The sequence below is a fragment of the Heteronotia binoei genome, chromosome 6 (genome assembly GCF_032191835.1).
Source record: "Heteronotia binoei isolate CCM8104 ecotype False Entrance Well chromosome 6, APGP_CSIRO_Hbin_v1, whole genome shotgun sequence".
In the NCBI taxonomy this organism is placed as follows: domain Eukaryota; kingdom Metazoa; phylum Chordata; class Lepidosauria; order Squamata; family Gekkonidae; genus Heteronotia; species Heteronotia binoei.
Window position 1 is genome coordinate 124,267,894 of NC_083228.1, and position 144,179 is coordinate 124,412,072.

The window sequence follows — 144,179 nt, forward strand, 5'->3', positions numbered from 1 at the left end:
TCCTCTTCCTTGAACTACAAAGCTAAGCAAGCCGGTACCTAGAATGTTTCCCCCGCTTTGAGCTATCGATAGTGATGCTTAACAGACTGGACCAACATTAAACATTTAGAACAAGACGATTACATGTTTGGAATAGCAAACAGCAGGTTAGCTGAAGCTGACAAAACTTAGCGGGAAAGCACAATTCTGAACACACCAAGCCTGAATAGCCCAGAGCTCATCAAAGCCCAGAAGCTAAGCAAGGTTAGGCATGGTTAGTATTTGAATGGGAGACCACTATGGAAGACAAGAGTCGCTATGCAATGGCCAGCCATTTCTGTGACCTGGACAACCCATCAGGGGTTGCTGTAAGTTGGTTGCAACTTGTCAGCACGTCAATATTTTAAAATTCACCCAGCATTTAAAACCTGAATACAACCTGCCTCCTCCTAACGCGTTTGGGATCGGAAATGTACTGTGGCTTTCCCTACAACGCAGCGACACGCAAGTCAGAGAGACTCAAGACAAGACGTTAGTGGCACACCCTTACAGGGCAACTTAAATCTCATTTTCAAAACAGATGGCACAAGATTGTGTTAAAGGAGCTCATGGCATCCTGGACCTGTGACAGTTTTTGCTTTTTGCAAGCAAGACGTTCTTCACAGGTTTTCACGAAGCCACTGGATATAGCTGTCCCTGATGCGAATCCCTGCCAAAAAGCGGGTCGGCCAAATGGTGAAGATCATGCAGCCGTGAAAGCAGTCTTCGAAGTGGTCCAGGGTTATCTCTACCCCAGCATCCTCCAGCCGTTTGGCGTACATGATCCCGTCGTCTCTCAGAACGTCAATCTCGCAAGTCAGGATGTAAGTCTTCGGCTGCAGCCGGAGGACCTGTTTTTCGGCTAGCAATGGAGCAGCACTGACATCAAGTAAGGAAGGGATAGCCCGCAAGATTTCCACTTCCCCCACGGTGGGGGTCACAGGTTTGTAGGTCTTTCTGAAACGAGGGGTGATGAGGGTAGTCCAATCCACGCGGTCCCTGAAAGGACCGGCTTGGCTCACATCCTGGGACGTGTGATTGTTGACCACCAGGGACTGGGCAAACTCATAGTTCCCATTGAAATAGTCTACCCAGAACTTCACCATGACAAATCGCGGCAGGACGGGGGCGAACTCGTTCTGCCGATAGGATGGAGTATTAAAATCAAACGCTTGAAGGATGGGGTAGATTAAAGCCTGCAGTTTAAATCTGCCAGTTTCATTCTGATCTTGACTCATCTGTAAAAGAGGAAAATGACAACGTAAGGGTCCCACTGGCTGCTACTGATGCAACAGAGAAGCTTTCCCCTGCATTTCCTCTCCCATTCTATTAGGGTTCCCAGACATAGCCTGGCTACAGCTGGAAGGGTCAAGGGAAGGATCACAGGGAATGGGAACACTGCTCAACGTGGTGACCCAATATCACTTCTGGGTGAAGTGACATTACTGCCTTGGGCAGCACTCTAGGAATTCACTTAATATTTATGGTAAATACCAGAGATTAGGTTAATTCCTAGATCAGAGGTGGCCAGACTGTGGCTCGGGAGCCAGATGTGGATCTTTCACATATATTGTGTGGCTCTTGAAGTCCCCACCACCCCTTTGGCTGGGTTGGAGAACATATTTAAAATTAAAGTTGCTTTCTTTCCACCTCTCCCTCCCCAAATGTTTCCTTCCTTCCATCCATCCATCCATCCATCCATCCATCCATCCATCCATCCATCCATCCATCATCTGACATTTATTCTATATGGCTCTTGTGTTAAGCAAGTTTGGCCATCCCATTCTAGATCATCACCCAACATGGATACATTGCTTAGGAGTGTTCACCTGGTAGTGTGGCTGCATTGAGCAACATTGTCTCCACCCCCAGTTTTGCTTCTGCTGCTGCTCTGGGAAGCAAGAGGGGCTGGGGCCACAGGGAATGGAGGTTGCCCACCATAGAGGGTAACCTGGTTAGCCTGCATGCTATCCAAAATGGAGTTGTGGTGAATTACAATGAATTCCTCTCTGAAGGCCCCAAGTTAAGCCGTGTCGAGGTCAGAATGACAGCACTGTTTGGGAAAGATAGGCATACACACACATTCTGTAAGCAGGAAAAGAGCGGTCACCTCTTGGCACACGGCCGCTGCTAGGTTTCCTCCTGCGCTGTCACCAGAAATTGCAACTCTGCTGGGGTTGACCGAATACTGAGCCAGGACCTCGGGATGCATGAAGTGCCTTGTGGCCCGGAGAACGTCATTGAACTGCACCGGGAAATGGAAATCGGGCACGAGTCGGTACCTGCCAAGAGAAGAGCCGGTTCTATTACGAAGCAACACAGAGGTCTAGATTCCATCTGCAACTCTTGGACTGTAAGTACAACCTGGGAAGTTAGCACTTGTGTTTTCATCATGCCTTCACGCAACAGCTGTGTGGAATTTTGAGGAAAACCTTACTTGAGCTCCTTAGATCAGTCCTTAGTGAACTGCATTCCCCAAAACTCTTGAGTTTCTTTAAAACATGTTGAGGAATTTTCAGTACAATGATTGACACCAGCAACCAAGTGATCCCACCACTAGTATGAGAGTTCCTCTGCCACATGCTGCCCAGCCATAGGAGAGTGCTGGGCCCATTCTAGACTGCATCCTCAATTTGCAAGGAGGCAGCAACTGATGAGAGCATGCATAGACCCATGCTGAAAAAACTGAGCTGAAGCTCTGTGTAATGTCAGGAGAAGGAGGCTGACGAAGTGATCGAAACCGTGAGCAGTCCTTTCATAAGCGGTTCCTTCCTTACTCTCTCCGCATCGTTAGGAGTCAGGCACTGAGGAAAAAAGCATTCACCCACAACTGAGTCTACTTGAAGGAAGCTGATTTACAGGGCTACTGAAAGACTGTGTGGGAAAATTCATATGCTGAAAGCTCAGTGTTCCTTAGTTTTGCACTAAAACGTATTTATACACGTTTCCGTGTAAATTTCATTGCTTCCGGTGGTTTTCCTGTTATTCTCCTGTAGAAAATGGCTGCTTTGGAAGGTGGACTCTTGTCATTATCCCCTGAAAAGATCCCTCCCTTCCCCTTCTCAAACCCCACTCTTTCCAAGCTTCACCTCCCAAAATCTCCAGGTATTTCCCAACCCACTGCTGGCGACCCTAAGGTCTAAAGGTCTGGGACTCTGGGTACATGGACCGTGGCCTGGTTTACAGAAGGCAGTAGAACAGAATGCTCCTCTCAGGAATCCAGAAGAAAAGTTCCAGCTTTGAAAAGTCTTAAAAAAAAAAAAGCAGCTCAGTGCTGACAGAAAACTAGCAGAGCAGGGAAGAAATGAGGGACGGTGGCTCAGCGGTAGAGCATCTGCTTGGTGAGCAGAAGGTCCCAAGTTCAATCCCCAGCATCTCCGACTAAAAAGGGTCCAGGCAAGTAGGTGTGAAAAACTTCAACTTGAGACCCTGGAGTGCCGCTGCCAGTCTGAGTACACAATACTGACTTTGATGGACCAAGGGTCTGATTCAGTATAAGGCAGCTTCATATGTTTATATATATGTACCTCTTTCCTGCTCTGCTAGTTTTGTTTGTGAGGCAGTTTTTAAATGGAAACGAACTTTCCAAAAATGCAAACCTCAATGATCATTCATCTATAGCCGATCTTTTGCGATCTATTCTACCATCCTCAGCTTCCTTCTCAAAAGCGGAACATCTGGAAATTGCTCTAACTTCACAGAGAGATGGACTTCTCAACAATATTTAAGGAAGGGGAGGGAAACATTACTCAGTGTCACCACCTTGTACTGTATAGAGATTTATTTAAGGCATTTTAAAAGCTGCTTTTCTCACAACAGGACTCAAGGGGGAACTCTTGCTGTTAAACTTGTAGAATATCCAGCCCTGTGGATTCCTCTTTGAGGACAGCGAATGTAATCTGGCTTGCTGCTTCCCTGAAGGCTCCTTCTGCCTTTTAGTACCTTTTGTGCTTCTCCCCCTCTTACAAAGTTTTATCAGAAAAGTACAGGAACCTTCAAGTAGGTTCTGGAACAACTAATTGGAACAAGAGGGAAGAAAATTCCACAAAGTTATGCAAAAGTCTGATCTCACAGATCAAACATTCCTGAGTAGAGGACAAGGGTGATAGTGGAAAGGTAAGGAATGTGGGGATTTTCAGTTCAGGAGAGAGAGAAAAAACCCCAAGGCAGGATAAAAAAGAAGTTCATGGAAGTGTGTATGGACTGAAGAAAGTGGATACAATGAACTTTTTCTTCCCCTCTTTGTGATGCTAGAATGTAGGGTCCCCTACAAAATTGGTGGGCTCTAGATTCCCAAACTGACAAAAATGTCTTTACAAAACAGTTTGTCAACTTGTGGAATTCACTGCCACAAGCTGTATCAATGGAATTTACTTCAATGCCTCCAACCTCAGATGATTTGAAAAGGAGATTAGCTTGCTAAAATGGAGGACAGGTTCACCAGTTAGCCAAGATGGCTGAATAGAACTTCCATGTTCGGAGGCAGTTAGTGCCAGTTCCTGAGGGGAGGGAAGGACAAGAACAAAGGGGAAGTCTGGTACACTTTCTAGGGTATTTGGTTGGCCAATGTGTGAAACAGGACATTGACTACATAGACTTTTTGACTGGCCAATACGTGAAACAGGATGTTTTTGACTGATCCAGCTTTTTACAAAAGAGGGGGTCCCCCATATGAAGTCCAAAGAGAAGCAACAGGAAAGTGGAAGAAAGAGATACCAGAAAGCCACCATTGGGAGGGGACAGGAAGAATTAGGCAATTAAACAACCCCTCCCCGCCGTAGTCTCCTCACAGATTAGACATGCTTGGAAAAGAAAGCAACAAGCACAGATGGTCACCTTTGGCACCTATCTTAAAGCCACTTCTGCATATTGTTAATAATCTCCAACCTAAAACCCAAACAAGGACACTTCTGAGTCAACTGACATTCAATAACCCGTAGTGGAACATTTCAGTCCGCCAAGAGGGCTAGCTTTGAAAGGTCTGTCATTCAAACATACAACCACTAGATGGCATCAGTTCCATTTAACCTGATAAAGCTGGAAAGGATCTAGGCTCACAGCCACACTCTCAAGTGAGCTCCTGGAGACGAAAAGATAACCTTGGATTGTTGCTTCCTTAAGAATTTGCTGCGGGTGCCGAAAAGGCTCTCAGAAATGATACTCCTTAAACACCCAACCCGGGTTGCATTCCAACGCATCAGCCAAATAACGTCCATTTCATACATTTGCTGCAGTGACTCACACAAGGACTCATGCAAGCTTATGCTGGAATACATTTTGCTAGTCTTCTATGGTGCCTGCTGCTCTCCTGTTGCATTGGGCTAAGAGCGGATTAACAAGGCTCGGGCTTGTCCATAAAGTGTGTTTTCATAATGTACTCCATTTCCTCTGGAAATGTCCTCATCAATTGCTGCTACCTTCAAAATACAACATTTGCAGAGAAGCATGTCTGGTCTTTCCAACAGCAGTGGTGCCCTGGCTAACATCTTAACCCAGTGGAAGCTATACCATTAGAAAATCTGTGCTTTTTTCCTGCTCTAAATAATGATGATAGTGCCTGTTGTGTACTGGACTCAAGCGAGGACTGAATTAGATGTTCCCTGCCTGGCTCATTAGAGCCATACGAACGGAGCTTGGGGACTTGGGAACAATGGGCAGCAGGATCCAAATCCTTGCTGTCCTGCACCAATCACAGTCCCCCTGCTGGTTTGAAGGATCCAATAATGTGCTTGTGCGGGAACCAAGAGTTGTATATAGTTGGCCCTGCTGGCCCATTTCCTTAGTCTTTGTAGTGCAGCCACCTACCATGCTGTATCTATGTTGTAAGCCACCCTGAGCCACTTGGTGGGAAGGGCGGGATATAAATCATAAAATAAATAAATAAATAAAATAAAGAGCTGTTTATCACTACCACCTCACCTCTTCAGTACATCAAATCCACTATATTATAGTGCCCATAAGAAGTGATTGTTATTACCTGTGGAACTGTTACACCGAATCATGAATTGTATCACTGCATTAATTCCCATACAACATTCAGTTCATTGACGAAGGTGACCGGAACAAGACACAGTACCCAGGAATTCTCGTGTGAATTTGATGAGTTTGAATTCTGAACACTGCTTCTCAGCTATGAATTGGAATTCTGAATATTGCTTCTTGGATATCGATCGAATGTACTTTGATGGATTTGCAATATTGATATTTGTGTATTTTCAGCATTGTGAAGTTGTTTCTATAAATTATATTTTGAAATACTTGGTATCCGTGTCCCATCTAAGCTGAGTTACTGTGAGCTACCTCACAGTTTTTTAACCTCTGGTGCACACATTTTTGTCTTAACTCAGAAAAACTGGCCCCAGAGCAAGTTAATTTGTGCAGTAGCTCACAATTGTAATGCTAGTAGCTCAAAAAGAATAATTTTTGCTCACAAGACTCAATGGCTTAGAGGGAGTATTGCTTGGTATATACAGAATTAGTGACTTTTGCCCAAATTAATTTCCAGCACTATCAGAGGCTGTTCAGACGCACAGTATAATCAGTTGTCGCTGCTGTTTCATACCAGATTAAAAGTGGTTGATCAGACAGCAACATCTGCCTCCCGGTATTAACTCGTAGCAGCCCCACCCCAATCCTTCTTGGAACCAGAGTATTTTGTTACCTGCTCCTTTGCGGTGCTTTTTTAGTTCTCCGGTTTCACCTTGTAGTTTCCCCATCTGGACCAACTTCCGGATGTCTGAAGGCTGTCCTGGAGCAAAAGGAGCCTCAGACATCCAGTTTACGGTCGCCATTTTTTTTTTACTACTTAGTGATATGAGCATAACTGCATAACCACATAATGTTTTAACTTATGTGCATGTGCACATATGCGCATAATGTGGACATGTGGTTGACACGCATAAAAATGGAATAAAAACTGCATGGTGCTGTCGTGTGGACAGCAGAAGACGGTTTCACGGTGGAGTGATTCGAATTGCAGTATGGCAGTCTGATCGATCATATCCAGAACAAAGATATTTGGAACAGAACCAAGTTAGTTTAACACGGACTCAACACGCTGTGTGAACAGGGCCTCTCAGTACTTTTCCAATTTGGATATGTATTCCTATACACCGTAATCCTTTTTATTGTTGCATCAGCAGAGTTGGCAGATGTGTTTGTTCAGACAAGAGGGGAGAAGTGAAAGAACACCTGGAAGTAGGAGCAGCCTCTCATCTGTATGCTTTGTAGTTAGGTTTACTGTAAAAAGGACGGGTTGATGGAAGAGGCAGGAATGTCTTAACTGTTACCCGGGTTAATGCAATCATGCAGGAAGATTTACTGTCATCAGCTTTTCTCCAACCCCCCTCATTTTTCAGTTGTTTCCAGCAGCTCTCTGCAGACAATAACAAAATGCTGAGCTTGGGCAGATAATGACTGAAATAAACGGAGCAGAGCCTCGATGGGACAAAATCTGGCAACTGCTTTCCCTTATGGGGTTTCTGCAAGGAGTGGGTCATGCCTCATTACAGACAGTTGTTTTTGTCAGTGGGTCCCAGTGGGAACACCGGGGAGCTAAAAGGGGAAGGGGAAAGATGCAAGATGAGAAGGCAAATGATCGAATGAGTGGCTGGGGTGTTGTAGAAGAGGCATTTATATGGGATAGCTGGAGGTGGCTTCAGATCCTCTTTTTACTTCCACTCTTTCTGAGAGCCAGTTTGGTGTAGTGGTTAAGTGTGCGGACTCTTATCTGGGAGAACCGGGTTTGATTCCCCACTCCTCCACCTGCACCTGCTGGAATGGCCTTGGGTCAGCCATAGCTTTCACAGGTGTTGTCCTTGAAAGGGCAGCTGCTGTAAAAAGCTCTCTCAGCCTCACCCACCTCACAGGGTGTCTGTTGTGGGGGAAGAAGATAAAGGAGATTGTAAGCCACTCTGAGACTCTGATTCAGAGAGAAGGGTGGGGTATAAATCTATGGTCTTCTTCTTCTTAATTATTTTGCTTCTATAATATTTGCAAGACAATTCCATCTAACTGGTCTCAGCTGGACACACAAAAAGGATGAGTGGTGGGGGAGAAAAGTCCTGGCTCAGGGGTAGAGGTCTGCTTTGCATACAGAAAGACTCTGGTTCCATCCCAAGCATCTTCAGTTGAAAAAATAAATCAGGTTGGAGGTGATGTGAATGACCTCTGCCTGAAACTCAGGACAGCTGTTGTCAGTTAAAGTATAAGAACGTGAGAGAAGCCATGTTGGGTCAGTCCAATGGCCAACACGCTGCGTCACACAGTGGCCATAACCCAGGTGGCATCAGGAGGTCCACCAGCAAAACTCCAGAAGCCTTCCCACAGTTGCCCCCCACCAAGCATCAAGAATACAGAGCATCACTGCCCCAGACAAAATATTCCATCTATACCTGGTGGCTAATAGCCACTGATGGACCTCTGCTCCATATGTTTATCCACTCCCCTCTTGGTTGTTTATACTTATAGCTGCCTCCACTTCCTGGAGCAGTGAATTCCATGTCTGAATTACTCTTTGGGTGAAGAAGTACTTCCTTTTATCTGTTCTATATAATAGAATCTTCAAAATAACATTGTTCAAGCTGTCTTATTAGATTGCTTGTTGTAGATTTTCCGGGCTATGTGGCTGTGGTCTTGGCATTGTGAGACCTGATGTTTTGCCAGCAACTGTGACTGGCATCCTCAGAGGTGTAGCCCAGAAAACTGGAGTTCTCTCTGGGTCAAATTGAGAAGAAGTTGGTAGGCAGGTAATTTATATCTACACAGGTGGGGGGGGGGGGTAGGGCTGAGTCATTATCTTGTGGGAGCTTCCTGGGCTGTGACATGCTAATGGAGGAGCTTACCTAAGGGGTTCTTTTGTATATGGATTGGCTGCTGAAATTCTGATTGTATCTGTATTGCTGTTCTAAGTTGTACGGCATTTTGTGTTTTTCAGGACTGGAAGCCATGCCCTATTCATTTTTAAACCTTCTTCCTTCCTGTTGAAATTGTGTTTATGTTTATGGACTTCAATGGCTTCTCTGTGTAATCTAACATGGTAACTGGATGTGTTGTGCAGCATTACAGTGTCTTGGAATAAGATACTGTGTCCTGTTTTAGTTAGGCTATGTCTTATTAGAAATTTTGAAGTCGTGAAGGTGGAGAGGAACAGAAAATTCGGAAGAAATTTAAGTATGTGCAATACTTACTATGTTATTAAACCTAAATTTGATATACAACTTTAAGAATGTAACAGAACAGGAGAGGCTAATCAATGATAGAGCAGCTGGCCAGTTTGGTGTAGTGGTTAACTGGACGGACTCTCATCTGGGAGAACTGGATTTGATTCCTCACTCCTCCACTTGCAGCTGCTGGAATGGCCTTGGGTTAGCCATAGCTCTCGTAGGAGGTCCTTGAAAGGGCAGCTTCTGGGAGAGCTCTCTCAGCCCCACCCACCTCACTGGGTGTCTGTTGTGGGGGAAGGCGATAAAGGAGATTGTAAACCGCTCTGAGACTCTGATTCAGAGAGAGAGGTGGGGTATAGATCTGCTTTCTTCTTCTTGGCATGCAGAAGGTCCCAGGTTCAATCCCCAGCATCTCCAGCTAAAATAATTACAAAGTAGTTGATGTGCACAAGCCACTGCCAGTCCGAGCAAAGGATACCTGCCTCGATTGAGCAAAGGTCTGTTTCAGTACAGGCAGATTCATGTGCTCATCATGCACAGTTAATAACAGCATATAAAACTGTATTATCTGGCATATTTGCGGGATTTAAAAATATAAGAGCGTTAATTTCCCAACGCTGCAAATATTCTCATTGATCAAAGAGATGGAGCGACGAATGGCAACACCCTCCGCCATGACAGGTTTTTCCCCCATCCAAGAGTGGTCTGTGTGCTCTACTCCTACACTGCTTGGACTGCCATTGCAAGCCCCCCTCCCCTTTTGTTGCATTTACACACAGTATGAGACTCCTGGAAACCTGCAACCCACCCCCCTTAAAAGGTTTCCCCTTTTTCCCATGGCTGGGTACAGGAACTTTCAAAAAGGCCTTTAAAGGGCTGGGGGAAAATGGGGGCAGGAGTGTGGACCTTAGCACAATGTGGAGAGAGCTGACAAAGGGAAATTTTTCTCCTTATCCAATGAACCTAATGCACAGTAAGTTCAGGACAGACGAAGGGAAATATTACTGTACACAGAGAGTGATTAAAATGTGGAATTTGCTGCCAGAGGATGTAGTGATGGCCACAGCTGTAGAAATGCGATTTGATAGATTCATGGAGGGTAAGTCTCTCAACGGCTACCAGCTGAGGCGCCTGTGGGGAACCTGTGGGGAACTAGTTGTCTGAATTCCAAAGCCAGGAAAGCAACACCAGGGGAAGGCCTCAGCCTCTCTGCCCTGTTGTCGGTCCTCCAGGGGAACTGGTTGGCCACAGTGTGAGGCAGGGTGTAGGACTAGATGGACCACTGGTTTGATCCAGGGCTCTTCTGATGTTCTTATGCTTCCCCCACAGCCACCCTGCAGTTTCCTTGTACTTCTGATCTTTTAATTTTCCCCAGAGTTATAAAGAGGAGGAGAAACAAAGCAGGACCCAAAAGAGTTGTGCCCATCTGGAAGTCATGACGCCATCTGGATGTTGCCTTTTACTGCTGAGACTTCCAGGTTTCCTAGCAGGGGAAAAAAATCTCTCTGCAGAAGCAGCCTTATGTATGTATAACCATTTACCAACTTTGCAGTGCGCGCGTGTGCACACACATATATTTAAAAGCACAATTCCCTAGCGTCTGAAACATGCAGCTTCTCATGTCTATTCATCTAAAAGCTAAAACAGATTCTGTGATAGGAAAAAAAATATCTCTGAAAGATGGAGCATTGCTGTAGATCTAGATGCAGCCACAGCCTGGATGGCCCAGCCTATTCCGATCTTGTCAGATCTCAGAAGATGAACAGGGTTGGCCCTGGTTAGTATTAGGATGGGAGATCTCCAAGGAATGTCAGGGTCATGACACGGAGGTAGGCAATGGCAAACCACCTCTGAAAGTCTCTTACCAAGTCAGCTGTGACTTGACAGCACTCTCCACCATCACCGCATCACCAGGGGTGGAATTCTAGCAGGAGCTCCTATGCACGTTAGGCCACACCTCCCTGATTTAGCCAATCCTCCGAGAGCTTAAAAAAAAAAGAGCCTTGTAAGCTCTTGGAGGATTGGTTACATCAGAGGTGTGTGACCTAATATGCAAAGGAGCTCCTGCTAGAATTCCACCCCTGACCATCACTATAGACAGATGCTGTTGTTCTGGTCCTGCACATCACCTCCCAGGCTGACACAGGAAACTGCCTTACATCAATTGGTCCATCTACTTCATTATTCCATTCTAACCGGCAACTACTCCACAGATCTCAGGGAGGGGTTTCTCCTCTAGTGCCTACCACTAGAGACCTGTTAGCTGAACACTGGATCAGGAATCTCATAGACATGCAATGCAGGTACTCATTGATATGATCACTATCTTCAAGTACTTGAAGGGCTGTCATATAGAGGAGCGTGTGGAATTGTTTTCTGTGGTCCCAGAAGGTAGGACCAGAACCAACGGGTTGAAATTAAATCAGAAGAGTTTCCAGCTCAATATTAAGAAAAACTTCCTGATAGTTAGAGTGGTTCCTCAGTGGAACAGGCTTCCTTGGGAGGTGGTGGGCTTTCATTCCTTGGAGTTTTTAAACAAAGGCCAGATGGCCATCTGACAGCAATGCTGATCCTGTGAACTTAGCAGGAGGTATTTGTGAAGTCCCTGTATTATGAGGGGGGTGGGACTAGATGACCCTGGGGGGGTACCTTCCAACTCTATGATTCTATGATTATTGCATATGCACTCCTATACCTAAAAAAGATGAGTCTTGTCATCCACAGTTTTAAAATTGGCAATCTAGAGGTCCTTGTGGTAAAATAGTGTGCATCTTTCGTCAACATTTCAATATTTCTTCCTTTACTTCCTTTGTACCTGTTTCTTCCCAAAGAGGACTCAAGGTGTCTTAACATCATTTTCATCTCCTCCATTTTATCCTCGCAACAACCCTGTGAGGTAGGTTAAGCTGAAAGACTGTGTGACTCGACAAGGTCATGCACTGAGCTTCCATGGCACGAAGCATACTCGAATCTGGGTCTCCAAGATACTAGCCCAATACTCTTCATCACTACATCCCACCGGCCCTCTTCTATGGCTCTCATTTATGGGAATGCTACCGCCATATGGGCAATTCCTCCCTCCCCCTTAAAGACAATGAAAACATGTGTAAATGTTCCACTACTTTAAGTCATTCATATTTAGGAACACTGTTATCGCGTACCTCCTAACCACAAAGCTGTTCAACAATGAAGAAAACAAAACCAAACCGGCACATTGCTTACTTTCGCATTCTTATTGCTCACAATCTACTCACTCAATGGAGACAACCACAGCATCCAGAGATTCAGCCACGATCGAGCAGAGATTGTTATAGAAGCTTCCTCCTGGAATTACAAGACCCAAGCATAAAGAATTATGGTTCACTGCAAGTCTTGCTCGCTGTAAGATGTTGGTTCAGGCTGAGGCCTACAAAATGCTTTCTTACAGAGACTGTTAGAACAAGAGTGTGACCTTCAAGCTAAAAGCTTGCACTTGGCCGGGGGAGGGTACCAGCTTTGACTAGGCCTCTTAATTGGCAAATTCCAATGGTCTGAAGGGATGACCTTGTACTTGGAACAGGACAGCTGATCTGCAGTAAGGCAGTGACATGTCTCAGTGACAAGGAAAAAAGAATACATCACCTTTGGATTTTGATTGGCTCTCGCGGGCCCAAGGCCCATCAGAATCCTTTCTATAAGTTAGTCAGCCTTTTGCCTTGCCTGCTAGCTTGGTGATTACTTGGCAAACATCAAGTCAGTGGTAGCCCAGCTCAGCTCAGCTTGGAAGCCATCTTGATCACTGTTCCTGAAATGGACTGAAGCCCTGACGTGTGTCTGGGAACCAGAGGTTGATGCTGAAACTTTGTGAACTATGCTGTTAACTACTGAATATTGTTTTAGCTACATTAGTTATCCCTAGATTTTTTGCTTTATCCTTCACAAGTCGGGCAATATCTTTGCACTTTAAATAAAACAATTGTATTTTTGACCTGGTATGTGGTTTTCGTCTCCTGTAGCCTCAAAAACTAAATCCAGAATTTTTGCACTTGACTGCCTACTGGCAACATTTTAGTTTGGAGACTCAGACTGCAAGTCCACCTTGCAGGGCTGACCTTTCAGAGGCTTGTCTCCTCACTCTGATGCCGGGGGTGGGGTGGGGTGGGGAATAGTAAAGAAGAGTCTGGTGGCAGATACCACTTTAGGCTGGAGTTACAGCTATTCTCCCTCCAGTAGTTTGATCATTTGTTTTGCCTTGCTCTTTGACCCAAGGTTTCTTCTCATTCCTGGCTTGGGGTGAGGGGAAACCATGACACCAAGTATGGTGAGAAAGAAGTCAGCATGTTTTAAAGATGCATGATGCATACAGTTGGCGGCGGTGGTGGTGGGGAGGTTCAAGCCATAAGAATGCAGGAAGAGCCCTGCTGGATGAGACAAGTGGCCCATCTAGTCCAGCATCTTGTCTCACACACTGGCCAACCAGTTTCTCTGGAGGCCCAATAACAAGGCTTTCTCATGATGTTGCCTCTGACAGACTTATCCTCCATGAATCTGTCCAATCCACTTTTAAAGCTGTCTATGCCTGTGGCCATCACAGCATCCTCTGGCAGTAAATTCCACATTTTAATCACATTTTAATCACTCATTGTTTAAAGAAGCCTCTTCTCTATCCCCGAATTCATGCCACACAGCCCTCACATATTTGAGAATCTAAAACTCAGCAGAGAAGTTCTACGGTACCTCTGCTCAACAGGACCTGTAACCTGCCTAAGTGAACATATGAACAAATGAAGCTGCCTTATACTGAATCAGACCCTCAGTCCATCAAAGTCAGTCTTGTCTACTCAGACTGGCAGCAGCTTTCCAGGGTCTCAAGCTGAGATTTTTCATGCCTACTTGCCTGGACCCTTTTTAGTTGGAGATGCTGGGGATTGAACCTGGGACCTTCTGCTTACCAAGCAGATGCTTTACCACTGAGCCACCGTCCCTTCCCATATGGTACTGTACTCTGCTGAAGTCCCTCTCCTCCCTAAATCTCCAAGGTACTTCTCAACCCAGAGCTGGCAATCCTAGACAAATACCACAAAATACGAGCAAAATAAGGTTTTCAAAAAGAGAACAGCGAACACATACTTGTGCTGGACAAGGCCCAGCCTCCTCCATGGATGTAAACCACACTGCGCCTGAGAGTCTTCTCTGCCTTTCCAAGAGGTTCGTACACCCTGACCTCCACGCCATCGAACTGAGTATCTGTGATCTTCACCCGTTCCGCCTGCTGAGGATTCAGCTTGTCAAATGTACCAATGATGAAGTTCAGAATTCTCAAGTGATGACCCAGTCCCAGGTAATGAGCCAGGTTGCACTAGGAGATAAAAAGATTCAAAAGATGGAAGGGGGAAAGAAATCCCATATAAACATTAGATCTGTTATTAGAATATGCAATGCAGGGTGTTCCTCTAATTGTCAAGAGAAATCACTTGGATAAATTATTGGAGGCTGTGGTCTGTACTACTGTGTACGGTTTGCTATGGGTTGGATCCTATTGTTAATTTTGCATCGTTTAATGTATCATGTTAACACTTATGCTTTGTTTTTGTTTTTTTTTAACTATTGGTTGGTTCTACAACCCAAATCCTATTTCAATGTTTATTAAATGTCATAAGAACTTGAGCCCTACTGGATCAGACCAATGGTCCATCTAGTCCAGTATCCCAACTAGTTCTCTGGAGGACCAACACCATGGCATAGACGTAGAGGTTGAGACCTTCTCCTGATGTGGCCTTCAGGCTCTAGGATTCAGAGGCTGAGTGTTTCTGAATGTGGAGGTTCCCCTCATTCATCTTGGCTAGTAGTCACTTATAGACTCATTCTCCATGAATCTATCTAATCTCCTTTTAATGCTGTGTATTTCTCTGGCAGTGGATTCCACATTTTAATCACTTTCTGTCCCAACACGTTGATTGTATTGACTGACCCTGTGAAATCCACCTGGAACCCCAGTGAGAAGGGCAGACTATAGATAATGTAAATAAATACAGAACCATAGGAGGAAAAAAGTCTACAAGCCAAGCTGAATCTCTTTGCTGTGTATGTTTTATTCCAGGGGTGGCCAACGGTAGCTCTCCAGATGTTTTTTGCCTACAACTCCCATCAGCCCCAGCCAGCATGGCCAATGGCTGGGGCTGATGGGAGTTGTAGGCAAAAAAAACCATCTGGAGAGCTACTGTTGGCCACCCCTGTAATTTATTCAATGCTTCTCTATAATCAGAGCAGATAACAAAGCAATGGTACACAGGTTCAATCCCCTAGGCACGCAGCCCCAATCCAAGTCAGAGCTGTAGACACAAGCAATTTATCTTTTACCGAAAAAGGGAAATCTGTCATCTTAGTTGCATCTATTTTGGTTTCAAGACTCATCACATAAGCTGAAAAGCACTCTAGGGAAACGCATGCAATAACGTAACTGCAACATAATTAACCACCTTTCCAAATATTACTTCTTTACTGATCACTGCAGCAATGGCCCTTCTTTGGAGAGGATCTGTTTGATGCAGGTAGTTTTTTCTGTTATTTCTAGATTTAGGTGGATAGCTGTGTTGGTCTGAAGCAGCAGAACAAAGGTAGCACCTTTAAGACCAACGAACTTTTATTCAAGGTGTGACAGAACAGGCCTACCCAGACCTGCAGGTCCTATTCCACCCTGTCCTCCAAGGTTTTCCCAACACCTGGAGAGACTTTTCTCTCTGTCCAGTAACCTGCCACCACTATCTGACCTTTTGCAGGAATTACAAGATCATACAGTTGGAAGAGACATCCAAGGTCATCGAGTCCAACCCCCTGCACAATGCAGGAAATTCACAAATACACTGCCCCCACATCTCCAGTGAGACCCAGAAGATGGGGAAAAAACCCCCCAACCAAAAACCCCTCCAGGATCCCTGGCCAAACTACCCTGAAGAAAAATTTCAGTAGAAGACAGAAACAGGATACAGGATGACCTTGACAGGCTGTAAAACTGGGCTAAAACAAATAAAATGAATTTTAACAGGGATAAATGTAAAGTTCTGCATTTCAGTAGGAAAAATCCAATGCATGGTATAGGATGGAGGAGACTTGTCTTAGCAGTAGTACATGCGAAAAGGATCTAACGGTCTTAGTGGACTATACGCTGAACATGAGTCAACAGTGTGATGTGGTAGCTAAAAAGGCAAATGCAATTTTGGGCTGTATCAACAGAAGTATAGTGTCCAGATCACGTGAAGTGATGGTATTGCTTTACTCTGCTCTGGTAAGACCTCACCTGGAGTATTATGTTCAGTTTTGGCCACCACATTTTAAGAAGGATATAGACAAGATGAATCAGGTCCAGAGAAGGGTGATGAAGATGGTTAGGGGTCTCGAGACCAAGTCCTATGAAGAAAGGTTGAAGGAGTTGGGTATGTTTAGACTGGAGAGGAGGCGACTGAGAGGTGATATCATCACCATCTTCAAATACTTGAAGGGCTGAAATATAGAGGAGGGTGTAGAATTGTTTTCTGTGGCCCCAGAAGATAAGACCAGAACCAATGGGCTGAAATTAAATCAAAAGAGTTTCCGGCTCAACATTAGGAAGAACTTCCTGAGTTTAGAGCGATTCCTCAGTGGAACAGGCTTCCTCGGGAGGTGGTGGGCTCGCCTTCCTTGGAGGTTTTTAAACAGAGGCTAGATGGCCATCTGACAGCAATGAAGATTCTGTGAATTTGGGGGGAGGTATTTGTGAGTTTCCTGCATTGTGCAGGGGGTTGGACTAGATGACCCTGGAGGTCCCTTCCAACTCTATGATTCTATGCTGCCTGACCCCAAAGTGGTGAACAGCATTTTCCTGGGTGTGTAAGAAGAGGTCGAGAACTAAGCACTGATGCAGCAACCCTTCCTGCCCTCCTCCTCATGATCGGCCTAACTTCACAGAATCAGCATTGCTGTCAGATGGCCCTCTATTCTCTGTTTAATAATCTCCAAGGAAGGAGAGTCCACCACCTCCTGAAGAAGCCTGTTCCACTGAAGCTGAACCACTCTCACTGTCAGAAAGTTCTTCCTAATACACAAGAAAAGAATTCCCATTACCTTGAAGTTTCCTTCAAGTCTTTAGACAAGCACATGGTCAAAATGGCTACCTCCTCCAGAACTCAGCTAAGAGTTCCGTCTGTTCTGATGGATTCAGCACCCAAGAGAAAGAGGGCTTGCTCCTTGCTTCCCTGAGTTTTATCACCTCTTTTCCTCTCCCACTGACCTAGCAGGAAGCTTTTCCTGATGACTCTCTAGCATTTAACAACTCCAACTCTCTGTTCCCTGCCTGAAGTTGGGGGGAATGAATGAGCCCTCCTATTGTCTCTAGCTAGACCTATTAGTGTTTGTATGAAGGTGACCTAAGTTAGCAAAGTAGTTGAACTTACTTCCCCGATACTTCCTGCCTGTTCTCTGCCCCGAGAGAAATTTTTTTTTAAAACTCAGAGTGGAGGCTTGGCTCATTTCACACCTCCAAAGAAAAAAATGCATTTCTTTACACAAGGTATAAGTATCATTTTGTGTGCAAGTGTGCAACTGGATCCAAGAAACAGGAATAAAATACCTCATTGGGACCTCTTTCCGAATGTCTTGTGAAACTTCTACAGCAGCCTGCACAGACATAACAGAGTCTCTTGAGAGATCGGAAGTGGGCACTGGGATGGCGTGCTCCTTCCCCTATCTGGCATGACTTTCCCCCTGCTGACCTCAAGCAACAACACGTGCTATAAACAAGGCTTTCTGCTTAACTAGGGCTCCTCCCTAGCTTGCAGCTCTGCTTAGGTTAGATGCTGAAGAAATAACCTTGGCTGAAGGAGTGGGGGAAGGGAGAGAGAGGTATTTGCTCTTGGGAAGGAGTGCATGATCTTATGACCCACCATTAACTGTGACTGTCTTATGTGGCTCCATTCAGACACGTGGCTAAGCTATATGGGAGGGACGGTGGCTCAATGGTAGAGCATCTGCTTAGTAAGCAGAAGGTCCCAGGTTCAGTCCCTGGCATCTCCACCTAAAAAGGGACCAGGCAAATAGGCATGAAAAACCTCAGTTTGAGACCCTGGAGAGCTGCTGCCAGTCTGAGTAGACAATACTGACTTTGATGGACCGAGTCTGATTCAGTATAAGGCAGCTTCATATGTTCATATGTACAGTGGGCCATTGCGTTGCACAAACACAGCTTGCTTCTAATGCCTTTGTATTCCCCTCTCTTCTTGAATGGAGTTCAACTAAGGATTCCTAGATTGGAGCAAACATCAGTTCCCCAGGCGCTTACATTCATGAGCATCTAACCAGAATGGTGCTGTCAAGTTGCAGCTGACTCATGGCCAGCCCTGTAGCGTTTTCAAGGCAAGATATGAACAGAGATGGTTTTTGCCATTGCCTGCCTCTGTATAGTGACCCTGGACATCCTTGGTGGTCTCCCACCCAAATGCTAGTCAGGGCTGACCTTATTTAGCTTCTGAGAACTGACATGATTGGGCCCGAGACATCCAGATTGGGGCAACTAGAATGGACTAGGGCAAAACCATCTCCTGAAGCATTTTGCTTTCCTTCCTTCCCTCCAGCTTAAAGAAATCTGGAGACCCTGTGTCTTCACACAGGTCATTTGGTTGATCCATGTGAAAGCTGTTACTTGGATTGCTTTCTGTTTTTTCAGATGTCACATTTTCAGCACTGAAGCTCTGTCAATAGCAATCTGCAGGTGATAATGCTGCAAAGCTTTACCGGCCAGTTTCAGATTTGTACCCAGAACCATCTAATCCAATTTTGTCTGTAGCACAGCTGGTCTTCTGTTTTAACCAGACAAACGAAGACTATCATGACTCTGACCAGCTGGTTTTCTCCCCCTCTTCCTTCTTCTCTGCACAGCATGATGAAAAAAGATGAGACACACAAAGGTCCATCATGAAATCCCAGAACAAAAGAGACGGAATACCTTCAAGAACAGCCAAAGTAAAACAGAACAGCGTACGTTGCACACTCTGTCATCCTAATTTTAAAAGGGCATTAGATGGCTTTTGTTTTCAGCTGGACAAAGTGCTGCAACCCTCAGGGCACTTTCCTGGGAGTAAGCCTCATTGAATACAATAGGCCTTACTTAAGATGCATCCCAAGAAGGTTTTTTGGGGGGGCGAGGAATCAAGTTATGGCTGACTTATGGCAACAATACAATATTATAGAGTGACGGTCTACACAATGTCAAAAACAAAACCACCCGACACTAGGCAAAATGTACATTAAATTACACAGAACGCCAGTGATCACTGTTTGGAATTCTAATGCCGCTATAATGTAGGGATTCAGCACTTTAAAATGGTTTTAATAATTTTAATTGTAATATGTTTTTTAAACTGAAAATGTTAAATTATGGTTTTATATATTGTACTGGTTTAATTGTGTAGATACTGTGAGCCGCCCTGAGTCCGCTTGCGGAGAGGGCGGGATATAAATCAAATGTAATAAATAAAGTAATAATAAATAAATAAAATTATGAGTCCTGCACTGTAATGTTTCTAGCCCAAGTAGTCCATAAAAAGACCCCGGGTTTTTATTACAGGCTGACCTTCAATCAAGTGTATTTGGACATCAAAGAAATAACTCCTGTTATGATCCTGAATTTCCTTATTTTTCCTTCTAATAATAAATATTTGGACGCTAATAAATATTATATATCATCACCAAATTTATTTAATTACTACTAAACATTTAATTACTACTAGGGAAAAACCTCAAAATTTACACTCACCCCACGTTATCCAAGCACTAATGTTAAAGAGACAGGACATCTATTTCTCCTGTCAGCAACCTTGCTCAAGACAATTGGTATTTCACTTTGGAATACTACATTAGTGCTTGGGAGATGGTTGGCCCATAAACTTCTAAAGGAAAGAGAAAAAAAATTGATACAGTCATTGAAAAACACCAAAGATAAGGAATGCTATAATAGACATGACATTAAGAATATTATTACAACATCTTATAAAAATCAGTATAAAAGAAAAGACGTTCCAGAACCTCTACAAGAAAAATACCTGAAACAAGATGTGACCCCACTTACTGAAGAACAAAAAAACATTTTAAATGATACTATAACAATATAGGAAATAGGGAGTGCAATAGAGACGCAAAAGAATGGGAAGACGCCAGGCCCAGATGGGATTCCGGTGGAATTTTATAAGAAATTGAGGAAGTATTGCTACTGCCTTATAAGCAACTGTTGGAGTGTATAAGTGAAAGGGGGAAGTGGCAGATACATGGCGAGAGGCAACTATCTCCCTAATTCCTAAAGAAGGAGCGATTTAAGAGAGATGAAAAATTATCAGCCTATTTCTTTGTTGAACGTGGACCACAAACTTTTTGCAACAATTTTAGCCCAACATATGAAAAAAGTCTTACAAGAAGCGATACTTCAAGATCAATCTGGCTTTCTACTGAGAAGGCGGATGAGAAATGTAAGAATAATTTTGAATATTTTGGAATATTACCAAGAACATCCGGATAAACAAAAGTCAATAATTTTTTTTGGATGCGGAGAAGGCTTTTGATAATATGAATTGGGAATTTATGCTACGTCAACTAGGAGTAATAAAGTGTGGGGAAACTTTTATTAGACAATTCGAGCAATATATATGGAACAAAAGGCAAGAGTTATTGTGAATGGCGACTTATCTGATCCCATCAAGACTGAGAAAAGGTACAAGGACAAGGTTGTCCTTTATCTCCTTTACTATTTATTTTAGTATTAGAACTACTAAATATTCAGATCAGAAAAGAGACAACAATCAAAGGATTAGAAATTAGAGGTGAAAGTTATAAACTATTGGCTTTTGCGGATGATTTAGCACTGGTGCTAGAAGACACATTATCTTGTGATAACTGTGGAATAATTTTTTTAAAAAAAGTTTGGAGATGTGGCTAGTTTAAAGATAAACTATCAAAAACTAAAGTTCATAACTATGACAGAAGGGCAGATAAAAGAACTTGAAGAGAAATTAGGATTTAAATGGGAGACAAAAGTAAAATATCTGGGCATTCAAATCTCTGCAAAATGTCAAACGCTAAAGACAGAAAACTATGATAAACTGTTGAAAGAAATAAAAGGTGATTTAGAGAAGTGGAAAGACTTACAAATTTATTTATTAGGAAGAATAGTAACAATCAAAATGAATATTCTACCAAGAATACTTTTTAAAATTTCAAATGATTCTAATTACACTTTCTAAGATCTTCTTTCAAGAGCTGAACAGACTGGTGTCTAAATTTATCTGGCAAAACAAGAAGCCCAGAATAAAATTTAAAGTGCTACAAGATTCCAAAGAAAGGGGAAGTTTGGCCCTCTTGGGACTGGCAAACATATTATAGGGCATCAGCCTTGGTTTGGTTAAAAGACTGGATTTTGTTACGAAATAAAAGATTACTGTTACTAGAAGGTTTAGACTTGAATTTAGGATGGCATGCATTCCTTTGGTATGCTAAACTAGAAAGCTATAAAATTTTAATTATACTCATAATGAATTCATTCACAATAAGTTTGGTGATGATATATAATTATTTATTATTAATTATTATTTTAGAGGGGAATTCAGAATCACAACAGGAATTATTTCCTTGGTGTCCAAATAAACTTGATTGAAAGTCAGCCTGTAAAATATAAAATATAATTAATTATTCTTGCAAGGAATTTATTCATACTATATCAATGAAATTATTTAACATGTAGTATTGTAGTATGTGCTTTGTTATAGCTCACGCCACTGCATAAGATTGAAAAAATTGACACTGAGTAATAAAAACCTGGGGTCTTTGTATGGACTTTGTGGGTTAGAAACACTGCAACATGGGATTCATAATTTAATATACGTATCGCCTAGTGTCGGGTGGTTTTGTTTTTGACATTGACTTTGGCAACCCCATGGAGTTTACCAGGCAAGAGACCTTCAGAGGTGGTTTGCCATTGCCTGGCTCTGCACAACAACCCTGGACTTTCTTGGTGGTCTCCCATCCAATTACTAACCATGGCTGACTCTGCTTAGCTTCTGAGACCTGGTGGGATCAGACTACCTTAGGCCAGCCAGATAAGGGCCAAGAAATTCTAGAGACTTTCAAAGGCCTCACACATTGCTTTTTGATGAATTCGTTCCTGTAATGTTTTGGTTGGTCTTAATCGAAGAGGCACTACACTATGGCGGTTTTAATTTATCCACTTCCATTCAGCTTTGTGTTGTATTTTGTTGTAATTACCATGGTTTATTCCAGGATGAGAGACCTTGAAGAAAATAAAGATGTTGCAGAGAGCATTAACACTCAATTGTAACAAGAGGCTGATAACCCTGAAGGAAATAGGAGGGAATACTCCTGAGGAAGTCTGTTTTTTAATGAAATGAGCCTATATCCGGGTGCTCTTTGAATGGATCTTTCTTGTAATATTGTAATGTACAAAAAGATTATATGATTCTTTTAAGACGTTTTACTAAACATTGTTAGCCAGTGTTTGTTTCTTGTATTACCTGTAATATAAATTGATTCCAGGTTGCTGGTTGATTTATTTTTTCTCTCCTGCCCTGCCACAAACTTCAGTCTTTGCAATCTGTCTGCAAGATCACTGCTACTTCTTGCAACTTTGGCTAGCTTCTGTAGCTGAGGCCAGCGATAAAAGCATTGCTAAAATGTCAATTGAATGGTTGGTACCCTAGTCCCAGGCTTGGCGCTCAGCAGCTAGAATAGGCAGAATGCTTCACAATGGGAAATGAAGTACTTGAATTCAAAACAGTACCTAAGGGCAGGGGGTGGGAAGGAACGCCAAGGGATGGGGTTGGGGAGCAGGGCAGAGGAGAGAACCTTTAGCAGAGATTTTGTAATGGATCACCGCAGGCATGATGATTAAGCAGACACACAAACAAAACTTTTTAAAAGAGCAACCCCTTTAACGGTCATGACAACTTAGTCCTAGTTGCATTAAACCTACAAGCCTGTCTAGAGGTTTTGTTTGATGCAATGCATAATGCATAATCTTGCCGACTCCTCTTCTAGCCTAGGACAATTCACTCAGACGCTGGGAGCCCTTTGAATGTAGCCAGTTTTAGGTCATCTCTCATGGAACTGGGGTTAGATTTGTCGGAATGCTCCAGTTTGACCCCTAACACCAACCTGGCATCACGCCTGGAGTTAACTGCTGATAATACAAGAGAACCCACATAGAAGAGAATGTGGGAAAAAAAGACAGCATGCAATGAAGCAGTACTGCTACAAACAGTGATGTGCAAGCCCCAGTTAGCCTAGTAGGGGCAACTTCTGTGTAAACAAGGCTCATTTCTCCATGGTAGCCAATATATGTTGATGCTCTCAAATAGCACAGGTCCTGTTCAGACACCAAACCAACCACATACAACCCCCTTTCAAGGCCTTAGTCCCTCATATCTATAGGACAGCTCCTTGCCCTGTGCTCTACCATGATAGGGCTTTCTGCAGGTGCCAGCCTGCAAATGGGCAAAATCAATAACTGCCCATACATGTACCTTCTCTGTTGAGAGAGGGGCCATGGCTCAGCTGTAGAACATCTGCTCACCATGCAGAAGGTTCCAGGTTCCATCCCTGGCATCTTCGGTTGAAAGGATCAGGCAGTAGGTGATGTGAAAGACCTTTCTCTGCCTGAGACTCTGGAGAGCTGCTGCCAGTCTGTGTAAACAATACTTTGATGGACCAAGGGTCCGATTCAGTAAAAGGCAGCTTCATGGGTGTTCATTATGGCCCCTGCCGTATGGAAGGACCTGCCTGAGGAAATGAGGAAGGCTCCCACTTCCACAAACTACGCACAACTGAATTATTCAAGAGGGCTTTTCTATGCCAGCAGCAGAACTGCACCGTACTAAATGATTCACAAAGGCACTTGGGTAAATTACTAAGGACTCTGGTCTGTACTGCTGCATATAGCTTGATGCTATAAATGTTCCATGTCATTTAATGTTAATTCCCATGCTTTGCTTCAGTTCTGTTTTAGATTTCTAGTTGGTTCCAGATTTCTTAATCCTATTGCATTGTTTATTGAATGTCCTACTGCATTGTTTGCTGATTGTACTAACTCACTGTGTGTAATTCGCCTTGAGTAATTGTGAGAAAGGCGGACTCTAATAACACAATTTAACAGTCCTATGGCTGTTTTAACAATCTACCAAGTGTTCAGTTCTCTCCAGTGAGATTCACATCGGAATGTAGGCACCTGGACTAACATAGGCGGGACTGAGGCTTAGAATCTTGTGCCAAATCCTCACGTTGACTGCACTGCAACAATAATTTGCAATTGGATTTTGTTGTTTGGATAAACCAATCCAGACTGCTATAGCCAAATATATGCAGTCACAGCTAGAGTGCTAGGAAGGAAACGAATCACAACTAGTCCAGGTCTCTGCCTATGGGTGGCACGGCCAACCAACTCCAGTTAAAGACTTCTGTCTTTAGTTTCCATGTGCACACGTGGGAGGGAGAGACACAAGCAGAGTGATTAATCCAGGTTCATGCCCATCAGAGCCCATGGTGTCTTGTTGAAATACTCAATCTGGTCAGGTGTTACTTACCTGGGAAAATATTTTATTTCCTTTACAAAATACATACCCCAACTTTCTGCCCTGATCAAGGCCACCAAGGCAGCTACAGAAAGGAAATGCACATACTTAAGAAAAACTAAAATGCTTTTGCATATAACTCTTTCAGATAATTCAAAGTTCTTCACATATTGTTGCAATCTTCACAACATCCCTGTAAAGCAGGTCCACTGTTATATCTACAGCTTAAACTGGAGGGGAAGAACAGACATAGAGCTTAGTGCTAATCTCTCAACCAGCTTGTGACTTGCTTACGGCCTTTGTTTATACCAGAGACAGGATTTGAACAAAGGAATCTTTCCAGTTTACAGCTAGCTCAGTTGTTAGCAATTCTGATATACCACCTGAGATTCTTACCAAGCTGAACTCTGCCCTTCCCTGTCACCTTAGGGAGACATGGATATCTGAACTATGCTTTACTGTGGTTTATTTTAACATATCCACCCAATGGCATGGCCAAAACCACATCCTTTGAAAGAATATAAGGCCAGGGAAACACCATGTTCAAATAAATACAGATGCTAATCTCTATAGGGCCAGGCATGTTGAGATTTACAAGTAGCAAGAAATATCTGAGCAGGCCCTGACTGGTAAACAAAAGATTCACTGTAATTTATTCTTTTATTCTGCTTTGTGGTGAGAGTTTTTCCTTTGTAACTCTAAAGGCACAGGTGTTTCATACCTTACTTACCCTAAATGGCAAAGCAAGAGGATTTCCCAGCATGCTCTGCAGTATGAACGGTCTACGCCTCTACGGCATCAGAGTCAACAGATCAAGTCCCTGCAAAGTGCTGGTGGGTAGAAGCGCTAAAACTGGTACTGGATCCAAGCAACCCATGACTGCTTCAGTGCTTCACTCACCTCCACATTGGACCCAGGCTGTTTCAAAGCCCAAAGGAGCAGGCACCTGAACTGGCTGAGCTCAAGTTTTATTCCAATAAGATTTCACCATCTTTCTCCAGTACCTGAATAAAGGCAGGAGCATCTCCAAGAACCACAGATCCATTCATGCCGAAGTTGGGGACTTCAGGCCCCAAGATTTCCCAATACAAACTTCGATCACACTCCCTTTCTTGATTCCAGCATCTACACACAATCACATGGACCATAAAAAGAAGGGAGGAAAAATCTATCACATTTCCAAAAAGCCATAGTGGCCAGCCTAAGTTGCCCCGCAGAGGCAAACAAAACAGGGCATATATGTCAAGGCACTCCCCTGGATTCTGTCTCCTGGCACTGATATTCAGAGGTCTGCTGCCTTTGAATGTGGAAGTTGCCTTCAGCTACCATAGCTAGTAGCCAGTGATAGGCCTACCCTACATGAATCCCCCTTTTAAACCCACCTTTTAAAGCCACCTATGTTCATGGCCATCGCTAGAATCATAGCAGCAAATTCCACGATAAAATTACTCATTGAGTAAGGTAGTATCTCATTTTTTCATCCAGAATATATTGCGCATGAATTTCACTAGCAATCCCCGAGTTTTAAGTATTATGGGAAAGTGAAAACCGATTCCCTCTCTCCACTTCCTCCAACCCATGTATAATTTTATAATCCTCTATTCATATCCCTCCTACTCTTATTTTTTTTTCTAAGCTGAAAAGCCAGAGACTCTTTAGTCTTCTCTCACAGGAAAGATGCTCTAGACATAAGCAGCTTATGACAATGCTTCCCATTTCCTATGTTTCAACACAACAACCCTGTGAGATAGGTTAGGCTGAGAGCGTGCAACTAACCCAAGGTCACCCTGCAAGCTTCCACAGCATGGGGGAATAGAACCAGGGACCCTCAGATCCTAGTCAGACACTCTGACTACTATGTCACTAGCAGAGCATCCTAAGAGCACATTCCTGGGAGTAAGCCCTTCTGAATAGAGACCATAGTAGCATTCAGAGTAGACCTGCACAGGATTTCTCTCTTCATCACCTTGGTGGCCCTTTTCAACTCTGCAAGGATCACAACCATAGAAACCTCTCTCTCCCCCCCTTCAAGAGAGACAGGGTTTGCCGACAGACCAAGATAGGTGGCTGTGTTTGTTATATCGTGGCAAGTTGTGAATTTGGTGATATTCCTTTACCGGACTGTTTAGTTATTTTCACCTGATCCCTTCGGGCTGAAAACCCTGTACTGTAGTTTGGTCTCACTTCCTCTGCTGGTTGTTGGCTGTTAGCTTTTGTTCAGGCAGAGGCCAGGAAAAGCCCAGCTTTTGTTCCAATAAGATTTCCAATCTTTCTGGCATGGTGTGCTTGTAGGATTATTACAGAGTCAGTCTGTTTGCAGCAGCAGAAAAGAGCAAGAATCCAGGAGCACCATAAAATCTATGGCAGGGTTAGGAGCTCTGTAAGTCACTGCTCATTTCTTCAGACACTGGTGAAGAAACACCTTTTGGCAGGTTTCCAAGGCCACCCAAGGTTTTGGATGCCTGTCTTTTGACCTGTAAAGTCTTAATACATAATTGACACAGGTGACAAAAGTTCAACAGAATGCATGTCAAATTTAGAAGGCAGATAAAGGAATCAGACGGGCTTGTTATCCCTCCTGAAAAATGTAACACCCTCAGGGTTTTAACTATACCTACACCTGTTGAGATTAACCATGCTTTTTTCAGACAAGTGCTCGGAAATAAGGAATGCCCCCAGAAGAACAAGATGTTTTTGCAAGATCTTCCGCTTACTAGACACATCATGCAGTTCGCCAGCTAACTGATGAAGCCCACGTTTACTCGCAAAGACATTTTACTATATCATTTGGTGCAATGGGTAAATGCGTGGACTCTAATCAGAGAGGACCGGGTTTGATTTCCCACTTCTTCACATGCACCTGCTGAGTGACCCTGGGTCAGTCACAGTTCTCTCAGAACTCTCTTGGACCCACCTACCTCACAGGGTGTCTGTTTTGGGTAGAGGAAGGGAAAAGAGATTATAAACCACTCTGAGTCTCCCAACTGAAGGGTGGAGTATAAATCTTCGTCCTCTTCTCCTCCTCCTTCTCCGAGAAGCAAAAGATTGACTGGAAGAGCTTCAAGGTCAGCAGGTGTGGAAGTTTCAGGGAGCCTAATCCACTGCCAAGTTGGCCTCCACAAGCCTCCTTGGAACTATCTGGAACCAAGTTCTCACTCACTTCAAATTACCATTTTTTAAAAACCTCTCTTTCCTCTGCAATGGAGACCCAAAGGCTTACAGCATTCTCCCCACCTCCGGGTTTGATTCCCCACTCCTCCATCTGCAGCTGCTGGAATAGCCTTGGATCAGCCATAGCTCTTGCAGAGTTGTCCTTGAAAGGGCAGCTACTGGGAGAGCTCTCTCAGCCCCACCCATCTCACAGGGTGTCTTGGGGAGGAGGAAGGTAAAGTAGATTGTAAGCCACTCTGAGTGAAGAGTGGGGTATAAATCCACTACCACCTTCACCAGAGCCAGTTTGGTGTAGTGGTTAAGTGTGCGGACTCTTATCTGGAAGAACCAGGTTTGATTCCCCACTCCTCCACTTGCAGCAGCTGGAATGGCCTTGGGTCAGCCATAGCTCTCGCAGGAGTTGTCCTTGAAAGGACAGCTGCTGTAAAAGCTCTCTCAGCCCCACCTACCTCACAGGGTGTCTGTTGTGTGTGTGTGTGCGTGGGGGAGGTAAAGGAGATTGTGACCACTCAGACTCTTGAGTTTCAGAGTATAGGGCAGAATATAAATCCAGTATCTTCTTCAATATCTTCTTCTAGTTTATCCTCCCCAACAAAGCTGCAAGGTAGGCTGGGTTGAGAGTACTGGCTCAAAGTCACCCTGTAAGCTTTCATGGCAGACCTGAGTCTTCCAATATTAGTCAGACTCCCTAACCACTCTGCCACACCTCAATAGGCCTTGCACACGCAAGCCTTCGCTGAAACCACAACCGGGACAAACACATGAATGAATTTCCAGTATTTTATAATGGTTAGAGTCCAGGATTAGACCTGGGGAACATTGGGTTCAATTCAAATCCCCACTCAGTTATAAGAACATAAGAAGAGCCCTGCTGGATCAAACCAGTGGTCCACCTAGTTCAGTATCCATTTCTTCTGGAGGGCCACTAAGAAGATATCGAGGCAAGAACCTTCCTTCCCCTGATGTTGACTCCTGGCTCTGGGATCCAGAGGCTTAGGGCCTCTGACATGGGATCCTCCATTAATCTATCTGATCTTTTAAAACTGTCACCATCACTAATTATTAAGTTCAGTGGGTGAACTTGGGCTAGTTACTCCCTCTTCACCTTACGCTTCCTTATGCGGCTGTTAATAGAACAATGTGGGGAGAGAGATAATCATGTACAATGAACAATTGTTACAGGAAAGGTAGAATAAAAATGTGATACATTTCTTTTTGGATTTTTTTTTTTATAAACTAAATAGTATTTATAAAGAAAGTTCAAGTACACAAGAAAACAAGCATTCAGCACACGATACAGAGCTAGGAAAATAGGAGGGAAAATAATAGAGACATTTGCAAGAGCAGGATTTTGTTGGTGGGTAATACTGTACTTCTCTGATGAGAAGGAAGATCCAGCCGCAATGAGGAAGCGTGTGTGTGCAGTGGCCAGCGTTACCCACAATAATGGGCCCAAATTGATCAGGATTGGGGGCGGCTCTTTCAGCAAGATGGGGGTCTGAAAGAGGAACCAAAATGTGATACATTTACAAGTAATTGCGAACATTTAGAATCCACACAATGAAAGGGTTTCCTAGAACATTGCTTTTCTTTGTCCCAACAAACTTACCAATTAATATTTAAAAGATCTGATATGATAGATTTGATACATAAACAGAAAATGTCTTGGTTTGGATTGCATTTGGTGCAATCTTGTAAGGTTAGGCTTTTTCAGGCTGAAAGGTGTGGTTTCCAACTGCAGTTGCTCTAGGGGAGAACAGATTGAGAAAAAAACAGCAGCAAGCTGCAAATACACTAAAAAATAGGTGAAAGTTCAATAGCCTCATTTAAACGGAACATAAAACCAGCTGGTACTGTCCATGGTCAAAAGGGCTGGGAATTCAGCTTCAAAGCAATATCAATTATTAGCAAGATTTGCAACACAGAAAGGGGAACTACTTGGTATAGCAGCTGCCAAATCTCTTATATTAGTATTTTAGACACAAAAGCACAGAACTTTCACCTATGAGACATAGCAGCACCTGTTTCAAAAAGAAGCCAAATGCCCAGAATGTTAAATTGAAAATAAACCACAGGCTGGGATCCAAATCAGTGTTTCCACAGGCTGATTTACTGCACTAGATAAAGGCCAAGGCCTACCTTCCCAAAATAAAATCTTGGCAACTCTACCTGGCTAGGACAAGCTATAATCTATGCAATTGTTTCTCAACAGCAATTTTCTGTACTTGAAAATCTGCGAGCACAAACTAACTCCAGGAAATCCATATGCCAGTATTTGTATTGTTATAGGAAACAGGAGCTAGTTTCTAAACCAGGATTCTTGGCATAAGGAGGAGAGGAAAGGAAGAATAAACAAAGGTCTGCATCTGGCGACACAGTTAAGATTGGGAGTTTTGTTGTGAGATGCACAACAAAGGTGTGCATCTGCGCACAGTTAGCTTGTGGGCTCCCACTAACTTGCTGGATGCAGCAGGGTAGATAACTGCAGTCCCTAGAAGACTTTAGAAAAGACTGCAAGAAGATCTGCTCTAGGTTTTTAAAAACCACATTTTTATTTCATTGGATTTGTCTCCGTGATGCTCAGCTGACAGCTTCACTCCTGGTGCTTTTAGAATCATAGAGTTGGAAGGGACCCCCCCCCAGGGTCATCTAGTCCAACCCCCTGCACAATGCAAGAAATTCACAAATACCTCCCCCTAAATTCACAGGATCCACATTGCTGTCAGATGGCCATCTAGCCTCTGTTTAAAAACCTCAGGGAAGGAGAGTCCACCACCTCCTGAGGAAGCCTGTTCCACTGAGGAACTGCTCTAACGGTCAAGAAGTTCTTCCTAAAGTTGAGCCGGAAACTCTTTTGATGTAATTTCAACCCGTTGGTTCTGATCCTACTTTCTGGGGCCACAGAAAACAATTCTGCACCATCCTCTATATGACAGCCCTTCAAGTACTTGAAGATGGTGATCATATCACCTCTCAGCCGCCTCCTCTTCCCAGTTTCTACGACACAGTGAAACTTGGCAATGTACCAGGGGGACCGGATAGAAGTAGCTGCGGATATTTTTCATTACTCAGCAGTATCGTGCTTTAAAGAAAAGGCTGCTGAATCCTTCCTTAAAGCGTTTGTTCAGTGCAACTAAAGCAAGGAGGAGGAAAACTTCATTTAAAAACTGAAATTAGAGAGCTTTTGTAAAATAACCGAATTCCAAGGCTGCTGTTGTAAACCCTGACTGGATAGCCCAGGCTAGCCTGATGTCACCAAGTCTCAGAAGCCAAGTAGGGTCAGCCCTGGTTAGTGTTTGAATGGGAGATTTCGGGGTTGTTAAGCAAAGACAGCCACCTCTAGATGTCTCTTGCCTTGAAAACCCTACAGGATTGCTTGGACAGCTGCAACCTGACTGCACCTTCCACCACCAGCACCACAATTTACATATTTATAGCTAATACAAATATGAATGTCAAACAACTGAACTACGTTTTGAGTCCAGTGGCACCTTTAAGAGCAACAAATAGGGTTGCCAGGTCTGTGTTGTTGGAAAATACCTGGAGACTTGGGGGGGGGGTGGATCCAGGAGAGGGTGGTTTTTGGGGAGCGGAGGGGCCTCAGCAGGGTATAGTGCTATATAGTCCATCCTTCAAAGCAGCCATTTTCTCCAGGGGACCTCATCTTTGCCAGCTGGAGATCAGATGTAAAAGTGAGAGAACTCCAGACCCCACCTGGAGGCTGGCAACCCTAGCAACAAAGTTTAATTTTAGGCTTTTATGTGCTTGCACACTTCATCAGATACTGGCTACTCACCTGAATCAAACAACTGAACTGTTTGTGGGTTTTATTTTAAACTCAAGGATAAACTACTGTACCTCAAGGATAACTCAAAGATAAACTACCTCAAGGATAAAATATCCAGTCCCGTCTTCCGGTTTTGGCGCCTTGAGCTCAGGGGGCGGGTTCGCGGATCGTCCTCCTGCGGCCCCTCTGAATCAGGCGGTTGAAGGGGTGCCACAGACGCGGCACCCCCATAAAGAGACCCTGGCATGGGACTTTTGCAGGGTGAACGCCCGAATGCTTTCTTTCTTTCCTTTCAATAAGCTTCTAATGTATTGCTTCTCTACCCCAAGCATGGCAATTCTACTTGGCAAGTAAGTGTGCTTTCAGTGCCACTGGCTAATGGGTCGTTTTACATAATTAAAAGTGGGTCAGCTCAAAGAAAGGGAAAGAGGTCGATTACAGCCCTACTTTTCTGGTGAATGAGGCTTCGAAAAGTTAAAGAGCAACTTTAAACATTGGCAACACAATTAGACGGAATACAGATACTCAAATCGATCTGGATTATAATTGGACATGTGTTAAAGAGGCTATGATCTGGCTGCAATATGGTCTGAACAAAAATGAGATATATTCTAGAGAGCTGTCTCTATCGTCTGACTGCAACTGAAATGATAACATTCAAAATCGCAGCTGGAGGAGATTTGGAAGGACGGACTAACTGGGTCTTTGAGCTACTTTTCAACTTGGATTAATAGACTGAGTTTGCTGGCAGAGAAAAATGGCATTGCCAAGCAAAATGTTTTATAAAAAAGACATATTATGTAACATAAGTTCTCTGAAGCAGGATTTTGGTTCATTAACGGAGTTGATTAAAAAACAAATGGGAACTTTGATGCTGAAAGCTAGCAAAATCTCAAATCTACATGAGCAGAGTGTTAAAGAGATCCTGGTGACGTCTGTTGAATTGGAAGGGGAGAGTGATCCTCTGGGAAATGAACAAAAGAAAACCAAAATGGAACCTTATGGCGCAGTTAAAAAGCAAGACCGGAAATCGAGACTGATTGAAGTTCTGTTTGAGAGGAACAAATGGCGTGGAATTCTTCCTACTGTTACTGAGAGGAAGGATTACATTAAGGAGCGAGAAGGTGCGTTTTAGCCAAAGAATCAAGATGTGGAAATTCTTCAGAAAGAAGGATTTTTTAATTCTCTCTCTCTCTATGGATAGTCAGCTATTGAACTCTCAACAAGCACTGACATGCGATTTTAAAACTGACATGTGATTTTAAAAGGCAAAGTGAAATTTTTGGGTTACATTAAGCCGTTTCTTCTAGTGTAATATGGATATAAGAGCGAAAGGAATGAAAAATTTTGAAAAGAATTTTAAGTAAATAAATAGCTAATTTGGATTAAATTTTAAGAAGGCAAACAATATAATAAACTTGTAACTGGGCAGGTCTTGGGGGCAGTCGGATATGGAATTCCCAATAAGAACTGATATATGATTTTAAAAGGCTAAGTGAGATTTTTGGGCTATATTTCTAAGAAGGTAGACAACATAATTATCTTGCAACTACGTAGAGCTGCACTTAATAGATAAAGATGTTTGCCTCTTATGCTTATTTTAATGATGATATTGTTAAATTAATAAGCTAGTTTGCATTTTCAATATGACTGAGTTAAGGAGCAAAATTAAGACGTGAAAATTTTTCAGGAAGAAGGGTCTCTGAATTGTTGTTTCCTCTATGGATAACTAAATATGGAATTTTTTAATAAGAACTGATATGCAATTTTAAAAGCTCAAGTGAGATTCTAAGGATGGAAAAGTTTTGCAAAAAAATGTTAGATAAATAAACAGTTAATTTTGGGTCAATTGTTAAGAGGGCAGACAACACAACTATTTTTTAATCTGGTAGACCTGCTCTTTGTATGTTTGTTTGGAGAAACTGTCAATACTGAGATAGTCAAGCTAGTGTATTTTATTTTCATATGTTTATTTTAACGATGGTATTGTTAAACTAACAAGTGAGTCTGTGCCTTCATGATATTTCATACATTTATTCTAATGATGATATTATGAAACAAACAAGTTAGTCTGTGCTTTGAATATGGTTAAGTGTATCCAGCCAGCTCTGGGTTGACTGCTCTGTTTTTCTCTATCTTTTACATCTATATGTGCTGAAGAATTGTTTGGGCTTGTATTTTAAGTTATAGTTTAGTTAAAAAGCTATAATGAAAGATACAGTTGATAAAATATATGGGGAGAATTTTATACTTGCGGGTAGAAAGCATGGGGTATTTCACTTGGAGGCAGAACTGTAACTGATATACTTGTATTTCTCTTTGTTTCCTTTTTCCCCACTTTGTATCCATCCTTCCCCTCTTTAATTTCTTTTTGCTTGTGCTTCTTTCCTTTGTAGTTAAAATCAATAAAAAATTATAAAACACGGAAAAAAATAAAATATCCAGTCCCTTTAATAGAGGATTAAACCAAGTGATTTTATTTATCCCTAGGCCATGAAAAGCTTCAACTGTCCATTTTCACAAATTAAGTCTCTATTAAAGGGCAGGATATCTACCCCCGGGTCTGTTGGCAACCCTAATCATAGCTAGTGGTTCTGCCACTATGGACATCTGGACTTCTATGTAAGGGTTGAGGGTATGTGAACTCTCTAGCAGTTGTATTCATCTTCTTCCTTTACTGCAGATCAGTGGAAGAAGAGCTGTGTCAAATGTAGCTCCTGTATATAATAAGAAGTAGAGGAAAATGAATGTGGCCAAGCAATGAGAGGTTCATTTTTCATTACCAAGACAGGCACTTAAATGGAATGTTTCAACAGTATCAGCTCAACACTTTGCCCTCCTTAATGTTGCAATGCAAAAAATAATAATAAAGCAATGCAAACGACATGAAAGATCTTGGGAGGAAGCCCTCAAGGCATACTTTCTGTCATGCAATAGGAGTAAAGTTGTTCTCCGTTAACTGAGAGCATAGTTCACCACAGCATAATGACCAAGAAGCGCCATAAATCATTTGGCCATCTAGAGTTGGCCTGTAGACTGCGTGATTTATAGAGCTGAATGACATCCACAAGTCATTTTACACTGATCCACGGTGGACTTGATAAACCTCCTGTGTAATCTCATTGTCCTCCCAGGACTGCAACAACAGGGGTGGAGGATGCGGCAAAATGCAGGCTCAACTTTTTACCTTGGGACATGTGTAGTTTAAACAAGAGGCAAAGCCTCAGCTGGGGTCTGTCTTCTCCAGCATTGTTCCACCTGACCTTAGACAACAAAAATAAGATTCCTTTTACTGCAGTCACTGCCAGGGAGTTAAAGAGATAACACTAGTGTTGATTTCCTGGAATGCAAACCACCTTATTAAAGACATCTTCAAATTAAGAACTCCAGTTTTTCCTGGAGACTTTCAAATTACCCTGGACAAAAGAGGAAGCCACTGGAATTCCACCTAATGTACTCATTCAAACCCAGGCTGGTGTCTCCTTATCTTCTCTTTATTCCTTAGTTTTTGGTAAATGTCTGGACCAAGTTAAGTTTTTTAATGTAGAAGCAGACAGACCTCCAAAAGTTCAAATTCACTTTTCCTGTATAACTATACTGACAGTTAATCGCTAATTGCAAAAAGGGGAAAACAGCGTTGTGCAACAAACTGTCGCAACCACAGAGCAAAGGGAAAAATTAGACCTAAAGACATATTCTCCCTAGGGCTAACATTCACCCCTCAGAACTACTGAACTATGAGTTAGGCAGCATAATTTTACAGTGAATTTCTAAGAATCCTTTCCTGGGAATGCACCCCATAGGATGAACATTAGTAGGATTTGGGGTAAATCTGCTAAGGATTGCTTCTCTGCTCCACAAATCTGTTTCCATCTTTTTGAGCTGGTTCTCTCAGCCTTCTTATGAAACCATTTCACTTCAGTTGTCTCATACCATCACACCTAGAGTTCCCTTAGTTAAGTTATCTCCTTCTTTCAGAGTTACCGCCTACAAGCGCGGTAAGATTGCTTCCTTTCTACTGGTACAAAATTCCTTGTCTGAGGTAATATCTTCAAATGGTAGTGACTCCTTTTAGGAAGAAGAGGCTGGATTTATACCCTGCCCCACTACCTGAAAGAGTCTTAGCACAGTTTACAATCTCTTTCCCTCCCCCTCCCCACAACAGATACCCTGTGAGATAGGTAGGGCTGAGAGAGCTCTGACAGAAACTGTTCAAGAGGAACAGCTCTGTGAGAACTCATGACTGACTCAAGTTTACATCAGCAAGTGCATGTGAACAAGTGGGGAATCAAACCATATTCTTTCAGATAAGAGTCTGCGCACTTAACCACCACACCAAACTGGCTCTTACTGTCTAGCTGACCACTCAGTGTTAGGCAGTGTATTGGCATTCTCTGTCCTCTCCCAGGCAGTCTGAATACTGGCTAGTAAAACCTGATTCCCAACATTTTGATTACTTGGGCAAGCTGTTTCAGGTTTTTCTACACAGATAGCTGCATTGTGAGTTACCTCTTCAGCAGGTTTCCCTCCCCACCCTTTCCCCATCATTTAAAAATCTAAATACACATTTTCTAATGGTCAGTCAAAAACCTTGTTAGGCAGAAGCCCCATTTGGCCCCACCTACTTTCTACAAATACTTGAAGAGGAGATTGGATTAATATCCTGCCCTTCACTCAGAAGTGGCTCATAATCTCCTTTCCCTTCCTCTCTCCACAACAGACACCCTGTGAGTTAGGTGGGGTTGAGAGAGCTCTCTGAGAACTGCTCTTGAGAACTGCTCTGCTGAGCACCACATTAAAAGGTAAAGTTAGTCCCCTTTGCGGCTCAGGGCTTTAATGGACATGCCTGGATTAAACCTAGACCTCCTGCATGCCAAGCAGATACTCTACCACTGAACCACAGCCCCTCTGCATTTCAGGTTCACAAAGGGATGCCTTTTACCATACAAGCCTTGCTTGTGCAATTCCTGGCAGTCTTTGGCTTCAGATAAAATGATGAACCAGACTGACCCTCTGTCTGACCCAATAAGCAGCGCTAAGCACCCCGCCTCCCAGCTCCACTCACTTCCAACTTCCAGTATGCTCTGAACATATTTTTAAAAACCCACACAGTAGAACCGTGACAAAATAACAACTGATCTCACCTCCCCCTCACTAACAGTAACTTGAAAAGTACAGCACTGTGAATATTCAAAGCAGTTTGCAATGTTGTTGTAAAACCATCCTGAGCAGCAGAGCTATACACCTTTGTCAAACATGTGTGGCACAACCACAGCATGAAAGAAAACAAACACCTGGCTAGAATTCATTGTTCCTTGATGTCTTGCAAGTCACAGGTATTTCCAGGCCTGCCATACAGTGCACGCAAACAAATTTTATGGGGAATTGCTTTCATCCATGCTTCCAGACAGAAGCTAGCTTTCATCCTGTATTGGCTATCAGACAGGGTTGATACTGACCCAGAGAAGAATGTTCTGTGCCTTGAACAGGGCTTTTTTGGTAGAATAAGCCCAGCAGGAACTCATTTGCATGTTAGGCCACATCCCCTGATGCCAAGCCAGCTGGAACTGCATTCCTGCTCAAAAAAAAAGCCCTGCTCTTGAACAACAAAGACTTAATGTATAGAAATGGACAAGAAAGGGTTTTTTGGCATGGAGGTAAATCACATCAACTGGCCTATTACACCCATATTGGCCCTGTCAAAGGAACAGGACATCTATTTCTCCTCTCAGCAACCCTGCTCAAGACAACTGCTATTTCACTTTGGAATACTACAGCCTAGAAACAAAAAATTCAACTTCTTCACCAGTTTACAAGGAGGATTAGGCACTATTCTATGACAGCTGCCTGAAGATCAACAATTACACAGGTTTTCTGGGAAAAAAGGAAATAAAAGAAATCTACCTCTTCTTATACACTGAAAAGTGTTATAAAGCTTATACTTTCTGGAGCACTGGCCAAGTCTGGTGAGCCTCACCACCTACCCATTGGAACTGTGATCTCCTAAAACACACCCTTTTCAGCTACCTCTTGGAAGCAGTGCCGAAAGCCACTTTTCAGAAAGCTTGGGTTGGCATGACTCATCTTCACATGAAGGAACCTCAAGGCTTCCTGGAACACTGTTCAAAAGCCACCAAAAAAAAATGTAAATAGAAGGGAATGTATACATTCAGAAAGCAGTTCCAGGTTTCAAGTTGGAACATCACTTTCTCTCATAGGATAACTACCAGCCTGAAAACAAAAAAAAAATGTCCTCTCCCCATAATAAAGGCTTAACTGGATGTCACTTACCACCTGATGCCAAGCTTTAGTCACCCATTTCAACACATTAAGCCTCTATTAAAGGAACAGGGCATTTTTCTTCATCTCCCACCCAATCTCAACATGCAGAATAAGTCTGATGCTCTTTTTTCGTTGCCTGACTTCATTTCAGCCTAGAAACAAAAAGTGATTTTAACAAATGAATTGTCACACAACAGCTGGAGCAAACACTGAAGTCACACCTGCCATATAAAACACTTTGCAGCCCTTCTCCCCCACTACTGATATGCACATGGGAAACAGAAGGGCTCCACCATCAGAAGAAGAAGAGATTGGATTCATAGCCTGTCCTTCATTACCAGAAGTCTCAGAGCGGCTTACAGTTTCCTTTCCCTTCCTCTCCCCACAACAGATGCCCTTAGGCGGTGCTGAGAGAGCTCTGACAAAAACTGCTCTTGAGAGAACAGCTCTTACAGAGTTATGACCCAAGACCATACCAAAGTTGGAGTCCAGCAGCACCTTTAAGACAAACAAAATTTTAGTAAGCATGTCAGCATTTGTGTGCTAAAAGCACACTTCATCAGACAATCGAATGGGACGAAATTAGCAGCCCTACACGTATAGAGAGTGGGCAGTGAATTAATATGCAATATAGTGAAAATGTTTTTAGCATATTAAAAGAATGACAAGTTGGGGGGCTGGTAATTGTCAGTTTGGGTTTTCCAGATAGAAAAAACAGCAAAGACAATAAGCATAAGAACTGGAGACTGACATCAATGTCATTAGGTGTTTTAATCAGCCGAACACCACAGCTGGCCTGGATCTACCAAGGTCATATCAGCAGTTGCATGTGGAGGAGTGGGGAATCACACCCGATTCTCCCAGACATGCACTTAACCACTATACCAAACTAGCTCTCCACAATCTGATGTGGGTGGAAAGGGGCACTTCTGAATCCGGCTGCACCAGACTTCTCAGTTAAGCTTGCTGCCCCCAACGAAGGCTGATTTAACAGGCTGCATCTGAATCTTCCCGCACTTTGCAAGGCACCTGTGAGTTCCGTTTAACCCACGTGACCCGAAATTTTGCTCCAATAAAGGGAAATTTTGATTCAGATCTGCAGTCGCTGGGTGCACAAATCAAAGTTCACCTGCCCCCGATCCTAAAAAACAGATGGACGTCGACGACAACAACATGTGTAGGCTGGAACAAGGCTTGCACAGGGAAGCCTGGCTAATGGGCGGCTCCTTTTCCCAATCCTCCTGTCCTGCAGAAAGATAGGCCAGGGCGGCGGTCCCTGATAAGCCGCGGCGGAGTCAGAAGAGCCGGCGTTATTTGGTGCCGGCGTCAGGCGAGGGAAAGCCCGATTGCCCCAGTATATAAAGGCAGGTCTGCGATTTTCAAGGGCTTATTGGGACCCGCGATTCTTCAGCTAGATCTCAAGGCTTTGAAGCACGAAAACAGCCTCCCGTTTCCAAGGCTGCACGCAACCCGCCGGGGAAAGTGCTAAATCTAACAAAACACGGAGGCGAAGGCGAGGAGGAGCGCAATGCCGGTGCGCGCAAGCGAGGCACAGGAGAGCCCCGCCGATTGCTTGCATGCAAGCAAGGCAAGAAAGAAGCAGAAAAGCCCCGCCGACCGCTTGCATTCCAGCAAGTCCCTTTTGCAAAGACAGTGAGGCATTCCCCGAATCCGAGGCTGCGCCCACACCTCCTTGGCCGCTGCCTTACAGCCAGGGTCGGCCCTAGACTGTCTGCCACCCTAGGCAAGGTTAACTTCTGGTACCCCCCTCTGCACTGATAACATCACTAAATAACAGGGGGAGCCCCGATTCAGCGTCCCCAGAAGGCTGGCGCCCTAGGCAATCGCCTAGTGGCAGGGCCTACAGCGCTCGTTGGTGACTGGATTTCCCCCCTCCCCTGCGCACAACGGGGTCGCCAGCCACTGCTCCAGAGCAACCAGGTGTGGATGCAGCCAAAACGCCTGGACCTTTTCCATTCCCCTCCCGGCTGGAATGATGGAAGGAGGGGAAAAAAGCAGAGCAGCATCCCCAGGGATCCCCTCCCCCCCCCCTTTCCTTACCGTTTGCTGAGCCACCCTGAAAGATGCGTCCAGCAGCATGAGCCGCCAGGGCTCCGATACGGTGCTGGGCAAGGGCAGGTACACATAGTAGGCGGTCAGCGCGCACAGCCCGGCCAGCAGCACCACGGCAGACTTCATGATGCGCAGCCCCGTCGCTCGCCTCGCCGACCTCCGCCTTTTATCCCGCTGCGCCGCTTTTTCAAAAGCAGGACTTTTTGCAGCAAAGGTTGCTCGCAGCGCCCATTCAAGGGTTTCATAACCTTCGCAAGCCAATCAGCGGGGAGAGCGAGGAGGAAGTCCAGGCGCTTCCGTCCCCTTCAGCCTCATTGTGTGTCCTTGCAGTGGGTTTGTGCTTGGTCGCGATTCCGGCAAAGCCCCGCACAGAGACACCTAGCGGACGTGGAGGTGCAAGGCACCTGAACATCTAGAAAACATTTTTTTTTAAACTAAAATCAATCCTGGGATTGGGTTCCCGAATTAACAAATTAACTGGAGTGGCGATCCTGCTCTTAACATTGTCTTATCAATTGCAATCTTGAGTGCTATAATATAGTAGGTTCAACGCAGTGATCGTAGCTCTCTTTATTAGGTTACAGCATGGTAAAGGTAAAGCTAGTCCCCTGTGCAAGCACCAGTCATTTCTAGAGTGACGTTGCTTTCACAACATTTGCACGGCAGACTTTTTACGGGGTGGTTTGCCATTGCTTTCCCCAGTCATCCCAGCAAGCTGGGTTCTCATTATACTGACTTCGGAAGGATGGAAGGCTGAGTCAACCTGGAGCCGGCTACCTGAACTAGCTTCCGCTGGGATCGAACTCAGGTCGTGAGCAGAGGGCTCCGACTGCAGTACTGCAGCTTTACCACTCTGCACCATGGCAGGGTAGTTAGGGGCTAAAGAAGACTGCTAAACAGGGCCAACTATATACAGTTCAAGGTTCCCGCACTAGGATGCCATTGGACCATTCAAACCATTGTTCCTGAATCCCCAGGCTCAGTGCTCAAGACTCCAATGAGCCAGGCAGGAATTTTATTTTATTTATATCCCACCCTCCCCGCCAAAGCAGGCTCAGGGCAGCTCACAACATAAAATCCCACAAACAATTAAATTAATGAGTATTAAAATTACACATTCAATAATAAAATAGATATACAATGATTAAAACAGTTAAAACAGAATATTGAGTTGATGCTATTCTGGTGGCGACGGCCTTTTTCCACTTCTCTTAGATACTGGTGCCGAGTCAATTGAATACCAGCTGAAAGAGGACAGCCTTGCAGAACTGCACAAGGTTCCACAAGGCCCTCATTTCATCTGGCAGTTGGTTCCAAAAGCAGGGGGCTACAATTGAGAAGGCCCTGTCTCTAGTAATACCAAACAGAAGTCCACATACACAACATGTGCCTATATATTGAACTTAATACGGACTGAAGAGTAGCACCTTTGAAGAGTGACAGCATGTATTCCAGCAGCATATGCTTTCCAGCGTATCCCTTCAGTTCTCAACAGAAAGTAAACAGGTTAAACTATGCCAAAGGTTAAATAAACACAAATCTGATCTCAAGAATCACAAAACTGAGAAACCTGTAGGACAACATTTCAACCTTTCAGGACACTCAACGCGGATCTCAATGTAGCTGCTTTATTGCAAAGGGATTTCAGAAACAGACTAGAACAAGAGATTGCTGAACTACAAGTTATCACAACACTCAGAACAATGGAACCCCCAGGGCTTAACAGAGACATCAGGTTCTTATCACTATACATACTAAGTCACCCAATTCTCACCTCTGTTTGTTAACTCTTTTATTACCTGTATGCTGATTTGCTGCTATTCCCAGGTTTTAACAACTGTTTAATTCAATTTTAGCTATACTTATCTCAGTTACTTATACATCTTGACTCTAATTAGCCCTTCCTAGCACCTAACTCTCCCCCACCCTCTCTCAACCTATGGGTAATGGTTGGTGAAGTCTTCTTCAATATATCTGATGAAGTATGCATGCACACGAAAGTTTATACCAAGACATCCCAACAAATTATATGGTGATGAGCTTCTTCCCCTTCTCAAACCCCACCTTCTCCAGGCTGTATTCCCAAATCTCCACAAATTTCCTAACATGCCCAGGAGAGAGGAGAGGTCCCAAGCTCCACCCTCAGCTCTCCAGGTTTTTCTGAAACCAGAGTTTGGCAACTCTGCCTGCTCAATAGCTCTCACACCGTTTTCCTTAACTAGATTTTCTGTTTACCCAAGCTGGCCTGTCTCTCAACAGTTAAGAGTAACTGTCACCCACTCATAATGGATTAATTTCTCTGATTAGTTCTTGCTTCACCCTGGCTTCTCTCTCTAGGTTCTCCACCACCCACCTGTTTTCCCTGTTGCTTGAAGTATAGCTGCTTTAGATGGACATCTATCTGATGAACAGAGATCTTCCCAATGAGATCTCCCAATGGGGAAGATTGGGTAGGAGTCTCTCTCTCTCGGCTTGACTTCGCGAACGAAGATTTAAGAAAGGTGCAGTAGTCCACGTCTGTTGCAGGCTCGCTGGTGGCTGACAAGACCAATGCAGGACAGGCAGGTCCGGCCACAGTGGCTGCAGGGAAAAGTCTGATTTGGGGTTGGTGCTGTGGCAGTGCGATTCTTTGTTATTTTTCGACCGCAAGTAAGGATGCCCGTTGACCGCGGCTAGCCAACTGTGGGGGGGAGGAGATGAGCTTTGTTTAGGCCACCTTTTCTAGGCCCCTCTCCATACGGAGCAAGCAGTGCTGTCCCTAAATAAGGCTGCTTGGTCGTTCAGGGTGCTGCCGAAAAATGCTTTCATCTCCGGGTCAGCATCAGGTGACCAATACCCTGAACCGCCTACATGCAGGATCGGGACTGTGGCTTCCAGTGGCATCTTCCACCTGCCGTTTCGCCCCTTGCCCATCGCTGCAGGACTTGGTATGTTGTGGGTTGTGGATGTGGATACTCTTCAGGCCTGCGCAGAGGAATTTTTAGGTGAAGCGCAGTGTGCGCAGTACTGGCTCCACCCTTTCACCATGGGGTCATCTGCCATGGCCCAGTAAGCCGGGACGCCGGCAGCGAGTCCTCCAGGTGGTAGATGTTACATTAACGAGCTCTGTCTGCCCGGGCTTGATGTTAGAGTTTTCCTTCTCTTGGCTTGTGAGGTTGGTGAGCCCAGCCTGCCCATCCGGTTATACCGCCGGACATTCGGTCGCACCATGACGTGGCAAACTTTTTGAAAACGGGGGGGGGGGACCAACGAGAAGGTGTTGCCACGGATGCAGTAATGTAGGAGAGGCCATTGCAGTGACCATCTGCCAGGCATAGCCAGACAGTGACCACGCAGCGTTCACTACACCGGGAAAGGAGAGGCGATGTACTGCGCATGCACTTTCCCTGGGGGGTCAGGACACCCAGGAGGTAACCCCCCCCCCCGGGCAGGAGTACTGCAGATTCTATAGGCTATAGCTCAGCGCAAGATTGAATAGTTTGAAAGATGGATCTTTGAGATGGATCTACTTTTAATTTTGGAAGACAGGAAAGGCAGGTTGTGATATTTTCACTATGTAAATATTTTGTGCAAGGCTCTTTTTGTAGCAGGAACTCCTTTGCGTATTAGGCCACACACCCCTGATGTAGCCATTCCTCTTGGAGCTTACAGTAGGCCCTGTATGAAGAGCCCTGTAAACTCATGGAGGATTGGCTATATCAGGCTGTGTGGCCTAATATGCAAAGGAGTTCCTGCCACAACAAAAGTCTTGATTTAGTGTGTGTTTTATTTCCATGTTTGAACATGGAGTTTTATACGTATGTTGCTGTGATTTAAAATGCAGGCCTGTAGAGTAAGAAAGAGATGGGCTGGATGGCTGATTGAAGTGTGTTATGTTTGGATGGTAACTGGACCGTGTGGGTCAGATGACTGACAGGATTTGTTTGAGAGACAGTGGAGTGCATGTGTGTCAGGTGGAAGAGAGTTGAGGGAGGTGCTATAGAGTGTGAGAGAAATCTGTGTTCTGTGTGGAAGTTGTGACCCTAACTGGCAAATGAGAAAAACAAGCCTTTTGTGGTTAGGCCTATTGAAGGAACTTTGGAGAAACAAAAACTGTGCTTCTATCTGGAACCATTATACCCATTTACCTAGCTGAAACCATTATGCTGATGACACCATAATACTTAGAATCATAGGCCTGTGCTAAATTTAGGGTAGCCAATTCCAATTGGGCCAGGTTAAAAAGCAATAGCTCCATGTTCAATATGCCTCTGTATGAATAGTTCCTTCACCAGCTTAAATAAAGATTGCTTCATGAGTAAATTTTGTCCAGTCTCTTTACTGAAAGCAAGAAATCATTTTGTCCAGGTTTGCTCTATGCAGGCAATGATAACTTCAACAGCATTTCAAAGCACCAGCACCAGCAACACGCATAACCGGTTTATGTTCCTGTTTTGCATAAGGCGTTATCCCAGCTACAATTTATTACTTATAAAATAATCATATAATAAACATTTTAATATAGAATAGCACTCATACATTTAAAAAGACACACCCCAACCAGTATACCTGCTTACCAACATTTTGCAGCACTCTTCACATTTACTAGCCTTGTTCAACAAGTCTTATCACACTCAATACAAAATTCAATAGTATCCTTCATTACCTTATTTAGGTAAGCATTGATATTCACACTGCAAAGTGTAGCCAATTACAATTTACAGCAACCCATTAAAGGGAATTCTAACCAAAGACTGTCCATCATATTATTACAAGAACATGAAATTCTTACAGGAAACATGAAAGGTCCCAGTCGTTATTTAAACTCAAAGGTTGCAATGTTTTTGAATTAAAAATCTATCTCATTTCCTTCTGCACAAGAAGCTTCTCTGTACCTATTGTGCCACATTCAAATCCTTGTAATTTCTCCAAAACAAAAAATCTCAATGAATCAGGAGCATGCCCAAATCTAGAAAAAATTACCCACAAGAAGAGCTTCCAAGATATTTTGCCTCAATCTCGAGCAATGTTCAAGTACACGTGCCTTCACCATTCGCATTGTGCTCCCAATGTAGACACATGTACACTAACAAATGATAGCATACACGGCCCTGTTCGTTGTGTAGGTAGTGTGTTCAACACCACTCTCTTTCCTGTCTGTGGGTGAACATATTCCGTTATCTGAAGGCAAACCTGGCAAGCCAAACACGCCCTACATTTGAAATTTCCCGGTATGATGTCAATTTCCCTTTCCTTTCTAAGCAGATCTGACCAAATCAAATAATCGTGTAGATTCTTTGTACCTTTAAAACCAATAAGAGGGGTGTTCTGCCCGCATAACTCAGCAGAGAGTTAATTCAGTAAGAAGAAGGAGATGCTATACCTTTAAATGCATAGGGTTATGAGTTTTGTAGTTCTTAGATGCCATAGGTCAGGTGGAATTACATAGTCCCCCTTAATTGGCTAATTGTGGAAGGTTTCAGCCCCCTCTGCGGACCTGGGAAAGTTTATTGTCCTTTTCCTGTCTGTTTTTCAATCCTTTGTTAAGCTATTTGCTCAACATGGAGACCCAGGGGCGGAGGTCTGTCTTTCCACCTCACATTCATCATTTGTAAGAAGCTAACAGCATGCATATCCCCCCTAATGACAGGGCACAGTGAATACTCTGTAAAATGCCTTGGGATTTCAATAAAACTGTAAAAGCTCTACAAGTGTGAGTGTGTGAGTTGGCCACATTTGGAAACAGCTGTTATAGAGAGCCACCCTAACGGCTGAGGCTCTGGAATAAGGAGGTTGTTGGCAACCGGGAATGTCCTCCACCAAATGGCAATGCCTTTTGAGAATTTTACAAATATTATTGGCTAAAGGTGTAAAAGACATAGCATATGTAATCCAAGTAGACTTTTCCCGTTCCCCTTTGTATTGCAATAATGTTTTCCTTTTCATATTCTCTGCTCTGTGCTTTGCGGTAAAAATAATAGCCTGGGATATCCTCTTAGTTGAAATTGCTGACATAGGGTAGTACTCTCTGCCTTGTGATCTTTCTCTAAAGTGGAATTCTGTCTAATCTGGAGGAGCTGACTAAATGGTAAATTTGTTCCTTAAATGAACAGGATGGTGTGTGAAAATTAAGAAAAGTATTCCTGTCCATTGATTTCCTAAAATTTCTTACTGCTAGCCTGTTACTCTCCGTCCTAAACACCTCTGTATTCAGAAATGTGATGGAATTTTTGTCCCACTTATATGAAAATTTAAGGGAGTGATGGATCTGATTCAGCCATTGTATCCACTCTCCTATTGAAGTCTCATCCTCATATATGGCTACCATGTCATCAATAAACGTTTGTAATAGGTTACTTTATCAAAGAAAGGATTTACTGCAGGGTTCACTCCTAGTGCGGCTTGCCTATTCATGGCAGCATTAGAAGAGAAATAAAATTGTAACCCTGCAGTAAATCATTGAGATTTTTTGTTTTGGATAAATTACAAGGATTTGAATGTGGCACAATAGGTACAGAGAAGCTTCTTGTGCAGAAGGAAATGAGATGGATTTTAATTCAAAAACATTACAACCTTTGGGTTTAAATAACGATTGGAACCTTTCATGTTTCCTGTAAGAATTTCATGTTCTTGTTATAATATGATGGACTGTCTTTGGTTAGAATCCCCTTTAATGAGTTGCTGTAAATTGTAATTGGCTACACTTTGCAATGCTTGGTAATGAAAGATATTATTGTATTTTGTATTGAGTGCGATAAGAAGAAGACGAAGAAGAAGAAGATATTGGATTTATCATATCATATCAACATGTTAATATGAAGTTAATATGAAGAGTAATGCAAAATATTGGTAAGCAGGTATACTGGTTGGGGTGTGTTTTTAAAAATGTGTGAGTGTTATTCTATAGTAAAATGTTTATTATATGATTATTTTATAGGCAATAAATTGTAGCTGGGATAACGCCTTATGCAAAACAGGAATATAAACCAGTTATGCCTCTTGCTGGTGCTGGTGCTGTGAAATAATAATAATAATAATAATAATAATAATAATAATAATAATAATAATAATAATAATAATAATAATAATAATCTTTTATTTATATCCCGCCCTCCCCGCCAAGGCAGGCTCAGGGCGGCTAACAAGACATGGTAAAACCATGATACAATAAAACAATATATAATATAATTAATAATTTAAACAGTAAAACCAATAAAACAATATAACATTATAGTATAATCCAATTGTGTATAAGATGGCTCGGTGTTATTGATGTTATCAGGGGTTCCGTCTTAAAAAGCTAGCTGGAAGAGGTCAGTTTTGCAGGCCCTACGGAATTGGTTAAAATCCCGCAGGGCCTGCACCTCTTCTGGCAGTTGATTCCACCGTTGGAATTGGTGGAACTTCAAATGCTGTTGAAGTTATCATTGCCTGCATAGAGCAAACCCAGATGAAATTATTTCTTGCTTTCAGTAAAGAGACTGGACAATATTTATTTGCGAAGCAATCTTTATTTAAGCTGGTGAAGGAACTATTCATACAGAGGCATATTGAACATGGAGCTATTGCTTTTTTCCCTGGTCTCCTATCCATGTGACTTTTTCCTGTTGCACAATCCTCAGTTGGGGGCAGGAGATTCCTGGTTTGGAGGCTATCCCGACTCTTCAGGGTTATCAGAAAGCGGGGTGTGTGGGTGTGTCTCAATGTCTGCTGGTCTCTCAATTATATGCTATGGAGACTGGTTCCCATAGGGTATAATGGAGAATCAATCTGGCGGTATCTGAGGCTCAGTGTTTGTGTGTGTGGGGGGGCTGTTTTCTGAGGTAGAGACACCCAATTTTCAGCATAGCATCTGATGACTTTTCTCAAAGTAGGGTTGCCAGGCGCCTGGTGGGGCCTGGAGATCTCCCACTTCTACCACTAATCTCCAGCTAGCAGAGATCAGCTCCCCTGGAGAAAATAATTACCCCTGGAGAAAATGGCTGCTTTAAAGGGTGGACTCTATGGTACTGTACCATACCGAGGCCCCTCCTCTCCCCAACCCTGCCCTCTCTTGGATCCACCCTGTAATGTACTGAGTTACAAGACTTGTAGAAGGCAACATGCTTTATTAGTGAGTACATCACAAAGCGAAGATGGCGGGACTGGGTCCCCGATTATATACATCTCCTAGAACACCCCTCTTACCTGGCCAGTTAAATTTCCCGCCACAGATCTTCATAGGCAGAGTGTATTTATGTCCTTTCATCCGGTGACCTGTGGTCTCCCACTGGTCACCTCTGCACGCACGCACATGCACTGTGTTGTGAATTCAGGGACCGAATTGCAAGATACAACACACCCCCAAAGTCTTTTCCAACACAGATCTAGCAACCAGTGTTCCCTCTAAGCTGCAGAGTCTTGTGAGTGAAAATTCTACTTTGTAAGCTACTGGCATTAAAGTTGTGAGCTATTGCATAAATTAGTGTGCTCTGGGGTCATCCTTCCTGAGCTGAGACAAAAATGTGTGAGCTGGAGTCTAAAAATATGTGAACTAGCTCACACTAACTCAGCTTAGAGGGAACACTGCTGGCAACCCTATCTCAAAAAAACTTAAAGTTTCAAAAAGATTGGACCAGGGGCTCCAATTCTATGAGCCTCAAAAGAAAGCGCCCCCATCCGTCATCATTTCCAATGAAGGGAAGGCATTTAAAAGGAGCGTGGTCCCTTTAAATGTGATGGCTAGAACTCCCTTTGGAGTTCAATCATATTTGTCGCACCCTTGCTCTTGCCTCCACCCCCAAAGTCCCCAGATATTTTTAGTCGGACCTGGCAACCTTAACTAAAACGGAATCTTTCCAACCACCTTGCCATTCTGCTGGTAGCCTTTGATAAGCCGGTCTATCCGAGCTCCTCCCACAATTGCAACATGGGGGTAAGAATAGCAGCCTAGCACTCAATGACTAAGAACCAGGTCGCATATATGACACATATTGAATTCTGAGAGGATTATATAAATGCTAGCAATACATTCAAGTGCCTTCATTAAAAAGATCATGACTCCACGGCCCTCAAATCTTTCAGAGAACATAGGGTTGCCAGTCCCCAGCATTCTCCCAGAATTACAACTGATTTTTCAGGTTGGCTGCAGAAGTCTGTTGAGTGTCCCTGGAAGAAATGGCAACTTTGTAGGATAGACTATATGGCTTCTTCACATTCCTGATATTTTTCCTTCCTTCCTTCCCCCAACTCTGCCCTCCCCAGACACTGCCCCCATACCTCCAGGAATATCCTAAGCCAGAGCTGGCAATCCTATGGAGGAGGGCTGTGTCTGTCTGGTTATGACCACTGCAGTCAGTAAACATAGGAGGAAAGAGAACTTTTACTTGGGTGGGTGATTCTGCTGCTTTGAAAGAAAGACCTGGAGAAAAATTGAGAACCCCACTGCACGGTGAAAAGTGGAAGTGAAGGCAAGAAAGGAAAGAATGAACAGTCCATGAGCCATATTTCTTTCTTTCTAAGGCCACCTCATATGGGTTGAGGGGGGGGGGCATGAGGAAAGGTATAATAGTAGATAAGATGGATCTACTTGTGCATTCGTAATAGGCCTGTCCTTTTTCTGTTGGTTCATATGCAACGTCATATATTCCTGTATATTTGGGGAGACCCCTTAACCAGTTAATGTCTCTGCAGTGAATACAGTAGGTAGCTTTTGATGAGCCACTCTGCCCCAGCTTTCACCTGTCTGTAACAAGGTTAGAATACTAGCCTAGCATCAAAGGGCTAACAGCCAAGATCATGTGTGTGACATACATTGAATCTTGAGAGGATTATATAAATGTTAGCAAGGGCCTTAATTAAAAAAACCAAGCCTCCGCAGCCCTCAAGTCTTTCAAAGAATTAAACCCAAATTATCAATTGTCACAAACAGGACAGGATGTTTTAATAATTTTGACTGACTTGCCTGTCAAGACATCCATCACCAGGAAGGAAGTGGTTGAGTCTGTGTTGTTTATCAGTTTCATGAGACGACAAAGTTTGGCTCCAAGTTCAACCCATTTGCTTTCTTTTCAGATACCTCTCCTCCGTTTCCTTGTTAAGAGATATTTCTCAAATCCTAGACCTATCTCCCAGGCTTGCCAGCCTCCAGATGGGACCAGAATTACAGCTCATCTCCAGATGACATAGATCAGTTCCTTTGGAGACAACAGATGCGTTGAAGGCCGGACTCTATAATGCTTTACCCCACTGAGCTGCATCTCCAGTCTCCATGAGTTTCCCAACCTAGATCTGGCAACCCTACCCTCCGTCCCCCACTGGTGGTCAGGGGGCAGCTGGCAACCCTACTCCCTCCTCACCTTCAGCCAGTTTAGGGTTTTGCTTCAAGCTTGCAAATCTTTGCAAGCTTGAAGCAAAAATAATATTTTCTTTTGAACTCAAATCTCCGTCCCTACCATTGAAGCCAGAATTTGACCCCCAAATAGTGCTTTCTACAGCTGCTTAAGTATCCATCTGCTGTGACGTGTAGTTCTTTCCTTTATAGTGCTAAGTAGGATTTATTTACTAATCAATTCGGAAAGATTATGGTGAACTAGATAACTGGGAACTGAGGACGAAGGTGGGCTGGGGATTTATGCTGTACATTTATATAAATTAGTCAGTTGAATACGATCACTGGGAGAATAGGTTTGGATGTCCGGCCAGGGGATTCCAGTGCTCCTGGGGAGGGGAAGATATGACGGTGGGAATAGACAGAGATGCGAGGGAAGGAGGCGGAGACAAAACAGTGCTCGGCCCCCTTCCAGTCTACTTCCCATCCCAACGGTGACAAGTAGTGGAACCAAGAGAAATTGCCCGCGTCCGACACTGGTGTTATGCAACGCCAGGTCTATAAACAATAAGACTGAGACCATTAGGGACTACCTGCTTCGGCAGGACGCTGACCTGGCTTGCATGACCGAGACCTGGGTTCAAGAGGGGGAGACGACAGTACTCTCCCAGATGACCCCCCCCAGGCTACTCGGTCTTTTACCAGTCGCGGATTAGCGGGCGGAGGGGCGGTACTCATACGGGAGGCTTACTCCTTCCGGGCTCTCCCGGCCCCAAAAATCGACGGTATTGAGTGCGTTGGCCTTGCGTGGGATGTCGGAGAGAGGTTGGCGATCTGGCTGGTGTACCGTCCGCCTAACACACCGGCCAGCGCCTTACCATCCCTGATGGAGGCGGTGTCCGGCTGGGCGTTGGAGTACCCAGGGCTTTTGGTCCTGGGCGACTTCAATGTCCATGCCGATGACGCGGCCTCCACTCAGGCGATGGACCTAGTGTCTTCCATGGAGACACTGGGACTCTCCCAATTTGTCACGACTCCCACGCACCAGGCTGGACACACATTGGATCTGATCTTTGCGACCGGGATTCAAGTGAACGAAATTGCAACGGAGGCGATACCATGGTCGGATCACTTAGCCCTCAAGGCTCGTATGGAGACGCTACCACAACCCTGTAAGGGCGGAGAGCCTATTTTGGCTCGCCCGCGGAGCCTGATGGACCCGGAACGGTTCCAAACGGCTCTTCGGGATCCTTGGTCCCCTTGCGACTCCCTTGATGCCCTGGTTGATGCCTGGCAAGATCGGCTATCCGGGGCAATCAACGAGATCGCACCCCGACGTCCTCTGCGTCCTCGTTCAAGGCTGGCTCCTTGGTATACCTTGGAGCTACGCCGGCTGAAACGAGAACTCCGACGACTAGAGAGGCAGTGGCGGCGCACTCGTGGTGAAGAGGCGAGAACATCCTACAGAATGTTTATGAGGTCTTATGAGATGGCAGTCAAGGCAGCGAAGAAGAAGTACTTCGCGGCCAAGATTGCGTCTGCAAATTCGCGCCCGGCACAATTGTTTAAAATAATTGGACATTTAACCGTACTGCCTCAGGGCAAACCAAACGTTAGAGAATTGGAAATAGGCTGCGAGGCTTTTGCGAAATTTTTTGCAGACAAAATCACGTCTCTCCGCCAGGACCTGCCCATCACCTTGGATACAGTACATGAGCCCGAGGCCCCGTGCCTGTCTTCTGATTTAACTTTGGATCGCTTCAATCCGCTCAGCCTGGAGGAAGTTGATGGAATCCTCTCCTCTGCGCGCCCTACAACTTGTGATTTGGACCCATGCCCCTCCTGGCTAATTAAACCTTGCCTGAGGGAGCTTGAATGTCCTTTACGGGACATCATAAATAGATCCCTCTCGGAGGGACGCTTTCCACCATCCCTAAAAGAGGCCCTGGTCCGTCCCCTCTTGAAAAAAAAGTACAGCAGACCCGGCCGAATTGGCAAACTACCGACCGGTCTCTAATTTACCGTTTTTAGGTAAAATCATAGAGAGGGCAGTGGCGTCACAGTTGCAGAGCTTTCTGGATGACGCTTCCATCCTAGACCCTTGCCAGTCCGGCTTTCGTCCGGGTTATGGGACGGAGACAGTACTGGTCGCCCTGGTAGATGATCTCCAACGGCACCTGGATCGGGGCGGTGCTGATGTTGTTGGACCTGTCGGCCGCGTTCGACACGGTCGACCATTGGCTTCTGACCCGCCGCCTCGCCGATGTAGGGGTGAGGGGGTCTGCCTTACAATGGCTCTCCTCCTTCCTCGAGGATCGGGGACAAAGGGTGGCAATTGGGGGCGAGCGGTCCCAGAGGCGCACACTGGATTGTGGAGTGCCTCAGGGGGCAGTTCTCTCACCAATTTTATTTAATATCTATATGCGCCCCCTTGCCCAGATTGCCAGGAGACATGGACTTGGGTGCCATCAATATGCAGATGACACCCAACTCTATCTACTAATGGACGGTCGGCCTGACTGCGTCCCAGAGAACTTAGACCGGGCCCTGCAGGATTTGGCAACCTGGTTGAGGAGGAGTGGGCTGAAACTGAATCCAGCGAAGACAGAAGTCCTCTGCCTGGGTCGGGGCGCTCGGGGAGGGGAAATACCTCTCCCGATCTTTGACGGGGCGCCGCTGAAGGCGGCGCACCGGGTTAGGAGCCTGGGAGTTCTACTGGAGCCTGCATTATCAATGGAGGCCCAGATCGCAGCCACTGCCAAGTCAGCCTTTTTCCATCTAAGGCGGGCAAAGCAGTTGGCTCCCTTCCTAGAGTGCCAAGATCTGGCAATGGTGCTTCATGCAACGGTCACCTCGAGACTGGATTACTGTAATGCCCTCTACATGGGGCTGCCTCTGTACCGAACCCGGAAGCTGCAGCTGGTGCAGAACGCAGCAGCTAGACTGTTGTTAGGGCTTCCTAAATGGGAGCACATACAGCCTGGGCTGCGCGAACTGCACTGGCTGCCAGTCATATACCGGGTTCGTTACAAAGTGCTGGTCATTACCTTTAAAGCCCTATATGGTCGAGGACCTGTCTACCTTAGGGACCGTCTCTCCCCACATGAACCCCAGAGAGCACTGAGGTCAGCCGGGAAAAACTTGCTGACTATCCCCGGACCGAGAGAGGTGAAGCTGCAAAGTACCCGTAACCGGGCCTTCTCCTCTATAGCCCCGAGCCTATGGAACCAACTTCCAGAGGAAATGCGGGCCCTGCGGGACCTAGAACAGTTCCGCAGGGCCTGCAAGACCTTCCTCTTTCGACTGGCCTTCGCTGATGAAAACGGAAACTGCTAAGGAAACCGCCATCATAAACAGCAAACATAGCATTAGCACTTATTAATTTTAATTTAATCAACTTTTAAAGCCTATGTAGAATTTTAACTAAAATGTTTACAATGTTTAAATGTATTTTTATCTATTTATGTATAACTAAACCTAAATTGTGTTGTTAGCCGCCCTGAGCCTGCTCTGGCGGGGAGGGCGGGATACAAATAAAATTTTGTTGTTGTTGTTGTTGTTATGTTGAATTAACTTTTTGGATATGTGCTGTCTGGACATTTGCAGTACAATTCTAAACAGAGATACACCAAAGAAAAAAAGAACAGCAAAGTTATGCCAGTTTGGGTCAAATTAGCTTGCTGTTGTACAAAGGTTTTCTCCCACCCTTGTTTCCTTGCATTGATTCTGTGCTGAAAAAGGAATCATTCTGGCTGCTTAAGGACACAGTTGAACAGCAATCTTAGAGGTTGTTCTAAGATGTTCCCTCCAAGCTGTGGTGTCTTGTGAGCAAAAATTCCACTTTGGGAGCTATTGGCATTAAAATAGTGAGCTACTGCATACATTAGTTTGGTCTGGGGTAATTTTTCCTGAACTAAGACAAAAATGTGTGATCTGTAGGCTAAAAAACTGTGAGCTAGCTCACACTAACTCAGCTTAGGGGGAACATTGGATTCTCCAGGGCTTTTTTGAGAAGGAACACACAGGAATGCAGCTTCAGCTGGCTTGGCAGCAAGGGTGTGGCCTAATATGCAAATTAGTTACTGCTGGGCTTTTTCTACAAAAGAGTTCTGGAGGTCTCTAAATGCAATCTTATACAGAGATATATCCTTCTAAATGTGTCGACTTTAATGCATTTAGAAGGTTGTTAACTAGATCCAAGAGGGCAGCTGTGTTGGTCTGAAGCAGTTGAACAAAGCAGGAATCAAGTTCACCTTTAAGACCAACCAAGTTTTATTGAGAACATAAGCTTCCATGTGCACATGAAAGCTTACGTTCTCAATAACACTTGGTTGGTCTTAAAGGTGAACTTGACGCCTGCTTTGTTCAAGGTTAACTGTTGAGGACTGGACTGCGACTGTGTTATTTGTTGATTCCAAGTGGGTAGCTGTGTTAGTCTGTAACAGGAAAATAAAACAGGACCAGTAGCATCTCAGAACACAAAATTTATTCTAGCATAAGATTTCATGAGCCAGAGCTCCCTTCATTAAATGCATGAAGTGTACATCTATAAGGTTAATGTATTGATATTCAACGCAAAAAGGCAGGGGTTGGGAAGAACTTACAAAGAATGGCTATTTTAAAACACAATCCAATCAAAAGCATAATCAGTTCAGCCTATCTAACAACAGTTAGATAGCGTCCCCACGCAGTCTGCACGAACTGACTGCTCTTTTGATTAAATCCGAATAATATTGCAAAAATTGCCAGCAAGACTTTTATCATATAAAAGAGAAATTGGGTCAAACTACTTTTTATAACAAGTCCCTATTGCATTGATGCTGTAAAGTAATGCTTAAAGCGTTTATCGGTAAAAAGAATCAGTAAATGCAAAAATATTTCTTTCCAGCTCACAGGGTTTCAGTAGAAAGGAAAAATAAAAAGAAGGATTTTGAAAGGTTTAGTCATTTTTATGCCCCTACTTATACAATGGAATTATGGCTTCCTATAGCCGTCTTCTTTGTTTTAAGAATAATCATCCACAAACTCCATGACAGAAAGACATCCATAAGGCAATGCTAGTTAAAAATAGATGCTGGTGCTTTACAGGGTTCAAAGTGATTATTCTCTTCAAAATGCATATTTTCCAAGGGTGTTGAAAGATGTTTGGCAGACAAAGCATGAGGATCTCCCAGCAGTCTAATTTTAGGTTTGAGGCAACAACAAAGGAAATTTACTGGCTGTTATTTAAGACTTTGGTCTTCTGCTGTTGGGCCTCCCTTGACCTGTGAGCAAGATATGATTTTCAGGATAATAATACATAAGACTGGTTTAGTGGCTTCAAGTATTCAAGACAATATAACAACCCTGTAAGGCAGGTCCGTATTAATATTCCTATGCTGCAAAGGGACAACTGAGGCTGAGAGAAAAGAGTTTGTGTCAGCCTAGCTAGATGTGACACTTTCCATATGTGCAGTTACAGCTAACGTCTGGGAGTGTTGTGTCTGTCTGGTTATGGCCGCTAAAGTGCAGTAAACATAGCAGGAAAAAGAACTTTTACTTGGATGGGTGTTTCTGCTGCTTGGAAAGAAGGAACTGGGGAAGAATTGAAACCCCCCGCTGCATGGGGAAAAGGGGCTAGAGTGGAAGTGAGGGCAAGAAAGGAAAGAAAAGGAATGAAAGGACAGTCCACGAGCCACATTTCTTTCTTCCTAAGGTTGTCTCATATTGGGGGGGGCATGGGGAAAGGTATAATAAGCGGATGAGAAGATGGATCTAATTGAGAATGGTACTATTTCATACTAGTTTGGGCTGTTGACACATTGGCTCTAGGACTGATAAAGCTTGGCAGACAAAAGGCACTGCTGTCTTCCCATCTTCTTCCTCCGTTTTCCTTGCCACCCAACCATAGTTCTTCTTTCTTCCCTCTCCCTGCTCCCTCCCTTCTTATCTCACAATGGGATTATCAAAGTTTCTCCAGTTCCTTCCTTCCAACAAGTAGCACAATCAAAGTCAATCTCCCTTCTGTGACTTCCACATTAGTGGCTGTATCCAGACATTTGATCTCTAAGTTACCTCTAAGCACTCTGGTTACCTCTAAGTGCACCTGGTGAGTTGAAAGCAGAGGTGAGATTCAAAACTGGAATTTCCTGATTCAGTCTCAGCCATAAAGAAATTACAGTTCGGTGAGGACATGGATTTGATATGTGTGTGAGAGAGACTCTATGGTGTTGCTGCTTTTTTTCTTTTATTTGCTGGAGATTCTAGAGGAACTGGAAGTTTAAAGCAAACTGGAAGTTTAAAGCAAAAGAAAAGTTATGCATGTTGCAGGTATGCTTGAAACTGACAATGGCTGCTAGTGGGCATATTCACTTTTGCAACTGATGTGAAAATTCTGGCTCATTTAATGGAGGTGGTACCTGGAGAGACAGAAAAGTGAAGGGAAAAGTCACATAATTAACTTGTGTTTTATGGTTACCAACCTCTAGGTGGGGTCTGGAATTATAACAGATCTATCAAAGACAGTTCGCCTGGATGGAATGGCAACTTAGAGAACAGACTCTATGGCATATCATAGAGTCTAAGAGAAACGAAAGTCCAAGAATTACTCCATATCCCTGCTGAGCTACCTCCCCAAACCCTGCTGAGCTACCTTCCCAGTGCCATCCCCAGACACTGCCTCCAAATTTCTAAGAATTTCCCAGGCTAGAGTTGGCAGCCCTGCATACATTGTAATTTAAGTTTCAGCTCTGGAAGACCACAGATTGAAGGGGCATCCTTTATTAGAAAACTGTATTTGTAAAGTGGAAAGTTGGCTTCCTAGAAATGACATAGGCTAGCAGTTACCTCACTTTCTGCATTACTTTCAGGCCTTTGTTGTGAAGAGGGAAAAAGAAGAAGAAGAAAACAGAATTTATATCCTGCCCTTCACTCTGAATCTCAGAGTAGCTTACAATCTTCTTTACCTTCCTCCTCCACAACAGACACCCTGTGAGGTGCGTGGGGCTGAGAGAGCTCTCACGGAAGCTGCCTTTTCAAGAACAGTTTTGCGAGAGCTATAGCTGACCCAAGGCCATTCCAGCAGGTACATGTGGAGGAGTGGGCAATCAAACCCTGTTCTCCCAGTTAAGAGTCCATGCACTTAACCACTACACCAAATTGGAGGAAGCCATCTAGATTTCCAGCTCATATAGCAAGTACTAGCTACAAGGGCAGCAGTGAAGTGTTGCCTTGAGTGACATTTCATTATCAAAGAATACACTGCAGAGGAAAATAATTATTGTAACTGGAGGTTATCCAGTTGAAAATATTATAAACAATAGTTGATGAAACATCTCTCTGATGCCTAATAATAATAGTGTTTATTAAGACCAGCCGAAATAACACAAGGCATTGTGCATTGCAACCTTGTTTATTTTGGCTTGCATGGTATTCTTTGATATTACAGAAAATCTTACACGTGTTCATAGACTATCTGCTAGCCTTACAACAAGGAAACAGCAAAACAAAAGCCACATAATAGCATTGTATTTGAGGGAAATGCTCTTACTTATTTATATGCTGCTTTTTTCCAGTTGGGACTCAAAGCTGCTTCTTCGCATCTTCATTCTATCACACAACAATCAAGTTATGAGGAAGGTCAGACTGAGAGTATGTGATGGGCTCAGCATCACCCACAAGCTTCCATAATGGAAGTGGGAATTCCAACCTGGGTCTCCCAGGATCCTAATCTGATCCTGAAATCACTACACCATGCTAGTTATCAACACCAACATTTATTAAGACCAGCCAAAATAGCACAAGGCGTTGCACAACCTTTCTGGGTTACAGAATTCCTTATAAGACTGGACATTAAAAAAGAGAGACCAATTTTTAACCCATGATCTTAAGATCTTGTCTGAGAGCCAGTTTGGTGTAGTGGTTAAGTGCACAGACTCTAATCTGGGAGAAACAGGTTTGATCCTCATTCCTCCGCATGCACCTGCTGAGTGACTTTGGGTTAGTCACAGTTCTTGAAAGAGCTGTTATCTTAAGAGCAGTTCTTGAAAGAGCTCTCTGAACTCCACCCTACCTCACAGGGTGTCTGTTGTGGGGAGAGAAAGGGAAAGGAGATTGTAAACCACTCTGAGATTCCAAATGAAGAACGGGGTATAAATCCAATCTCTTCTTCTCTCCTCTATATCTTAAATATTTTCACAACGGGCAGAGGGTGTGTGGCTGGCTTGGTACCAAGTTGCAGTCTTGGTATGCTAGGGGGAAAAAGGAAGTTACCTAGGTGAAAATATAATGATCGTTGATCAAATAACTCTCTGATGCCTAATAGAATGCACAAGTCCCTTGATGCAAAGGAAATAGTTCTTGTATTAACAACACTCGAAAGTAATTGTAGTTTAATGTACAGGCGGCAGCAGAACAGGAAAATGAAATTATTACTCAATTTAGCATATAGTTCTATTTGTGACAAATGAGTGATGAATTGTTTCTGAAAATGATAATTATGATTTAGTCTGTAATTATTGTCATAGCACTGATATTTATTATAAATTAGGATTATCCTAATTAGGCTCATGGCAATTTTAGCAGAGATAACTTGTTCTGCATATTCCTAGCAGGAAGTAAGAATGTCCCCAAAAGCATATATTCCTTGGGAGGTACCGCTACTGAACAAATATGGCCATTTTATTATGCTGTATGTACACCTTGTAAATGTAGCTCATGCCACAATCAAGACATAGTCCAACTGTATGTAAATGCAAATTCCGTGGGATTCCCCCCCGCCTCCTTTAAATTCCATCAAACTCACTAAAATTTACTTTGGAGTAAACATGCATAGGGTGGAGCTGGGCCGGTGTAAGAGTTAACTGCAACTAATCTACCGCTGGAAGCACCAGGATGCTATTTTTTTTAAGGGCACATCCCTTCCAATTTTTTGAAGCCGTCAGTCACAGATTTCTCATCCTCAAAGAATCTTGGGATGCATAGTTTTCATGAGGCCGCTTTTGTAAGCAATACCCTTTCAGAGAACTACAATTCCCAGAGTTCTTAGCGCTGAGGCGCCATCGGTGAGGTTATGGAAATTGTTTTAAATTTGTCCTATGCGGTTTAGGCTCACTTAGCACCTTCTTGCGAAGACAGGAGAGGAAGAGAGAGCAATAATAAAGGCGCAGCAATCGCTGCATGGCAACATCCGGGTATTTTCTTGTCACTCGCCGTTAAAACCGTTGGGAGGGGTAACAAAAATTACCCTCAGCCGCTAAGGTGAGCGCAGGTCTTGAAGGAGGGGTGGGGGAAATGGAACCAAGTGTACTATGTGGAGAACTGCGTATCCATCAAACAAACGGGAAGACGACCAATAAGAGCACGCTTTACAAACGACCGGTGCCCAACCAAAGACAGTATAACAAACTACAAGAAAAGGTAGTGAGAGTAAAGGGGGGAGGAGCAGCCTACCCTGATGCCGGACTCAGGGAACTGCCGACCAATAGGATGCCGGAGATGAATTTTGCCTCCTCTTCGGCCCCACCCAGTGGCTTGCGGCAGCCAATGGGCGGCGGGCTGGAAGGAGACGCTCGCTTTTTGAATTGGTGTGCCGGGACAATGGCCGCTTTTTAGAGAGTGGGTTGTGGTGGTGGTGGAGGTAAGTGAGGGGGGCGCCGTTGGGAAGCGGGATGGAGGGCGTGGGGGTTGGAGGTTCGGTTCTGAGAACGGGCAGGCAAGTGAGGGAGGGGGGGATGGGGTAGCAGCAGGTGGGGGAGGAAGTGACGTAATGTAGGTCTGAAATGCGCGCGGGGCTGTGTGGACTGATGCTTCATTTTAAAGTCTTTTCTATCACTAAAGAGACTCTGAGGTTCCAGCCCCTTTGAACTCAAAGCGCCCATTTCCCTGATGTGGGGAGGGAAGTTCCATTGTAGGCTCCCAAACTCCAGGTAGGGCCTGGAGTTCCTCGGAATGTCAGGTGATCTCCAGGCTTCAAATCAGCCCTCTTGGAGAAAAAAGAATTGGCAGTTTCGGCGGGTGGGTCCTATGGCTTCACATCCCTGCTGAGCTCCATTCTGTCCTCCAACTCTGCCCTCCACAGGCACCATACCCAAATTTCTAAAGAAATTCGCATGCTGAAGTTAGCACCCCTTAGCACCTGCTCAAGGTTATGCCCTGGCATTGACAAGGTTGTAGCATGCAGTAGCAGCCTGGGTCTAAAAATCTTGGTTGTCAGGAGACATAGGGGGCCCACCCACAACTATATGACTGTCATTTAATTTTTATAAGAAATAAATAAAAGTTTCAAAAATATGTAAGTTGAAAAAAGATAAATATCTGTGTGTTTTTATATCTATCTATCTATCTATCTATCTATCTATCTATCTATCTATCTATCTATCTATCCATCCCCATCCATCCATCCCCCCCCATCCATCCATCCCCCCCATCCATCCATCCTCATCCATCCATCCATCTATCTATCTAATTATGGTGTACATATTATTGGCAGTATACAGTAGATACTAAATGTAAATACAGATTGCATTTTCTCCAGGGGAGCTGATCTTTGCCAGTTGGAGATCAGTTGGAAAAGCAGGAGATCCCCAGGCCCAACCTGGAGGCTGCCAACCTAAATACAACATAAATCTTAGTTGAATTACAGTAATGATATTGGGACGTCTATTATATTTTCAAGCTACGAAAAGATTGTTAACATTTTTAACACATTGTCTAAAGTTTAAGGGGGCCCAATGGCAAGTGGGTAAGCTGACCCCCTAGCCAGTCCACCACTGCCAGCGTGGTGAAGCAAAGTAGAAACTGCTTGTGGCAATCTTTTGGATTTTATTTGGCTTTAAAAAAGCCTTTATGGTGATGCTTTGGGAACTGCTGCTTACCACAGGTTTTCCTGAATTGTGGCATGACTATGTATTTCATAGGGAGAAGCAAGATTGGATTTGCCACTGAGTTCATGCTGTAGCTGGCTGCTTAGTTTGATGCATATGTTTGTTATGTTTGCACCATGCATTTTGGGTGCGTCCTTGGAAAAGCTGAAATGCATGCCTAACAATGTAAGGTGTTTGGTGTCCTCAGTAATGGCTTTGCTGTATTATATCAAAGGTCAGTTCAATTTAATCTTGGGTAACGGGTAATTGGATAGTGACCAGAAACTTATAAGGAGGGCATGATGGTGATAACTGCTTCTTTATTAGCTTCACTATGTAAAATCAACAATAGTTTGGGGCTGAGGGGTCCAAAGTGAGCCACTGAGAATTCTTTTAGCAAGTTGGGATGTAAACATTTCAGGAAATATATGACAATTTAAAGTGTAAAAATGAAATATATTCATTGATCCTGTTACATGACTCTATGGATCTGCAAAGGAGTGGATAGCTATATTAGTCTGTGGTAGCAAAATAAAAGAAAATTCCAAGGGTACCTTGCAGACTAACATTGCTTATTTCACTGTGAGATTTAGTGAGTGAAGAAGTGAGCTGTGACTCTCAGAAATTCATGTTGAAATAAATATTGTAATCTTAAAGGTGCCACTGGACTTTAATTTGCTATGAATCTGCCCCATAACACGGTTACCTTCAACAGATGTCAAAATATGAGTATGAAATAAAGGAACTGTGCCACTGTCACTCTAATAGTATCACTCTAATCCTGTGGAAACTGCATGTTTGAGTAGGCTTTGAATTTGGGGGACACTTATCAGCTTTGAATTGAGGGAAACTCAGCTATCACAGCCTTTATTAGTGAAACTGGAATTCTGTTGACATCTACTTAAAAACTTGCTAGTGGCTCAAAGGAAAAAGTATCACAGCATTGACTTAAAAAACGTTGTTGTATGACTGGAAGCATTGGCATGTAGCGGTCAGGGATTATGAACTAAAACAGCTGCAGCATGAGCTATGGTTCAGTTTTGGGCACCACAGTGTAAGGATATAGACAAGCTGGAACATGTCCAGAGGAGGGCATTGAAGATGGTGAGGGGTTTGGAGACCAAGTCCTATGAGGAAAGATTGAAGGAGCTAGGTATGTTTAGCCCGGACAGGAGATGACTGAGAGGTGATATGATCACTATCTTCAAGTACTTGAAGGGATGGTGTGGAGTTGTTTTCTGTTGCCCCAGAAGGTCAACCCAGAACCAACAGTTTCAAATTAAATCAGAAGAGTTTTCGGCTAAACATAAGGAAGAATTACATATATTTTTTTCTTCTGGCTAGGCAGTGGTCTGGGGTTCTAGTAGTGTAATTAACCATTTTTCTTGCTTTTATTTTAAGAAATTGCAGGAAGAAGCGTTTTGGCTTTACACTTTTCCACGTGATAGTGGTTGTGCCTCTATGGACTGAACTCAGCAAAACACAGTCCAAGTTTCAGCACCCAGTTTGGCCTCCTTATTTAGGTAAAACTCTTTCCCACAATCCTGATCAAAGCATTTGCAGCTGAAAGTTCCCATTATGTGTCAAAATATATGAAATGAAGCTTCTGGGGGCGGCCAAAGCTTTTGCACCACAGGCATTTAAGAGATCATTAAGCTTATTTCATCATTATATTATCCTTTTTTAAAAAAAAAATGGGATTGTAGTGCTTCAGTGAATTATGCACAAAAATAGTGTGCATTTAGGATCTCTTGCCACATCAGACCTAAACGTGCCTAGTCCAGCATTGTCAAAAGAATCCCAGCAATCTGCTGGTTGTTAGGTTGTTTACTAGTAGACTGTGATCTACACTGTTAAACAGTGCTATATGGAGCATTATATCCTATTTTCTTCGTTTACTGTTGTTTTGGCTGCATTTGTAATTATAATAAAGGGGTATTTTCCCCATGAATTCACAGTGGACTTATGGTGACCCCATAGGGTTTTCAAGGTAAGAGACATTCAGAGGTGGTTGGCCATTACTTGCAAAACTTTGGACTTCCTTGGTGGTTTCCCATCCAAGTACTAACCAGGGCTGACCTTGCTTATCTTGCAAAATCTAATGAGATTGTGCTAGTTGGGGTTATCCAGGATAGGCTTTAGTAGCTATGGAGGAAAAAGAGTCTTCTCTTGAGAATTGGAGATGCTCAATGGCTACATAGTAAATATCACCCCCAAATTAATACAGCCAAAAATTTCACACATGGCTGGGGTGTAGATGTGTGTCTGATGGTTTCTGTCAGCCTCCAGTCTCCTGATATTGCCCTTTTGAGATACATCACTGAGTTAGGCTTGAAATGGATGTTAAACCTATTTTTTAAAGTTGAAGTATAATTCTCAATATAAAATGATCTTTTTCAGTGACAGAATTTAACGTTTTGTTCAGCTGTATCCAGCCTTCCCAGTGTGCGACAAGGATGGAGTCTCTGGAGTATACATGATATAAAGGAGAGCCAGTTTGGTGTAGTGGTTAAGTGTGTGGACTCTTATCTGGGAGAACCAGGTTTTGATTCCCCACTCCTCCACTTGCAGCTGCTGGAATGGCCTTGGGTTAGCCATAGTTATTGCAGAAGTTGTCCTTGAAAGGGCAGCTGTTGTGAGAGCCCTCTCAGCCCCACCCACCCCCCTCACAGGGTTTCTGTTTTGTGTGTGTGTGTGGGAAGATATAGGAGATTGTAAGCCGCTCGGAATCTGATGCAGAGAGAAAGCTGGGGTATAAATCTGCAGTCTTCTTCTGCACACTTGTTTGGTATGTGCACACAGAACAGCTAACAACCAGTCCAGGGTTCACGGGTGGATGAGGAAGTCAGACGAGAGAGGGGCATGAGAGAAGAAAAGCTGTTATGATGTCAGCTCAGATCAGGTAAATGTTGTGTTTCCAGAGTGTTAGGTGAGGGAGGTCCTGTCTCAGGTAGACTACATAGGCCTCAACCTGTTTTGTGTAAGAAGGCTAAATCAGTGAATTTTTGGAGAGAGGGGTTTCTGCTTACAGAGGAATGGATTTTGAGCAGTTTGAAGAGGAAGCAGTAATGGCATGAATGTGGAAGGAGGAAAAGAAGGCTTTGGCAGTGCCCATGAGGCAGTAAGCTTTGGTGATCAATACAGGACAAAGAGATGTGTTGGTTTTCGCTATCAAAAGACCATAGTATATTTCAGGTATATTTAGTTAGGAGAGTACTGATCTCTTATAGCTTGCTGCAAATGCAGTCCTGTCCTGTGAGTTTTCTCCCTTCTGAGAATATCATTATTGGCTATTTCTCTTGCAGCTCTTGAAGGGATATGTGTCTTTGATCATGGTGGAAAACAGCATGCTAATGTCTGAGATGGGGAGGAGTCTCTTGGTGGATTCTTCTATTCTTGACTCCAAAATTACGGAGACTTCCAAGGAGAAAATATTTACTGCATCCACTTCAGATGCTGAAGGTAACAAGAAATCAACTGTTCTCAATTCAGGTTGAGATGAGAGTTTAGAACATTTGAATGGTATTGATGTGCTGCAATTGAAATGCAAGAGGTTGGCCTCGAAGAAGAAAACTTCTACATGGGAGTAGAGGCAGCACCTCGTCCCAGCAGCATCCCTTCGCTGATTACTATGAAGATTTATAACATTTCTCAGTAAATTACTGTCAAGTTAGATTTTTAAATTACCAACTTATTGTGTATTTACTTGAACTGATGATTTGTGATATGTGAATACCTCTGATTTCTCACTTAGTATTTAACGTTTGGTGTCAGCACTGAAATAAATCTCTACAACGATGTAAATAGTTTTTTACATGCTACTCTGGAGCAGTGTACTTAGTACTTTCGTTGAACAAATATTTATTACCTAGAGTGCCTCAGTGCTGCACAAAAATAAGAGCATAGGTTGGTCATCAGGTTTATGATAAAGACATGATGGAAAAGCAAAGGGGCATAGCTGCTCGAGAATGATGGCTAGTCTAAGCTGTGTTTGGTGCAGCTTCTCAGAAGCTTGTCCTGTGCTCCTCAGTGAGAAGCTTGCTAGTAGCAGGCAGACTTCCCCAGCATGGCTTGCCAACCACTACTGCTTTTGTATTGCCTTGTACAGACAGTGGGTATGCTCTTCACTTCCTGCAGGGGGTCAGTCTCGGCCAGCCTGGTTAGAGCCTCATGTGAACTGAACATGCACCTGGATTAGCATCATCCTTCTCTATAACACAGGGCTCCCAGGGCAGAGGTGCATAGGTTCACATGAACACATGATGTTATCTTGAGAGCCAGTTTGGAGTAGTGGTTAAGTGTGTGAATTCTTATCTGGGAGAACCGGGTTTGATTCCCCACTCTTCCACTTGCCCCTGCTGGAATGGCCTTGGGTCAGCCATAGCTCTGGCAGAGGTTGTCCTTGAAAGGGCAGCTGCTGTGGGAGCCCTCTCAGCCCCACCCGCCTCACAGGGTGTCTGTTGTGAGGGAGGAAGATAAAGAAGATTGTGAGCCGCTCTGAGTTTCGGAGTGGAGGGCGGGATATAAATCCAATGTGGTCATCATCTTATATGGAATCAGACCCCTGGTCCATCAAAGTCAGTACTGTCAACTTGGATTGGCAGTGGCTCACCAGCGTCCCAGGCTGAGGTCTTTCCCATCAACTCTTATTTGATCTTTTTATTAGGAGATGCTGAGGGTTGAACCTGGAGCCTTCTGTATGCCAAGCAGATGCTCTGCCACTGAGCCACAGTCCCTCCTTTGTCTCCTAGAGGATGTCCAACAACACAGCTCTGCTATTTCGTTTGTATTTGAGGATCTAGTATTTAGTTGACTGTACCTTACTTCAGGGAGTGCAGAAATGTGTTTAACTCCTGTTAGGAGACTACACAATTACTGTAAGGTCAATTGGTGTTGTATTGACATTTAGTTGATTTGTGCCAAGATTTAAGAGACCAGTGCTATGTTTGATGTATGGAACAAGTGCAGTCATTAAATGCATCATTGTTTTGGTCCATGGAAAGATCTTAGGGGTTTAGTAATTTAAAAGAACACAGGTATTAATCAGATTAGGAGCATATTTTATTGTCAAATCTAACCACAAGCTGGTTAACACTGTTCCAAAGAATCAAGGTGAAATGTTCATCTTGATATGCTTGTATATTTGTAATCAGTTTGTGTACTTTTCGGAATTAGCCCAGCCAGAATTAATGCTTAAACCACAAAATCCATCTGATCTATTATTCAGCTGTAGATCTTTGATATTACTGTGTTCAACAAACCCCCCTCCCCAACAACCCTTCCCAAAAAATGGATCATTCTGTTTATATTGAAAATCTCTTAACATTGTGCTAGCTAAATTCCTTTCTAACCATCATAATATAGTATGCTGCTCAGTATAATATTAATTTATTTAACAATTGGTGAATTGTGCTGTTTTTGTTTTATCATAAAAGTCTAAATGCTTATGTCCAGTTTCTTTCTCCTGTGGTTGCATATTGCTTTGTAATATGAAAGAACATTTGATGCAACAAACACATGATGAGCATTTGTTGCATATAATGGTCTTCCATATTACAGAGGAATTTGCAACCAGAGGAGAAAGAAGCTGGACGCAGGCATTTAAATGGTGTCACACAGCAGGGAACCAGGAAGGGCCGTCTACTGGCTGCCAGAACTCTGGTAAGGGTCTGTCTGGGAGGGCCCAAAGCACCCAACCACCCCGTATCTTCATTTTTAGCAAAACCTTTTAACTGTGACCAAAGAGACGTGAGGACACAGGGCAGTTTAACAGTAGCAAGAAGTTTAATATACGTAAATACTCTAGAACAGGTGTGGCCAAACTTACTTAATGTAAAAACCACACAGAATAAATGTCAGATGTCTGAGTGCTGTAAGACATGAACATGAGATGTCTGAGAGCCACAAGACATGAACATCAGATGTTTGAGAGCCGCAAGACAGGAAGGAAAGAGAAAGATGGGGGAGGGAGAGGTGGAAAGAAAGCAACTTTTAACTTTAAATGCATTCTCCAAGTCACTGGTTGGTTTGGCTTGGAGAAGCGATTAAAAGAAAGAAGTGCCTTTTCCAAATTAGCTGATGGGGCAGTGGGGGCTTCAAGAGCCACACAATATGTGTGAAAAAGCCACATGTGGCTCCTGAGCCACAGTTTGGCCACCCCTTCTCTAGAACAACAAGTGGGTGTTAGTTCAGCTGTGAAATAAGAAACAGTATCAGTTGGTGCAAATAAACAAACAGCTCTAACGGGTTTCCTTCTGGTATTGCCAAGAACTCACTACCTCCTTACTGTGAGGGAACTGTCCTGCTGCAGCTTTTCCAAAGACTACCTTTCTCCCTGCAGCCTCTCGAGAGAGTACGACTTCCCTTTCTAGCTTCCTCCCAGATCCCTCCCCTCTTGGCCTAGTTTTCCCTCCAAAACTCTGCTACCCAATCAGAGGCACGGAAGGAATCCTGGGAGATGTAGACCCCTGTAGCAACTCCTAGGCAGGCTTCTCCCTGCCATCTAGGCCGCACTATGCCTCAGATCATGACAGATGCCTATGATGAGTAATGCATATGATGTGTATGAAGAAAGAATTAAGGTCATACTGGTATAGACCTGATGTATGTTATTAGCAAACATGTATGATTTCTTCTGATAAAGTTAGTGCATGTGGGCTCTGATAATTTTCTCTATTTGCAGAATGGCTTGCTGCAGCTGCAAATACTTTAGATTGAAAAAGTATACAAGGGGACATAGATATAACCAAAAGAGGAGAGGAAGTGGGTGAAGGGTCAGTTAAACCTGTATTTTGATCAGTATTGATGACACTTTGGCAGAGGAGACAGCATAGAAGGGATTCCCGGAAAGGAGGAGGTTTCAGAACTACTGACCAAGACAGCTGCTTGTTTCTTCACTGATCTAAGTTGTCAAAACAGACATTTGCCTATGGAATGCACCCTGTCTTTCCTTGATTAAGTTTGGTAGGTACATAAAAAGTACTTGATGCAAGACGTAAGTGTAGTGTTGTACAGTAAGGCTGCTTGAATAATTTTCTTCTGATATCTCTCTTTTTCTGAAACTGTATGCTGTGAGGATCTTGTTTTCCATTGCCACCACTTCTAAGTCCCATTTTGGGTCACTACAGTAGCTTAACATGCCATTTGAAGTCTGTTTTTCTATGTCTGCACCCCCCCCCCCCATTGCTATACCATTATTCCCAAACTTTTTTTAAAGTCCTGTTTTTCTAGAAGCCTAGGAATTCCTCCATGGTTGCGAAACTCTGAACTGGAGCTATGGCTTTCCCATTGTGTGGGTTTTAATTATCCATGTGAGGGCAAATGCAATGGTATTCATTACAAGGCCAGAAAGCACAATGTTGTCATAATGTTGTACTTGGGCTCCTGCGCAAAGGTATCTGAGCATTAGAAGCTTTTTTGGGAGTGCAAAAATCAGGTTGTTAGAAGATTGCTTTGCCTGCAATTGTGGACTTTGTATGCTGATGATTCTCCCCCCCCCTCCTCCTTCCCCCAACAGAGGAAATGCCTCAGGTTGAAACGAGGGTGATTGTAGTTCAGGAAGCGGCAAAGTGCAAAGAACTATTGGATGCTCTGGAGGTATGTGGCCTGTACAGTTTGTGGCTATGACATAGTCTCTCGTTTGGGTCTCTGGGCGAGTTTAATACTGAAGTTCTCCTCTTCTGCAGACTGTTAAGATAATGGAAGTTCCAGTTGTAAAGATAAAGGAAACTAGTCCTGGTAAATTGGAAGAGAAACTAATTAAAAGTATTATGCATACGGTATGTTGGGCGACTGCATCTGCGGCTGCATGCAGCATGTAGCACTGCATGGGAGTGGAGCGGGCAGAAAATGAACCCAAATACGACTAACTTTTAAAAAATGAAATGAAGGCACAATGAAAGGGATTGGTGTGTAATGGAGCTAGTTGAATAGAAAATCATAACTAGTCCTAAAACTGTTCTTGCATAGGTATTACTGTGCACATGTTGGATTATTAAAGGGATGAGTCTCATAATTGTGAAGCAGAATTAAGAACTGCTATGTTTAAAAGCTCTTGTTTCTTTATGGAGAAAGTGGTCGTGTTTCTGTTGAACTGGCTTCATGCGTTGCTTCCGCAAAATAAATACTTAATTGCCTGCAAGGCAGAGGTGTCAAACTATTTGTTATGAGGGCTGGGTCTGACATAAATGTGGTTTTGTTGGGCTGAGCCATGTGTGCCATAAAACGTAATGCCAAGTACTGGAGATCTAAACCGTATAAAGGACAACAGCTGGTAAGCTCCAAGTTGGGAGTTGATGTGAGGCCCCATAGACTGCGAGGCCCCATAGACTGGGAAGAGGGTGCACACATGGGTGGACTGGAGAGCCAGTGGTGCAGGGCGGGGGAGATTCTCCCATGCTGCTTGACTGCTGCAGATGAGATTGTTTCCCCATGCTGAAGCCACAATCGGAGTGGATCCCCCCCACTGAGCAGCCTCCTATTCCCTCCTTTGCACTAGTTCTTCATGGGCTGCATAAGAGCCCTGGACAGGTTGCTTACGGTCCCTGGGCCTTATGTTTGACACCCCTATGAATGTAATGAATTTGTGTACTTTTTGCCACACAGGCAGAAAATGATTTTGGCGTTAAAAGTTTATTGCCTGAATAACACTTGACTTCTGTGTTGCCAACTGAAGGAAATCAAAGTACCTTACATAAAGGCGGAATCGGTGGAAGAGTACAGGGATGCTGAGTCACCAGAGTCTGAGACCATCTTTGTGATAGCAGACTTCCACGCTTCAGTTTTCAATGACTTGTACAAGGCAGACTGCAGAGTCCTGGGGCCTCCCATAGTAATGCATTGCGCTAAAAAAGGCATGGTAAGAATGCAACAAAAAACATGAACATTTAGCTTCTGTATGTATTTTACACACACATTTGAATGCAACTAGTGGCTTCCCCTGTACTTTTTTTTTAAGTATGTACTTAAACCTCTGTACTACTTTCTGATCTGAATGCTGTTTTAACAGTTCACAATTAACTTATTAACAGCAAAAATTGTATTGCATGCTACAGTTGTAATAAAACCATCCTACACCAATAATCAAGTATCACTCTTGTTTGAATGTGTCCTGTAGCCAGGTCACTTGCATGTGTTCAAAAGTCCTGCAAAAATTGGCCACATGTACAATTCCAGTTATTTCAAGATAGTTACAGTGGGGTGCTGTTGTTTTCCTTGTTAGTCATTCCCATCCCTTACTGTCTCTGCCTTTCCCTTTCCTTCCCTATTTCCCCACTGATGCTTGATTCATTCCCCCTTCTCTGTTATTTCCACACACCCCCCCCTGCGCTGCTGCCTCATTTTACTGTTGATCAGCCTCTGCCTTAACATTAAGTGCCATTTTGGGTTGTTATGGTAGCAGGGAGATTATAACAGCTCAGCCTAAATTTTATCATGATTCATTTATTGATTTATTGTTGTATTGAATGTTTTATTGAGGGTTTTTTTTCTATTGAGTCTGGTTGTTGGTTGCTATGGCATTTTGTTGCTAATGCAATAAAGATTGATTGATTATAACAGAAAGATCTTGTTTAAGTCCTCTTTCTCCCATGTCCCCTTCTACAGTGTGTAGCTTGTATGTCACAAGCTTGAATCACTGTGGCTACCTTATGTACCTGTTTTCTCATCAACTCTGTAGCTCAATTCCCACAGGTCATTGTCTTCCAGCATAGCCATTTACATCTAGATGGGAAAACCATGGTGGCAGGGCCAACTGATGTGGTACCTTCCCACATGAACTGCTCCTGGTCCCTTGAGACTGGGAGCCTTACATGGGTACAAACTGTCACTGGTTCTACCCATATGGCTCATGCCTTTTAGATGTTAACCAGGACAGTCAGGAAAGACGCTACTGGAAGTGACTCTCCTGTATTAGGTTATGGGCGAATTTGGACTTATATTTCCCAAAATAGTACTGAAAAGACTTCATGTTTTGCAAAGTGAACTTAATTTTATTTGATTGTTCAAGACAGTCCTCAGTAACTAATTCAGTTGATCTAATGTCATTTCAGGCTCTGCCTTTTTCGTGTCGTCCGCTGTACTGTGCCAGTATGCTGAATCTTGTTTTATGCTTCACTGGGTTCCGAAAGAAAGAAGAGCTGGTAGATTGGCTTTCCTTTGCACACTTAACTTTGAACAGCCATTTGTAACATTTTAGAGTATTGAGTATGGAACTAGCACCTGGAGCCCAGCTCAGACTGCTTAGTGCATTGTGCCTTCTGTACTTCTGTAGCAGCACCATCTGAGCACTTAGCTGTTCAGACAGGCACTCAGGCCTGTTCTTCAGCTCAGCTTCAGAGGGTGTGTTAATTAAGGACAAATTAATGCAGAGTAGTGCTTTTGAGTGTTAGATGTAAGGGGCAGGCACTTTTTTTTTTTCAGAAATTCATCATTTATTGAGTTTAGTATATGTAGCAGATCCATAATAACAATAAGAATTTAACAGTTAAACAAACAAAAATTGCGTAGTTCACAATTATCAACTCATCCAGCACCCTGTGACCCGTCACCCATATTACCCTACTTATCTATCACTGCCTATTGTATGCCTAATACTTAATATAGCTCTCTGGACCACCTTGGCCCCCACAGCCTAGAGGGAACTATGTTCAAAATCACCTCCCGGACCCTGTAAGTTATTGACAGCCATCAAAAACGGTGCCCAAATGTCCTCGAATTGTTGTTGTTGCATCATTCGTCGATAAACCAGCCTTTCATCCACCCCCAATCGCAGCATGTCCTCTAACCATTGCGCTACAGTTCCTGAAAAATCCGTTCTCCACATCTGCATGATTATCCTCTTTGCCGTCATCAGTGCCCGAAATCCCCAATATCGCTGTGGGCGAGACAACACCCATGCTGACGGGAAGTAGTTTAAAAGAACTTGCATGGCTGTAAGGGGCAGGCACTTAAATGTTTATGCAGCCATTTAATTTATTGTGGTGGGGTGGACAGAGAAAATGTGACTCTCACAGAGCTGTTGTGAGAATATACAGCACTTATTCCATGGAGAAAGATTGATGGTGGTGTTTTGCATTGTGTCTGCCTTTCTTGTTGAGGCCCAAGGCAGGTTTTATAGGCTATAACACAGTGTAATCACTTAGCTTAAAATAACCAGGGAACAATGCAATAGAACCAGGATTACAGAACTGAAGGACTGCTTAGTTTTTTAAAGGCTGCTTATTTTTTTGAGTGGTGGAATACTATGACGACCTTGCCCTCTTCCCTTGCTCGCAAGGCAGGATTTTCTCTCTGTTTTTCTTCCTTCCTTTCTGACCGAGCAGCCTGTTTTTATCTATTTTTTCTTATTTGAGGATTTATGGCTGTCCTACTCTGTCATGTTATTATAATTTGATGGTGGCTCACCCCAGAAGCTTGAGGGGTGAGACTAAAAAATAAGCAAGATATTTTATTCAATGTAGAGGTAGAAAGGTCAGGTGAAATCAGGGGTAAAATGTCTGCAGTGAATCAAATATAACTTTTGAGGTATTTATTTATTACTTTAAATTTTTAGACCGCCCTCTCTGCAAGCGGACTCAGGGCGGCTAACATTTTTACAAATTAATCAATAAAAAAGCTACAGTTTAAAATTATTTAAAAATTATTTAAAATTACTTAAAAACATTTCATTTCATGGTGCTGTATATCACAATATAATATAAGTGGTGATCATGGTACTCTGTAATGATGTAGGGTAGCAGCCCTCTCCCGGTTAGATCTCAAATTTATTATAATCACAAACTCCAGTTCACGTTTCCAGCACATGAAAGTTCTTAAGCTTTTCACAAGGTCTTAGAATCCTAGACATTAATGGCTGTGTGTTGCGTAATTTTGAGGGGACAGCACATTTACCCTGTTATACAAGCTGTAGACTCAGTACTTTACATTGTAGCCAAGTCTCATTTCTTCAGTGTTGTCACATGAAAAGCTATACTTAAATATTTACAAGATGTGAAGGGGTTTACTCACTTCTGTGACATACTCTATATGTGCACGCAAACAATATGATCTGTTTTTAATTTATGCTTTTAAAAATTGTGATAACTGTAACTTATTTAATACATTTTAGATTCTGTTGTGTTCTGCTGTGCCCCCTCTTGTGTAGAGGACTGAATATAAATTGAAACAACAAATAAATAAACTTAGAACAAAATCCATGTGCCATAAACTATGGGCTAATGTTTATTTGCCAACAATTTCATGTTAATTTTTTTCCAAACTTTGTTCGTAGGTTAGACTGGTGACTTTGGTTCATCACATGGGAGGGATTATTCGAAGGGATTTAAGTTCCAAAGTTACACATCTGGTGGCAAATTCTACGCAAGGAGACAAATTCAGAGTATGTGAATTTTGGTTCCTTTTCTGAGTCTTGGACTAAGTGTAATTTTTTAAATGATGTCTTTTCTGTGAGTTATTCTGCAAAGGGGTATATTTCTGTATGTATGTCATAAAAGTGAATATTTGGTTTTTAAGCACTGCTGTTGGATTTAATTGCAATGGGCAATTTTGATGTAACCCAGCACGTGACAATTGGCCTGCAAAAATGTACTTACACATATGAAGCTGTTCCAGTTGCATCTTCACTGGGCTTCTGCAGTGAATGCCATATGCTGAGCCTGATCCAGAGATCTGTGGATGTTGCTACCAGTCTCGCCCCCTTCTGAGCTCATAAGCATGCATGTCTACTTTTTGTGTGTGTGTCTGTGATAGAGAAATAAGACCAGACACCCCCACCGCACACCTTTCTTGTCCTTGCAGATTAATTATAGAAAGGTTGGAAGTTATCTGTAACATAGAGTCTTCAATGTGAAAGAACAATTTTGATGACTCTAATCTGGTGAATACTTGCTTGAAAGCTTTGTCTTCGACCAGACTGTGATGAAGAGTAGTTGCAGCCTGTACATTAACACAAAATGGAACTGAATCTGTATTTAAGTCCATTGGTTTAGGTCATGTGAAACTGTTAAGAGGGTTAGAATTGAGGTGGTATGAATTGGGTGGGGTAATTACCCTACCTGAACACGGATTACATACCACTGGATGAATGAAGTTTATGTATTAGCCTGCAGATTTCAGCCCATGCAGCTGGTTAGTATTCCAGAAGCCCTTTCATTGATCAAGTAGAAGGATGAGACCTGCAATATTAATCTTATGCTGCTGTCAAAGATAGTGGATAAATATCGTTCTGGCCTAAGATCTTGTCTTTATGCCTTAACAGAGTGTCCCGAAGCAAAGACCGGATTATTAATAAAAACAGTTTCTCTGTAAGAAGGAAAGTAAATTCCACATGAGATATATTTTTGCCTCTGGCTCGTTCTGTTACATAGAAAATCATAATTTGTTTTGTATATTAACCTAAAGGCTAGTGGATTCATTTTTTAAAAAATTCTATTTTAAACCAGCTTTATTTTTTTTTAAAAAAGAACATTGAGTACAAGAAACATCTGATAAACCCTTGCTGACATTAAAAATGATCCATCTAGACAAATAGTTATCTTTGCTATGTATGTGGCTTTAATTCTGTTAACCTTTTCTTTTTTTAAAAAAGTTAGTAAATATTCCTTGTAACTTTGCATTGATTTTTAGGTAGCAGTGAGTCTGGGCACACCAATTATGAAAGCTGAGTGGATTTATAAATCTTGGGAGAGAAGAAACGAAATGTATGTATGCACTTTAAGCACAACCTTGTATAGCACTGTTTTTTGTTTTGTTTTCATTTTGTGGGAGAGTGAGCATAGCAGGGTAATGTGTGCACTTTGCAGGTGATTCATCTAACACCCCCTCCCCTTGCTTTCTGATAGTGACTTCTGTGCTGCTGATGAAGAATTCAAGAATGAATTCAAAGTCCCCCCATTTCAGGACTGCATGTTAAGTTTCCTTGGGTTCTCCAATGAAGAGCAGAAGAGTATGGAAGAGATGACAGAAATGCAAGGTGAATCTAAAACTAAGCCACTTTGGTGTAGCGGTTAAAAGCAGTAGACTAATCTGGAGGACTGGGTTTGATTCCCCACTCCTTCACATGCACCTGCTGAGTTCTCTCAGCCACAGTTCTCTCTGAGCTCTATCAGTCCCACCTACCTCATGAGGTATCTGTTGTGGGGTGCGGAAGCGAAGGAGATTGTAAACTCTGAGACGCCAAGTGAAGGGCGGGGTATAAATCCAACTTTTCTTCTCCCTCAAATGCTAAGTGAAAGAAACTACTGCCACATGTTCTATAAAAGTATGTGTGTTCTTAACAGCAACAGCAATGTAAACATCATCGGTGTAAAGAGATTTCCCTGAAAAGGGGCAGGAAGAGGAGTGACAAGTAATGACTAAGCCTTTGTGGTACTTTATGCTAGAGGTTTCTATGATGGTTGTTACAGTGAATGCCTTGGGTTTTCATTGTATGTTTTGCAGACATATTCTGGCAGTGAATGGCTTATTCAGTATATTGGTGGCAACCTTCCCTGGATTGAATTTAAGTACTTGGCTTGAAAGGCTTTAAATACATTTACATTCTTGTTGTTCTGCACAATACATTTCAACTCTTAAGCTATAACATGCTGCTTCAACTGCAGTGATTCTGAATAGATAAGTGATCTCCTTGTTGTATATCCCAAATCACATTCAGTCCCATTCCTACATGATTTAGAAAACGCTCTCTGTGGTCTAACACCTTTGGGCAAATGTTAACATTTCATTCAGTTGACTTGTGCCAATGGCTGTGGCTTTTGTTCACCAAACAAATGCTTGGTAGTTTTTCTGAAATTTGATTCCAATTGGGAAAGAAGCTCAGGAAATTTGCATAGCACTGTCTGAGGGGCAAGGGGGAGGAGTAATCTGGGATCTGGACTCCCTCCACTTGTTTTAATGACTACATGCAATATGAAACTGTGTGACATGTGAAAATTACTGCACACCAAACCAGTGGGAAAGAGGATCATTGTGTCTAGTCCATGCCTAGGGCACTGTGTAGTGATTTAATGGGGATGTTTTAACAGCCAGTTAATTGCTCAATCCAGATCTGCCCTTTGGTATAAAACCTTTTTTAAAAAAAAGATCATTTTGCATAATCCTGCCCATCAAAAATTGTTCCTAGAGTTTCTGGTATTGTCTAAGTAAAGATCTTGTGGGGAGCTTCCAATTCTTGGCAATAACCAGGTGAGCAGACACAACCAATGTCGAGACAAAGGATTTGATGTTTTTATCAATCAATAAATCAGCCCAAAAATCCAATAACAAAAATTCTGGGGAATAAGGGAATGGAAGACCCACTTTACCTCCCCCCACTTTACCTCCCTCCAAGTGCAGTAGTTCCCTTATTGGAATATGATGAAACATGGAAACCAGTCTTGGATTTTTTATGTGATAAGGATATAATCCCCTCGATCCAACTAAAGCTAGGTGGTTGGAATTGTAAATTTAGGGTTTGAAACAATGCCAATGGTTATCTTGGTTATTATGTTTTATGGTATGATTGTATGTTTTTTTGATTGTTTTGTTGTTTGTATTTCATGGTTTTTTAAAATTAAAAAACTTTTTAAAAAGATAATTGAAGATCTCCTTATTTGATAAATATTACTGCACATAGTCTAAGAGTGGCATACATGGCATTATGATTTCAGACTATGCCAACAGAAGTACTGACTGGAAGATATTTAAAAATTTCCCTGGAACAATGTTTTTGTCTTTGTAGAACTTCTGTGGAAGATCTGTTTCATTATGTAATGATTTGTCCACTATACTTGGATCTTAGAAGTAGGTTTTTGTTCTTTCCTAAGAGTATCTAACTTTCTCCCTTTTGAAATCACAGTTTTCCACTAACTCCTGAGGTGTCTAAAGCTTATTTCTTTCACCACAGGCCAGGATTCTCTTCAGATCAAAACCCCTTTTAACTGGCAGGAATTCATTTTCTTTTCCCTAAGAAGCAATAATCCTTTTCCTGCTTGGCTCGAATGGGAGTTACAACCTAACAACCTAGTCACACTTGCCAAATCTCTCTTCTAATGCTGATGTCTGTGTAAAGCAGGCTGTTTTTTAAAAAAAAGCTTTGTAGACTTAGAATCACAATTCTCCCTCAGAGTAGTTCTTATCCAATTAGGGCAAAGGAGCCTTTTCTCTCAGAAGAACCTGTCTGATTAATCCTGCCAGAACCATGGACTCCAGCTTTCTTGACTATGAATCACAATTCTTCCTCAGAGTAGTTCTTACTCAATTAGGGCAAAGGAGTCTTTTCTCTCAGAAGAACCTGTCTGACTAACCTATCAGAACCACTGACTCCAGCTGTCTCTTTCTCTGTCAGAAACCAACTCAGTGACTTGCTGACTTCAGGTGAAAAGCTTTTTCCCCTCCATATATTTACTCTCAGCTGATGCTAGCCAATCAGGGAGCACGTAGAGCAGCCTATTGAATAAGCCAGTTTGGTGTAGTGGTCAAGAGCAGTGGACTCTAATCTGAAGAACAGTTTGATTACGCACTCTTCCACATGCAGCCAGCTGAGTGACCTTGAGCCAGTCACAGCTTTTTCAGCTGCTCTGAGGAAGAGTGGGGTATTTTTTTTTTTTAGAGCAAGCTCTCCATTCCAGGGAAGATTAACTCCTTACCTCCCAGCCTCTCTGAACTAGCAGCATTTTAAAACCTGCCTTTCATGTGCAGTCCGTCACAGGAGTCTTTTACTTAAGGCCAGTGTTTGTGTTTTATGGTGGCAGTGGAGTTTTTAGGGTGGTTATACCCAACTATGAAGTGTCAGCTTCTAGAGATGATTTTCCCCCTCCACAGATCTTCATCCACTTTGGTCATTGAAGTGCACGTTCTCTGTATTTTCTTTTTAAAAGTAGCTCCTGCCATAATGTTGCGAATGCAGTGATCTTTCACTCTGTGTATAGTCTTAAATGAAAGCTGAGAATTGCTGCTAGATTGTACCTCTTTCTGTTTGGGTTTTATACTGCAGTTGTTTCAAATGAGTTTGACACTGCTACAGTACTATAGATGAAAACTGACTGCAAAATTTAGGAGAGTAATGGTTTTTCTGTACTGACTTCTTTTCTGCAGGTGGACAGCATTTGCCTGTTGGTGATGAAAGATGCACCCATCTAATAGTGGAAGAAAATACAGTAAAAGACCTTCCATTTGAGCCATCTCAGAGCCTCTACGTTGTAAAGCAGGAGGTCAGTTTTAACAATATCCTGAGTTCTTAAACATACACTGCAAGGGTATTATCTGAGTAAATAGATCTGTCATTTACCCAATGGAAAATGTAGGCTGTTTTTGGAGTAATTGTGGCCCATCATTTTATACACTCCAACAAATTACAGAATGTGTTTTTCTCTCCCTCTAGTGGTTTTGGGGGAGCATTCAGATGGATGCCAGAGCTGGAGAATCGATGTATTTATTTGAAAAGGTGAGTCGGTGCTGATGGATTAAAAAATTTAGAAGTTCTCGTGACAATGCAGAAGCAGACTGGAGTTTTAAATTCTAATATTGCCCTTTTGAGATACATAACTGAATTACGCTTGAAATGGATGTTAAACCTACCATTTCTTAAAGTTGGAGTGTAATTCTCACTATAAAATGGTCTTTTTGAGTGACAAAATTTAACGTTTTGTTCAGCTGTATCCAGCCTCACTCCCTGGTGTGCGACAAGGGTGGAGTCTCGAATATACGTACATGATATAAATGTCTTTTGGGGATGGCAAACTTTTGCTTTGTCCACATCTCATGCTGATAGATCAAGATGGGTAACTGTGTTTGTTTGTCTGTAGCAGGACAAAAGAGTAAGAATCCAGTAGCGCCTTAAAGACAATAAAATTTATGGTAGAAGAAAATGATATTGAATTTATATCCTGCCCTCCACTTCAAATCTCAAGAGTCTCAGAGTAGCTTATAGTCTCCTTTATCTCCCCTCCCCCACAACAGACACGCTGTGAGGTGGATGGGGCTGAGCGAGCTCTCCCAGACGCTACCCTTTCAAGGACAACTCTTGCAAAGAGCTATGGCTGACCCAAGGCCATTCATCAGCTACAAGTGGAGGAGTGGGGAATCAAACCCAGTTCTCCCAGATAAGAGTCCGCACACTTAACTACACCAAACTGGCTCTTAGTAGGGTATGAGCTGTCTGAAGAAGTGAACAGTGACTCACACATTTTGTTAGTCTTTAAGCTGCTACTGGACTCTTACTCTTTTGTACCACATCTCATGCTGTTAGTGGAGCATACCTGGCTACCGCAAGGAGGGGGACGTGATGAAGACCATGGTTCACCAGATCTAAGCCACACTTCTGCTTGCCAGCTATGGTAAAGCCAGAAGATGCTGGAGCAGCAATATCATACAGCTGCATGTTGATCTGAATCCCAGAGATGGGAAACGTATTCTGATCTTCGTATCTCGCTGCAGGCAGACAGTCCCGAGCTCAAAACGTCTGTCTCCCAACTTTCTCTGAGTACCCCGAATAGCAACCGGAAGAGGCGTCGCTTAAGAGAGACTCTCGCTCAACTGACCAGAGAGACGGACATGTCTCCCTTCCCACCTCGTAAGCGGCCATCAGCGGAGCACTCGCTTTCCATGGGATCCCTGCTTGATATTTCAAACACTCCAGAAGCGAGTTTAACCAGTGGAGGTACAGCTCAACCAGCTCTGTATTTTTTTTAAAAAAACAATGCTAGTAAAAACAGTCTTCTGAATAGCTTTACCAACGTAATTAACAGACTTTTCTCCCCCTTTCAAACTATGCAGGGAACAGGATAGAGTTGAGGAAAATGGATAATGCTAGACAGAAGCGCAGCTCTCATGGCAATAGACTTAGTCGGATGAGGAGGAGATCACACAGATGTTCCAGTTGTAACCCTCTGGATAACATGCCTCCTAAACGTTGTGTAGATTCTGTAAAAAGCCTACAGCAAAGCGTTGAGGCATCTAGGAGTATGCGTAAGCCATCTGGAAGCCTAGTTAACGGACCATCTCAAGGAAGGACAGTAATCAGTCTTCAGAAAGATGTTATTTCCCCTGAAGTGGAAAGCAAAGACATTCCTTTAAGGCACAGTTCCATTCCGGTTTGGAAAGGCAGCATTGTCTCGTGTAAACGTCATCTAGGTAAAGAGAGCATCAGAAGGTGGTCATGAGTCAACATACCCAATGTTTGTAGACAGAAACGATGGTTTAGGTAATGTAGAAAACCTGGAGAGTGGATCTTGCACCAGGGAGCCAGTGTCAAACTGCAGATGGGACTTGTTCACCCAGCACGACTTGCAAAGCAAATCTCTCTTTCCATGAAACGGAGATATGTAGAAGTGGTACCAATGAAAGTAAGTCTGCTCCAGTTTCTGCAGTTGTTAGTGCTGGAGTGCAGCAATGGTGGTGTAGGAGAAGCAGTCAGGAGCAGGACGGTAAGGACAAATTTGAGGAGGGGATGCCCACCAATGGGTGCCATAATAGGCTCTGATCCAACTTTTGATGCCGGTGCTTAGTCACATTTGCATTGATGCACCAAAGACAGGCAAGAGCTGGAGGTTGCTCAGGATCTTAGCTTGTGGAGGTACCTTAACTCGCACACCATTTATCTTGCCAAAATACCATATTTTTCGCACCATAAGATGCACTCCCCCCCCAAAAAAAGTGGGGGAAAAAGTGTGTGTCTTATGGAGTGAAGGTACCTACCTTCCTGGGGGGGGGGGGGCGATCCGCTGCCTCCGCCTCTGATCCCGGCGCTTCCCCCGTGCCTGCCTGCCTGGCTCCAGCTCTGACGCTTACAGCAAGCGCCAGGATCGCTCCCTTTGCTTTCCGATCCCGGCGCTTGCTGTAAGCATCAGAGCTGAAGCCAGGCAGACAGGCACGGAGGAAACACCCGCCCCCTCCGCAAACCCAGCGCTTTGCGAGCGCCGGCTGTGGAGAGGGCAGTGTGCTTCCTCCGTGCCTGTCTGCCTGGCTTCAGCTCTGATGCTTACAGCTAGCGCCGGGATCGGAGGGCAGAGGGAGCGATCGTGGCGCTTGCTGTAAGCATCAGAGCTGAAGCCAGGCAGACAGGCATGGAGGAAGCACGCTGCCCTCTCCACAGCCGGCGCTCGCAAAGCGCTGGGTTTGCGGAGGGGGTGGGTGCTTCCTCCATGCCTGTCTGCCTGGCTTCAGCTCTGATGCTTACAGCAAGCGTCGGGATCGGAGGGCAGAGGGAGTGATCCTGGCGCTTGCTGTAAGCGTCAGAGCTGCAGGCAGGCAGGCACGGAGGAAGCATGCTGCCCTCTCCACAGCCGGTGCTCGCAAAGCGCTGGGTTGCGGTGGGGGCAGCGTGGAGCGATCCCAGCGCTTGCTGGAAGAAGCTGGAGCCAGGCAGGCAGGCGCAGGGGAAGCGCCGGGATTGGAGGCGGAGGCAGCGGATCGCCCCCCAGAAGGAAGGTGTGTCCTATCGTCCGGAACGCCTTATGGTGCAAAAAATACGGTACTTCTCCCAGTTATGTTTCCTAATGCCACTAATGTGACAGTAACAGTTGTTTAAATTAAAAAGTAGGTTGTATATTAGGAAGAAAAGAGAAGATGTCATAGAACTGTAAGCTCTTTTATGGTGGCATTGAGAAGCTGTTAGGGATGCTGGCTTTCTGTGGTGCTAACAATTTTATTTTATGCAGCTTTACAACTTAAAATATTCTTTCTGAGATTCTTTTGAATTTTTAGAAATGTTTATTTGGTTTAGTTCCTTTTTTGCACTGTTGGTGGTATAACCAAAGATCTTAAAATTCTGAGGAAAAGTAGATAGGAAAACATTTATAAGCTATGAAGATTTCTTTTAAAATGTCTACAGTTTTTATTTGGTCATAAAATAATATCCCAAATAAGACTGGAGCTCATTCCATTGTTTTTAGTGGCTACTAAATTTCTATTTGTAGCATTTTGGAAAAAAAAATAACTTCAATTTTTTTTAAAAGAAATCTTAAGATGTGGGATCTTTGGCTGGGGTAGAATCTCCTCCCAGCTCAAAATCATCCTTTTAATGCAATTAATATCACAAATAGATGTGATATGCACCTGAGATGCATTTTAATAAAGTGTCTTTAAAAAGACTAATCTTTTGGAGTTGGTATAGAGAGCCTGCATTTCTTGATCAGAATGTAGCCTTTTTGCACACTGGTTTCTCCAATCTTTTCAGAAACTCCAAAGTTGTCATGTATGAAGCCATCTAAAAACTCGACTCCTCTTCCTCCAAAGCAGTCTGCGAGATGGCAGGTTGCCAAAGAGCTGTACCAAACGGAGAGCAACTATGTCGATATCCTGACAACCATAATCCAGGTCAGTTGGGGCCATCTGTGTTTTTTGGTGACTGATAACAAGTGTGTTGCTTTGCTGCAAGACCTGCGGGTCCTCACTTTCAAAAGTGATCCCTTAAAACAGTGGCCCCCAGCCCTTATTGGCACCAGGGACCGGTTTTGTGGAAGACAATTTTTCCATGGACCGGTGGAGGTGAGAGTACTGGGGTTTTTGCTGCACCAGGCTGACCCCATGCCCACACCCTGTCCTTGCCCCCCCATGAGGCAAAGGTCTCTGCCTCACTCCACGGCCCGGTTGCTAACAGGCCATGGACCAATACCTTAAAAGATTTACAGTCTCTGCTTCAGACTGGTGGTAGAGCAGCTGTCACCTGAGGGATAACTTCATAGTTTCATGGCAGGCATATCCGAGCAAACCATTAGTGGCTGAGTTTTGTGCTCATTCACCCCTTCTCTTTCACCTCCCCTGTGTGTCTCCCATTTTGCTTGGCAAAATATAGTTTATCTGACTCAGCTGCAGTGGTAACTATGGCTCCCCAAGTAGTGTTAGCCTGGAGGGTGTGATAGAATAAGGTAGAAAGCCATGGGTTTGGGGGATCAGTAACACTGTATCCCAAGGGATCTACTGCATGCTTGGGTAAACGATAAAGAGAAGATGGTGTTTGTCTGTAAAGACATGATTGAAAAGCAAGTCATGTGACACCTTTCGTTGGAAATGGCAAGTGCTATCAACTCACAGCTGACTCAAGGTTTTCAAGTCAAGGCACAGACAGAAGTGCTTTGCCATTGCTTGTCTTTGTGTGGCAACCCTGAGTTTCCTTGGTGGTCTCTCATCTGAGTACTAACCAGAGCCAGCCCTGCTTCCCTGGGCCAACCAGGTAAAAGTGATAACTTTCATTAGGTTAAAAGTTCAGTAGCACCTGTAAGACCAACAAAGTTTTATTCAAGGTATAAGCTTTTGCATGCATGCTCTCTTCTTCAGATACATTGAAATGGAAGTTGCTGGTCCATACATATAGGTAGAGGCTGAACAGCAAATTAGCGTAAACATAATAAAGGGGTTTGACAAATACAAAGGACCAAACCATTTCATAATGTTGTATGCTAATTTGCTGCTCACCCTCTATCTATATCAATGGACTGACAACTTCCATTTCAAAATATCTGAAGAAGTGTTCATGCACATGAAAGCTTATACAGTTTGGTGTAGTGGTTAAGTGCATGGACTCTTATCTGGGAGAACCGGGTTTGATTCCCCAGTCCTCCACTTGCACCTGCTGGAATGACCTTGGGCTAGGCGTAGCTATCGCAGAGGTTGTCCTTGAAAGGGCAGCTGCTGTGAGAGCCCTCTCAGTCCCACCCACCTCACAGGATGTCTGTTGTGGGGGGAGAAGTTACAGGAGATTGTAAGCCGCTCAGAGTCTCTGATTCAGAGAGAAGGGCGGGGTATAAATCTGCAGTTCTTCTTCTTTGAATAAAACTTTGTTGGTCTTAAAAGTGCCACTGGACTTGGTATTTAATTTATGTAACTCTTGTTTGCTTTCTTCTCTCCCCCCTCGGCCCCCAGGTCTTTCAGGTTCCGTTGGAAAAGGAAGGACAGCTTGGAGGCCCCATCCTTGCCCCAGAAGAAATTAAGACCATCTTTGGCAGCATTCCTGACATCCTTGATGTTCACATCAAGATAAAGGTTTGAATTAAGATTTTTATGGTACAAATAATTACTCTCTGTGGTCTCCCATGTGAACTTCATTTTGTTTGTGCCACTCTTTTAAAAATAAATACACAGTAATGATACTTCCTGCTGTAGTTAAGAATGGGGAAATCAGAATGCAAAACCACTTTCTCTTTAGACTCTTTGCCACTGGGGGTTAAAGCTTTGTGCAGAGATCAGTCCCAGTGTTGTCACTTCCAACAATGTTCACTTAAGCACTAATGTTATGAGGTTCTTTATCTTCAGGATTTAAGAGTTCAACAAGACTAGCAATGCTTCTGTCTTCAGTAGTTTCAGGTGGGCAGGCACGTCAGCCTATAGCAGCAGAGTCTAGACGCATTTTAAAGATCAACAGAGTTTTCCGGGGGTCCTGACCTGGGTAGCCAGGCAAGCCCAATCTTGTCAGATCTTGGAAGCTAAGCAACGTCAACTCTGGCGAGTACTTGGATGGGAGACCTCCTTGGAATACCAGTTGGAGGCAGGGGCAGGCTTTATTCAGCCACCTCTCTGAATATCCTCCAGGCCCCCAGTAGGGGTCAGTCACCAGAGGTATTGCAGTTGTGCACATGTACACATGTGCACATAAAAATACAGAAATACCCCCCCCCCAAAACCCTCCCCCCCAGATTTTTCCAGATCACAGACCTTTGGGAACAATCTTAATGAGGTCTACTCAGAAGTAAGTCCAAAGTTATTCAATAGCACTTACTCCTAGGAAAGTGTCTTTAGGATAGCAGCCTTTGTGAGTCAAAGCCCACTTTATCAGACCCCAGTTTTGACACACAAAAGCTTATACCCTGGAAAACGTTGATTTTCAAGGTGCTGCTGGACTCTGATTTTGTTCTGTCTTCAGTGCAGTTCCTAGAGAGTAAATTTCCCAAAACTAGATTTTATGAAGTGCAGCACTGAATGTTAACATTTCAGAACTCTTGCCTCTTATCCTTCACCTGTACTGTGCTTCTCCCCTGCACTCGACATTTCAGCCGAAAGTAACTTGAAAGTGGAAATTAACATGTGCGCAGGCCTCTAATTTGATTCTCCCTTATTATGCATGGCAAATATGAGTGAGATGCCACTTCTCTGTTCTAGGAGGACCTTGAAGATCTAATGATAAATTGGACTGAGAGCAAAAGCATTGGGGATATCATTCTTAAATATGTAAGTTCTCATTTAACTTCACCAAGTGCCCTCTCTGATGTAGGTTTGAGTTAAAAGACCACAAGTATTCACTGTAGTGTGCATGAAAGGTTTTGATTTTGGACATTGGAAAGAAGCCTAATTTGCTTTTGGGCATTGTAAAGACACTTAATTTGCTTTATTTTAAAATGTGCTGATCATGTTTATAGCATAAGGGAAAGGGGGGTTTGGGGGGTTTAGTCTTGCATCCAGTTGTATTACATTAGGCTGTGGTTCAGTGGTAGAACATCTGCTTGACATGCAGAAGGTCCCTAGTTCAGTTTCTGGCATTTGCAGTGAACAGATCTGGCAGTGGGTGATGTGAAATACCTCTGGGTGAGACCTCGGAGAGCGGCTCACTGTGAATAGGCAGTACTGTTTTTGATGGACCAAGGGTCTGATTCTGTATAAAGCAGCTTTGTATGCATTCATGCGCGTTTTGAAAGTCTATAGTGTGAACTTGATGAACATAAAACCAAGCATTTGGTTGCAACCTTAGTTCAGCTACATCTTAGAAATGTCAGAAATTAGGCTATTATATATCACATCACATTTGTAACACAAGCCAATGGCTTGGATCTATCAGAGTTTTTAAATGGATGGGATGTTGTTTACCCACTAGGCATGACTTCCTTGCCTCCCTCTCACTCTAAAATGCCTGCATTTTGGTGGGAGACACTTTGGGCTGTAGTGGGGGAGGGTAGAAGAAGGGAAGTGAGAGTCTTGTGCTCTGTGGGCAGAAACATCCAGTTGGATCAGAGCCAGTATTCTTTTGATCCTTGTTTTTTCAAATGTTGGAGTCTTGTAATACTGTTAAGAGGGAGGTGGGATAAACTCAATCTCCTTTTCCTTGGGCCATTATAAGCATGACCAGTTTGGGGGATTGGGTGGCAGGTCACTTTACCCTTATGTCACAAATAGAACAGCTTTCATGCCCATCCTCATAGTCATTTCAGCCCCACCTACCCCGCCTGTGTGTCTGTTGGGGGAGCAGAAGGAAAAGGAGATTGTAAACGGCTCAGATGCCTTCGGGTAGCGAAGGGGGTGAGGTATAAATCCAATCTCTTCTTTTTCTTCATAACTGCATATGTGACTTTTGACTCTTGGCGTGTCAATGTCTACAGGGAAAAGTACTTACAATTTTACAGGAATACATGCATGAAGCTGCCTTATACTGAATCAAACCATCAGTCCCTCAAGTCAGTATCGTCTACTCAGATTGGCAGTGACTTTCCAGAGTCTTAGGCAGAAGTCTTTCCCATCTCCTACTTCCCAGCCCTTTTAACTGCAGGTGCCCGGGGTGGAACCTGGGACCTTCTGCTTGCCAGGCAGATGCTGTACCACAGAGCCATTTTAGATAGGAGTCCCCAAAAGCGGGATGCAGTGGCGCAAAGCGTGTTGAATCATAATGTATAGATTTTAGAATTGTAAAGCAAGACATGAACTGTCACTTGCCAAGAGAACCTGTTTTATTTGAGGTGCCAACTAGCTCTCTCTTCTTCTGGCATCTCTCTGTGGCCACAGCCATCCGACAAGTCGTATTGAAGTATCCTGCAATGGTACGGTGCAATAGGCAGCAGTCCCTGCTAACACCAGCACTGTTCAGTCATGGAAACGACAGTGCTTAATGTATTGTCTCTCCGATGAATTACCAATATTTTAGGGTATTTCTGTATATCACGGGAAACTTACCTGATATGAAGCATTAATAAATTTGCATGTAAAGGGCAACGAGACTGTTCCTTTATTTTCAACTTTACTCACGTGTATGTTGCAAATGAAAACTCTTGCCCGTCTTTCAGTCCAAAGACTTGCTGAAAACATACCCTCCCTTTGTGAACTTTTTTGAAATGAGCAAGGAGACTATTACCAAGTGTGAAAAACAGAAGCCGAGGTTTCATGCTTTCCTGAAGGTAATACATTTTCTGTTTGCAGTTTTCTTTCCACCTCTGATGTGAGAATGAGTTTGGGGTTCCCCCCCACCTAATCTTCAGAACAGATGTCATTTTTGTGATAGACTTGGCTTTGCAAATGGAGGCAAGCAAGCATGATTATGGGCACACAGTAAGCCCTAGGAGGTCAGAAATCTTGCTTTGTATAACAGGCAAGTTTGCAGTTGAGAAAAAGCAACAGGTGGTATGGTTTAGATGGGGGTCCCTAGCCTCTGAGTCTGCAGGCATCCTTAGAATTTCAAGAGGATGGTGGGTACCAGTGTTCCCTCTAAGCTGAGTTAGTGTGAGCTAGCTCACCATTCTTTAGTCTCACAAATGTTAGTCTTTGCTCAGGAAGGATGACCCCACAGCAAACTAATTTATGCAGTTGCTCACAGCTTTAGTGCCAGTAGCTCATGAAGTAGAATTTTTGCTCTCAAGAATCCACAGCTTTAGAAGGAGTATTGGTGGGTACCACCACAAGAAGCACAGTCATGGGTGGAAGGAGTAAAATGAAAATGCAGATGCACCTAAGGGAAAGCCCAACAGGGGATGGGGGAAGGCAGGGCTTTTTTTTGTAGCAGGAACTCCTTTGCATATTAGGCCACACCCTTCTGATGTAGCCAATCCTCTAAGAGCTTACAGGGCTCTTAGTGCAGGGCCTACTGTAAGCTCCAAGAGGGTTGGCTACATCAGGAGTGTGTGGCCCAATATGCAAATGAGTTCCTGCTACAAAAAAGCCCTGGGGGAAGGAATGGGAATGGAAGCATGTGCACGCAGAGGAAGCGGGGTGGGGTAGAAGAAGGGACCAGAGGAGGACACACACCTGTTCCATTCAGGTGACATTGGTTACTTTCCTCTTAGTTTGATTAGCTGTTCTGCTTGCTCTGAGCTCCACAGCCAACCTCAGGAATTGTAGCATCCCTGTCCCAGCTTAGTTGTCCCTGCAGCCTGGCTGCTTTGGGGGGGGGCAGGGTAGTCTGCTCCAATCTCTCACCTCCCCTGCTGCCCCGCTGATGAGCAACACCTGTTTACCTGACCCCAGATCCTCCTCTAGTGAGTAGTACTGAGGAAAGCATGAAGGCAGCCAATGACGTGGCCTGCCTTCCAGTGGTTCCACCCACTTCCCTAACCCCATGGTGAGTGCCAAGGGAACTACTATGTTGGGGACCATGAGAACATAAGAGCCCTGCTGGATCAGATCACTGGTCCATCTAGTCCAGCATCCTGTTGTACACAGAGGCCAACCAGTTCCTCTGAACGGCCAACAACAGGGCCTAGAGGCTGAGTTTTTAGCCTGATGTGGCCTCCGGGCACCGGGATTCAGAGGTTTAGTCCCTCTGAATGTGGAGGTTCCTCTCAGTCACCATGGCTAGTAGCCACAGATAGACCTGTCCTCCATGAATTTTTCTAATCCTTTTAAAGCTGTCTGTTCCTGTGGCCATCACTTATATTCTCTGGTTTAAATACACTGATTCCTTGTAAAATTTAACAAATTGATACTGCAGGACTTCAATAATGGAAGGGCGGGAGAGGTTAATATTTATAACGCAGCAGGTACTTATGACCATTCGTCTATAAGGCTTTGCCAACCCTAAGTTTCGACCGTATGCCTGAAGTCCATGTTTGAATGCCATTATTGACCTGTGTGAAGTCCTATTATTAAAAAAGACCTATGAAGGTGGGTGATGTCTTTCTGGAAACAGGTGTGTGTGTGTGGGGAGGGGAACGCTTGATATCCCTAAGTAGCTAAGGCAGCATGATGCTTTCATTTGAAACCTAGGATTGAATTAAGTCTAGATTGCTGGTGCAGATAATGTTACTGTTCACTCTGTAGATAAATCAGGCTAAGCCGGAATGTGGACGCCAGAGTTTGGCAGAACTTCTCATCCGACCTGTCCAGAGGCTGCCTAGTGTTGCTCTCCTTCTTAATGGTATGTCTGTGGCCTCATTTGTCAGGATTGTTAAATTATTTAAACTCACTGGCATCATCTGAGGCAATTAAACATGGGCAGTGGTGTTGTGAGCATTTTGTAGAACTATCTTGTGTCCCTTTTGAAGCTCACCAGAGATATAATTGGGTATCTATTTAAAAATGGTACAAGTGTGGCACAGTTGCTTTAATGCTCAATGTTGATTTGTTATTTCTGTGCACAAATAAAAAACCCTCTACCCTTCCATTAAATAATGTCCAAGATGACTTGCTTAAAATCCCCAGAAGCAAAACCAGTCAACTGATGGTGAGAAGATAATTAGAACCAATTAATATTTGCAGAAGAGCTTAGGTCAGGGGTGGCCAAACTTGTTTAATATAAGAGCCACATAGAATAAATATCAAATGTTTGAGAGTTGCAAGACATGAAGTCACATGTTTGAGAGCCAGAAGGAAGGAAAATAGATGAGGGAGGGAGAAGTGGAAAGAAAGCTTTAGCTTTAAATGCATTCTCCAAGCCACCGGCTCGGCTGGCTTGGCTTGGAGAAATGATTTCAAGAGACAAATGCCTTCTCCAAGCCAGCTGATGGGGCCGTGAGGGCTTCAGAAGCCACACAATATGTGTGAAAGAGCCACATGTGACTCCCAAGCCACAGTTTGGCCATCCCTGGCTTAGATCTTCAGGTGGCGAAGGTGGCTTGGAAAGTTGGTGGGAACACTAAGCTCTAATTCAGAAGAGCCTGAAGTTTATGCTTGTTTCTTCTTCCTCCCCCACCCCCATTACCCCATTCTATGAACATCTGTTTGTATTTAAATTTAACATAGTAATCACCATTGTGAGCCCTATTTCATCTCAGCGACAACTTCAGGAAACAGCTCAAAGATGCCTTCCAGTATTATTGTACGGGTTTTTGTAAGGCCCCTGTAAGGATTTCTCTGTCACCTGTGAGGCAACCTCATAAAAGCCTTATCCTGCATAGGAACGGGCATGGACCACATTTTTGTGGTTCAGTTTGTGGTTCATGGCTGAACCACAAACCCATATGAACAGGGCGACTGCTTTGCGAACCAACCCGGTTCATGTCCATTCGTGAGCCATTTAAAGTTTAAAGAACTGTTTTCTGCTCTACACAAACCACCACGAACTGCATAAAATGTTTTTCAAAGTTCATGGCAGTTTTTAATTTTATGAACATGGCTTTGTGAACCACGAACCGCCCAAAATTAATGACCAACTTTAGTTCATCAGCTGATTTGTGCCCATTCCTAGTCCTACAAGCTCTTTCTGAACTTGGAGCATCCACAGTCGTACTTAGAAAGTGGTTTCGGGGTGGTGTCACAAAGGTGTTTCAGCAAAACTGAAAGGAAACTTTCTTCTACTGCCTGGAGAGTTAGAAACATTACTGTTCTTAAGGGCAAAACTTTATTTTCATCTTTTAAAAAGTCCCCACATGTCAAAACTTTGTCCTACAGATTTCTGGCTATTAGCAGGCTTTCTAACAGGAATCTGTATCTAGTGTCAGGATGAAAAGTAATGCTGTTTAATCCTTTCCTCTTATTAGACCTTAAGAAACACACTGCAGAGGACAATCCAGACAAGGCAACACTAGAGAGAGCCATTGAGTCACTGAAAGAAGTGATGACGTAAGTAGCTGCAGTCATTCCCGCTTGGAAAAGAATGCTTTTTATTTCTGACAAATCTGGAAAGAATATACAGTGCCTGCTCCCTGTATATGGTGTTTTTCATGTTAGCTTGTCCCCTGTATATTTCCAGCTTGCTTCTGCAGGAGGCAAAATTTCACTGCCTGGTTTTCCAGAGCTTACGACAGTCCTGCTGCTGTAGCAACTAGACACTGAGCCCAAGTTCACAAATGGCAGGGTTCCCTACAGCCAGCTGGCCATGAAATTGCATTGATTTTAACTAGAACCTGATCATTCAGTTCTAGAAATGTGAAGCTCTCACCTCTGGCACTATTTCTCCTTTGAAAGCTTAGCTTGTAATGAGAAGTTCTTTTCTTCATGAACCTCCATGACACAGTTGCTTACTGCTGAAACCCTTTTCAGAAGGGATGCGTTTGGCGGGGGAGGTGTGTGTGTGTCTCATTTGCTTTTATTCTGATGCAAGAATATTTCTAGCAGCCTAGATAGCCCTGACTAGCCCCATTCTGTCAAAGCTCAGAAGCTAAACATGGTTGTCCATGGCTACTGCTTGGATGGGAGATTACTAAAGGAAGCCAAGGTTGCTGCACAGAGGCAGGCAATGGAAAACTGCCTCTGCTACTCTCCTGCCTTGAATGCCCTTTGATGGGATCACCGTAAGTCATTTGTGACTTAGCATCTCACTTGAACTTTAAGAATGATGCCTATGGTTATTGGGTACTCTAGAAATTTTCCTTTGCTTTCCTATAGCAAGTCTAAATTATGGGCTTTTAACTGCGGCTCCCCGGACTGTCTTTCTGAGTGAATGAGGAATGGCCTGATCCACAAAAGGCTGCAAACTACTACCTGCTAGCCTGCTGATTTGGTCCACAATGGGGAAACCTTTTAATGCTTCATTGTGCTTGAAAATTGTCTGCATTCTTGGAGATTCTGCATGAGATTCTTGTGCTGCAGAACAATACAAGAGTTGTAGCCAGGCTAGAGTTTTTCCCCCATCAATTGAATGGAATGTTCCTCTTCCCAACTGCAGCCCACTGAGCTCCACAGAATGTTGCTCCTGGGGAGATAGGGGATGCAGAGGAGTGATACAAGTGGGTCTTATTAATGGGGAAGGGGAAATGGCCGAAACTGCCTGTCTCCTTCAGAGAACTTAGTCTGGATCCAGCCCCTAGACTGTAATACTTGACTTTGCTTGCAGTCATCTGGTAGATACTAAAGGCAGTATCTACCTGCTAGATTTCCAAGTTTTCATACACGTAGCATAATTCAAGGGCGGTGCTAATGATCAGAGGGGCCTGTCTTCCACAAGACAGGAGGGATGTTTAATACTGTGTGATAACGTTCCCTGCTCCCTTCTGTGCCCAGTGTTGTGTGTCAGCTGGGCCCACGTAAAAGTTTAGAGCCTAAATCAAGAATATAAGAATTGGCCCCACTGATGGAGGCACCTGGGCTTTTTGGCCACTGTTGACCATATTGGCCAACCATTTGGCCACTGTTTTGGCCACTTTTTGGGCATATTGGCCTGATCCAACATGGCTTCCCTTGTGTTCTTAATTCTGAGTGAATAGCTAGCTTTTGCTTACTGAAAAGATTGAAGTCCCATAACTAAGTGCAATATGTTTTTGGTCCTAATATGATATGTACATGGGGACCAGAAATTTGGAGTCCCCAACATGGTGCCTGTGGGCACGGTGGTGGCAGCTGACACCTCTTCTGGTGCCCACCAAGTGGTTTTAGAAAGCGGGTGGTGCCAGGTAGATTATTTGCCCAGCAAGGCTTCTGAATGGCTATTGGAGATATGGTTGGCTGTGCAGATTTAAAAAAAAATGTTGCTTCAGCAGCACCTGCCACCACAGCACAGGGAACTGCATTGTGTTCCTGAAGTTAAGCTGTGGCCATCGGTTTGTGGTTGGCTCTGTCCTCTGTGCCCACCATGCCATGTCAGAATTCCATATTGCCTGTGGGAACAAGAAGGTGGGAAGTCCTTGCTTATTTTTTGTTGTTGTTCAGTCACACAGTCGAGTCCTACTCTTTGCTTATAGTGAGTACAAATTGGACTGACTGCACAACTCTCATGTAAACAATCAGCTTATTGTGCTTTTCTGTAGGCACATTAATGAAGATAAAAGGAAAACAGAAGGTCAGAGGCAGATCTTTGATGTCGTGTATGAAGTAGATGGCTGTCCAGTAAGTAATGGTATAGCGGGGGCTAAGAGCGTGTGGGGAAGAGGGTAATGGAGAAGCCTGTGGGACAGATTTGACCTTGGGAGTGGAGTCACCCAACTGCTAATAAAGCCTGTTGTCAAACCTTTACATCTATGGTTTGGTGTGACCAGTTAGTGGGACAGAAGGAATACTCATGAGTAGGGATGGGCAGGAACTGCGTAACAAGCGAAAGGTCGTGCCCAATCCTGGCTGGATAGGGGCTCGGGAGGTGACATTCGGCACACATGGTCTCTGACGCATGCCTGTCCTACGCTTATATAGATATGAGTCTCATTGCAATGAATGGAAACTCTGTTACTGACAGGATCTCTGTCAAGTACCTGTCAAGCTTTGGAGGATCTCTATTTGTGTTTTTCCAAAGGCTAGAAAGCACCCCCCTCACCACTGTCTAGCATTTTAGTGCCAGAGTTTCCTGGGTGGCTCCCAAGTTCCGGGCAGGGTGGGAGGGTTGGCCCTGGCCTGCAGTCATGTGGTCCATTCATGAAGGCAGGATTGGCTCAGGGAGGGAGGGTGGGTCTGCATAGTTGTGGGTGGCTCCCACCAGGGTGGAAGGGTTGGCCTGGCCCTGCCATATAGTACACTACAGCCACTTACTGTGTGCGTGGCTACCAGGCCAAGCCAGGACAGAGGGCTGGCCTTGTGTTTATCTGGTTGTTGGACAGAGGATGGGTCCAGCTAGAGTCACATCATCTGTAACAGTGCTGGCAACATTTCTCTCCTGCATGCTGGGAAGGGGGAGTGTTCATCATGAAGATGACTGCAGAAAGTTTGATACTTCCCCTCTACTAGGTCACATAGAGCTGATAGTATCCATTCAGTGGCCTAGAACACACACCGGACAATGTTTTCCCAGAAATGTTCCTGGGGGTATCTTCTTTGGCGGGCTATAACTCAGATCCCCCAAATCAGGGCATATAGAGGGGCTATGAGTAAAATGCCCCTAGCTCTCACAGGGCCCATTCTGTATACTCCGGAACCCATACCTGACTTCTCCCCACAAACACTTTCCTTGGGGGGGGCACCTTCTTTGGGGGGTCTGTCATTTGTTTCTTGAGGATGCAGCAGCAGCTTGAACTCTCTTTAATGAGCGTTTCCTGTCCCTTTTAGGCTAATCTCTTATCATCTCACCGAAGTCTAATTCAGCGCCTGGAAACTGTGGCACTAGGCGATGACCTTTGTGACAGAGGGGAGCAGGTCACCCTGTTCCTTTTCAATGACTGCCTGGAGGTAAGGCTGTAGATGTGCATTTGGCTGCACCATTCTGGAACAGCTTCCAGCCCAAAGAATAAATAACAGTCCAAATACCTGGCGCTCCCGAGGACAAGCGGAGTACGCTCTTTTGCCTCGACAGCCAGCATGACGTTGCATCGTCCGTTCAGTCAGCTGGGAAGAAGTGCCAGACATGAGCTGTCACAGGGAGCCCTCTATTTTCCTTCGACTTAATGCTTTGTAGCTTGATATTTAGGGATTAGTGGGAAAGACTGGAGCAACTTTCTGCCACTTTGTCTTGTTGCTAGCAAGGAAGGATTTACTGGATGAGAAATGCAGCGACAGAAGCTGTAAGGAGGTCCTTTTGGTAATTTGCTGCACGGTGACTCAGTGTTAGAGCATCTGCTTGGCGCATATGAAGTTGCATGGATCTGTCTCCAGTTAAAAAGGTCTGGCACTAGGTGATGTGAAAGACCTGAGACCCTGGAGAGCTGCTGCTAGTCTGAGCAGACACTACCGGTTTTGAGAGACTCAGGGTCTGGCCCCAGTATAAGGCAGCTTCCTATGTTCCTTTCTTGCCCACGTTCTGTGTGAGGAATGCATTACACAGGAATTTAATAGGTTGCAAGCTCCTCATAGTACCTATGACTAAGCTTTGTGTCTGGATTCGCATGCGTCTAGGAGGTCCAGGTTCTGCAACGAGAGCCTGAGTTCTGCAGACTGAATAAATTAAGCAAACTGAAGAAATTTGTGTAACTTCTCTTCCAAGCACAGGAAACTGTATTCAGTGCCTTGGCTTGCTTCATTTGGTCCTCCCCTCTCCCTGTGTGTACCTTGAAGGCAGTTTACAGCAGCATATAAAACGGTTATTTACTGTAAAAACATAAACCAGCAGCCAGGGACCAAGTTTAAAAAGCAACACCTTGAAAACCTGTGTGAAGTTGAAACACTGGAGGTGGGTCCACCATGGAAATAGAGAACATGGGCTAGAAGCCTCGTTAAGCATCATTATCATAAAAGCTTCTGAGTTTCCCATTGGCAATGGCTATATACTTTTTGAGCCTATCTGTGTAGAGCCATAATGAATACAAACATACCTCCTCCCCCTGGGCCAGTTCAATGAAAGAGAAGACTGTAAGTTTGGTTCGACACCCAATGCAACACTGTGTGCTTCTCCCCCGCTTCCCCTGGTGCGACTGAGGATTGCAGAACACACACATTGCTGCCTGCGATCAAGAGGCATGTGTCTCACCACATGTAATGGCACGGTATTGCAATTGCAATCAGATGGTTGTGTGAAATGGTGTCCGTAGAGCAGCTGTTTTGGAGGAAGGTTAAGGATTATCTGTAAAAGCTGCCTTTCCCCAGTTGGTGCTGTCCTCTCTCTTAACTCGATGGCTACCATTGCGTGAATCTGCTCTCTCAGTTAATCCAGAGCTGTCTGAACTTTATTCTGGGAGTGTGTTTTTTTAACTATCACTGTAAGCTTATTTATGCCATAAGGGAAGGAGGGATACGATTGCACCATTCGAAAGGGCTGAGATATGCGGGAAGATGATATTGGATTTATATCCCGCCCTCCACTCCGAAGAGTCTCAGAGCGGCTCACAATCTCCTTTACCTTCCTCCCCCACAACAGATGCCCTGTGAGGTGGGTGGGGCTGGAGAGGGCTCTCACAGCAGCTGCCCTTTCAAGGACAACCTCTGCCAGAGCTATGGCTGACCCAAGGCCATGCCAGCAGGTGCAAGTGGAGGAGTGGGGAATCAAACCCGGTTCTCCCAGATCAGAGTCCGCACACTTAACCACTACACCAAACTGGCTCTCCAAACTGGAAGGAGTACCAATATCACTGTGCATCTGATCCCCCCCTCCCCCAACTTTATAACCTTTCCCATAATTATACACAGGACTTTTTTTGTAGCAGGAACTCCTTTGCATATTAAGCCACACACTCCTGATGTAGCCAATCCTCCTGGAACTTACAGTAGGCCCTGCAAGAAGAGCCCTGTAAGCGCTTGGAGGATGGGCTGCATCAGGGATGTGAGGTCTAATATGCAAAGAAGTTTCTGCTACAAAAAAAGTCCTGATTATACACAGGCACAGCCTAACTTCAGAGTGGGGCTTTTGTCCAGTTAAATGGAGAGCGGATTGCAGCTTCAGCGAAGCAGGAGCCTGGGTACTGATGGGACTGACTGCATTCTGTTGGGGTAACACTCTTTCCCTGCCTCCCACCAAGAGCCATAACAGCTTCCTGCCTCCTGGAATTTTAGCCACTCCACTCCGTTTACTTGAGTACAGCGTGTCTGTCTTATTAGTGAAAGAACAGCCGCTTGAATCTCTTCAGCCGCCTCCTTGTTTGCTGTCTTTCTCAGCGGTATCACAATCCCTAATGTCCACTTGACACCAAGCAAAGCTAGAGGGGCCGGCTAAATTGGCTTTCGCATCTTTGGGATTGATGCTTCTTGGTTATACTAGCGCAACTCCTCTGCATTCTTCAGTCTCTTAGTGCTCTTTGCGGTCCTGGTTCCCTTTCAAGTGCTCAAGATAGCGGTTCAGCAGCATGTGTAGGGTTTATTTTTATTCACTGCAGGGAAATACGTTGGTACCAGGCTGTTCTCTGTGTCTTCCCCCCCTTGTTATGTGCACATTTTTGTGCCGTCTGAAGGGTCCACATAAGTAGTATAAGCATCAATTGCTGTTGGAATGCTACTGAGCTAGGGGAAGAAAAACAAATCGGAGCCCAGAGTCTAGCGTGGCTGAAGCCATAATGCACATGTTCAGTATACGAATCATATTGTTGCTAGATATAAAACTCTTGCTTGCCAGTTCTCCCTAAATAAACACAACATTCATTGTTGTGGTCTTAACAAGAAATGTTAAAACACTTGAACAGATGGGCTTTCTAAATGCCCAGGATCATAGCAGAGTGTCATTGTGCACCCATTCATTCATTTTAGTTGCAGAACTCTGCTTCAAACAATTGTAATGTGGAAAGTTTGAAGAAGGTGGACTTGAGAGACAGAGAACAGCTCTCTGCAGGCAAGGCCAGGTTTCACCAAACCTGAAATTCTCCTGTCTTGTATCTTGCTGACCATCCGACTTCGTTGTCTCAGGGTGCGGCCAGTGAATCTGTCCCAGGTAATTCTTGTCCTTTGACAGGCAAGGAGATAAGGGGCATGACCCTTTTTGAGATGAGGTCCTGTCTCACCTCTATGTTGTCGAAAGCTTTCACGGCCGGAGTCCATTGGTCGTTGTAGATTTTCCGGGCTGTGTGGCCATGGTCTTGGCATTGTGAGACCTGACAATGCCAGCAAGGATGCCAGTCACAGTTGTTGATGAAACGTCAGGTCTCACAGTGCTAAGACCATGGCCACACAGCGCAGAAAATCTACAACAACCAATGTCTCAGCTCTGTTTCCTTTCAGCTTGAGGCTTTGATGCATGGACTGCTTTCCTGCAAGGCTGTACCTACTGTGGTAATTGTAGTAAAGAGTGGGGTGGTCTGCTGCTTGTTGGAAGTTCTCTCTTCTCCAAGGCCATCTGCCTTTATCGGGTTGCCATGACCTTTTAGAGCCATCAGCCAGAAGGTGGGGTAACAGCACCTAGCTTGCCTGGGTGCAGTGTCTCTTTTGGTCCCTCCTCCTTTTGCACTGAGTTGGATGGGTTGTGCCACTGTACCTTTGGAGACCTCCAAGGATGTCTTGCCATGTTTGGCTTATTTTTTTAAAATAAGGTTTCTTGTCATAATGGTTGGGGAGATATGCTTGTCAGTGTGTGAACATCACTTTGTAAAACCATGTCCCATCTCTAGTGGGGCTTCTATGTTCTGGGCAACTCCTTGCCCCTCTTCATGGCTAGCAGAAGCAACGTGAGGTATGCAAGCTGCTTAAATGGCATTTTAAAAAAAACATATTGCAGAACTTGGCACTTGTATTGAGAAAGCTCATATTCTGCTGTAGCTGTGTTTGTGTGCATGTAGCCTTAATAAGCAAATACTGCAGCTCTTGGCTACTTGGCTTAGATGGGCTGGTAATTTCTTATTGGAGACGGGCTTTGTAGGAGGCACGAGGCTTTCTGGAAAGTCTACTCCCTTGCCAAAGTTCCTCCTCAAAGGCTCCTTAGAAAGCTCGAGAGTCATGGAGTAAAAGGACAGGTCCTCTTGTGGATCAAAAACTGGCTAATTAATAGGAAGCAGAGAGTGAGCATAAATGGGCAGTCTTCGCAGTGGAGGACGGTAAGTAGTGGGTGCCGCAGTGCTCGGTACTGGGTCCCATGCTCTTTAACTTGTTCATTAATGATTTGGAATTGGGAGTGAGCAGTGAAGTGGCCAAGTTTGCAGATGACACTAAATTGTTCAGGGTGGTGAGAACCAGAGAGGATTGTGAGGCACTCCAAAGGGACCTGTTGAGGCTGGGTGAGTGGGCGTCAACGTGGCAGATGTGGTTCAGTGTGGCCAAGTGCAAAGTAATGCACATTGGGGCCAAGAATTCCAGCTACAAATACAAGTTGATGGGGTGTGAACTGGCAGAGACTGACCAAGAGAGAGATCTTGGGGTCGTGGTAGATAACGCACTGAAAATGTCAAGACTGGGTGTGATTGCAATAAAAAAGGCCAGTGCCATGCTGTGTATTATTAGGAAGGGAATTGAAAACAAATCAGTCAGTATCATAATGCCCCTGTATAAATCGATGGTGCGGTCTCATTTGGAATATTGTGTGCAATTCTGGTCACCACACCTCAAAAAGGATATTATAGCATTGGAAAAAGTGCAGAAAAGGGCAGCTAGAATGATTAAAGGTTTGGAACACTTTCCCTATGAAGAAAGGTTAAAACGCTTGGGGCTCTTTAGCTTGGAGAAATGTCGACTGCGGGGTGACATGATAGAGGTTTACAAGATAATGCATGGGATGGAGAAAGCAGAAAGCAGAAAGATGTACTTTTCTCCCTTTCTCACAATACAAGAACTCGTGGGCATTCGATGAAATTGCTGAGCAGTCAGGTTAAAACAGATAAAAGGAAGTACTTCTTCACACAAAGGGTGATTAACATGTGGAATTCACTGCCACAGGAGGTGGCGGCGGCTACAAGCATAGACAGCTTCAAGAGGGGGTTAGATAAAAATATGGAGCACAGGTCCATCAGTGGCTATTAGCCACAGTGTGTATATATATGTGTATGTATATATATGTATATATACATATATATATATATATATATACATATATATATATATAAATAAATTTTTTTTGGCCACTGTGTGACAGAGTGTTGGATTGGATGGGCCATTGGCCTGATCCAACATGGCTTCTCTTATGTTCTTAAGGTGGCTGCCTCCAGCAGTTTTAGGGAGGTCTGAATTTCCCCCCGCATCTGTATTCTTGGTGCTTGGGGGCTTCTAGTGTCCTGGCGTCACTGGTGGACCTTCTGATTTTTTTGACCACTGTGTGACGCAGAGTGGATGGGCCATTGGCCTGATCCAGCGTGGCTTCTCTTATGTTCTTATCTGCACTGAACTTGGCACCTGGCTCAGAAATCCACAAAAAGGAGGGGACTCAGTGCTGAAGCCGCTTGCCCTTTTATGCACGTGGCCTCAGGAATGGTTTCTAGCACTGCCAGTGAAAGCATAGTAAGCACTGGGAAAGCTTGTCCTCTGCCTGCGATCCTGGTGAGCGGAACTGGAAGGACCCAAATGCTGACTTGGTATAATGCAGTTGTATACATTCACAAGAGAGTATCTTCACAACTGGATGCTTCCATTGACATGAATGGAGCCAGTGTAGGGTAGTGGCTAAGAGGAGCAGAGTGTAATCTGGAGAACCAGGTATGATTCCCCACTCCTCTTACACTTGAAGCCTGCTGGGGGACGTCAGGCCGGTCACAGTTCTCTCAGAACTCCCTCAGCCCTACCTGCCTCACAAGGTGCCTGTTGTGGGGAGAGGAAGGGAAGGCAATTGCAAGCCCCTTTGGGACTCCTTAAGTTAGAGAAGGGCGGAGTATTATTATTATACGGTATTGTATGTATACTGAAATTATGATCCAAATTAAGAAAACTTAAGTAAGAATTAGCGAGATTTATACAACATTGAACATTGAGACTTTAGGCTGATACTATGGCAATATGTTATGGTCTTTGTATGATGAATGATATATAGTCGTGCAGAATGGACTACTTTTCCGATTGTTTATGTATTGTTTCTTTTCTATATCCTTTCCCCTTTCCCCCCTATTTTTCTCTGTATGGAAACTTAATAAGACTTTAAAATTCGAGAAGAGTGGAGTATAAAAACCCACTCCTCTTCTGAAACGAATGGGACTCAGTCCTCAAATGCATCTACCTGGGAATAAAACGATGGTCACTACTAGGAAATCCTTAGTACGTTTGTCCCTGTTTAAGCTTCATACAGTGCTGGAACATTTTGTTAAGTACAAGGCAGAAGAGAGGAGAAACGTGTGGTTTTCACCATGTGGTTTGCAAGAGAATACAAAAGCTGTGAATCCTTCTCATAAAAATGGGGAACTTGGCATTTTGAGGAGGAACATAAATCCATATGTTGCAATGGCTTAGGGTTTTCAAGAGCAGCTGTCTGCCACAGAGCTTCACTTCTAAAGGTCTGGGGGAATATCAGAGTTTGTATTTCATTTCTTCTTTTGCTTAATTTTCAAAAACAGGTTGCCAGGAAGCGGCACAAAGTCATTGGGGGCTTCAAGAGCCCTCACGGCCAGACTAGGCCACCTGCCTCGCTCAAGCACATCGTCCTCATGCCCCTGTCGCAGATCAAGAAAGTCCTGGACATCCGAGAGACAGAAGGTCTGCAACATTTGGAGCAGAACGGCTGACAACTTGGCATCAGCTGTGTGCGCGTGTGTGTGTGTGCGAGTATTTTGAGAGTAATACATAGAGTGATGACTTCAAAACGCTGATATGTTTTGGCACGGCATGTCATCGAGATCTCTTGCAGAAAGCTTTCATCCCCAGGTCAGGGAGCTGGAAGTAACCATTAAAAAGAGTGTTCAGAGAAGATGGTCAAATGTCAGTTTTGAACCCGTGGGCTGGAGAGAACCACTCTTTGAGGCTTTTAGAGCAAGCAGCCCTTTTCTCCACTAAGTGTTTCCAGCAGGTCTTGGTGCAATACCTTTTCTAAAAATAACATCCCATCTGAGGGGTGTTAACTTGCTTTCAAGGCAAGTGTTTTCTGTTCTTGGAGGCTCTTAAATGGCAACCTAATTTTTTAAGTTCACGTTCCTATCCAAAATTCCCCAGTGGTCTTGGCGAGCTTTCTTTAGATGGCGTTCATTGTAGGACCGCAGGCCCTAGTGAAAGCACTGCGGCTTGTTCCGTGCATTGAGCATTGTGGGTCTAATATCTTAGCAACAAATGTTATGCTAGAACTAGTGGGCTGGCCATAGGTTAAGAAACTATTCCTCAACAGCTATTGTATTTATATTTTCATTCTATAATTTAAAAGTCCGAGACTCAAAGATGATTGATTACACAGTATGCATTGGTGCAACAAATAGGATGATAGGAGCAATACATAGGACTAGGGTTGCACACATTTGAAACAGAGCTGTCATCTGAAGATAATAAACATTGCACGTTAAAACAATTTGGTATTGCACCATAAGAAATGCAGTGTACTTTCCTGGGCCAGTCTGTTACAATGCAGCCCTATTCCCTTTATAAAAACGCCCTCCTGTTTTACATAGTATGTGAAACTCCAGAGCCGTGGGAGCCTTCCTGACCACTTCGAGCAGGCTGTTCCACAGAGTGGGGGCTGCTACAGAAAAGGCATGTGTACAGGCAGTGGTTGTTCTTGTCTGTTTGCAAGGTGGCACCTGCAGAAGGCCTTGCTCAGATGCATCAAGTTGTGGCAGGATACAGGTGGAGAGGTGGGCTTGCAGACATGGAAGCCCAAGGCCATGAAGAGCTCTGTACCTGATAGCTAATACCTCAAACTGAGCTTGGTATCTTCTACCATACAAACCGCCTCTGGATTCAGCGCTGCACATAACTGTTCCAAATTGAAATGAGCCTATGGCCATTCTTAAATTGACTTCAGTAACATGGATAATACCTGGGTCTCTCCAGGTTCATTTTTAACTTAATAAAGACAGCACACAATATTAAACTGGGGCCAGCAGCTCCCAGTACTAAACTTGGTGTTGGGTGTCATTTACAAGTAGGGGAAGAACACACTAGATCCCGTATCTGTCTCCTGATTCCTAAATACCTAATTAATTAATGGTAACGTCTGTACCACTCAATAGCCAGACCTTGATAAAAGGCTATGTGGATGTAGGACAAATAATTCCGGGATACAGGATAAATTTAATAGATACTTTATCATACCTGCAAACTAACAGTGCTTAAATAGTGCATGATTGCAATGCATGGTGTGTATGTGTAGGGGGGCTGGTATTGCAAGGAAAATTGTTCTGAAGATTTTGACCTCCAGAATCAAAGACATTCCAAAGTCAACCTGACTCCTACTTTTGCATTAGCTACCTGTGTTGAGTGCAGGTGCTCACCTTCAATATCTATCTTCTGCTTACATAGCCTTGTGGCCCGCTTGTCTCGTGGGATTCTGTGCCTTGGTTCGGTTGATGCAGATTTATAACGGTTAAATAAAACATCCCACATCTTCAGTACCGCTTCAGCAGCCGTGCCTTCTTTTTTGGAACTGTGGTGTGCTGGAGGTCTCAGAGGTGTGAATAGTTCTAAAAGGGTGGTGAAAGTTTCTATGAGCACTGTTGTGTTAGGCCCTGAAAGTTCTGCATTTGGGCTTTGCTCTATGGCTAGGCACTGTTTCATAGCTTAGGCTTGATCCTGTTGCCTGCAAAAAGGGTATCTAATGGAGGGAGAAGGATGACTAGGTGGCTGGCCGCCAGGCCTCTTGCTGCAGTGGGAGGCCTCCTTGCTAGCACCTCTTGTTGCCTGCTGCTGCTATGAGTGGTGGCAGGAGAGTTGTTTTTTTTTTAACTACTGGCATTGTGTAAGGCATGATGTCGCTTCTAGAGAAAAAGCAGAAAAACTAACAGTATGTGATCTGCCTCCAGAGAAATCCTAGAAGTGATCCTGCAGAGCTATATAGAGAGCCAGTTTGGGGTAGTGGTTAAGTGCATGGACTCTTATCTGGGAGAACCAGGTTTGATTCCGCACTCCTTCACTTGCACCTGCTGGAGTGGCCTTGGGTCAGCCATAGCTCTGGCAGAGGTTGTCCTTGAAAGGGCAGCTGCTGTGAGAGCCCTCTCAGCCCCACCCACATCACTGGGTGTCTGTTGTGGGGGGAGAAGATAAAGGAGATTGTGAGCTGCTGAGTCTCTGATTAAGAGAGAAAGATGGGGTATAAGTCTGCAATTCTTCTATAGGAATCACTGGAAATTCTATAGTTTTACTGAAATGTCCAGCAGTTCCTAGAGATACCTGATAGCGCTTCCAGATTTCCCTGGAAGCGACATCACTCCCACCGCTTGCTAGGCACAGCAGCTCTCCTTGCAGATGGTTAGTTAACTCTGCGTCCTAGTTTTTGCATGAATCTTGTGTTAGATTCCATCACTGGTAGCCCATGCTGCCCTCTTTGCAGCAGCACAGAAACTATTTGCCTAGCTGTCCACAAGTTGTTCAATCCCTCAAGAGCGTTTTGGAATTGTCGCTCGTTCTTTTGCAGACTGCCACAAAGCATTTGCGTTGGTTGTGCGGCCTCCCACCGAGCAGACGAACCTGCTGTTCAGCTTCCAGATAACTACTGAGGAACTCCCCAAGGAGGACTGGCTGAGGACGCTCTGTCGGCATGTGGCCAACACGATCTGCAAAGCCGATGCTGTGAGTCTGTAATGCTGAGGCGCAGCTTTCTCGCCCACATGTTATGGCGAAGAAAGTCACTTAGAAGGGTGCCTGTGATGACTCGGGCACTAGAACCAGAGAATGGCAGGCGGAATGGGAGATGGGCCAGTGGCAAAACTTCATGATTGGCAAAACTTGTTAAGCCGTACTAATTTCCACAAAACTGAAAACATTCCAGAAAAAACTTGTAGTAAATTGTTTCTTCGTATTCTCCCTCCTCCCCATGCATTATATGGGAGCAGCAATGCTTTCTTTTAAACTCTGGACATGCTGGTGTTAAAAGGTGCAGTTAGGTGTGAGTATTGTTATGCAGACCTAACTGGCGCAGTCGGGCATCCTACCTCCAGGGCAGCCTGCACATGTGCAGTTGAATTTTTGAGCTCATTTGAAAGAGAGATATTGTATCCAAATATGAGAGTGGAGATCTTAAGGAATGGACCTCTTCCCCACTGCCCAGCCCCAGACACCAGGAAGCCTTCTGGAGTGGTGCAGAATGTGGTGTTTAGTTCTGCAGTGAAAGGAGAGAATCAGTGAAAATCCTTTTCTCAGTGAACCAGTGAAGATCTTTTGCAACACCCCCTCCCCCCCTGGTAATAAGGTGCTTCTGCTTGCAGAAAAAGAGAGCCGTGGTGTAGTTGTTAGACTCTGACAGACCCAGGTTCAAGTCCCCACTCTGCCATGTAAGCTTGCTGGGTGACCTTGAGCCAATTCCATGCTCTCAGCCCCCCCCCCCCCTCCACAATCTCTACCTCCCAAGCAATGCTCCCTCTAAGCTGTGGAGTCTTGTGAGCAAAAATTCTACTTTGTGAGCTACTGGTATTAAAGTTGTGAGTGAGCCACTCCGGGGCCATCCTTCCTGAGCTAAGACAAAAATGTGTGAGCCAGGGGCTAAAGAACTGAGGTGGCTCACGCTAACTCAGCTTAGGGGGAACACTGCTCCCAAGGTGTTTCAGGTGGGCAGCCATGTTGATCTGAAGCAATAGAACAACGTGTGAGTCCCGTGACACCTTTAAGACCAACAAAGGTTAATTCTGGGTATAAGCTGTCATGTACATGCACACTTCTTCAGTACAGGATATCTGAAGAAACTTATACACTCAGAAGTTTATACCCAGAATTAAACTTCGTTGGTGCCACTGGACTCAGACTTTGCTCTCTAAAGCTGGTGATAGCGAGGATATTATAAGCCACTTTGGATCCCACTTGGGGAGAAAAACAAGGGCATAAATATTGAATTAAAAAACCACAGGTACAAGAGACAATGCTTTAATGCTAAATACTATTGTGCATTTCTGGCTCTTAGAGCAACATGGGCAGCTTGCTTCTGGGTGTTTGTTGCTGTGCTAGCGTCAGTCTCTGAAACAATTACTAAACTGCAGAATTCCAAATGTGTTTCAGGTCAGTGGGGCTTTTTTCCAAATAAGCTGTCGTGTGTTCTAGCAGGACCTTAATACAGTGAAAGACTATGTCTTCTCTATTTTCTATCGTAGGCTGCAGCTTTAGTTGCGCATATTATTAAGAAATATTTTTAAACTGCCTCTCCACTAAAGTGCTGGAGGCGGGTAATAAAATCAAATCTCCTCTCATCCCCAATCTGTCAAACACTAAAATATATATATTTCAAAGCGGCAGTAAACAGTATACAGCAATAATTAAAATAAGGCATAAATGCCCCGTTGGACTTGATGCTTTTCCCTGAAAGAAGCTGCTGGCAGTAGGGTTGGTGCAAAAAGCAAAAAGCAAAATCCAAAACCACTGTCTGTGTAACACCTCTTATTAGGACCAGCGAAAATGGCACATGGCAGTGTGCGGGTTTTTGGAGTTCATCAGGCTGATGTGAAATAAAAAGTGGAGAAGTCCAGATACCTTAGTTCATGCTCTTAAGACCTGGTTGTGCCTGTGTCCTGTCCATAATGCTGAGCTGGTGTCGTGTTGCATTCTGGCTTTCTCGTAGCAAGAACTAGTAAATAATTTCTGTCTCCCTATGACAAAATAGTCGACAGTCATTCCTGTTATCTAGCACCAGGTAAAAGTCTTGCTTTAATATCCTTCCAGGGCCCAATGTGTGTGTAAAGTGCAAGCTGATTTACAGCAATCCCAGTGAGGGGTTTGAAGGCAAATGATTAAGCAGAAGTGGTATGGCCATTGCTTTCCTCTGCAGAGTCGTCCTTGGTGGCCTCCCCTCCAAGTCTTGACCCTGCTTCGTTTCTGAGATCTAATGAGATCAGGCTATACCAGTCTGCCTTCCCTCTCTTCAGCGCCTGGTGCTATCTTTGAAACAGTAGAAGCTTTTGCTATTCTGACAGTCTTTTTAAAAAATGTAACTTTAGATTTTTACTGTACTATCTAAGCGCCCTAATTCAGGTTGTGAGCTGCATTATAACTAGGCTCTCAACAGATTTGCCCCCTTGTAAAGTGTAGATCTAAACTTCCTCATCTTCTGACTCAAAACTGCTCCCATTCCTGTTTCTAGAATGAAGGGAGCTTATTTTTGGAACAGTTGTGCTCAGACACATGTGTGCCTCAGGGTGGCAGCAAAGGCCTTAGTTTTATGGGGAATGCTTTCCTACTTGTTGTCTGAGCAGTCAAATGTTTGGAGGTGGTGATTTTGTAACTCCTCTCTTGGTATTCAGGTATAGGTAGCATGCCCTCTGATTTTTAATATTGTGTCCATGTTTTCTCTCATATGTAAGTAGGAAGCAGAGACATTGCATATGAAACTGTAGGGTTTTAGTATATTTGGATCTTTGAAATGTGGATATGCAAGATTGTTTGCTTTTGTCTGCAAGTTAATTCTTGGGGGGGGGGGATTTTCTTTACAGGAAAATCTTATTTATGCTACTGATCCAGATTCCATTGAAGTAAACACAAAAGATATGGACAGTACATTAAGCAGGGCATCCCGGGCCATAAAGAAAACATCCAAAAAGGTGAGGGGTTCAATGAATGCACGACTCAAGAGTGTAAGAGAAGCCGTGTTGGATATAGCCAGTGACCCATCCAGTCCAGCATTCTCTGTCACACAGTGGCCAAAATCCAGGTGCTATCAGGAAGTCCATCAACAGGACCAGAACTCCAGAAGCCCTCCCACTGTTGCTACCAAGCATGAAGAATACAGAGCATTAGTGCCCCAGACACAGTGTTCCATCTGTCTCTCTCTCTCTCGGCTGTATCTTGCAGCTAATAGCTACTGATGAACCTCTGTTCCATATATTTATCCAATACCCTCTTGAAGCTTTTATGATGACCTAGCCCACTTCCCTCCCTCAAAGGCAAGATTTTCCCTCTGTTTTTCCTTCCCTTTCTGACTGAGCAGCCCTTTCTGTCTTCTTTTCTGTCACATTATGATATTTTGCTTCTGGCTCAGCCCAGGAACTTGAGGAAAGGGACAAGATCACCCTCTTAAACTTCTCTAATGGAACACAAGAGGCTTTTAAGTTCAAAACTGACAAAATATTTTATTCAGTGTAGAGGGGAAAAGGTCAGGTGAAATCAGGGGTAAAAAGGTAAGTCAATAATGAGCTCTGAGGTAAATCAGTATAGACACAAACTGCAGTTCATGTGTTTCAAGCAATTGAGAGATTCTTAAACTTTTCACAGTCTTAGAATCTTTAAGATGAGAAGCTTTTGTTTCCGCGTACACCTTCTTGAGTTTAATTGACTCTTGGTATCAGCTGGCAGTTTCTAAACACACCAGACCAGGGATCATTCCACGCCTTAGATCTATCCCCTTTTCTAGCCAGGATGGGAGTCTTCACCAGCCCACCCATTCCTCCTTGTCAGCCTTCCCAGTTCTCCATCTGTGTTAAACTTCTCTCAGTCAGGAATAAGCACAAACCCTGTCAGCACCCAACACTTCTCTGTTAGGGCTAGACCCAGACTGAATTCTCTAGAAGTCTCTGTCTACTCAACTGATGCTAAACAATCAAATTCCTTTGAACAGCCTGTCACTCAAGTCTCTCTGGCTCTCTTAGGCATTACCCTTCACAGTCCATTACCTGTTTACACAGCACTTATGATCTTCAAAATGGCAGTCTGTCACAGCTGTCTATGCTTGTAGTCACCATCACTTTCTGTGGCAGTGAAAAAGTTACCTTTTAATGTACTTGGGCAGGAACAGTGCAAGCTCTTTGAGAGGAATATGTTTTTAGGTCTTTCAGCTCTATAAAAGGATTCTTTGTTCAATTTCTGAAGAGAAAATTAATATCCTAGTACAGCAAATTGTTCAGAATTCAAAGTTACATGTATGCCTCTCCATAGGAGAGCCAGTTTGGTGTAGTGGTTAAGTGCGCGGGTTCTTATCTGGGAGAACCAAGTTTGATTCCCCACTCCTCCACTTGCAGCTGCTGGAATGGCCTTGGGTTAGCCATAGCTATCGCAGGGGTTGTCCCTGAAAGGGCAGCTGCTGTGAGAGCCCTCTCAGCTCCACCCACCTCACAGGGTGTCTGTTGTGGGGGGAGAAGATATGGGAGATTGTAAGCTGCTCTGAGTCTCTGATTCAGAGAGAAGGGTGGGGTATAAATCTGCAGTCTTCTTCCACATGTCATTTTGAACAGTAAGCCTAATTGCAGCTTGGGGCCAGCATACCTTAAGGACAGTTGACTCCCAATCTACTGCCAGACCACTGTTGTCAATTTTGGACGCCTGGCTTCAGGTGCCTCCAACATCTATGGCTAGACTGGTGCCAACTCCACCCCCTTCCAAGAGACTTCTCCATCATGGCACTAATGCTATGGAGCAGGGAGATTTGTCTGTTCCTCTCTATTATTAGCAGCTGAAGACTTCTTTGTTTTGTCTGGTATTCCATCCCTGGTTCTCCTAGACCATTTCTCTTGTTCATCTGTTTGTGTGTTTTGTTTTAAATGTTTTTATATTTTTATTTGTATTTTTAATCTTTTTGTTCTTTGCTGCTTTGGGGACACCAAGTTGGGTGGAAAAGTGGCTAAAATGTTTGAAATAAACATTGCAGGGAGCTTTTAGCTGTGGTATGCTGGTTTCTTTTCTCCTCTCAAGGCTGTTTCATACCATTTCTGTTAGGCGGTTTTAGTTTCTACTGCTGGTGCAAGGAACGCTTTCATTTCTTTGGGAAAAAATAACTCCATAGAAACTGCAGAGGAAAGAGAAATGCAAAGTTGGAACTGGCATACTGCGAACTGAGATGGTTGCTATGTTTCGGCTAGAGATAGGCATAGCAAATCACAATTAAAGCTTGATTTGAAAACATCATCAAAAAGTGGCTCTAAAAATGCTCCAAGGAAATAAAACTACAGGTTGTGCAGTACAGTTGTCAGTTGTTAGCTCATTTTGAGTGTTTTCTCTGAAGTTTTACTTGATCTGTCTCTTGTCAACTTCTGCAGGTTACCCGAGTGTTCTCTTTCTCCAAGACACCCAAGAGAGCCCTTCGAAGAGCTCTGATGGCACACAGCAGTGCTGAAGGCACAACTAGCGAGAATTACTTAGGGGGACGCCTGGCCAGTATGTCGTCACTCACTGTAAGTAAATGCCCATCAATCTGCTTTATCAGCTCATCACTGAGTAGTTCTCAGTGCTTCTGGTACATCGAGAGAAGCCCCATGACTTTCACGATGGACAAGTAAACGACGCAATAAATCTGTCACAGTCCTAAATTAAAAATACAGGAAGACAGTAGTTTTAACCCTCCTAAGGAATCAGGGTATTTTTGACCCCAGAGTCATGGGGGGGAAATGGTTTACCCATTTAAAGCTTTCTACAGGCACCAACCTCCTGTTATTCCTTCTCCTCAGTGAACTGAAGTGCTCGGAAGTCCCTCTCTCTCTCCTCCCCACAACCTTTCTTTTTTTAGTTTTGAGTTTCATCAAGATGGAAAATGGGGTCAATCTGGTCCCAATAGACTTGGCTTGAAAATGAAGCATTGCGCATAATTGTAATTTGGGGTTCTATTAACCCCAAAAATATTGGAAAAAATGATTGTAGCACTGTTCCCGTGTTTAGATAGATGGACCAACACCTATTATCTCCGTTATATAGAAAGGTGGAGCAATAGTGAAATATTTCTCATAATTAAAAAAAAATTCTCATTTATAGACGTTATTTTGGCCTTGAGGATTTAGAACACTTTTGGAATTGGGGGTTGCAATGACCCCAAGGGAAAGCAGTCTTTGCAACCTGAATTGTTGAGTATATAGTAGGAGGAGGTAAAAAAGCCCTGTGTTTGCTCTGTCAAAGCTTCCCTCATGCTAACACCCTCATGGATTTTTGGAAATGGGGTCATTCCATACCCTGTTGCAAGACAAGACATGTTTGAAGGCATCCTCTGAACCTCACATCTTCCATACTTGAAAGAGCCATGAAGCCTGGAACTCTAGATGACCCCTGGCCACCTGTTTTCTGAGCGAATTGTTTCCCTTTTGCCCTTCAAATTTTGCAAACCTCAGAGTGATCTCAAATGGGGGGGGGGGGGGAAGTACATAAGAAAAGCCATGTTGGATCAGGCCAATGGCCCATCCAGTCCAACACGTTGTGTCACACAGTGGCAAAAAAAAAAAGTGCTCTAGATGACCCTAGCCATCTGTCCACTGAGCTGATTGGTTCCCTTTATCCTTCGAATTTTTCAGCTCTTGATTTGATCATCTCAACTTTGCAGGGAGAAGTTACTCTAGATGACCCGTAGCCACCTGTGCACTTAACTGTTCACCTTCAAATTTCCCAAACCTCTGAGCCACCTTCTCAACTTTACATATTTGGTGTGTGTGTATGTGGAAGGTTACAGTGATTGCTTTCTTTAAAATAAACTGTTTTATAGATTCCCAACTATGTCTTCTGCTTTAAAAATGGTGGGGTCAAGTTGACCCCATTTACGTTTTTGCGGGGTTTTGATGTTTTCAATGAGGGGTATTTTTGACCCCAATTCCAAATTTGTCTCCTTTCTGAAGAAAGTTGAGGCCTGATTTTTTTTCCCTTAGTAGCTGATGCCATAACTGAGAGAGCTATCAGGTTTCCATTGCTTTTTACTATAATGTGGGGTCACTTTGGCCCCTATGCCAAAGTAGTATAGCTGGGTTTTCTAAAACTTGGGAGGATTAATGACTTATATCATCAGCCTATATTGTATCAGGGATATTGAAAAATAACAGAAATTGGAAGCAGTCTGTATAAAGCTTTAGATTCAGAGCCTGTTGAATTGAAATGTTGCTAAGTAGTCGGGTTAGAACGGATAAAAGGAAGTACTTCTTCACCCAAAGTGTGATTAACACATGGAATTCACTGACAATGAGGTGGTGGCAGCTGCAAGCATAGCCAGCTTCAAGAGAGGATTGGATAAACATATGGAGCAGAGGTCCATCAGTGGCTATTAGCCACAGGGTATAGATGGAACTCTCTGTCTGGGACAGTAATGCTCTGTATGCTTGGGGGCGGGGCAACAGCGGGAGGGCTTCTAGTGTCCTTGCCCCACTAGTGGACCTCCTGATGGCACCTGAGGTTTTTGGGCCTCTGTGTGACAGAGTGTTGGACTGGATGGGCCATTGGCCTGATCCAACATGGCGTCTCTTACGTTCTTTTGAAAGCTTTACAAAGCTCCAGCATTGCTGTATGGACCTTACTTAGTATTGTTCTTCACTTTATCCTGGACAGTGTAATGCTGAAAGAAGAGTGAGTGTCTTTAGGTTCAGCAAATATCAAGAGAGCAGTTTGCTGGCTACAATGAGTTCTGAGTCGATATAAGAATGAAAGCACATGAGCTCTGTGGTGTCATACCTCTGGTCCAGTATCCTGTTTCACACAGTGGCCAACTATTTCCCCTGGAGTGCCAGTGGACAGGCAGAGGCTAAATCCCTCCCCTGATGTTGCCTCCTAGCACAGACATTCTGGGGTTCGCTTCCTCTGCATATGGAGATTTTGTTTATACACTTTGGGTAGTCGCCACTGATGGATGCTACCCTCCATGAATCTCCACAGTTCTCTTTAAAACCCAGAATGGACACCCCTCCCCCCCCCTTCGAATCATTTTGACAGACATTAGATCCAGGATAGACTCCTGTTTGGTAATTACAGAACACACGTCATGCTATCCTTTTTGAAGTCAGAACACCTCTATAGTAGTTAACCAACCAGAAGCAGAGCACACTCTGGTGGCAATGTTGCAGAACACGGTACCTTTAGTGGGGTAGAATCTGCCCTCTTGAGGCTAAGAGATCCACTTTTCAAGCACTGAGCTGGGAAATTTGCCAGATTCTTCAGCCACAAAAAAAAAAAAATCAGTTTTCAAGGGCCTGCCTTTTGCACCTCTGCAGCTCCTCCCCATGGGAAGGCTGTGCAAAGAACTGGCATCACATCAAGCAAGACTGTAGCGCCCTCTGTCCTAAATATACATAGATAGGCTTCTTCACAATATCGCTCATTAAGCTCCCTGGAATTTTATGAGGTTGAGGGAATTTCTTCTTTCCTTCTTGCTTGGGCCAAATGCTAGGAATGTTCACTTGTTTTATCTGATCCTGTAACTGCTCTTTACATACTGTTATGTATTTATTTAGTTCAGCTTAGAGCCAGCTCTCCCCGAAACCGGCTCAGAGCGGGTTATAACATCTTATAAATATACAATTAAGAGGTTTCTAAATATAACGTGTAATTATTCAAAAACCATAAAAACAGTAAAATCAATATGACAATTTATGTAAAAAAAAATCAGGATGGCATAAAAATTAATACAGGGGCAGTATTCAGAATGACTAAGAAGGGGAAAGGTGGGGGAAAGCAGGGAGAGAAGGGGAAGGCCAGACTGTGGCTATAGCCTATTGGCTGCTGCCCTGATACTGCCCTCAATTGTAGGTGCAGCGGAACAACTTCGTTTTACAGGCCCTGAGGAATTGTACCAGATCCTTCACGGTCTTGATCTCTCCTAGAAGAGTGTTCCACTAGGCTGGGGCCAGGGCCAAAAAAGTCTTTGCCGTAGTCAAGGACAGCTAGATGCTCTTTGGGCTGGGACCAGCAGATTTTGATCATCCGCATGTAATGCTCTATGTGGGACGTACCAGGATAGGCGGTCCCAGAGGTATGCTGGTCCCTGAACATTAAGGGCTTTTAATGGTCAGCCCCAGAACCTTGAACTTGATCCTGCCTCAATCTGGAGTCAGTGCAGCAGATAAAGCACCGATTGGAGATGTGCTCTAGAGGGTGTTCCTGTCAATACCCTTGCAGCTGCGTTCTGAACCAGTTGTATTTTCCAGATCAACCTCAAGGGAAGTCCTATGTAAAGCAAGTTATAGTAATCCAGCCTGGAGGTGACTGTTGCATGGGTCACTGTAGCTAGACCAGAGGGTGACAGGTACGGGGCCAAATATTTAACCTGGTAAAGGTGGTAGAACACCATTTTAACTATCTTTGTGACCTTGGCCTCCACTGGAAGGGAGGCATCCAGGATCACTCCCAACCTCTTGATGGACGGGCTCACCGTCAATGGCACCTCATCAAGAAAGGGGAGCCGGCAAGCCGGTCCATCCCTCCCTCTGGCCCAGCCACAAAACCTCTGTCTTCACTGCATTTAGTTCCAGCTTGCTCCATGTTAACCAACCAACCCCGGGCTTCAAACACATGACCAGATGTTCTGAGGCGGCCTCTAGCCGGCTGCTCATCAACAGAGTGCCAGCAAAACATACAACCGCGTTTATTAATAGGTGATGACACCCGGCTCTGTCCACTTCTTCAGGCCTCCTTTCATCATTCATGATGTTGCGTGGATGGAGCCCACCATAGTGCTGAATTTCCTTAGGCTGCATTAGGGGGCTTTGCAGGCCAAAGACACCAAAAAAAACCATACTCTGCCTGTGAAAGAGAGGAGTTAGCCATACAGTTGTGCCATCTTCGCACAAGAGAGGAAAGTCTGTTGGGCACAGCCTGGCCTAGAACTGGGTGCTAAATTCACTTTTCTCTACCTTTGTACTTTTACCAGGAGGCTCTTGAAAAAGTTAACTGCTGTGTCATCTCCTAAATTTCCATTTTGGCAGAAGGGGGGGGTATGGATTTGTATCATAGAGGTGGGAACTGGGCACAGCATAGTTCCACATGCTAAGCTGTGAGCCAGAAGTCCCTGGTTCATTTCCTGCCCTTTGACTCACTAGATGGTCACTTGGGTGAGCCACGGTTAGCTTAGCTTCAGACCCTGCCTGTAGTGGCCGGATCCTCTGCTGGTGACACAGACAGCACAACAGAGCCAGTTGCAAGGGGTTACATGAACATGGTCAAAGTTCCAAATATGCCTCACTATAAAACTGTTCCTATCTGGCCTCCTAAAAGGGGAGAAAAGACTACATGTATGTTTTCTTCCTGCTGCTATGGAATCCTGGCAGGATGCAAGAACTGCGTGGGCACGAGCCCTGCAGCTGGCTTTTGGGGTGGTTTGCTTTTTTTTTTACCCTGTCTTTATTAGAAAATAGCAAATCTAGAAAGAAACTTCATTGAAAGAACACAAAGCAAAACACAAAGATGATACAGGCAGCATATAAACAGCCCCTGCAGCTGCTAGGGTGAAAACAAGCAAACTACTTTTGCTTTAGTTTAAAGCAGAAATTGAGATCTGCTACTCTGTTTCTGAACCAGGGAAAGAAAAGAAAATTCCCTAAGAGCTAGGCTGAGCCCCAGGAAAACCCTCAGCTCTGCAAGCTTGCCTGTGGTCATGAGCATGGGTGCTGGGAGGCATTCCCTCACCTGTGGCAAAGGGGAACTGATCAAGTGGGGGAGCCAAATCACTCCTCTGCTGGCTTCCAAAGCCCTGGCATCTAAAACGGGGGTGTGGTGTTGAGTTCATTTCTTATGAGGGCCAGATCTGACATAAATGAGATCTTGTTGGGCCGGGCCATGTGTGTACCTATTTAAGATTAGGAAGCAGAGATATAAACTTTATAAAAGACACAGACACAAACATTTTTTAAAAAAATAATTTAAAGATGCTTAAAACGTTAGCACTCGCTGGTCTTAAAGATGCTTTCTTTGTGTTTCTCCCATGGGATCCAGGGAACTGGTCAAAGGAAGCTGTGGCTCTTTCCTTCTCTCCCCTCGGGACTGGGGGGAGGGAGAGTCTCAGCCAATAGAAGGAAGAGAGGCTTGGCTCAATAGCTCTGCTGTGCAATTGAGCAAGCCTTGCAAAGCAAGCTGTTATGCAGAAGGAAGCAGGACATAGGGAGAAGGAATCAGATGACAGCAAGCTGCTTGGGGGCCTGATAGGAGTCCTCCAGGGGCCTGATTTGGCTCCCGGACTGCATGTTTGACACCCCTGATTTAAAAGCTAGATGACTGTTTCCGAAACCAAGAAAGAGCAATGCAATTTTTTCAGATCCTGCAGCTCTAGAATTTGGCCCCCTGTTGAGGGTAGGTGAGGAGCCAGCATCTTTTGCGCTCTGTAGCCCCTGGGTTAGAGCTTTGAACGTATGAACATATGAAGCTGCCTTATACTGAATCAGACCCTCCGTCCTTCAAAGTCAGTATTGTCTACTCAGACTGGCAGCGGCTCTCCAGGGTCTCAATCTGAAGTTTTTCACGCCTATTTGCCTGGACCCTTTTTTAGTGGAGATGCCAGGGATTGAACCTGGGACCTTCTGCTTCCCAAGCAGATGCTCTGCCACTGAGCCACCGTCCCTCCCCTAGCTTTGGATCTAGAGGACTTTGTTGTGTTCCCCTTTGCATTAGAAACAAACCTAAAGTTCTAGAATTCAACTTGGCATATGGGGACCTGAAACCTCCCCTCTCCTTTCATAGCATGCTGTTGCTGCACTTCCGAAATTCAGCCTTGCTTTAACGTTTTCTGGAGAGACTGTGGTCAGGAAGCAAGTTAACCATAATCCACAGTGTGATGTAAGCCACTTACATGGTGCTTGGAATTCATTTTTACAAAGTATATATGTGAAGCACTTTGGAGCCTTCAAAGTGGAGTCCAGACATTAAGTATCATGACTGTGTTTGGTGGGTGGATAAAAAGCCATAGACTGTAACTCCATTTGGCACTTTGAATTTCGAGGTACTGATTCAGAGCTAGTTGCTGATATGAGGGTGAGTTTCCATACAGCTGTAGTCTAGGCCAGACCGCGCTGCACTCCTGCATCCCACTGTGCCATCAAATCCGGCCAACCTGCTTTGGTATGCTGGAGATGTTTTATAACTGGTATGCATGTACGTTGGTTGTAACCTAATGCTGAAGGTTGGAATGAAATGGTGGTAATGTGCACCTAAGGATCTCTTCTTGGAGATGGAACAACTTCAGTATTTGCTTTTCTCAACATAAATGCAACTGCAGCTGCATGGCCTTTTTGCTGAAAACGGATTCTTTTTCTGAAGGTGGGCACTACTTAAATACTGAATTGAGATGATTACAGCCTTCCTGGTACAGTAGCATAATCTGTGAAAGGGTAAAATCTCATGCAAGCTGGTTCTGAATATGTCAGGTGGAAGGGTTCAAGGGAAGCCTGTTAATGTGTTGTGCTAGCTCGGTTCTTTCTTTGGCTGACATAAATAGAGCCGGGAGAGAACTGAGATGCAAGTGCTTTAAATCTGGTTCTTGTGCAACCTGCGGATTAACTCTTCACCTCGTGTCTTTAGATGACTCGCTGCTCTTCTACATACAGCTTGAACAGCTCAGTTAAGCACATGGTTAGCGTGCACCGTTCCAACTCTGATGGGGGCTCCCAAAGCTCTAGGCCTCGACCAGTGATCTCTGCTTCCCTTGGGCTAGAAGGGCGGGTCGCTTGCAGCCCTGAACGCTTAGACAGCCACTCCTCAGACAGGCCATGCCCCATCATCGCCACCAAGATTGACGAGTCTGATGACCACAAGAGCGTTGCCTAAAGTGAGCTCAGTAATCTTCTGTTGAGCACTTTGGGGGAATACGGTGGCTTCGCTTCAATATGGCACATGTTCTGTATTCCCCTTCAGGTGCATGTTGGTCTTATGCACATGGGGTTCTTGGTTCATTCTTCAGTTAACCAAGTAGTCATCACAAGCACTGGTCTGTTTTGGTCTTCTTTGCAAGTTTTCTAAAATTGCGATCCAAATAACTGTGTTGCCACAAACCTTGATCTTTCTGAGCATGTGAGCAGAAAGCGGAGTGGCTTTGCTTGCCGTGTTCCAGGACCCATTTTCTCTTATATAATGGCCTACACAACTAGGGATGGGCATGAACTGAACCACAAAGAAAAATTGTTCACCAGTTTTGTCCTGTTTGTGGTTTGCAAACAGAAGTTTGTGATGGGTCTACTATCCTGAACTTTCATGATCTTTTAAAGCAGTTCATGGATGGAGTAGAAAGGAGCAAAAACAGTTGAACAGTGGGGAGGCACTCCCCCATTAAGCTGTTTCGGGATGTTTTATACAGTCTCCTTAAACGTCAAAGAGACAGCAGAAGACAGCCTAAAAACTCTCCCCACTGGTCAGCTGTTTTGGGCTCTCTTGTGCAGTCTCTTTAGAAGGGTGTGTTTAAAGGAGCTACACAAGGGAACCCAATATAGCTGACCCTGTGGAGAGAAGTCTCCCCATTAGCCCAACTTGGGGCTATCTTGTGCATTCCCTTTACGCATATTGGGCTACACAAGGGAGACCAATATAGCTGAGCCCACGGGGAGAAGTCTTGCTGGGCTAGTTTCAGGCTCTTTTGTGCATCTCCATTTAAAGGGGCTAGACAAGAGAGCCCAATACAGCTGAGCCCACAGGTTTCCTGTGCAGCCCCTTTAAACACAGTCTTCTAAAGGGACTCCACAAGACAAGCCAAAGCAGCTGAGTGGTGGGGAGCAAGCTCTACTCCCCATGATTCAGCTATTTTTTTAGGCTTTCTGCAAACACTGTTTAAAGATTCTTTTCAATGGGGTTTGTGGGGCTATGAACCAGTTCGGTTCATGAACAGACCTGGTTCGGTTTGTGGTTTCGTTCACAGTTCAGCCACAAACTGAACCACATTTTCCCAGTTTGTGCCCATCCCTATCCATAGCTTCATTACTTTGGGTCTGGATTGTAGAAGATACATTGGCGTTGGTACCTCACGGGTAAATGAGATGGCAGCCTGCAGAGCAACAGTTTTTTGGAGGCGGGATGGTGGTGGTTTAGGTGTTTTAATCTCACTTGTCTCTTTCACTAACCAGAGGTGGAAAGATCATTGCTTTGCCATAAGACGGTCTTCCATCTTGTGCTAGGGGGATGCTCTGAGCTTGATCTGGTTTGATCTCAGTTGGCACGTTACTGGAACTGGTTGCAGGCGATCAACATGCAGTGAAACAAGTGCTGAAGCATGTCAATATAACAATTAACATTGGAAGGGTTTTTAACAGTTTAGGAGTTGAAGGTTGGGTGGTTGTTTTTTTTTGACCTAGCTAAAAGCAAAGTGGCAATTTTTTTTATTTAGGCTTGCAAATGCTTCTGTGGCAGAGTCATTTGTACTGTGGTTAAGCAGTGAATGAGGAAGCCTGGCTGGGTAGCAAGACCTTTATGCTGGAAAACCTGGGGAGATATTTGTATCGCAAAAACATGAAGCTCAGAGGGATAAAGGCTTACATGGGAAGCTTGTAACCGATTTGAAACGTGAAGCAAAAGAGAGTTGGCTGCAAGCATTATAACTTGGACAGCTTTCCTGAACCTCCAGCAGATTCAAATTGGGACAAATTAAAAATTCTCTAAAATTGGTCCAAATGTACAAAATATACAATAAGTTGGAAAATTTGGGAAGTCCTTCCTCCCCCCCCCCCCAAAAAAAAAAATTAAAAATTGTTCCTAGGTTTTCTTTTTATAGTCATGTCGAGAGGTGTTTCTGCCTGCAGGATAAATGCATTGGTAACTTCTTGGTTTCTTTCAACAGGGCATGCACTCACCTTCCCTGGTCAACCTTCCATCAGCATTTGAGAAAAGAAGCCATACTTTAAGTCGATCAACAACTCACTTGATATGAAATGGGAGGGAAGATGGAGCCGTGACTTAAAATCATGACTGACAACCCTGGCCTTGCTGTTCAAGCGACCAGTTACTGACATGAATGGTGGTACTTAGTTAGCACTTAGTGGACAGTTAGCAAGTTTTTTAGATAATACTAAACTAATCACCAAGAATTGTCTGATTTGTCCAGAAAACAAATGGGAGGACTGGAACTTGGTATGGATATAGGTTTATTTTGCACAGATTACCCTATTACAGGATGGAAATATATATATATTTTCTCAGTGTAAAAGACTTCTTAAATAAAGCAGCATTGGAGACGTTTACTAAATAAATAAAATGAGTAACTTTAGCAGTTGCTCACTGATACCTCTGCTGGCTAAGAAAAGTGGGGTTTGCTTTTGAAATGGGCTTTGTATATTTATCAGTTGGATGCATTTAACGTAACTAATGCACAGACCAATGTTTTAAATGCTTCGTACTTCCAGCATTTGCATGAAACCTATGTTTATAGACCATCTAAGTAGGTTTATGGAAGCATGACTTGCTTCTGGCATAGTGACACTGCGTTGTTGGTCTGATAGAAATGTGCAACGTTTTCACCTATGTATAAATTGATCCAATCTCATTTAGCTGCTAGGAATAATTTTGTCCAACAAAATGGCAAAGCCCCTCCAGGAGAAACAATCACTGTAACTGTATTTATAGTCCTTGAAAGGAGACCCAATTTTAAAAGTGATCTCCAAGACTTAGTGAAATACTTTATATATATATATAAAAGGCACAGATATATATACACAGACAGTTCATGCACAGATTTTGGTATGAAGACGTAGAGCTGACTTCATTATCGCTGCTATTTTTTAAAAAATCCATAGGCTTTCATTTAAAATTCACCCTATTTCCCCTATTCTTCTATTTTCTTTGTAATTTAAGGTTTCAGAACAAGTTCTACACTCTAGAAATGAAGTTTCTGCATGTCATTAACTTTGTTTCTTGTTGCCTATATTTAGAGATGAGTAGGCGGATGGGACTTTTGATTCTTTTAACTACAGCTACTTACTTGTATGTATAAATTGTGCCACTTCTGTATCTTTTTCACATTCTGTATTGGCAGGAACTTTGTAAATAAATTGAACTGTTGACATTGCTCAGTTTGCTCTTTGACGACATAACACTATGATTTTGTTTAAAAAAACCCCAACACCACCAAACCCCAGAAATCCCACTTAATGCACGTTCCATATCCTAGCAACACACAATCTATTCACTTGCTATTAAGGGGGGGTTATCCATTAAGTTAGTTTTGTTTGCAGTGGGAAACTAGCAAAGAATGGGAGAGTTCATATATAAATTTTAAAATGGGGGGATGAGAACATCTCACTGTCGAACTGCTGCTGCTTGTTTCTACTTTTGATTTGTTACTTGACCAAACAACTGATTATTGGGTGACTCAAATATTGCTGACACTTCCTGACAGAATCTAGTAATTCTTATTTTGCTTGGAAAAGGAAGAAGACTGCATACTCAGAGTGGCTTACAATATAGATCAGGTATGTCCAACAGGCAGATTGCGATCTACCAGTAGATCATGGAGGGGTCAGAGGTAGATCACCAGCCCCACTTGGTCTCATGGTTTTGCTGGACAGATGTTTGGTTTTTTTTGATGATTGTTTGGTGTGGTGGTATTTGATTATTGGTGCCAGTATGATGAATTCTTATTTTTACTTTTAGAACTGCATGTGTAGTTTTGGCATCATCTAGAGGTCTTCAGTTCCTGCTGATCTTTAATACTTTGGGACAGTGACAGTTTTGGACCAGATTCAGCCAGTGTTAACTTAACACCCCAGCTACCGAAGATGAGTGTTCCAAAGAAGAGCAAGACCTACCACTTTCATGATGAATGGGAAATGGGACTACTTCATCATGGTGAAAGACAAGTGTTGTTGTCTACTTTGTAACGCTGCTGTATCCTTGCCCAAAAGGTAATCTGGAGCGTCATTATAAGGCTCTGCATAGCAATGTTTGATGCTGATTTTTCACCCAAAAGTGAAATTCGTAAACTAAAGCTCAAAGAACTTAAATCACATTCAGTCAATGCAACCATGGCATCCTTCAAGGTGAGCAACCTGATCGCAAAGAAATGCAAACCTTTCAATGAAGGAGAATTTGTAAGATTGTTTTCTTGAAGCAGCAGACAATCTTTTTGAAGGATTTAAAAATAAGAGAGATCATAGCTGCTTTCAAGATGTACAATAGTCAAGAAATGGTGAATAGAAAAGATGTGTGGAGACACAACTGAACAATTGTTGGAGGATGTTTCAGTCTGTGTTGCTTTCTCACTCCAACTGGATGACTCTACAGACATAAGAGACATAGCCCAGTTACTAGTCTTTATCCGGGTGGTTTTTGAAGACTTCAGTGTTAAAGAAGAACTACTTGGAATGATTTCTTTAAAAGATTGAACTACTGGTCAGGAAATATTCAGCTCTTTCCATTCTTTTGTGACAAAGTGCAATCTTTCATTGCATAAACTTGTTTCCATCACTACTGATGGTGCAAGAGCAATGACAGGTGAGGTTAACAGTTTCATAGGCCTCTGTAGACAGCATGACGACTTTCCAGATTTCCTTTCTTACCATTGCATCATTCACCAGGAAGTTTTGGCAAGCAAGAGACTCAATACAAAGACTGTCATGGACATCACTTTCAAAATTGTAAATTTAGTTTGTGGAAGATCACTTCAAAGATGGCTTTTCAATCTTACTCTTGAAGGGGCAGCGGAAATCATTTTGCACACAGATGTAAAGTGGCTAAGTAGGCACAAATTTCTGCAAAGATTTTGTGATTTGCTGAATGAAATAAGGGTTTTGAAGGAGAGGGAAGATGACAAAGCAGAGTTGGAAGATGAGTGGTTATGTGATCTGGCATTTCTCGCTGACTTTACAGGCAAACTAAGTGATATGAACATTGATCTACAAGGTAAAAAATGCATTGGTGAGATGAGTAGAGTTTCATCCTACCAGAGCAAATTTGAGCTAATGATGACTGACCTTGCAAACAACACTTTTAATCATTTTCCTAATACACAGGACCATCTGGGACAATATCCAAATTTTGTTTTTCAGAACGAGAAGTATGTGACAGAAATCTGCTCTGTTATCCAGGAATTTGAAAAAAGATTCTGTGACCTCCAAAGAATTGAAAAAGTTGTGGAGTACTTGTCATACCCATTCAAAGCAGATATGGACATTAAGGAAACTGCAGCTGCTATAAGTAAAAATTACTCATTGAACAAGGCATCTCTTGAAAACAAAATAGTAACCCTTAAAAATGACATTTTTCTCAAGAGCCGTGCTGAGCTAGAATCGTTTTGGAAGCTAGTGCCTAGAAACAAATTCCCCAACTTGAGAAAATGCAATAAAGCTGTACACTACTGTTTTGGTTCAACCTATTTGTGTGAATCTGCGTTTTCCCATCTGAAAAAGACAGAGTACACAGCGTTCCAACATGACAGATGAACATCTCCAGGATTTCCTGAAACTGGCCCTCACGCAATATTCACCCAACTTCAAAAAGCTGGTGGATGAAATGCAGGCTCAGACGTCTCACTAAAGAGTGAAATTTTAAAGATTGTGGAAGATCAGCCTGGATCAATTCTTGACCTACATTTAACACAAATTACTCAATAAAAGTTAAAGAAAGTTATGAAGACAGTTAAAGTTATAACAATAAAAATTTAAGAAAAACTGTTTGCAGTTCTTTCTGGATCTTCATCTCTGTTTTGTTTTTGCTTATTTTGCTTACCAGTAAATGACAGAAGGTGCATTGTAAATTGGGGGAGGGGGCGGTGGAACCCAACTTTGGTGGGTTAAAATCTAATTCGAAACTAATTTGAAACTTAATTTTCATGGTGGTAGATCACCAGCACTTTTGTCCGGAAAAAACAGATCACGACCTGTTCGAAGTTGGGCATGACTGTCCTATATCTCCTCCCCCCACAATAGACACCCTGTGAGGTAGATGGAGCTGAGAGGGCTCTCACAGCAGCTGCCCTTTCAAGGACAACTCCTGCGATAGCTATGGCTAACCCAAGGCCATTCCAGCAGGTGCAAGTGGAGGAGTGGGGAATCAAACCTGGTTCTCCCAGATAAGAGTCTGCACACTTAACCACTACACCAAACTGGGAAGTCAGAAGATACAAATGTGCAGATTTTTTGTGGCAGGGAGCTCTTCCATGGTTTGTGAGTTAAAAGAGGTAGTTCCCCAATTATTGCCCGAGAAGTTTAAAAGCTTTGCATGTGGCAGTTCCAAAGCCACCTACTGAAGTAGGCCGAACTACAGCGAAGAAATAGAATCAAGGAAGATGACAGTGTTGATGGACTTGGCCAACAAGCATCCCTCCAAAGCACAAGGAAGAGTCAAAGAATGGATGGGAGCTGCCCAATTCTTGGTGAATATGGCAAGTTTGTCTGCCCTGACTTCACAAGATTGACTTAGCTCAAACATTATGCTTCATATGATTAATGACAGAATTTGGGGACGAGATGATTGGGAGAGGAAAAGATAGGGAAGTTTAATTGGAAGAAATCCAATTTAATCTACAAGCCATCCAGAAGTGAAGTCTAATGTTTCTTTAAAAAAGGCTACAGTGGTGTGCCTATCCCATGAGCATAGCACATTCCAGTCTTCAAACTAGTATTAAATGCAGGGAGGTGCTTTGTAGGTGAGTGACACCTCACACGTGCTCCCAAATCATCTTCTCCGACATCGGCCCTGTAAGCGAATGTTCCAGTCAGCTCAATTCTATTTAAAGTTCGTGGCACTCTTGACTAGGCATATATTCTCACTGCAAGCTATTAAAGCACTTGTGGATGTGGGTGATTCATCTCCCGTTCCTTGCTGGTGAGAAGTGGGGGAAGAGATTGGAACAGTAAGAGTGCATTCCTCTCAACAAGATGTGCTGGAGTGAAGATGACTGGCTGGCATTTTAGGCAGAGAGCTGGTGTAGTTCTCTGGGTTTCAAAAATATTTTGCTGGGCGTTTTGACATCTGAAAGTAGCAACAAACCCAAACTGTGTATAAAAGGTGTGGGTGATTTTTTTTTTAAAGCAAGCACACTGGAATGCTTTTCCATGGAAATGAATTACCTCAGGTTTGAGAGATTGTATTTAAAACAATAAGTCTCCTTTCCTTCCAGGTAACTGGTTGATCTACTTGATGCGACTCTTCCCAGGAGGGGTAAAATGAAAAACCAAAAATGTGACTAGATTTTTAAAAACTGGCATAGCCTTCTTTGGTGTGAGTTTTAAATGGAGTGCTAGTAACTCATGATGCTGCAAGAGGTGAATGTGGAGGAGTGGTTCATGTTGGTACAGGGTCAGGGAGGCTTAAGTATGACCTCTGCAATAAAAGCTTGCCAGGCGACCTTGGGCTGGTCACGCTCTCAGCCAACGTTCTCTGTGAGGATATAGTTTTGGGTCCCACACGGGAAAGAAAGGCAAGGTTTAAGTGAAGTAAATTTAAAAAAAAGCTCTCATTTTATTTCCTTGATGTTAAATCCTGGGCCTGAATTCAAAACAGCAAGAATGTCCAAAGTGCTATATAATCGGTGCACACCACTTCAGTTGTCATATGTTGGCTTGTGTGAAGGATTTCCTACATGATAATATTACCATTGGAAGGGAGAAAGAAAAGCCTGCTGCTCTCAGGCAAAGATGCTTCTCGGTTTTTTGTGGACCACACCCTTTTGAAGTAATGCAGCGCTACCGCTTGTTTGTAGCACTGATTTTTATGGTTTGAATCCTGTGCTGTGTGAGCAGAGAGCTGCGCCGCACGAACAGTGACTGTTCTGCCTCCTCTCCCACTGCAGTTGTCATGTCCCTTTCAAATTGTGCTCTTTTGGGTCACAAACAAGGGGAGGGGGTTGTAGCAGGAACTCCTTTGCCTATTAGGCCACACACCCCTGATATAGCCAATCCTCCTGGAGCTTACAGAAAGCCCTGTACTAAGAGCCCTGTAAGCTCTAGGAGGATTGGCTATATCAGGGGTGTGTGGCCTAATAGGCAAAGGAGTTCCTGCTACAAAAAAAGCCCTGGGCAAACATCATAGGGGTCCAAGAGAGACAGTGTGATGTACTGGAGAGTGTTGGACTGGGATCTAGGTGAGCCAGCTTCAAATCCCCCCAAAAGCCATGGAAATTTGCAGGGTGATCTTGGTCCAGCCACACAGCCCTCAGCCTAATCTGCACCACATTGTGAGGATAAAATGGAGAAGAGAGTGGATGGATATAAGATGCTTTGGGGACCCCCTTTGGGTAGAAAACAGGGATACAAAGGAAGTAAAAGTATGGGGCTGTAGGCTCTCCCCATCCTCTGTGCTTGAAGTGTCTCTCACATGGGGGAAAGGGCACATACCATCCATGCCTCCCTCTCCTAAGGCTCTAACTATGGAAAGATGGGATGGATTGTTCAATCTGAATCCCCGTTGTGGGAAAATAGAGGGAGACAAAAGGGAGAAGGAAAGAAAGAAGCAGGGGAAGGTGAAGATATTGGGGACTGCCGGGAAGAGGGGGAGATGGAATAATGTGAGAATAAGATGATGATGAAGATATTGCATTTATATCCCGCCCCCCACTCCGAAGAGTCTCAGAGCGGCTCATAATCTCCTTTACCTTCCTCCCCTTACCTTCCTCCCCCTGTGAGGTGGGTGGGGCTGGAGAGGGCTCTCACAGCAGCTGCCCTTTCAAGGACAACCTCTGCCAGAGCTATGGCTGACCCAAGGCCATTTCAGCAGGTGCAAGTGGAGGAGTGGGAAATCAAACCCGGTTCTCCCAGATAAGAGTCCGCACACTTAACCACTACACCAAACTGGCTCTCCAGGGGAAAGCATGGTTCCCTGCTGCAAGTCCTTGCAGGATTCCCACTGTGCTCTACTCAGCTGAAGACGGGGATAGCGAAAGGGGCATTGGCAAATGAGTGAAGAGAGAAGGAAGCAGGGAAAGTGGAGAGGCTATGGGGACATGGGGTGAAGGGAGAGGCGAAGAAGAGGCTAGATTTATATCCTACCCTTCGCTACACAAAAGAGTCTCAGAGCAGCTTATGATCGCCTATCCCATCCCTAAAATAGGCACCCTGTGAGGTAGGTGGAGCTGAGAGAGTTCTGACAGAAACAACTAAAGAGGAACATTTCTGCGACAACTTGTGACGGACTCAAGGTCACATCAGCAGGTGCATGTGGAGGAATGGAGTATCAAGCCCGGTTCTCCTAGATAAGGGTCTGTGCACTTAACCAGTACACCAAACTGGCTTTCCAGAGGAAGAAGCACAGGTTTTCATACTCCTTTCTCTACCCTAAGAAGTCTCGAAGAGGCTTACAATCTCCTTCCCTTCTTCTCCCTACAACAGGCACCTTGTGAGGCAGGCAGGGCTGGGAGGGTTCTGAGAGAATTCTGACTGGCCCAAAGTCACCCAGCAGGCTTCATGTGGAGAAGTGGGGAATCATACCTGGTTCTCCAGATTAGAGTCCACTGCTCTTTACCACTACACCACTCTGGGGAATTAGTGAGGGAGGGGAAAGTGAGATGCCTCCCTCCACATATCCTTGCAGGTCCCCCCTCTTGTAATCAGAGGTGGAATTCTAGCAGGAGCTCCTTTGCATATTAGGCCACACACCCCTGATGTAGCCAAGCCTCCAAGAGCTTACAAGGCTCTTTTTTTGTAAGCTCTTGGAAGATTGGCTACATCAGGGGTGTGTGGCCTAATATGCAAAGGAGCTCCTGCTAGAATTCCACCCCTGCTTGTAATTATTATTTTCAGTACGGTTCGGAATCCTAGGAGTTGTTGGTGTGCTCTTTTGTCTTTCCTCAGCTGAAGCACCTAGCTGTTGGTCTGCATTAACCTAGTTAGAGAGCCTTCTGGAGTGCAAGATAAATCATGTGACTCTCAGGTTTCTTTTTCAGGCACCTTTTTAAAAATGATGGTGCCTGTTTGGCCACTGCTGGCGCTGGGGGGGGGGGGCGGGCACGGAGAGGAAGGAGGCAGTAACTACCTCTCAACACGCTGCTGTTTCTCACGGCCTAAAGAGGAAGTGATTTATTGACTTGATGGGATTGCAGGCGCCTACATGGTTTGGCTTTTTTTTTTGCTACACTATGATGGCAAAGATAATATTTTGCTTTACTTTCCGCAGTGGTTCAGCCTGGAGTGCATGTAAATATAAGCACAATTGATTTCTTAAGTGTGTGCTCTCCCCCCCACCCCGCCCCGCGCCTCCCCCGCCAAATCCTCGCTGCTGTGATGGTTTGTACATTACTGTTGGAATGGCTGAGAAATCAGGGCTGGCTCCCTAATTAGATGGAAGTCTCCGTTTGGAAGCTTTTTTGCAAAGCTCTAATTATTAGCATTGCTGCTGTGGCTTAAACAGTTCCTAGTATAGGGTGTTTTTTGACTGCCAGACTGTTGTTGATCCTGTAGGCCTATAAACGCGCATGTTGGTTCTCAATGTCTTATCAACGCTTGAGTGTGGTCAAGCATGCAAACAAAGCGGTTGAAAGGGGCACACTGAACTCATGATCCTGTGGTCTACTAGCCCAGTTCCCATGTTACAATGATGGCATGTACATCCTGCCACGTATGCCTGTACATTTGTTTGTAAAAAGGAGCCAACAAGCGTTCACAAATGAAACCAGTGCCTGAAGAAATGTGGAGTTTCAATCACACCTTCAGCAGTATGTGTGGTGTGTGGCCTAATATGCAAAGAAGTTCTTGCAAGAAGTTGAGAGTCAGTTTGGTGTAGTGGTTAAGTGTGCGGACTCTTATCTGGGAGAACCGGGTTTGATTCCCCACTCCTCCACTTGCATCTGCTGGAATGGCCTTGGGTCAGTCATAGCTCTCGCAGAGCTGTCCTTGAAAGGGCAGCTGCTGTGAGAGTCCTTTCAGCCCCACCCACCTCACAGGGTGTCTGTTGTGGGGGAGGAAGGTAAAGGAGATTGTGAGCCGCTCTGAGACTGAGTGGAGGGCAGGATATAAATCCAATATCTCCTTCATCTACCAAAAAAAGCCTTGGAGAATTACTCAACACATTAATAAAGAGAAATCACTTGTATCCTGTAACTTTTGAACGGGGCTACAAAATCATGCTGTTGATCTGCCAAAGTCAGTTTTTTCTGCAGTGACTCTCCAGGGTCTTGTTGGGTTGCCAGTCTCCTAGTGGCACCTGGATATCTCCCACTGATCTCCAGGTGACCTAGGTCAGTTCCCCTAGTGAAAATGGCTGCTTCGTAGGGTGAACATTATGGCATTATATCCTGCCATGCCCAGGCTCCCCCCCCCCCCCAAATCTCCAATGATTTCCCAACCCATAGCTGACAACCCTTGGTCTCAGGGAAAGGCCTTTCACATCATCAGCTATCTGAGACTTTTAACTGGAGATGGCAGGGATAAGACCATGCTTGCCCTAGGCAAAACTTCCTCTCAATAGGCTGGGATCTATATTCTTTCTTCAGTTTTCTCAATGGCTGCTGTCTGCCCCTGTGGGGGGAAATTGAGCACTGAACTGAGAGGGGAAATCTGCTTGCCATCTTGGGCATTGGGCAGCCTCAACCCCAGGGTGAGGGGTCCACTGGTGAGCTCAGTGTGCCCCCCCCACATGATCACTGAAAATGCCGAGAGCTTCTCTACACCCAGATAGGGGCATTTTGATGTCAGAAATTCTCCCTTTTAACTATTCACTACACTTCCATTCCGTGTTTCCTGCAAGGAAGTTAAGCAGCGCACACAATTTTTCTTCCATTTTATTCATGCAGCTCTCTGGTGCTGGAGGCTAGGCAGTGTGAGGGAGGGAGGGAGATACAGACCCACACACTGAAGATCCCTTCATGAGCTTTATGCCTGAATGGGCATTTGAACCCAGGTGATACCAGCACACGCTGGCACTCTGAAATGGGCTCCTATGTATAATTTAGAAAATTTATACATCGCTTTTCCACAGGCCTTTTCAAGGGACCTCATGATGCAGAAATATTATAGTCAAAGAATAAAAACAGCATCAACTTTAAATCATGCAAACAGTCCAGTGGTAAAAAAGCATAAAACAACATTTTGCAGATTAAGGAAGACTGTAGATTTATACTCTGCCCATCCCTCTGAATCAGAGACTCAGAGCAGCTTACAATCTCCTATATCTTCTCCCCTCACAACAGATACCCTGTGAGGTGGGTGCAGGTGAGAGGGCTCTCACAGCAGCTGCCCTTTCAAGGACAACTCTTGTGAGAAGCTATGGCTGACCCAAGGCCATTTCAGCAGCTGTAAGTGGAGGAGTGGGGAATCAAACCCAGTTTTCCCAGATAAGAATCTGCACACTTAACTACCACACCAAACTGACTCTCAAAATTCATAAAGTGGTACGGAAGCTAGAAGTAGCTAAAAAAGACAGAACCTGGTCATAATGCCTTTGTACCTTTTGATGTCTCCTCAGAATATTATAATTTGTATTAATAAGTACAGCCCTCTTCTCTCTGTCTTTGGTTATGGAACTCTAACGTTCTTAAGATATCTAGGCCATATTAAATAGTATATTCACAGGTGGTAGATTATTGGTTTTGTTTTTAAAAATGTTCTTTTAAAGCAGATTTTGACCAAAGATAGAGAGGTGTTGAACAGCGTTATCAATACCTCGGCACGTCTCCCTCATGTACCAGTTTTCATGTGGGTCTCATCAGCCATTTCTCCATGAAGGACAATAAGCCCATTTTAACTTTCATCTTCAGAGTGGGATAGTTCACCCACCAGGGCTTGATGCCGTCTCTGAATTTAATTTATTCCCCAACACTGGAACAATCCTAACAAGGACTAGAACGTTAAGTGAACAATAGAAAGAAAAAAGTAATGCGTAGGCGTTCTTTGAGACGGTCGGCATCCACTATCTACAGAGGCCCTCTCTTGGCGAGTGGGGAAAGCCATGTTAGGTGGAATGCTTCACAGAAATGGCTGCTGGTATTTAAAAAGTTACTCAAACTCGATCCACGCTTGGAGCTCATTAAAAGTGGCCTTCTGCTTGAAAGAATAAGGACATCCCAAGGCAAGGCAGCTGCCTCAGGTAATTGTAATTAAAAGTAATTAAAGCTATCACACTATGCTCTGATATAGGTGAAATGTGTAATTTTTCTTAGATAAAATTGGGTCTCTCTGATCTTTGGAAATGAATGGAAAAATGCAAGGGAAAGAGGGAATATGATCCCTTCATGGTTGGAAATGTTCCTTTGACAATGTTCATAAACCAGATCTAGGTTTTTTTTCCCTTTTCCTTTTCTGGCTCTGATTTAACAAGAGAAGATGCTCAAAGCTATTAAGTTAGACCCTTGGTAGATCCAGGTCAGTATTGTCTACTCAGACTGGCAGCAGCTCTCCAGGGTTTCAAACTGAAGTCTTTCATATCACCTACTACCTGATCCTTTTAATGATATTGAACCTGGGACCTTTTACATATGTAACAGATGCTCTACCACTGAGCCATAACCTCACCCCAGTTGATGGCAGTTTGAAGAGTATTCATGATACTCCCTTCCTCCCCAGCTTCTTCCTGTAGCAGACTGACTGCAGATATCCAGGTGTGATATTAGTCCCCCATAAAAGGTAGTAAAGGTAGTCCCCTGTGCAAGCACTGAGTTGTTACTGACCCATGGGGTGACATCACATCATGATGTTTCCACGGCAGACTTTTTATGGGGTGGTTTGCCATTGCCTTCCCCAGTCATCTGCACTTTACCCCCAACAAGCTGGGTCCTCATTTCACTGACCTCAGAAGGACAGAAGGCTGAGTCAACCTTGAGCCAGCTACCTGAACCCAGCTTCCACCACGATCAAATTCAGGTTGGACTACAGTACTGCAGTTTACCATTCTGTGCCATGGGGCTCCTTAGTCCACTGTACATTTTCTAAACTGAACCCCTGTGACAGCACAGAATACATCTGTGTTTACAGGATCCGTTTAGCTGCTGAGAGCCTTACCGCTCTACACACTTGTCCAAGTGGCCATATTGTGGAACTGACAATGCAATCCTAAGCAGAGTTACATCCCTCTAAGTCTACTGAAGTGAAATGGGCTTAGAAGGGTGTTATCAGGGTTTTTTTTGAGTAGGAATGTACAGGAATGTACAGGAATGCAGTTCCAGCTGGCTTGGCATCAGGGGATGTGGCCTAATATGCAGATGAGTCCCTGTTGGGCTTTTTCTTCCAAAAAAACCCCCTTGGGTGTAACTCTGTGTAGGGACTGAACTAGAAATTCAGTAAGTTCAACTTGAGTGGTGAGAAGAAGTAAAGGAAGTATGAGAAGGACAGGAAAATGTCTACCTAGGGTGATTTGAAATGGCCTGTTTACAGTAGCTATAATGTGTGTGTAAAGTGCCATCAGGTTATAGCTGACTTATGGTGATGCCAGCCAGGGGATTTCAAGGCAAGTGACCAGCAGAGGTGGCTTGCCCTTGCCTTCCTCTGCAGAGTCTTCTTTGGTGGTCTTCCTTCTATGTGCTCACCCTGCTTAGCTTCCAAGATCTGACAAGATTGGGCTGTACCATGCCACCTTCCTTCCCAGGGTGTGTAATACATATAGTTTTTCATCCCCGTCTCTGAAAGTATTCACTTAACTTGGACTACTTGTAAAAAAACCACAGGACTCTGTGTACCTCCACCAGCATTCCATTAATTCAAATGCAGGTTTGGTGTTTGCCTGGCACAAATCTCTTTCTGAGATAGTAGTCAGCCTGTTTCAAAATAACACTGGAAAGCAGAAGATTGCAGGAATACTTATAATTACAACTGTGTTCAGTTTCTCCACTGTTTACAGAATTCAGACAACAAAGTAGAACATTGCCAAAGCATTCATCCATTGACTTTTTGTTGGTAAATATAACACTTATCCATCCAGAATGGACCATCCACACGAGTGCCACCCATTGGAAGTGTGGACTACTTGCTACATCCAATTAAATCCAGAAAACTATTGCAGTCCCGGAGTCAAAGAGGGGAAAAAAGAAGATCCTAACATCTGAAAGTACTCTAATATATCCAACAATGAGACAGCAGATGTATATCATCTTTATTTCAAAAAGGCCATGTACCTCCTTTGTACCTGTCAGACAAAGCAATGTGATGGTTTTAATGAGTACTAAAGGGTTGTCAGCAAAGAAATTTAGCAAAAGGGCAGATTCAGCAATGACATGTCTATATAAACTCTAAAGGCTGCAAATAAGGGGCCCGGATTCTCACAGCCTGGTAAGATGATTGCAGAGCAACTGAGCACTCATTGGAAAAGCTAATTGAGTTAAGAAATGGACTCTAAAGGAGCTGGACCAGTATGGAAATGTCTTATGTCTGAGTCAAGAGGCTGAAGTCACAACAGGTTGGTAATGATTTCTGACTCTCCACTTCCCAAACTGAGGGAGTGACCCATGTCCAGAATAGTGGGTTTCTGGGGTCATACAGGAAATGGGATGGGGAACCAATCAATGGAAACTAGTATCTCCATGATGAATAAGACAGAGAACCAATATTACAGCATCAGCAGATGAGTTGGGGATGAATGAGCTTGGTTGTTATTTCCCAGATCTGCCTTGTAATTTATGGGGGGAAAGAAGATGATAGGCTGCAATTTGGACTGCAATAGCTTTGCTGCTCCTCTGTGCTGCTGCACTGATCTTACCAAGACTTCCCGATTCCTTCTCTCCCATGATACTAACTAGGTAAGTCCCCTTCAAATTTTTTTGAGTCTGCAGATGCCTTTGGAATTCTGACATAGTGTGGTCACAAAATGGCTGCCTCTAAGTGGCTGCTGTGGGAGGTGGAAACAGACACAAAATGGATGCTGTGGCTTACATTCAGTCATGCAGCAAAGATCTTTGTGCGGTGGTGGCAGCTGTTGCCAAAGCAACATTTTTTTTTAAAAAAAAATCTATACAGCCAATCAAAGCTCAAATCGTTAATTAGAAGCCATGCTGGGCAAAAGGCTTGCCAGCCTCCAGTGTAGGGCAGGGGATCCCCTGGTTTTGCAGGCTCCTCCCAGCCACCAGCCAGCTGGCCAGTGAGGGGAAGTCTTTAAATCTCCGCAGGCTTAGAAGAAGCTTGTAAATTGCTTGTGTTTTAGAATGTGTGTGTACCTTTAAATCTCAGCGAGATGTGAAAACTACATGGGGGCAGAGGTGAGCAGGAAGAGCCATGTGGCTCTTTCTGGTGAGCGTGTGAAGGCTGTGAGCAAGGAAGCGAGCACAGTCCCTGTTATTTTGCGTTCATTTCAGAAATTGTATAGTAAAATGTGCAGTAAATAGTTAACTAGAAACTGATTATGGGATGGAGGAAAACTCCACCCCCTAGACTGCTTGCTTACTTTCATTTTCCTGTGTTAGTCTGAAGAAATTGGTTGAAATGCAGCAGATTGTTACATTCAGCAACTCCCATGAGTAAATTAATAATAATAATAATAATAATAATAATAATAATAATAATAATAATAATAATAATAATAATAATAATAATAATAATATTTTATTTTTATATCCCGCCCTCCCCGCTAGGCGGGCTCAGGGCGGCTAACAGACACGGGAGTCTCATGATTCACATTAAACAATAATAGACATGGGAGTCCCGTGATTCATAAAACATAACAACTTAAACATTAATTACAATAAATTATTTAAAATACATAAAAACATATAAACATATAAGATATAAAAATAGGTGCTAAAATGATGTATTTAAGATGGCTGAGTGTCTATTCATTCATTAATCAGGTTCCGTCTTAGTTGCCACATGGTGACTCAAATGCTAACTGAAAAAGAAATGTTTTGCAAGCCCTGCGGAATTGGTTCAGGTCCCGCAGGGCTCGCACCATCTCTGGGAGATCGTTCCACCAGCGAGGGGCTATCACCGAGAAGGCCTGCTCCCTAGTGGCCTTCAACCTAACTTCTCTTGGCCCAGGGATTGTTAATAAGTTCTGAGAACCAGACCTCAGTGCTCTCCGGGGTACATATGGGGAGAGGCGGTCCTTTAGGTAGGCAGGTCCTCGGCCATATAGGGCTTTAAAGGTAATGACCAGCACCTTATAGCGAACACGGTAGACAACCGGCAGCCAGTGCAGATTGCGCAGCCCAGGCCGTGCAGGCTCCCACCGTGGTAGTCCCTCCAGCAGCCTGGCCGCCGCGTTCTGGACTACCTGGAGTCTCCGTGTTCGGTACAAGGGCAGCCCCATGTAGAGGGCATTGCAGTAGTCTAACCTCGAAGTGACCGTTGCGTGGATCACAGTTGCCAGGTCGGTGCGTTCCAGGAAGGGGGCCAACTGCCTCGCCCTCTTGAGATAGAAGAAGGCGGATCTAGCAGTGGCAGCTACTTGGGCCTCCATTGATAGGGAGGACTCCAGTAGCACCCCCAGGCTCTTGACTTTGCGCACCGGTACCAGTGGCACACCGTCAAAGGCCGGTAAAGTAGTCTCCCCTCCCGGTCCGCCGCGGCCCACGCAAAGGACCTCAGTCTTCGCCGGATTCAACTTCAGCCCGCTCAGCCTGAGCCAGTCAGCCACGGCTTGTAGTGCCCGGTCCAAATTTGCTGGGACATCACCAGCCCGGCCGTCCATCAATAGATAGAGCTGGGTGTCATCTGCATATTGATGGCAACCCAGCCCATACCTCCGTGCAATCTGGGCAAGGGGGCGCATAAAGATGTTAAACAGCATCGGGGAGAGGACTGCCCCCTGAGGCACTCCGCAATGGAGTGGATACCTCTGAGACAGTTCCCCCCCGATCGCCACCCTTTGTCCCCGACCCTCAAGAAAGGAGGAGAGCCACTGTAAGGCTAGCCCCCGAATTCCTGCGTCGGCGAGGCGGCGGGTCAGCAGCCGATGATCAACCATATCGAACGCCGCCGATAGGTCTAACAACAGCAATACTGCCGAGCCGCCTCGATCCAGTTGCCGTCGGAGGTCATCCATGAGGGCGACCAGGACTGTTTCTGTCCCATGGCCCGGGCGAAAGCCGGACTGGCATGGGTCTAGGACGGAAGCGTCCTCCAGGAATTCCTGTAACTGCACCGCCACGGCCCTCTCGATTATTTTGCCTAAAAAGGGCAAGTTTGAGACCGGCCGGTAATGTGCCAATTCGGCCGGATCTGATGACGGTTTTTTCAGGAGAGGGCGGACCAGTGCCTCTTTCAGAGGTGTTGGAAAAACACCTTCTGAAAGGGATCGATTTATAATATCCCGTATAGGATATCTTAATTCCTCCTGGCAGGCCTTAATTAGCCAGGAGGGGCAGGGGTCCAGATCGCAAGTCGTGGAACGTGCAGTGGCAAGAATTCTGTCGACTTCCTCCAAGCTGAGCGGGTCGAAGCAATCCAGAGTTGAATCAGAAGACACGCATTGGGCTTCGAGTCCACTTACTGCCTCCAAGTTGGCGGGGCAGTCCTGGCGGAGCGATTGGACCTTATCCGCAAAGAATTTCGCAAAGGCCTCGCAGCCGATTTCCAATTCCTTAGCTTTAGAATTGCCCTGAGGCAATGTAGTCAGATTCCGAATTATTCTAAATAATTGGGCTGGGCGCGAATTTGCGGATGCAATCCTAGCCGCAAAGTATGTTTTCTTTGCGGCCTTGATTGCCATCTCATAGGACTTCATAAACTTCCTATAAGATGTTCTAGTCGCCTCGTCACGAGTGCGTCGCCATTGCCTCTCTAGCCGTCTAAGGCCTTGTTTCAGCTGGCGTAATTCCGGGGTATACCACGGAGCCAGCTTAATCCGAGGTCGCAGAGGGCGCCGAGGTGCGATCTCCTCGATGGCCCTAGAGAGCCGGCTATTCCAGGTCTCAATCAGGCCATCAAGGGAGCCGCCAGAGGGCCAGGAGTCCCGCAGAGCCATCTGGAACCGTTCCGGGTCCATTTGACTCCGCGGGCGAGCCATAATCGGCTCCTCGCCTAAACAGGTTCGGGGGGGCATATTCACACGGGCCTTGAGGGCGAAGTGATCCGACCATGGCACAACCTCTGTGGTTATATCGCTCACTACAATCCCGGCCGCAAAGATCAGGTCTAACATGTGCCCGGCCTGGTGGGTGGGGGTCACAACGAATTGAGAGAGTCCCAGTGTCGCCATGGAAGACACTAGGTCCGTCGCCTGACTGGAGGACGGGTCATCGGCATGGACGTTGAAGTCACCCAGGATTATCAGCCTTGGGTGCTCCAGCGCCCAGCCTGTCGCCGCCTCAAGCAGGGACGGTAAGGCGTTGGCCGGTGCGTTAGGCGTACGGTACACCAGCCAAATCGCCAACCAGTGAGATCACCAAAGTGTGGGCTTGCAAACTGTGTGTTTATTTTGGCTGTTTTATGACTGTGTGTATCCTTAATGAAGTCATGCTTAGGAATGCTACCAAGGACTGACAAGGGGCTTGTAGGTATATGACAAATTTCACTTTCATTTATTGGAAGTGTAGCAAAAAAGAGGATGAGAAAATGAATACTGTGTTCAGGAGAACTGCACAACTGTATTTTTATTTATTTCCTTGTTTTAGGGAATGGGAAAGTCTCAGGCTCCACACCCAAAGTCCCCAGGTATTTCCTGAGTTGGACCTGGCAACCCTAGGCAAATGCCTCACTTGGCCCCATCCACTTTCTAAAAACATTTGGTAGGCAACAGGAAAGGTGTTAGGGAATACCATGGTGCCTGCAGGCACCATAGTAGGGACTCCTGAGACAGGCACACAGGGTGTAAGCCCTGTTTCAGTAGCTTAAACTAGATCAGGGGTGGGGAACAGTGGCTCTCCAGATGTTTTTTGCCTACAACTCCCATCAGCCCTAGCCAGCATGGCCAATGGCTGCGGCTGATGGAAGTTGTAGGCAAAAACATCTGGAGAGCCACTGTTCCCCACCCCTGAACTAGATCATGGTAATCAAAGGCCTTTTTCCACAGGCCCTGGTTTGGCACAGAGCAAAGGTGTGCAATTTTTTTGTTTGAACCCAAGGCCTTTATCTGGCCTTTATCTTCTTTTGAGGGTCTTGCGTTGGATTCTGGATCTTCCTGTTTCTAAAGCCAGCAGATAATGCTGGAGATGGCAAGAGGTAGCATCCAACTTGAAGCCCTCCAAAATGAGCAGAGACCCATATGTGTCTGTTTCTCTCATTCTGCTGCTCTCGATGACAGCCTTCAAGCCATACATTCTTAGGAAACCAGCTACACCATTGCTCCTGACCAACTGTGAAACCAGAGGGCCAAATTAGAAGTTTCTGCTTCCTCGATGTGACACTCTTTTCCCAGCCTGGGCTATAATATGCCCACTTCTGGCATCGATGCTGCTGCATCAAATCTTCCCCTTTCAGCACTGACGATAGAACAGTGACATTGACTTGTTCTTGCTACCTTGGGAATGGAAAGTGCTGTTAAGTCATTGCTGACCACATAGGGGTTTCAAGGCAAGAGATGTTCAGAGGTTGTCTGCCTCCATGTAGCAAGCCTGGTCTTCTTTGGTGGTTTCCTGTCCAAATACTAACCAATGCCAACCCTGCTTAGCTTCTGAGATCTGCTGAGATCGGATTAGCCTGGGCCATCCAGGACAGGACCTCGCTATCCTTGGTATTATAGAAATCCTGATATCCTTGCAATTGTTCAAAATCAGACTTCACATAATTCACAGAGCTCTGCGCTAGCGATGTGGAGGTGTGATGCCTGAGGAAATGGCTCTGCCTTTGATCTGAATTCCAGGTTGAGAGCAAAGCTTTTTGCAGCTTCTACAAGTGGAACACGATGCCAAACTTCTTCTGCCCATTGTGGCCGAGGCAGACTGGAAGCGTGCCGCTCAGCGTTAACCTTTTTAATATTCCGCAGGCTAATTGTCTCTCCATTCCTCCTTTCCTCCCCTCCCAGGTTAATGAGGTGGTTAAGAGGGGAGGAGAGGGAAGGCTTCCCAATAGCATTGCCAAGCAAATGGAAAAGGTCAGGGTAATACATTCTATTATTATCTCTTGTAGACCGCACAAAGGTGTCCCAGATTTGGCATCTCCTCATGATGGATTGTAACAAGAAAAAGGCTCACTGTTAAACCTGCTCTTTGTGACAGTCGTCGTTGAGTTTTTTTTTTTTTTTAAATGGGAATCTGGAAGAAGGGAGCCCACCTTTCTGGCTGGTTTGAAGATTAAGAGAGCACAGAAGGCTGTCACCTGGAGAGGGTTGCAAGATGCTATTCCGAATGATACCAAATGTGCCTCTGCATATTTCCAAACCCTTCGAGTGTAATTACTGCACAGCTCTGTTTTCTCCTTTTTTTCTCTTCTCTGCATCATGTTGTCGCCCTTAAGCAAATTGTTTAACTTCTCAGTAACTTCTCACCTTCCCACCATTGCTTTTTATAGAATTTAATCTTGTCGTATGCTTGACTTCTGCAGTGTTTGAAGCGCAGCAGGCCAGGAATTTTCCACAGGGAATCTTTTTTTCCTCTACCCAGACTAAATGGTTTCATCAGCACAACCAAGATTTTCTATCAGGAAGATCTGGCCACTGTTGTGAGACTAAACACTTATAGAAAATTGGACGAAGCATCTGGTGGATCCTTTCAAGTATTGTCCCTCAGTATTTGGGATGGAGAACACCTTGGAAGGAGTTGTAGCTCAGTGGTAGAGCATATGCTCAGAACACAGAAGGTTCAGTCCCTGCAATCTTCAGTGGATGAATCTCAGATATGGGTCCATTGCATCTGATGCTGTGTATTTTGACTCAATCAGATCTTGAGCAGTGAGAGATCTCCTAACTCTGGCTACTTTAGAGCCTTTCACCAGAAGTACCAAAGACTGAACCTGGGAACTTCTGCATTCACAGCTTGCTTTCTGTCCCTACGTACATCACTGTTTGAGAGTGCCACAGCCAATCATAACAGGCAGTGTAGGCCCTCACCTAGCCAACCATGGTGTAGTGGACAGAGTACTGGACCATGAATGGAAAGATGCAGGTCTAAATAACCACTTTGCTGTGAAGCCCCTGGGTGACCTTGGACCAGATAGTTACATTCTCAGCTTAATGTAGGGAGGTTGTGGGGCAAGAATCCCAGCTACAAATACAAGTTGATGGGTTGCGAACAGGCAGAGACTGACCAAGAGAGAGATCTTGGGGTCGTTGTAGATAACTCACTGAAAATGTCAAGACAGTGTCCGATTGCAATAAAAAGGCCAACGCCATGCTGGGAATTATTAGGAAGGGAATTGAAAACAAATCAGCCAGTATCATAATGCCCCTGTATAAATTGATGGTGCGGTCTCATTTAGAGTACTGTGTGCAATTCTGGTCACCACACCTCAAAAAACGATATTATAGCATTGGAAAAAGTCCAGAAAAGGGCAACTAGAATGATTAAAGGTTTGGAACACTTTCCATATGAAGAAAGGTTAAAACGCTTGGGGCTCTTTAGCTTGGAGAAACGTCGACTGCGGGGTGACATGATAGAGGTTTACAAGATTATGAACGGGATGGAGAAAGCAGAGAAAGAAGTACTTTTCTCCCTTTCTCACAATACAAGAACTCGTGGGCATTCAATGAAATTGCTGAGCAGTCAGGTTAAAACGGATAAAAGGAAGTACTTCACCCAAAGGGTGATTAACATGTGGAATTCACTGTCATAGGAGTTGGTGGCGGCTACAAGCATAGCCAGCTTCAAGAGGGGATTAGATAAAAATATGGAGCAGAGGTCCATCAGTGGCTATTAGCCACAGTGTGTGTGTGTATGTGTGTGTGTATTTTGGCCACTGTGTGATACAGAGTGTTGGACTGGATGGGCCATTGGCCTGATCCAACATGGCTTCTCTTATGTTCTTAAATAGGTAGCAAGCAACCGTACTTATCAGCTTGAGCTTCTTGGGACAACAGTGGGGGATAAAATAGTGTGGAAATTCATCCTAGGCTGATTCTCACAACGTGGATTCATACATATGGCTAGGCTATTGCCATGCACTTTACATGTGGCCACCCTTAAAATTAATTTGGAAATGTCAATTAATTCTGTATACAGAGGCTTGCTTTATGATTTAAAAAACCCAGTCCATCACATCTAGCCTATTTCAGAACAATTATGCTAGCCGTGAGTATATTTTCAGGCACGGTTCAAGGTTTTTGTGTTTAACCTTTAAAGACCTTTGTGCCACATATCTAAAGAACTAGTTCTTCTTTGCTGAACTTGGTTGCCACTTTCCTTCTTCATTCCATATGGATAAACATATTTAACATCAATGGCTATTAGCCACAAGATACAGATGGAACACTATGTCTGGGGCAGTGATGCCTGGACCCATCATCTTGACGTCTATACCTGGAAAAGTTTTAGAACAAATCATCAAACAGTAGGTCCTGGAACATTTAGAAAGAATGGATGTGATTACTAAGAGCCAGCATGGTTTTCTCAAGAACAAGTCATGTCAGACTAACCTGATCTTTTTTTGAGAAAGTGACTATCTTGCTGGATCAGGGGAATGCTGTAGACATCATTTATCTTGATTTCAGTAAGGCTTTTGATAAAGTTCCACATACTATCCTTGTTGACAAGTTGGTAAAATGTGGTTTGGATCCTGTTACCGTTAGGTGAATCTGTAACTGGTTGACAGAACGCACCCAAAGAGTGCTTGTGAATGGTTTCTCATCCTCTTGGAGAGGAGCGACAAGTGGAGTACCTCAACGATCCGTCCTGGGACCTGTTTTGCTCATCTTTATCAATGATTTGGATGAAGGAATAGAGGGAATGCTTATTAAATTTGCAGATGATAATAAATTGGGAGGGGTTGCAAACACAGAATAATAATAATAACAACGATAATAATAATTTTTAATTTATATCTCGCCCTCCCTGCTGAAGCAGGCTCAGGGCGGCTTACATAAGAAGACAGAAACAGGATACAGGATGACCTTGACAGGCTGGAAAACTGGGCTAAAATCATTAAAATGAATTTTAACAGGGATAAATGAAAAGTTCTGCATTTAGGTAGGAAAAATCCAATGCATGGTTATAGGATGGGGGAGACTTGCCTTAGCAGTAGTATGTGCAAAAAGGATCTAGGGGTCTTAGTGGATCATACGCTGAACAAGTCAACAGTGTGATGCAGTGGCTAAAAAGGCAAATGCAATTTTGGGCTGTATCAATAGTAGTGTCCAGATCACGTGATGTGATGGTATTGCTTTACTCTGCTCTGGTAAGACCTCATCTGGAGTATTGTGTTCAGTTTTGGGCACCACATTTTAAGAAGGATATAGACAAGCTGGAACGGGTCCAGAGGAGGGCGACGAAGATGGTGAGGGGTCTGGAGACCAAGTCCTATGAGGAAAGGTTGAAGGAGCTGGGGATGTTTAGCCTGGAGAGGAGGCGGCTGAGACGTGATATGATCACCATCTTCAAGTACTAGAGGATGGTGTGGAATTGTTTTCTGTGGCCCCGGAAGGTAGGACCAGAACCAATGGGCTGAAATTAAATCAAAAGATTTTCTGGCTCAACATTAGGAAAAACTTCCTGACCATTAGAGCGATTCCTCAGTGGAACAGGCTTCCTCGGGAGGTGGTGGGCTCTCCTTCCTTGGTGGTTTTTAAACAGAGGCTAGATGGCCATCTGACATCAATGAAGATCCTGTGAATTTAGGGGGAAGTGTTTGTGAGTTTCCTGCATTGTGCAGAGGTTGGACTAAATTACCCTAGAGGTCCCTTCCAACTCTAGGATTCTTCTATATATTCTTGGTGCTTGAGGGGGCAACAGTGGGAGGGCCTCTGGAGTCTGGCCCTGCTGGTGGACTTCCTGATGGCACTTGGGTTTTTACCAGTGTGACACAGAGTGCTGGACTGGATGGGCCACTGGCCTGATCAAACATGGCTTCTGTTATGTTATCTGTAACTTCTCACCATTTCCTCCTGTGGAGAATTTTGCAGTGCAATCCTAAAAACCCTTTTCTGGGGTTAAGTGTAGTGGCTAGAGTATCTGACGAGGATCTGGGCAATCCGGGTTCATATCCCTGTTCTGCCATGCAGGCTTGCTGGGTGACCTTGTTCCAGTTATGCACTATCAGTCTACTTCACAGAGTTGTTGTGAGGCAAAAGAGAGAGAGAGAGAGAGAGAAAGAGAGAGAAGGGGAAAGTCTTGTAAGCCATTTTGGGTCCTTAATGGAGAAAAATGGGGGTATAAATGAAGTAACTAAATAAATAATTACAATTATACTTGTGTAATGTACTGAGTGACGAGACATGTTGAAGGCAACATACTTTATTAGCAAGTACATCACAAGAGGGAGAATGGCGGGCCGGGTCCCGATTATATACATGCCCCGGAACAACCCTCCGTCAGGCCAGGTCCAATCCTGGTTAAACTTCCCACCACAGATCTTGATTGGCAGTGAGTATTAGCGAGCTACATCCGGGGACCAGTGGGGTTCCACTGGTCACCTCTGTAGCGTGCGCTGTGCTGTACATAGAGATTTGAATGCAGGACATAACAACTTGTGTAGGATTCTGAGCAGACCTGCTTAGGATTGGTCTTTGGAAAACCACCCCAAGACTTTCTTAGTAGCTTTCCCCCCTTTGTAGCATGGAGTGGGCCACCACTAGATGTGAAGAAGTATTACTCCTTACCCATGGTTTAGGAGGGCCTTTAAGCCATTTTTATTCCAGAGGACTTTCTGCAGGTTTGTACAGATGGTTTATAAACGGGGAATACAGTTTAATTTGTTAGTTATTGTTGTTGCTTAGATGTTCTGGTTGCATTCACTCATGCTTTGTGCATATGTCATCAATTGCCCTGAGCCTACATTTTCGGCTGCGGGCCACAAGTTGCACAGGTCTAGAACATGAGGTGATAACAGTGGGTCTTTTCCCTCAGTTATTCTATCCTATCCTCAAATGCATATGTGTAATTCCTTTCAGCGCTTTGCTAAAGTGAATAGGTTTCCCCCCCCTCCTTTTTATACTGTTAATAAAAATGTTTATTCAGAACAGCTGGACCTGCTATCTCATGGGAGCAGTAGTTCTGCATTGTGGTTAACTGCTAATAATAATTACAAAAATTACCAGGTTGGGACCATGACGTTTTTCCATGCTAATTTTTGCTCAAGGGAGGCACTGAAGGAAGAGCACCAAGCCCTCTCTTTTCATGGCTGGAAGCCCTGCTTTTCAATCCTGCACAATCCCTCCAGCAGTTCTGATACCACCCTGGCTAGAATTAAAAAAACACACAACTTTTGAGAGAACCTTCCCCCGCCTTCTTATCCAGTTGAGACATTCCGGAGCTTTCTGGTTGCTTTCTACTCCGTCCTAACTTTGAACACGCCTGTGCTTTTTAAAAGGCTCAGTAAAATCCTGTCACTCTCATTTCAGTCCAAATACCTTGCCGTCATCCCTGTATGTTTGTATATAGCGAGTGACTGGCAGGCTTTACAGACTCTTCGCTATTTCTGCAGACAGGTAAGGTAACCGATTCACCACACCAGAAACAGTTTAGAAATCCTGGAATGTTAACTTTGTGAGAAATGTAGAAACTAGGCTGGTGGTGCCAGATTACTGTTTTGCATCTCCAATGTACATGTGCAGTATCTTAATTATTTGTTTAGGAAATCTGCATGCCCTTCTCCAGGCCTGCTCCAGGCAGCCGGCAATGAAAACGATGAAACAAAACCGATAAAAACAAGTCGATACGTTAATTCTTGCCAATCAAATAATAATAGAACAAGCAAAGCCAGTAGAAATGAATAAGACCAAATCGATTAAAAAACCCCCACCATGTCAATAAAAATAAGCCAAGCCAATTAAACAAAACCAGGACGCAGAAGTAGTAGAAGAAGATATTGGATTTATATCCAACCTATGCTCTGAATCTCAGCGTCCTAGAGCAGTCACCATCTCCTTTACCTCCCCCCGCTCCACAACAGACACCCTGTGAGGTAGGTGGGGCTAAGAGAGCTCTTACAGCAGCTGCCCTTTCAAGGACAACTCCTACGAAAGCTACGGCTGACCCAAGGCCATTCTAGCAGCTGCAAGTGGAGAAGTGGGGAATCAAACCTGGTTCTCCCAGATAAGAGTCCGTGCACTTAACCACTACACCAAACTGGCTCTCCAGTACAAAATGGCTAGGAACAGTCCATAAAAGAATTAAAA

The 144,179-nt window shown here is 44.1% G+C and overlaps 2 protein-coding genes across 2 annotated transcripts; one reads left to right on the top strand and one right to left on the bottom strand.

Moving 5' to 3' along the window:
• Positions 1 to 511: 511 nt before the first annotated feature.
• Positions 512 to 40,381, bottom strand: NCEH1 (neutral cholesterol ester hydrolase 1). Its single transcript, XM_060242520.1, has 5 exons — positions 40,062 to 40,381; positions 14,292 to 14,520; positions 12,437 to 12,506; positions 2,129 to 2,300; positions 512 to 1,256 (listed from the first exon to the last, which is right to left on the bottom strand). Exons 1-5 carry the CDS (start codon positions 40,197 to 40,199, stop codon positions 639 to 641), a joined length of 1,227 nt encoding a protein of 408 aa, XP_060098503.1. The 5' UTR covers positions 40,200 to 40,381; the 3' UTR covers positions 512 to 638.
• Positions 40,382 to 59,885: 19,504 nt separating this feature from the next.
• ECT2 (epithelial cell transforming 2) lies at positions 59,886 to 120,195 on the top strand. Its single transcript, XM_060242521.1, has 26 exons — positions 59,886 to 59,977; positions 62,604 to 62,725; positions 64,508 to 64,664; positions 68,719 to 68,798; positions 68,888 to 68,980; positions 69,877 to 70,059; positions 71,252 to 71,341; positions 73,471 to 73,578; positions 74,826 to 74,899; positions 75,041 to 75,171; positions 78,273 to 78,388; positions 78,559 to 78,621; positions 79,614 to 79,836; positions 82,354 to 82,493; positions 84,039 to 84,158; positions 85,272 to 85,340; positions 87,161 to 87,271; positions 89,127 to 89,223; positions 90,785 to 90,866; positions 92,990 to 93,068; positions 94,215 to 94,334; positions 100,988 to 101,126; positions 103,987 to 104,141; positions 106,985 to 107,092; positions 109,520 to 109,654; positions 118,972 to 120,195. The coding sequence occupies exons 3-26, from the start codon at positions 64,535 to 64,537 to the stop codon at positions 119,059 to 119,061; spliced, it is 2,736 nt and encodes a 911-aa protein (XP_060098504.1). The 5' UTR covers positions 59,886 to 59,977; positions 62,604 to 62,725; positions 64,508 to 64,534; the 3' UTR covers positions 119,062 to 120,195.
• Positions 120,196 to 144,179: the final 23,984 nt, after the last annotated feature.

Excerpts from the sequence above, each read along its gene's own strand:
- ECT2 (XM_060242521.1), top strand. The coding sequence starts at position 64,535 with ATGGTGGAAAACAGCATGCTAATGTCTGAGATGGGGAGGAGTCTCTTG. Across the intron at positions 70,060-71,251 it reads ATTGCGCTAAAAAAGGCATG|GCTCTGCCTTTTTCGTGTCG; the intron begins GTAAGAATGCAA and ends ATGTCATTTCAG. Across the intron at positions 107,093-109,519 it reads TAAAGAAAACATCCAAAAAG|GTTACCCGAGTGTTCTCTTT; the intron begins GTGAGGGGTTCA and ends CAACTTCTGCAG.
- NCEH1 (XM_060242520.1), bottom strand. The coding sequence starts at position 40,199 with ATGAAGTCTGCCGTGGTGCTGCTGGCCGGGCTGTGCGCGCTGACCGCC. Across the intron at positions 2,301-12,436 it reads GCTGTGGTTGTCTCCATTGA|GTACCGACTCGTGCCCGATT; the intron begins GTGAGTAGATTG and ends TTCTCTTGGCAG. Across the intron at positions 1,257-2,128 it reads CAGCGGCCGTGTGCCAAGAG|ATGAGTCAAGATCAGAATGA; the intron begins GTGACCGCTCTT and ends CCTCTTTTACAG.